General features: G+C 40.8%; 1 protein-coding gene across 3 annotated transcripts; it reads left to right on the forward strand.

The window, feature by feature from the left end:
* The first annotated feature begins 780 nt into the window (after positions 1–780).
* LOC144525988 (nck-associated protein 5-like) lies at positions 781–94,811 on the forward strand. 3 transcript variants are annotated; one of them, XM_078263105.1, is made up of 14 exons: positions 781–1,332; positions 22,692–22,821; positions 32,034–32,124; positions 35,817–35,972; positions 43,373–43,441; positions 49,396–49,434; positions 50,057–50,176; positions 69,494–69,673; positions 69,825–72,688; positions 73,059–73,173; positions 74,096–74,171; positions 81,448–81,834; positions 86,665–86,760; positions 89,280–94,811. In XM_078263105.1, coding segments are annotated over exons 2-14 (4,224 nt in total). In that variant the 5' UTR covers positions 781–1,332; positions 22,692–22,792; the 3' UTR covers positions 89,282–94,811. The 3 variants fall into 3 exon arrangements, with proteins under 3 accessions (XP_078119231.1, XP_078119229.1, XP_078119228.1); XM_078263103.1 differs by lacking the exons at positions 86,665–86,760; positions 89,280–94,811 and adding an exon at positions 30,503–30,666 and having other exon boundaries at positions 81,448–82,555; XM_078263102.1 differs by lacking the exons at positions 86,665–86,760; positions 89,280–94,811 and having other exon boundaries at positions 81,448–82,555.
* Positions 94,812–109,184: the final 14,373 nt, after the last annotated feature.

Raw genomic sequence — 109,184 nt, forward strand, 5'->3', positions numbered from 1 at the left:
TTCTCCAGCCTTCTATAAATATTCCAAAGCTCTCTGTTCTCCATCTCCCTCTCTTTCTCCTTTTCTTTCCTGCTGCTTTCTCTGTTCTCCCTCTCCCTCCCTCCCTCCCTCCCTCTCCCTTTCTCTCCCCTCTCTCTGTTTGTCCATTCCCCCCCCCCCACACACACACACACACTCTCTGCCTCCCACATCTTCTCTTTTCCCTCTGCTCCTGTCGTATAATGTAGAGGAATGTGTCTCGTCTGTCTAGAAAGAGGCCGTAGTGTCAAGCGGCAACAAAAACACTCATGCGCTGCATATCATTTCTGAGCCTGTTTGTTCGTCGTCGTCCCATGCCCCCCCCCTGTCAGTTCTGCAGGGCTATGTAGTAAGCTGACAGTGTTTTTTTTTTTTTTTATCATGTCACCTCCTCCTTTTTTCTCTTACTTTACCAGCTCACAGATTTCCACCAATCGATTACAGCATGGCGGTTAATCACAGCCCATAATTCCTTCTACTCCCACTCGGATGTTTGATTCAGGAATGGGAACATTTACAAGAATAAAAAAAGAGGCCAAGCTGATTTTATCTTAAGCAACTGTCGATTAGACGCTGATGCTATCGAAATGTGAGCGCGCAGTGCCATCCTCCCTAACCTATCAGTGTGGGAAGTAAACGTGCCACCTATGAAGTCAGCAGTCCCCAACCCCCACCCGGAACACATGTTCAACATCCTCTGGGCACAGGCTGAGCACAGCACTGAGACACAGCTGAGAATTAAAGAGAGAGAGAGAGAGAGAGAGAGAGAGAAAGTGGGAGAGCAAGCAGTGAAGTGGAAATATGTGTGAGCATCAGAGAGAGACAGAAATAGAGCGATAAAGCAGTGAATTAGGCAGAGGCAGAGAGAGGAGGAGGAGAAACAGAGGCTTTCACTGAGGTGCTGATGCTTCGTGCAGACAAGGTTATTTTCTCGTAGCGGAAAGCTCTCTTGTCGTGTGTGGATTTGAGAACCTCATGGATTGGCTCCCCGTCTGAGTCTCAGTGGAATTCTTTGCATCTGCATCTGGATCCAAAACAACTGCAGACGGAGGATGCGACCGTGGCTGGATGCTAGGATCCATGTGGGCCTGTGACGACTGCACTCCCCTCTGTGTTGATACCTTCTTCCCCATGAGGATGGCTCCTGCGCAGCCGACCCAGATCATGGAGTCCTGGCTCTTCACTGTGCATTGCTCCTCCGGTGGTCTGTGAATGTGATGCGCACAAGGAATGCTCCACACCTCGGCAGAGACCGCTCAGCCCGCTGCCTCTGCTGACATCTGTCTCCGTGGATACACACAACCACTGGCCAGGGTAAGGATGCACTGCTCTGAATTGCCTTGACGCTCGAATGTCAAGGCTGATGGATTTTGTGTGTGCACGTGCCTGTGTGTTGTATGAATACATTAGAAATCCCTTCCTCTTCCAGAGGGTTCAAAACCGTTTCATATAGGTCTGAACGATTTTGGAAAATAATCTTAATTGCGATTTTTTTTTTCACCAATATTGCCATTGCAATTTAATATGCGATTATTTTTCAAGCTCTTTGTCTTCTGTATAATTCAACAAAGACAAACAATACATCATTGTATAGTATGAACAACACAAGATTAGATATATTAAACAAACTGTTCTTTCCTGGAGGCCAGGCCTGGATGTGATGATGAAATTAGGTGATGTATGAATTTATATGAATATCATCTTTTATTTAACTACTTCAGTCCCAGTAGTATACTGAGCACTGACCAAGCCTGGTGTAAACATTCATATGAAAGTCAGAAACAAATCACACAAACTAAAGTGCAGATTGCAGAAATATAAAAACAAATATGTGGCTTTACCACACTTGGTAGTATTTAGATTATTATTTACTGTAATAAACATATGTAAACATGTAGATTGCACTTTTTAAACACTGTCTTTGAACTTTACTAGACAGTTAAATAAGTAAAAATATAGTATATATATATATATATTACTATCTCCAGTCAGTAACAAAACAAAAATGCAGAAAATAAAAGGAGAGAAATATCTGCCTGTACCTCTTTGAAAATATTTAGGTAACTCAAAGTTAAATGTAATCACTGTCCGAACATTATTTTCTAAATATTAATCGTAATAATCTCTAGTCAGTAACAGCAACACACAACGCAGACTAAAGTGCAGCGAGTATGTCATTACCAGCCATAGTGATGCTGATCACACAGGAAGAAATTTCTCACCATTAGCAACTCCAGCTCGGGTCAATGTACTTCATACTCGCATCAAATCTATCACCAAATCCGCCTTTATTCATCTTAAAAAACATCTCCAGACTCCGGCCATCACTCTCTGATTCCGTGGCAGAAACCCTCATATGGTTTCATTAAAGGCGCTATATAAATAAGTTATATTCCCTCCGGTGCTAAACAGACGCTCTGTGTTGTAGCCGTGAACCCAGGCTTGGTGACCGTACTAAGGGGCATCATGTCTTTGGCAATAAACTCCGTTACTGCTTGAGTAATTTCCTCGTTCCGTTTTAAAGTACGTTCGTACGGAGTTAACGTTACGCTTTCAAACATTTCGGTGAGTGATGCCTGTCGGGTGGTATTTTGCTTACTTGACAAACTGGTGTTCGGCATCTTATGCTACATTGACGGACATTTCAACCTCTCTGTTTTCAAAAATAACATCGTGCACAGCTGTCAGTTTTCAGAGAAGTGTTCTTTTACACGCACCCGTGTATATATGCCGTCAAGAGCATGCCAAACCTGTAGGTGGCAGTGTAACGAGAAGCTCAAGCCCACGTTAGCCAATCAGAATCCCGAAAATAGCAACGAATCACTTCCTCTCTCCTCTTCCTCACTTCCTCGGCTGCCTAAACCTCTGTTTATCTTAGTTTACATGCAAACGTGCAAACAAAGTTTTCCAAAATCTCCACTCCGGCCGAAGGTTTTAGAAAGACTCGTTTTCAGAGGCGGATTCTCCGTTTGCGTGTGAACGAAGGGCACAAACGAAGGGAAATGGCTCCGTTTTTCAAAAAAAACATGTACGTGTAAACAGGGCCTTAGCCATGCAACTGTCGTAGATGGCTTGTCTTTTTTTTTTTTTTAAGTGCTGATACAGGTTCGTAGTGTTACCCCGTGAGGTAGCAACGTTAGCAAGACAGGTTTTGCACAATACCTGAAGCTGCGCATCATTTTCTTTTTTTAAACCAAAATAGTCCCACACAAGTGACATACTGTTCCTATTTGGAACTAAAGTTTCTGTAGAGCCGGAGGCCATTGCACAACAGGTCAAGGTACGGCGTAGCGTTAGCGTGCCAAGTTGATGCTTTCTCTGTGGAGTGCAGACTGCTTTGCTCTTGCGAGTCACGTGACCAAATCGCAGCCTTTGCCATATAGTATGCCTGCACTATGCAGAATAGCTCCATTTATAATATATGACCTGAGAAATAACATGGTGAGCAACAAGTAACTGCTCTTCCCCCAAAGTACAGAGGAAAGTAGGCTAGGATGGCACAGGCAGACAGGACCTGAATAAAAAATGTATTAAAGTCCTTTTGGTTTCTGAAAGCATTTGGCTTCATTCTGCTCGGAGGGAAAAATGGACATTAAAAATGTGTTCCTTCACACTGGGAGAGAGAAAGCGATTTCATTCAGCTGGATCCCATCTGAACTAGTCTATATCCTTGGTGTTCCACTACCAGGATTGCTCCGCTGTCCAATCTGAGTTTTCTGTTGCATGACTAAAACAACTTTTGAACGTACACATGTTCCACCAAAACCAGTGCCTTCCCGAGGCTATTTTGCAGCGGCACTGCGGCTTTTCCCAATGCCTAGCACCGCCCAAGACGATTGTGATTGGTTTAAAGAAATGCCAATAAACCAGAGCATGTTTTCCTCCCATCCCGAAATGCTGTGTGGACCTCCGCAGCACTGTGGAGAAAGGTCTTGCAAAGCGAGACTACATCTGAACCAGTCTAATAATGACAAATTCAGCCCAGTCACCTCCTCTTCAGTCTGGTCAGTGCAGTTCAGGTAATCCATTTTAAATTAATCCAGCATCTTTAAAGAAGTCAATAAGACACATCACATATGAGCATGTCTACTACCACAAGAAAAAAGTAGATGCTGTCATTTGACCAGAGATCAGACACTTTGACCAGAGATCAGACAGAGGTCAATAGGTTACCAAAGAGCACAACTGTCTCATCTCATTTAGAAATTACACACGTCTTATGATGGTGAATGTAGGATGCTGACTTCAGTCCTTTTACTTGCAATTCCATATTTCACGTTTTCCCTTGGATGTTGATTTAGTAGCTTGAGAATTCCAGTGAGGTTATGTGACTAATAAAGGTTGAATATATCACAGTGGATTGTAAATCTGCTGAAGGTAGGTTGTTTTATGTGTAATGTATTGCGCATAAGTAGCGGGTTCACACTTAAGGCCGGGTTATGCTAGAAAAGAAATCAGAAGTGTTTATAGTCGTTCCAAACTGCGACATTGTAAAGGGTGAAAAGCTGTGTGTCATTGAGAGGGGAGGGACGTGACACCGTATAAATATAGGGATAACAGCACACATTTAAAGATAGACATTTATCTTATTTTCATTGATATTCGTGCACTCGGTTGTTCACGTGAGATGTGACGGAAGTAGTTGTGTTAAGACTGAAAAAAGAAAGTTAGAGCAACCCTGTCTCCTAAAGATGTATGTTTCCATACAACTAAACTGCATTCTTAATTGCATTCAAATTATGTTTTGCAGGAAAGATATTATATATCAATATATTTTTACATATCCTCGTACCAATGACAGGCACAAGTTGTGAAAGGGTCGCAGTTTTAAACGTGGTTATGAATTGAAGCAAAACTACTTAGGTTGATAAGGTTTAGGAAAAGGTTTGGTTTAGGCTGAAATAGGGACGTAAGTATGTGATGCAAGCTAAAATAAGTTGACTTTTTGGTTTTGGTTTCACACAAACGGCGGTCACCTGGGTAGTCTGGATCGGCGACGGTTCATTTACCGATTTAGCGCAATGTTACACGCTGAAAATGGCAAGTTTTAAAGGCAATTTGGATTGTGCAACAAGGCAGGCCTGCTTGGTTCTTTCGGGGAATAATTGTAAAGATTTACAAAGAATGTGTTTATGGGCATTTACTCTCTTAACTGGGACATTTTGGGAGCAATTGGTGGGGATTTGCTATGGACAAAATACATAGGCGATACACTGGTAAGAGCAAATGACGTTTAACCATGTATCCAGCTAAGTTATTTAGCTCATATTACTGTACTGTGTTAATATTGTACGTGGCGTTTTCTTTTGCGGGGTGCAATAGTTCCACCAAAACAAGTTCCTTTCCGAAACAGTTTTGCAGAGCCACCATCGCTGCGTCCGGAGCTTAGCGCTGCTCAGGACTATTGTGATTGGTTTAAAGAAATGCAAACAACACCTGACCGTTTTTTCTCCTATCCAGAAGTATATGCTCATATTGCCAGACCTTCCTCCGCAGCGCTGTGGTAATGCGAGACTATCTCCTGGGTGAAAGTCCTGTTTGTTCAACCCATCCACCCACCCCTACTTCCTGCGCGGACTTTGATCAGAAACATATTTGTAATACTTCAAAAACTTTTCCCTTCAAATGTAATTGATAATGCAGTTTAGTTGTATAGGAACATAATTTAAAAAAAACAAAAAAAAACTGGGCTGCTAGAGAGAAATATTCGAACCCAGGCTCCTTGCTCACCTCCACACAGCGGGACAATTAGTTTTTTTGTGTGGTTCTAAATATGCCTTCCCCAATCATGTCCTGTCAAACATAGCTCCACTTAGAGAATAATTTTACACAGCATCTCAAGAAGTGGTCTACAAATCATCTAACGAATCGTCCTGTAGTCACCAAAAGATCTGTAGTTAACAATTTGTGTAAGTGTAGTTCTGATGACAGTAATAGAAACAGCAGTGGTTCCAGTGGTCACCACTGTAACAGACTGGTAATCACTGGTTCTGTAGCTCAACAGAGAACTCCAGCAGAAAGAGTTAAAAGCAGAAGTGGCTCAACAGAGAGCTGTGAATTACAGTGAAAAACTAGACCCTGTCCCTCTTGGCAAATAATTACCAAAGAAGAATCTGACTTGTCACTTATCTCGTCACCATACGAAGATAATGAGGAGTCAATTGCCACTTTGAAGGGGACATCTGACAAGTATCGTAGAAACAGGTCTGACCTGACCTCGATGTAGAAAAAGGCCTTTAAACAGGAATGAATGTACAGTAGCTCAGGGCAAGGGGATAACCATTGTCTGTTGCTGCATCTATTCCATGTTTGGTGCATTGAAGCAGCTAGTCTCATGCATTCGATTGGGAGGCTGGATGATGGCATTGTGCAGCCGCATAAAAGGGGTCAGTTGTAGCCTTAAGGTTAATAAAAAGGTTTGGACAGGGAGGGCTGTTGCTGGAGTCTCCATACTGGGTTAAAGACTGTGTAATGAGCTCTTTCAGAATCCATTGTAGAGAAGTCCTTAGACCTGTATAAATCAATAATTTTGAAATGAACATAGACTCAAATTACTCTGTATGATTTCAAAGGGGGACCTTGTTGTTCTGCTTTACTTGCTTTGGTGTTAAGGTATGCAAATATACAGTATGGTCTGAGCTCTTATCAACCTCTTTTTCATAGCCATTCCAACAAAAAAGATCAGATAAACCCACTGCCAACACCAAATGGCAGACTACCTTTGCAACTAGCTGGTAAAGGAAGTTGAGCATCTTTAAAGATGAACACCAAGATATTTTTCCTAAAAGTTATAATCTCTATAAACAGGCATCTGCAAATGAATGCAGAATCTGTAGGCAATGGGACACGGTTTTAGTATTGGAAGCATTCTGGTTTTCATTTGTAGTCCCAGTAGTATTGAACAATCACATTAGAGTCTTGGTCCGGATTTACGCTGGCTACACCTGGCTGAACCTCAAAAATATTGGCTGTTGCCCCCAGAAGCTAAATCAGCCGAAGGGTTCCGAGATTGGTGGAGACCAAACCAGAGCTAGAAGAATTGCTTTTGTACTTAGATTTGTCAGGTGACTTAAAACACCATTCCACTCTTAATATTTGCTCTGTGTCTGCTTGATATGGAAATGGTCAATTGTTTGCTAGCACTTTTAGCAGGTATGTGTTAGCTGTGTGTTTACTTGATGTTTTTCTGCTCCCAAGTGGCCAAAAACTGCTGAATATACAGCTGATAACCATAACGTTTGTTTCTTAAAATCATACAATGTATATGCTTTCATGTGTTAAAACACAAAAACAGCACATTTGGTACTGTTCAAGCTGCTCACTGTCACAATGTCATGGCTAACTGGGACACGTTAATACAACAGCCATCGTTAATGGTATTAGAAACACCTGCGTTTGTTGTAAAAAACTGTTGTTTTTCAGGCCACTTGAGGAAAGAAAAGCTACACAACAAGCTGATAGATACTAGCCTGACATGTGCATTGTTATTGCTAATATGTTGGCAAAAAGTTGCTACATCCAATATTCAAAATTATTGGTCAGAAAATACTGTTTTAGTAGGCTTGCCAAAACGACACGAGAACAATTGATGAAATATTAAGTGTTGCTATTCTGTGGCATCAAAAAAAAAACAGCACGAAACATATTCTACTGATAAAGCTACTCTAAAACTATCAATATTAGTATTGACTGCCTCTATCATATGGGTTCAAGTCTAATTTGAGTGTTCAGCACGGTTGGGCTGAGAAAGAGCTGAATCATTCCCTGAATAAATAAAACAAATCTGTAATAAATAGCTCTTCATCAAAGATTAAACTTGATTGTTCATAAAGATTTGCTGCTGATCCAGATTAGAGACTGCGAACGACAGAATGGTAACAGCATTACAGTGAGTTAGAACCTTTCCAACATCAAGGACGCATAAAAAAAATAGCCTTGTGCTAAAAATATCTCATCTCAAGGACTATTTATGGAGTCCTAATGAAAGGAGAGTGCTAATGAAAGGAGAGAGGGATGCATTCATTTTACATGTTTACCAGATAAATTAAAACCTTTTTAAATACTGGACTGAATTAGATGGGTATGTTTGTGGCACAATTAGTTTGTTTATTATGTAGTTATTTGGACATTTTAGTATTTCTCCATCAGCTACAAGCTACAGGGGTGTAAGATATCTTTTAAGGAACACTGTGACTTGGACCAATCTATCACCTCACTGGTTGCTCATGATATTAGTCATTTCAGCTATAGCATTATTGTAAGTACATTTTTTGTTGTTGTTATTTTATCTGTGCATACTCTGGGTTAGCAAATCTGTCTTTTATGAATTCTGAGTATTCTTGGCTTTTAAATAGTGACAGATATGTTATTATAGATATGTGTGTTGTTTTTGTGCTGCACATACTCTGGTATTGAACCTATCCTTTCAGTCATGCTAACGGCGTGGCTCTAGGGATTGCAATGTTGTTCTGTCTGTAAGTCCACCACTTTGGTCCAGACTAACATATCTACTATTGGATGGATTGCTAATAAGTGTTATACAGACATTCATGGTCCCCAGAGGATGACGCCCACTGACTTTTGTGATCTCTTGATCTTTCTTCTTGCCACAATGAGATTGGCATTTGTAAGATAAAAATATATATAAAAGTATTGGATGGACTGTCATGAAATTTGCTATAGATATTCAAGGTCCCTAGAGGATGACAAATGATTATCTCAACATCTATGTTATGGATTGGCATCAAATGTTGGTCTTGGTTCCCTGTTAAAGGACAATTCCGGCGCAAAAAGCGAACCTAGGGGTTAATAACAGATGTGTACCCACTCGATCGTTCTCTGGGACATGTTTTCATGCTAATTGAATGTGTTTGTAGCTTGAAACAAGCTAGCGCGGACCGCTGATTAGCTAAGTGAATCCCTCTAACTTTGGTTATCCCCTGACTTTAATGCTCTGGGACTAGCCAACTCGTTTATGGTTTACCTTTACTAACGTTACCGTTTTGCCGGTGATTATAACATAAGCTGAGCTCCTCAGTCAAAGCAACAACTTATTTAGCGTTAACTTCAGCCACTGATGGTTGCATTTTCTTTATGCTAAGATAATATTAGCAAGACTATTACTGTCATAACCATGACGTGTTTAAACAATTTGATTTTGGATTTGTTTTTGGAACATGAGACTAATTTAATTAGACAACGGTGTAGACATTTAGCTAAAATGGACCTACGTTACTTATGAGAAGCCTAATTATGTCGCTTCAGAAGGCAACAAATGCCAAGCTCACTGAAAATGACAGAAGCTGAATTGAAATGACCATGTGATAGATTGTAGTGATTGGGAAGTTAATTTGTAAGCGTCATATCAAAGCCATATTCTTTTAATTGACCAAACAGCAGTTGCAATAGCTGTAACAAGCAAAAACCACCTTTTAATTGAGACGTTCTGTTTATGTCATGACCAAGTTGTGTGAGTAACTGCAAGATGGGTGGCAATAATAATAAAGTAATAACATTTACTCTAGGGTGAGTTTTTCCATATATCCTAATGCTAAAATTGACTGTAAATCCACATTCTGAAGCTAATATTTAGACCATTCTTGAGCCACATCTTTGTCACCTTTTTTCACCCCTGATGAGTTTGCATCCCTAATTTATGCTTTTAAATGCCATACACATGTACTGTACAGCGGGGGGACCACAATGGAAAGAAAACCTAGATTTTTGTTTTTAACCAAGTGCTACAATTTGCAGTTTTCTGTCATTGATAATGACATTTTTATATTTAAAGTAAGAGAATTACAAATGTACAGGCCAATTGTTTTCAAGTTTGCACAGATAAGGAGCTATATTTCATAAACACTGCACACTTCCAACTACCACTTTAGTACCACTGCATTAGACCAAAAACAGTCCATGACCATAAAAAAGGGAAAATCTAATAATTACAAAAATAAATCTAAAAAGTAATACATTCAAATTGTAGAAGCCTTCTGTATATGAGAGGTAGCAGTGCATAGAGCTAAACGGTACAGAAAGACAGAAATCCATGAAATAATATAGGTTTCATATCTACACAACATACTGATGGTTCTCTGGCTGCACTAATGGAAACCTATTTAAGTGAAGGATAAAAACTATAACAGAAGTAATGTAATGCACAGATGGATGTTTACAAGTGTACATATACACACAGTTCCCTGTTAAAGCTACATTTCCTGCACTACTCATTTCCTAGTGTGAGTGGTATTGTACAGTCATAAGACTGGCTCGCCAGTATATCAGCAGGATGTGATTTGGGGGAGAAGTATGTATTCATTAAATACCCAGGGGGGCAAAATCTCAGCTAGGCCCTGTCCTAATTCATTCCAACATCAATGCCAGAGGCTGAACTGCTGCCTTGATTACACCAATTTACCCTCTCACCCAACCCAAAAGGAAGACGTGTAATTACACTATTTACTCTGGAGTGCTTTCCTCTCTGAAAGGTCCCCAAGTACACACACTCTAGCTTTGTTCGGTGTTGGAGTCATTGTGATTGAAAAGTGCAATAAATGTCAACCTGTTGTCTCTGTTACACTGACGTAGAGAAACATGAACAGTTCTCATAGTGCATTAGGATATGTAAGGGCTCTAATGTGGACTGAATAATGTCATGTAAGGGAAGGGCTGTGGTCAGGATAACAGTTCTTTGTAACAATGATTCATGTCATGTTTAGACTGTAGACAACAATGCAAATATAAAGCTATAAGATAAATTGCTTTGCAGGAGACTTGAAGGATCAGTGTGTAGGATTTAAAGGGATCTATTGGAAGAAATGGAATATAATATTCATATGTTTTCAATAGTGTATGAAACAAAGAGTCGTTGTGTTCCATTATCTAAGAATGACCCTTAATGTTTGTTTGTTACCTGAAGGCCAACCGTAGGTTCCACTTAACGCTTGGAAAGGAAAGGGTAAGCGGAGGGGTATTCATTTGGTTGCAAACCTCCCCCGTTAGATGCCGCTAAATCCGACACAAAGCAGTTTAGAGTATTTGAATTTGTTAAGTGGATAATATTGCTGGACTGGATTGCAAAGTGCCCCTCTCTTTATCACTTATTTAGAATGTCTAAATATAGAAGAACCTGTCTTCAAAGGTTTTACACGGTGCCTCGGAGAGCTCAATGCACGGCTAATAACAGGAAGAAAACACAAAGCCAAGTTAGACAAGGTCTTCGCCGCTTTGACTACACATACGTCACATTTAACGCTGCATATGAATACAACAGCAACATTTTATAGAGGGCGGCTTATCTGTTGCTGCTGTCTTTCTATGAATGAGATGATAAGATGGATATCTAGCTCATGTCTTGTGTTAGCCTAGCTTAGCGTAAAGACTGGAGGCAGGGGGAAAGGAAATACACCAACACCTCTAAAGCTCAACTACCGGTGTTTTCTGTGCAGTGTATTTGGCAACATGCACCATAACCATGGGGTTATGGTGCATGTTGCCAGATACACTTTTTTTGGAATAGGTCTCTGTACACATACAATGGTACAACAGCACCAAACCCATAGGTCTCTGAAGAGCCAAACTGAAGCTCAAAGTGGGCAGCTCCGATAAATCCGCCTTAAGTCATGGCTTACTAGGACTCTTGAATAGAACAGAGCCATTGTTAATGTTATTAGTAACCCCCGTGCTTTTCCTGCTATGAAAAGTCAAAAAGGTCTGCTGCAAAGAAGTTTTAGAAGAGAATGTTAGTCCCATGAACACCTCTGATATTTGCTTGTAATTTCTGTATTTGCAAGATTTTCTTTCTTCATTTTATTTGTCTATTTGCTTGAGCTTTTGTCAGCAGAAAGCAGTTTCGTCATCTAAATCGAGATGTCAAAAGTAGGCTGTACTTAGTTTTGAGGTACTTTCCATTTTATGCTACTTTGGACTACAAACTACACTTCCATGAACTACATTCATGGAAATATACTTTTTACTCCACTACATTTATTTGACAGCTAACATGAATTATACTGTATATACTGTATATGCACATTATTTCATACTGTAGTATTTATAAACTGTGATTTTCTTGTCTGAATACTCCATGGATCACTGCCTAAATCCTTTACTTATATCTCTACTGTGAGGGAAAGTCTTTATTTCCCTCCCCAGTGGAGATGTGTGAATGAATGAAACGGTGTACTGTTTGTGCGTAGTGAAAACAAAACTGACCTCTGTTGGTAAAGTATTAATACCAACAGTATTATTATAAATTAGTACACTGGTGAGATCTTGTCCAGAGAACTGCTTGTCACTGTGTCTATTAAAAGAGGATGAAGTCTAAGAATAGAGAGCCTTCAGTGTGATGGGCCCATAATGCCGTGCGTTTACAGTAGCCTGTTGTAGCATTGTGTGTGCAGTGTGAATGTGTACTTGACGCTCTCATACATCCCCAGGGACACATAGAAGAGGTTGATCTATAGAAACAACATCACCATGACCCTGAGGAAGGCTGTTTGTGACACAGTGCGTGGGTTGTTAACTCTATTTTAACACGTACTAGTAATTTCATCATGAAACAGCCATCTAAATAAAGGCTTTTTGGGCCTTGAAGCGTTCTTCATTTTTAACAACATGGGTATATTTCCAAGGTCTTATTTCTTATTTTTCATTTGAGGAATGAGACAGCTACTCTTTCATGATTCACAGTACAAAATCAGCAATTGATGATTTGATTAAAAATCATTTTCTAACCTAGAAAATACATATTTTAAGAAAATCGTTTGTCGGTTAACATTTGTATATTTTTCAGCTAAGATTTGTTTGACAAATAGAAATTAGAAACACTTTGGATCCCTTTTTGTTTAACAGGTCTGAGGAGTGACGCATTTGTCCTTCCAAAATAGATTTGTGAAGACAATGTCACATGACTCATTTATGACTCAGCTGACTAAACCAACATCTCTGACTTGAGGTGTAATCTGTCTGGCAGGCAGGTGCATTTTCTCCTGATTCTTCTCTGGCTGTAAGGAAAACAGACACATAGGAACATCAGGAGGCAAAGCTACTGAGGAAAATGAATGAAGAACTCCATCTACTGGCTAACTTATGTAAAAAAAGAAAAAAAGAAGAACATTTAAAGAGAGTGTTTAAAAGTGTTGTGAGTCCAGACAGAAATACATGTGGTCACATAGGGCCATCAGATGCAAAGCTTGTATCTCTAAAGAATTCCACATTTAGAAGTGTAACCACACTATATGGGAAACATACGTTCAGCATTGTCAAGGTTGGTGCAGGTTTGGACCTGAAAGCAGGCAGCACAGCAAAGGGCAGGACACAGGAACCGAAGAGCAAACTATACACAAAACAGGTGTACAAGGGAAAGACGTGTAGGGCTACAGGTAACCATCAAGGGAACACACAGGGCAAGCACAGAAAACTCAAAATAAGAATGAATGAAACGAGGAATATGAACAGAAAACCCCAAATCCTCAAGAAATATATATGACACTGGAATAAAGACAACTACAGACATACTGTCACACTGACACAAAAAGTCTGAAGACCAATGGCCACACAGCAGGACAATAACTTTTGGCCAATTTCAATTTGAGACTATACTTTGTGTTGTGAGCAGAACGAGATGGCTCTATTTTGTCAAAATAAGGTCAAAAAGTGGCCTTTTTTCACAGCAGACATTTTTTAAATGTCATGGCAGGCATAACACAGGTATAATGCCATCCATCCATCCATCCATCCATCTTCATCCCCGGTCGGGTCGCGGGGGTAGCAGCTCCAGCAGGGGACCCCAAACTTCCCTTTCCCGGGCCACATTAACCAGCTCCGACTGGGGGATCCCGAGGCGTTCCCAGGCCAGGTTAGAGATATAATCCCTCCACCTAGTCCTGGGTCTCCCCGAGGCCTCCTCCCAGCTGGACGTGCCTGGAACACCTCCCTAGGGAGGCGCCCAGGGGCATCCTTACCAGATGCCCGAACCACCTCAACTGGCTCCTTTCGACGCAAAGGAGCAGCGGCTCTACTCCGAGCTCCTCACGGATAACTGAGCTTCTCACCCTATCTCTAAGGGAGACGCCAGCTACCCTCCTGAGGAAACCCATTTCGGCCGCTTGTACCCTGGATCTTGTTCTTTCGGTCATGACCCAGCCTTCATGACCATAGGTGAGGGTAGGAACAAAAACTGACCGGTAGATTGAGAGCTTTGCCTTCTGGCTCAGCTCTCTTTTCGTCACAACGGTGCGATAAATTGAATGTAATACCGCACCTGCTGTGCCGATTCTCCGACCAATCTCCTGCTCCATTGTCCCCTCACTCGCGAACAAGACCCAAAGGTACTTGAACTCCTTCACTTGGGGTAAGGACTCATTCCCTACCTGGAGAAGGCACTCCATCGGTTTCCTGCTGAGAACCATGGCCTCCGATTTAGAGGTGCTGATCCTCATCCCAGCCGCTTCACACTCGGCTGCGAACCGATCCAGTGAGTGCTGAAGGTCACAGGCCGATGATGCCATCAGGACCACATCATCTGCAAAAAGCAGCGATGAGATCCCCAGCCCACCGAACTGCAACCCCTCTCCACCCCGACTACGCCTCGATATTCTGTCCATAAATACTACAAACAGGATTGGTGACAAAGCGCAGCCCTGGCGGAGGCCAACTCTCACCTGAAACGAGTCCGACTTACTGCCGAGAACCCGGACACAGCTCTCGCTTTGGTCGTACAGAGATTGGATGGCCCTGAGAAGGGACCCCCTCACCCCCGTACTCCCGCAGCACCTCCCACAGTATCTCCCGGGCACCCGGTCATACGCCTTCTCCAGATCCACAAAACACATGTAGGCTGGTTGGGCATACTCCCAGGCTCCCTCCAGGATCCTTGCGAGTAAAGATCTGGTCCGTTGTTCCACGACCAGGGACGGAATCCGCATTGTTCCTCTTCAACCTGAGATTCGACTATCGACCGAACCCTCCTTTCCAGCACCTTGGAGTAGACTTTACCGGGGAGGCTGAGAAGTGTGATACCCTGTAATTGGCACACACCCCCTTTTTAAAAAGGGAAACCACCACCCCGGTCTGCCACTCCTTAGGCACCGTCCCAGACTTCCACGCAATGTTGAAGAGGCGTGTCAACCAAGACAACCCCTCCACACCCAGAGCTTTAAGCATTTCTGGACGGATCTCATCAATTCCTGGGGCTTTGCCACTGTGGAGTTGTTTAACTACCTCAGCAACCTCCACCAGGGAAATTGATGCCAATCCCCCCTCATCCTCCAGCTCTGCCTCTACCATAGAGGGCGTATTAGTCGGATTTAGGAGTTCCTCAAAGTGCTCCTTCCACCGCCCTATTACCTCCTCAGTTGAGGTCAACAGCGTCCCATCCTTACTGTACACAGCTTGGATGGTTCCCCGCTGCCCCCTCCTGAGGTGGCGAGTTTTCCAGAAGTACCTTGGTGCCGACCGAAAGTCCTTCTCCATGTCTTCTCCGAACTTCTCCCACACACGCTGCTTTGCCTCTTTCACGGCAGAGGCTGCAGCCCTTCGGGCCCTTCGGTACCTTGCAACTGCCTCCGGAGTCGTCTGGGATAACATATCCCGGAAAGACTTCTTCTTCAGTCGGACGGCTTCCCTGACCACCGGTGTCCACCACGGTGTTCGTGGGTTACCGCCCCTTGAGGCACCTAAGACCCTACCCTAAGATGGCATTATACCAACTGAAGAAGGTATAATGCCATCTGTATCATATTTTATAGTAAAATCGTGTTGAAAATGTAGCCTATGTATCAAATGTGATACTGAGCCTGTGAAACTAGGCCATTTTTATCCATTTTCATATTCATTCAGCCAAGGTAGTGCTATGCCGTAAAACTACGATGTAAAGAATCCAATAACCACGCCATGCCAACTTGCCAGGAAGGGAGCTAAGTAATGCTAAAGCTAAATATTGGTGGGGGAAAAACTGGCATGGACATTTTCAAAGGGATCCCACGAGTCTCCCCTTTACTATTCTATATCCACGACGTTTCATCAAAGATCCTTTATACTAAAGATAGCGCATTTCAAGCAGCGGCAATAGTATGAAACGGTCCACACTTCCTGTCTCCTAAAAGGGCGTGGCCTCGTTTGAACGCGTAGTGAACATCGCGTGGATGGATGAAAAGTTATATTTGAATAATTTATTAATGTTCTTTTGCCAATGTTAGATATTTACACAGCTAAAGGAATGCTGTGTGGACTAGCCAGACCCTCCTCCACAGTGCTGTGGAGGAAGGTCTGGCAATGTGAGATTAGCCCTTTACAGACATGCACTTCCTGCTAATCACATGCCGTTTGGGGCAAAAAAAAAACATGCAGGTTTTCTCATGCAGTACAAATGTCTTATTTTCTCCTATTCTAAAAATTGTGTATTTGAATATTTCAGCACACTGGCGTCCCTAAATAGTCTTGGAGTTGCATAAATTGGGTATGACGTGAAAGCTGAGACTCTTGTAGATTCAGTGAGCCCAATTGTATTCATTCATGCATACAAACTAGACACCTTGGGCATTTACAGGATGTGCTTTGATCTTATTTGTTTTTGTGGATTTTCAGATAGCAAAAAAGTACATTGTCAGATCAGATGCCCTTAAGGCGCTGCCACACCAAGCCGATAATCAGCCGTTGGACAGTCTGGCGAGGTCAGTGACTCGAGTCTGTTCGGTGCGTTCCGTGCCGTCGTCCGTCCGAGGGGCCGTCGTCCTTCATTTTGGCCGGTTTGACATGTATAATCGGTGGGGCGGCACTGCCGGCAGTCGGACTCAAATGACCCATCTGATTGGTGGAGAGCTGACCCAGAAACGGGGAGCGGAATGAGCGTGACTACAGTCTCTCAAAATCTGATGAAAATCTTTTAAACTGACCTTTGTTGATCTGAAATGAAGACAGATTCAGCAACTACACGGCCTATTTCTCTCTTAAAATGTTTTCAGAAACACGTTTCAGTGAACTATTTTAGTACAATATGAGATCGTACTCTGAACAAGCCGCCATGACAGTCTGGCTTTGAATTTCCGGAGAAACCAGACCCACGTGATGCGTTCGTCCAATCAGCTGCCGGTTTTCATTTTTGGGTGACAATACAGATTAGCGCCGCCTGCTGTTATGGAGACGTATTACGTCTCGTCACTTTGGTGTGTTCTGAGGCACTTTTTAGACCAACTTGGGGAGACTGATCAGCCCAACTGCCTTTTCTGGCGAGGGTCGGCCATCTGGTCGGTGTGTCTGCAGCTTTAGAATGAGTATGGATGGCAATTCAAGTGACATGATGCAGTTAGGGGGAGATGATGAATGAATAGACTCTTAATGCAATTCATCATTTATGTATTTGTTTCCTAAGAAAATGACATGTTTTGTGATCAATGAATTACCATAAATGCCTAACGTATCAAATATGATACAAAAAAGATATCATATGCAAAAAAAATATCAAAATGTGTTTTTTTTTTTTTATTTTGCGAAAAGGTTGAATTTTTCTGGCCAGTATTTGATAGCTCAGGCTATACAGAGCTAATGGCGTTATTGACTGCATTCCATGAAGTGCCCCAGTAAGCCATGACATTGATCCCAAATGCGCAATAACCCTGCAAGTGCAGATTATTATTATTTACCTGGGATTTTCCTGCTATGCTAAGTCAGAATTGTCTGCTGTGAAAAAGGCCTATTCATGTGCTGGAAAACTGTAGTCCAAATGTAAACAAAATTCTAAACACAAGATTTAAACCTGCTATCACTCCCAAATTGATTGACAGGTGTTTTCATACAGGGACCTACCCTAATCATTTGTTTAGCACTCGTTGGTATTTGGTTACTTTGGTCCTGCTCTTTGGAACAAACTGCCTCATGACCTGAGGTCTGTCCACATTCAGAGGCAAACTGTAATGTTTCTTTTTTAGTGTTATGATTAGTATTAGTAGTATATTAGAGGTATGCGTGTGTGTTTCAGTGTCAGTTCTGGCCCTTTTAACCCAAAGGAGACGGACCAGGGCCAGCAGTTATGTTAGAGTTGTGCGTTAAATTAAAGATGAATTAGAGATGATTGATATCACTCTCATGTCTGTACATCAAAAGTGAAGCTAGAGCTTGCAGGTATTTAGCTTAGCTTAGCATAAACAGTGGAAGCAGGTGGAAACAGCTGGCCTGACTTCACAAAATCCTCCCAGCAGCACCTCTACATTTTACAAATTAGCATGTTAAATTGTGTGTCTTTAATCCTTAATAATTTGAAACAATCCGCATGTTTTTTAGTTACCCAACAAGATCAAATCAATCAGTGCAGGAGTGGTTGTGCTACATATAACATGTAACAAGGCCTTTACAACTGTAACTGTAAATAAATGTACTCCTAAATATATCATGTCATTTTAATCCAAATGGTTGAGTGTAATTCCCTTCTTGTTGAACTGATCTGACCTCAATTTCAAGCAGTTTCTGCCATCTGCTGGTGTAAACCTACTTCTGCAAAGCCCAACATCCCCAAATCTCTGCAGTCTGAACAGCAATCAATCACTTCATTGACTACAGGTACAATGTAGAAAAAGAACTTTTCGGGGTCTGAGGTGTTTTGTCTCCGGTTTAGGGGCTCTGAAACGCCAGAGCAGGGGGAATGAGAGGGGGAAACGTAGCAAAAGATATTCGTTTTTAAACCAATACGTAGCAATGTAAATGTAGCCTAAGTAAAAGTAGAAAAATGATTGGGATTAGAATTTTTCCCATAATCGAGTAGCCCTACCCCACAGTGTAGAAATACTTTGATTCAAATAAAGGTCCTTCAAAATGTTACTTAAGTACAAAAGCATTAGCATCCCAATATACTTAAAGTACCAACAGTAAAAGTAGGCCTTCTCATTGCGCAGAATGGCCCAATTCAAAATGAAGTCTATTATATTATTGGAATTATAATTTTTGATGCATTAAATGTGCTGATCACTTCAATGTTGCAGCTGGTAAAGGTGGAGCTCATTTTAATTAGGCTACTAACTAAATCTATAATAATACATCAAGTATTATTTGATTATAAATCGAAATCTGCAAAGTAATTCAAGTTATAAAATAAATGTAGGGGAGTAGAAAGTACGATACTTGCCTCAAAAATGTAGTGTGGCATAAAATGGAAAAACTCAAGTAAAGGTACCTGAAATTGTACTTGAGCACAGTACTGTACTTGAGGAAATGTATTTAGTTACTTGTTTCCACCACTGCCTGTTGTGATTGGTATTGTGATAATGTTGTTTCGAGCATTGTAATGATGCAAAAGAGAAAAGGAGCCCCTGGTGTCAACCTGCCGGAGAGGACAGGTTGAACATGTTGAACTGTGCAGTGACTCTGGCAGTAATCTACAAACATCACTAGATGGCAGTGCTGATTCAAAGTTCACATGCTTCCCTCAAATTTCAATTTTGGTACTTTCTACGTTTTTCTTTTTTACGATTGAATGGTTTCCTTGACTTTGAGAATGAAATTACTGAATTCCTTTTTATCAGCTTAAGTGGAGACCTGTTATTATTCACTGTGTTGGCATACTGCTTCTGGGTTAAAGGACAGGCAAACAAGAGGGAAATCAGATTCTCTAAGTAATAATGTATACTTAATTAATCCCGCAAGGGGAAATTACAATGTTATTACACAGATTACACACAGGCCTCAATTACACACACATGCTTAGTATCTATACATGCAGGGGGTCTCTGGGACAGGTCTGCTTGTTGTCCCCAGAGTCAGAACCAAAAAGGGGGAAGCAGCGGTCAGTTTTTATGCTCCGCATATCTGGAACAAACAACTCTCAGCTCTTTTAAATCAAGGCTGAACACCTATCTTTTAGACGTTGCCTTTTTTTAATTCATTGTACTGCATTGTGAATTATATTCCTGTATTCTATCTGTTTTTTAATTTCGTATTCATTTCTAACTGCTTTTAATGTTTTATGTAAAGCACTTGCCTAATGGAGAGATGTCAGAGTGGAAAGGTGCCCCGAGCAGTTGGTTGTTCGGTGCCTTGCTCAAGAACACTTTGGCAGTGCCCAGGAGGTATGGTGGTGCCATACTTTGGTCCGTGTGGGGACTTGAACCAGCAACCCTCTGGTTCCCAACCCAACTCCCTACAGACTGTGCTACTGCCAACCCAGTACCCCCCTCCAAGTACATTCTCTAAAAGAAGAAAAAAGATCAATTTAAGAGTTAAAAAACGGATAAATAGTTGTTCCTTAAATGTGTCCCTGTCATGAAGGATGATCACTGGTAGTTTACTACTATTGTCTTCATTTTGTAATAATAATTTTGCAACAGCAGTCACTTTGCCATGACTGACATGTTCACCTTGAAACCAGTTCTCAGATCTGGTTCGATTTATTTAAATGCATCCAATGAATGATGTTAATTGAATGACCTGTTGTCATAACCCTGGTGTCTCGGCTTGCACACACAAAGCAAAGAGAGAAGAGATGAAGCCAAGCGTGGGTGAAAAATGACCAATACATTTCAGTATACTTCATTATCGGATAATGTTAATTAGGAACATGGGTAGGTGTGACCCTGTGGACAGAGTTCTACTACGCATCTGTTTGAACTAAAAAAACAGATAGACAAATCTGCATTTTAACTCCATTTACGGTTAATGAGGGACATTCACTGTTTTGAAAATGCCAACTGATCTCTAAAGGCCAGAGAACAGATTACATGCTGTACAGTTATGTTGCGAGTCTCTTCTGTACTATGTTTTAGTACTTTTACTTAAAAAGTATGAACTGTAGTGTTTCATCCCAGTTTTTAGTGTCAACTTTCTATTGAAATGTTTGGTCTCTATTCTTTTCATCTTGTTTGTATCTATGTAGATGTGTATGTACAAAACAGTACATTGATGTGTATGCATGTGACTATGCAGGTACTGTATATATGTGTATATGTTCACACGTGTATAGTACATCATGTTGCATTACCTTTCATTCAGCATTCTGTTCACAGTAGTAGTAGTAATACTAGTCATGGTGGCAGTCGTAGACCTTCTGCAAAGCAACCATTCTGACAGTGGTGGATTCAGGCTGTCTGAGGGGCGGGGGCGGAAAAAATATAAGGGCACCAGCTGGATGGGTGGGGCACCAGCTGGATGGGTGGGGCACCAGCTGGATGGGTGGGGCACCAGCTGGATGGGTGGGGCATCAGCTGGATGGGTGGGGCACCAGCATGCAGAAGGTTTTCTAGCATGTACTGCCGGGCAGCTTATTTGACCCTGCATCATGTTTTTTTAATTTTAAGGGCACCCTCCTAGAGGGCACCACTTCCTCCCATTTGTACAAAAGTGAAGCCAAAATATCCCGGATACGGGCGCTGCCATCTTGTAGTTTTGGAGCCAGACTCTAAAACCATATTTGGGAAAAATTTATTTGATGTGTACTTTCACTTTTTAGTTTGTCCCATGTCCCATCCGCCAAGATGGAGGGGGCGGATCTCATGACCCATATTGCAGCCAGCCAGCAGCGGGCGATCCAGATGTTTTGGCTTGACTTCAGTTTATGCATTAGCCTGGTCTGGAAAGGCACCCTAAATTGCACTTCATTATGTTTTCTCAGTTTAATCATGTTTTAGCTACCATAGGGACGTCCAGGAGGGCCCTTTAGCTGTGCTTTGAAAGTGAATTGAAATTGACGTTGCTGTAAATATGATTCAAAAATAGCAGGACTAAAACCAAAGTGTCAGAATGAATAAAATCTATTCAGGTGTAATACAGCAATTGTAGAATTTGCAATCGGTTACAGACCATCGTGTAATTCAACTGCTTTCCTGCGTGTACTGCAGCACTGCATGGTGGAGTAGAAGTGATTCACTGAGTCCCAGACCTATGGCTGGAGGCTAGTGCCACAGCAGGCTATGGAAAAACTCCTATTATTACTAACTATTTCTGAAATAGGCCGGGAACCATTATCATTTTGATTGGCACTTCCGCTGGCCTCTTCATATCCCGCCACACACTGACACGAAATGTAAATTTTCATTGAGTTGATGCAAAGCAAGGATTTAACGAGCACAGAATAATTCATGGAGACACATTGAAAACTCTTTACTACATTAATGCAGATTTATCAGGACCGATGAGTGCAGCTGACAGTTATTGACACAAATGATGTTTTCTCAGTTCACATTTACTGTGAGAACAGAACGCTGGAACATGAATTTATTTTGTGTCGCAGCTTCTTTCTTTTTTTTTCAGTAATATTCAGACAATAAACACCCAAAGGATAAGCCACAAGGTGATATGGTCATTGTAATACTAACAACACCTGAATATGTGCTACCTTAAGCAGTATGATGGCATACTTTATTTTTTAGAAATACAGGTATTTGGTTTCAAAATGACAGTTTATCCCAAGGCTCTGTTAAAATGTCATGAGTAGGGAGGTTGTCTGACTCTCACCCTGTCAGCCGTGGGGAAACCACACACATGTGGACGCTAATTCAAAACGACGAGTGTGTAAAGTGGAGAGAGGAGAGGAGAGGAGACGAGAGGAGAGGAGAGGAGAGGCTGCTGTTCCTTTTCTAGAAGAGGGAAAGGGAAGTGAGCAGATGTACTGTTTCTTTGAAATCTTCAGTGGGATTATTAAATGCAAGATTAACAGCCAGACTAACTGTGTTTACCCCTCTCCCCTGCAGCTACGCCACCAAGACCGATCCATAACAACAATCCCCGGCTGGAGAACAAACAACATCCAGGCGAAAGGGAGAGGGCCGAGTCTCAGCAGGGCGGGCGGCAGATGGTGACACTGCAGCAGCACTTCTCCAGGTAGCACCTTCACCTCCACCTCCACCTCCACCACACCAACAACAACCAGACACTGAAATACTGTCCCATACTCTACTAGAGCCGCACAAAGTTTGATACGTTTGGTTGGGGCTGAAGACTACAAAGTTAGAAAGAAGTGAGCTTACCAGACCTATGTAGCTACTAACATAACACACCCAGTGGTGTAGTCTACGTGATACGCAGGTATACCCACTAAGAAAGTTCCAGGATTACCATATACCCACTTAAAATTGCCCCAACAACATACTTTCCATATTGTGGATATATTTTGAGTTATCATCTCTTTGTTCTTCTTCTTCGCATAGGCTAAATAAAGGTATTTCCACTGTAAATTGGTGCATAAATGTGTGTCAGAATACAAGAAATGAAGTCTTTGACGCTCAAATCTTCCCTGGGGGAGGACACCCAGACCCCCCACTATGATATGCCCCCCCTTCCCCAAAGGCAGATTCTGGCCCATGTATATAAGCCTATATACATGTAGTGGGTATGCTGTACTTGCGTGCTCCCTTCAGCAACGGGTTGCAGTAGAAGACGATAATAAAAGGTGTCCAAAGGTCTCAGAGAGATCTCTGAGAGGTGTGAACTACAAGCTTGTAGTTTTTAGAGTTTTGACCACTTTGGCCACTCCTTCGTGGTCATTCGGCCATTTTGTGATCTTTTCCCTTGGGGTGACCTGTGGGAGTTTGGTGACAAGGCTGTGGGTTTTCCACCTAGGCCAAGATTTCTTTGTTTGAAAGACCACATGGTCTCTGAGTCTTTTCTCTCTGAGTAACGGTTGGCCACATGTGTTCTTTTGTACAAGATCAGTTTATGCACATTTGTTTGGATCCAACAAAAGTCAGCGACAAAGTTCCTTAGTCATCATTGAAAAAAAGGTAAAACAAAAGTGGCAAAAAAGTGTAGTCAAAAAAGTGCCAAAAAATCGTCATAAAAGTAGCAAAAACGTCGAAGAAAGCGTCAGCAAAAGTGACAAAAACTTCAGAAAAGGCGACAAAAAATAGGTGGTCCATACTGTAAAATGTCCAAATAAGATGTTTTTATAGTGCCATACTTATTGAATGAAATTTGCGAGACAGCGTTGCCCTCAATGCACGCAAGCCCTCCCCTGTGCAACACTACAGCTTGCCAGTTAGGGTGCCGGGAGGCTTTTTTCTGTGTGGTACAATGTTTCAAAAAAGTTCCCCCTGTGTCCCAGTAGCTTATATTTTAGTAGATTAAAAGCCAGCTGCCGCAACTCAATGACGAACCGTCCATGCGAGCGGCAAACAATACATAGCACACATCCATCAAAGGCCCTACACCAAATGTGATGAACTGCTGGGCTTCCGTAGTGACACCCAACATTTTCATTAACTTGAGAGCCCATTTCATGTAGAGATTGTCTTTGAAAGAAAAAGTCTGCTCACTTTCATTGGAGTGCTCGTCACTAAAACTCTCACCGTGTCCCCACTTATTGATCTGCCCTCCCAGCATGCCATAAAGGGAAATAATAGGCGAGCATTATGTCCAGCTGTTAGGCTGCTGACGGCCCCTCCATGATCAAAGTTCGATCCCATCTGCATAATTATGCTCAGCGAGGTGTGAGATTAGGCCCCATGATTTGTGACTGTAAGGGAATTCACCCCTGCCATGCGGAAGATATCTGAGCCTCTGCCCGATATTTAGTTTGTTTTTTCTCCTTGCTTGTTAGAAACAGGGTGATGTGTCAATCAGCTGTAGTGCACAACCTAAAAAACATAACTCTGCTTTCATAGATTTGTCAAATAGTGGTTTAAGTTTCCACTAACTTGTTTTGTTTAAGTCCCTGCATGTCTGATTCTGTCTTTCTAGGTCCATTTGATCTCGTCATATGCAGTGTCTTATCCGAGGTGTTTGGTGTTTTAAGCCCCCAACGTCGTCTTCCAGGCAGCGCTGCATGGAAGGCACTAGGGTTAGGCAAGGGTTAGGGTTAGGTGCCTTGAAGTTGACTGTCGCAGCGCTGCCTTGAAGTCGACGGTGGGGGGCTTAAAACCCCATCGAGCCTCATCCGAAGCAGCCTTTAGTAACAAGCCCCGTCTGTCAGTGTTCTGATGAAATTTGTCGTCTTCCAAGTTTTCAGATATTTCCCACATGAAAAGATCTGGCACAATGTAGATCAATCCCTGCTTCCTAAACTCACAACAAACACCAAATCATCTCCGAGTCATTTAGTTGGCGCACCATTTCAGATGCTACTTATCCCTTTTTGCCTTCATTTCTGCTTCTTTTTTTTCTTTTATACGTATACAAACATAGTTCTTTTATCTGGCATACGTTGTTCCTCACGCAAAGATTGCAGAATCACAATCAGAAGAGCTTTACAAAGATTTCGATTTATTTTAATTTATTTTGAACATGTAACAAATGTAAAAAAACAACAAAAACAAGAATAACGGATAAAATGAACTGTAAACATATATAACAAACTCTCAATATACAAATTCTCATAAACAAATAACCAACAGGAATAAATATTATATGTTTGAAAAAAGAAGTAGGAATAAGTTTTCACTTATATGGTCCTATTTCAACTCCATAACTCAAGCGATTAAATCATATTTACCATATATAAAAAACAAACAGCAATCCTGCAGGAATGTACAAACCAAATACAGCATCCACCCAGTGTCAATCAGATAGAACCTAAACCATTACCTCAGGTTCATCCTACCAACCCTTCATCATCCCTATTTTATTCATGTTTTCATTTAATTTTTTTTTAATTAGCTGTTACCGTAGTAACAACTATTCTTCCTGGGGTCCACACAAAAGTTAGATGCCTTTTGTGCGTTTCTAAGCTAATCATAATTGAAGTCAGGATTTTCCCTACCATTATAAGACTTAGGTGCAGCACTCAAGCCGTTTGGGGATCACCTGAGCCGAATTAATGGAAAATCAAAGCATCAAAAAGACTTTTCTCAGATCTAATGTTTGTAGTTCCCCTAGTTTGTTTGTTTTTTATGTGCTCCAGCTTTTCCAACGTTGTAGACACAGATATGGTAATAATAATGGTCTAGATGATGTGAAATTGCATATTTCTTATTGAAAAACCTCACATTTTCTTGAGGGAGGACCTCTAAACCCCCCACTAAATGTGTGCACCTAAGTCTTCCACAAACCTATGGGGAAAACCCTGATCGAAGACATATATAAATATTTGAAAATATATAAATATTTGGATCAGGATACACCTTCGTTTACATTTGGATCACTGACCAAATTTGCCTTTATGTAATAGCTTATGACAAGGCGTACACTGGATGGTCAAATTAACAATGTGTCTAATGTCATTTTTTCCGGTACAGTAATGAAGTTGCTAATTGCATGTAAAGGTATAGACACCTGTTGATTGAGGTGCTCTTGTTAAAGGGGAATTTCACTTTGAAAGACCGTCTCCACATCTCATCATGCGCGCTGACTGCATGTGGAGATCACCGTTGGATCAGCTGGCCCTGAGATCACCTGACCTACTGGGTTTAGAGTTTTCCAGACCCAATTACATAATGTTGATTGATAACAGAAAGCAATTTAAGGATGGTAATGAGTTGAAAAATGCTGATAACACTTCATCCACTGAATGAACAAGCAAATTAACTTGTAAAATGTTATTGGATTGAATAAATCATGAAAAATAGAAACGTTTTAAAGGTCCCATGACATGGTGCTCTTTGGATGCTTTTATATAGACCTTAGTGGTCCCCTAATACTGTATCTGAAGTCTCTTTTATATAGACCTTAGTGGTCCCCTAATACTGTATCTGAAGTCTCTTTTATATAGGCCTTAGTGGTCCCCTAATACTGTATCTGAAGTCTCTTTTATATAGGCCTTAGTGGTCCCCTAATACTGTATCTGAAGTCTCTTTTATATAGGCCTTAGTGGTCCCCTAATACTGTATCTGAAGTCTCTTTTATATAGGCCTTAGTGGTCCCCTAATACTGTATCTGAAGTCTCTTTTATATAGGCCTTAGTGGTCCCCTAATACTGTATCTGAAGTCTCTTTTATATAGGCCTTAGTGGTCCCCTAATACTGTATCTGAAGTCTCTTTTATATAGGCCTTAGTGTCCCCTAATACTGTATCTGAAGTCTCTTTTATATAGGCCTTAGTGGTCCCCTAATACTGTATCTGAAGTCTCTTTTATATAGATCTTAGTGGTCCCCTAATACTGTATCTGAAGTCTCTTTCCCGAAATTCAGCCTTGGTGCAGAATTACAGCCACTAGAGCCAGTCCCACAATGAGCTTTCCTTAGGGTGTGCCATTTCTGTGTCTGTAGCTTTAAATGCTATTGAGGAGGAGAGAGCGGGGTGCAAGGTGGAGGGTGGGGGTGTGGTTTTGACCAACTGCCATGCTTTGCTTGTTTCCAAGCCGTGATGTCTCTCTCTTTCTCATAGGTGGGACAAATTCTCTGGGCGGGCAAAGCAGAGAAAGGGGAGGTAACCTTCCTCCTTATGACCTCATAAGGAGCAAGATTCCAGATCGGCCCATCTGAGCTTTTCAGAGCAGGATACCCAGGGCTCCGTTTACACCTATCACCATTTCTAGCCACTGGGGGGCCATAGGCAGGCTAGGGGAACTCATATTAATGTTAAAAACCTCATAAAATCAAATTTTCATGCCATGGCACCTTAAATATTGAGTTTGACAGCAGAATACAGTGGCAGTAACGATGACATTAAACAAATCTTTTTCTGCATTGTTTGGTTATGTTTCACAGCATCGGAGCGTCGACGTCACCGAGTGCAACTGTCCCAATGCAACGTGGATCATTTCCTCACAACACTAGAGCCGGTCGTCAAAGTTTTGGCTCCTCATGAAGTCGCACAAATCCCCCCCCCCTCCGACTCCTATCAAAATTCATGTTATTCTCATTATTCATTCATTGCCTCCACCTTGTCCCCACTCCATCATCGTCATCACTCACCACATGCTGCTTTCCCACTGACTCTCACCGGTGCTGGTCAGTTGAAATGAGGCTAAGCACACTCAGCTTCCTCAGTGAAGAGTTAGTCATTGCTCTGTGTTTGTGATTGGGCACTGAGGGGAAAGTGGGTCTCCTGGTCTCTCTGTGGACCATGTGGTTACATTAATACTTCAATATTATCAATACAATGAATAAATACCATATAATAAATAATTCCACATTATCAGTGAAATACAGTTCTACTGATAACTTCACATTTCCTGCCAGAAAAAAATAGCAGCAAGCTGCCTCCCCATACAGCGTGTGTTTGGTACTGGTTAACATTTGATTGAAGTGTGGAAAGGGGTCACGTTACTGTAGGGCAAGGGGAAACTAGGCCGTTCATTCGTACATTGTTGTGCATGATGAGCTGAGGGTCCTGCTTGGAAAAGTGCAGCCTGTGGCCAAATGTCACAGAGCAGCAGAAACCCCTCTGGGGAGGAGGAAGGGGTCATTTCCATTTCAGACCAATATCTAGGCTACGTCATATACATACTGTAAACACATGCATGGGTGCACATGTTGTCTACATATGTAAAGAGTATGCAGCATGTAAACTGTCTGTTGAGTGCAATATAAGGTTTGTACCAACATAATACAACTTAATACAAGCATTTATGATTTAAAGAACAAATGAAAATCGTAACACAACTCACTTAAATGGATCTTTAGGAGTCCAGAGAGGTATAGGTCACTTTAAAAAAAAAAAAAATTCTATTCTTAGCTGCAGTTGAACAACAAGCTTACAAGCTTTAATGAATGATTTAAGGGAACTTTGTCTTCATTTTTGTCAAGAAAAACTAGCTTGTCTGCATAATCAGCACCATATATATATAATTACTTTCCAAAAGTAGCGTGAACTTTAGTTTTTTTCTAAATTAAAGCATTCTGATCATACAAGATCAACTAAAAGGTTAGTTTTCAATGTCCTTGAAGTCAATTCTGAATTTGGCAAAACTGCCTTATCATGTTATGATTATAATTGTTATGCAATAATCTACAAGATAAATTCTTCTTTTATATCAGGCATCCAAATACCACATTCAAAAATGCTCATTGAAGAGCAATGCAATTCTTTGAAGAAAAAAAAAGAGGAGAATATGAATATATATCTTTTCATGCATGTCCTGTGTTACTGTGCTATGTTTGATTGCTGTATACTGAGTTGCTTGTCTTAAAGAAAAACGCACTTCTTACATCTAAAGGTCAGTTTATTAGTCACAGGGAGTCCAACTCAGCCAGTGAGAGCAATTTCAATCCATATCTTGTGTCCATCTCAACGTTTTGCCAAATCCTAAGTAAGTAAGAGCAAAACAAAAAATTCTGCATTCATTCAGCAGCACTTTGGGAAACAGGGTTGAACACAGAGGGACAATCGGAGTGCAGACTGCAGTCATGAGAATGGGATGGCGAGGAGAGTATGCGGCCCGGTTAGGTTGGAGCCAGACAGGGTGGGATCTTGTTTTTCCTCTTTGTGAGAGCACTGAGCTGCACATTATTGCCCACATGGTCCACAGAGAGACCAGGAGACCCACTTTCCCCTCAGTGCCCAATCAAAACACAGAGCAATGACTAACTCTTCACTGAGGAAGCTGAGTGTGCTTAGCCTCATTTCAACTGACCAGCACCGGTGAGAGTCAGTGGGAAAGCAGCATGTGGTGAGTGATGATGATGATGGAGTGGGGACAAGGTGGAGGCAATGAATGAATAATGAGAATAACATGAATTTTGATAGGAGTCGGTGGGGGGGGGATTTGTGCGACTTCATGAGGAGCCAAAACTTTGACGACCGGCTCTAGTGTTGTGAGGAAATGATCCATGTTGCATTGGGACAGTTGCACTTTTGACATTTAATGTCATCGTTACTGTCAAACTCAATATTAAAAAGTTTCTATTTTTCATGATTTATTCAATCCAATAACATTTTACAGGCTAATTTGCCTGTAATTTAAAAGTGTTAACAGCATTTTTCAACTCATTACCATCCTTACTTTTTTCTGTCACTTTGGTGCGATTTCACATCATCCCTAACGTGCAAAATAATAAGTGCATTTCTCAGAACAATTTGTACGAACTGCAATATACAATAGATATGGTTCTAAAGTTAGTCAGTCACTAACAATCCTTAGTACATCTCTCAAAAGTAAATATTCATGCCAATGATCATGTCAGTGTCATCAGAATGATAAGTCATTGAGTCATTGTTCACGAACAAGGTCGTCAAAATGTTTAGGCATGTTGTCAATGTAACTGTACTTTGACAGTATTACCTGATGTAAACTTAGGCTACAGTTTGGTTGACAGTTACTGTATTTAAAATGCACAAGGCTGCACTTCTATGGCATATATCAATTTCAACAGTACTATTTACATATTACTGTATGTGGGTTATTGATTGAAAGAGAATGGACAGGATTTTGTTTTTCACAGATTTTACTAGTGCTACTTTATGAAAGAAAAAAACCAAAATAATTTACAGTTAGAAAACGACACAAAGGAAAAAAAACTAAATTAGAAAGAAACACAGGAAACACCCCTTTGCCCGCAGCACTGTTCTAGTGCTGGCTGTACACATCCAGACGTTCCTGTCTGTCGGCCCACATATTCTCACCCACATCACACCGGATATTTTCCCTTACAATGCAACGTGGAAAGAATCTTTTATCCATCCTCTGCAGGCGTCTACTGTGATGTCCTAACATACTGCATCCATTGCAGCCAGCAGGGTCATCTATGTGTGTGGCTGACGATCGTACACCTTCCACCTCCATGCTGAAAATAACTCCTCAATTGGGTTAAGGAATGGTGAATAAGGCGGGAGGAATTCTATGAGCATCCTCCGGTGGGTCACAAACCATTGCCTTATGATGTTTGATCGATGGAAACTCACATTATCACAAATTACTACATACTTTGGCAAATCCTCTCTAAACAGACCCCTCTCATCATCAGGGATGAGAGCCCTGTAGAGAGTCTCTAAAAAGTTGAGTAGATGCTGGGTGTTGTATGGCCCTATAAGGGGGATATGGGTTAGGACACCATGCTCCGAAATAGCAGCACACATGGTGATATTTCCTCCCCGTTGGCCTGGCAAATCCACAGTAGCTCTGTGACCAATGATATTCCGACCCCGCCTTCTGCATTTGGTCAGGTTGAAGCCAGCCTCATCCACGTATACAAAGTTGTGAGAGGGTTCACTTGATTCCAACTCCATTATAAGCTATATCCCAGAACACACAGTTGAATTTGTTTTGGTAAGGAAGAGTGACATAAAATGTACATATATTGCATGTTCCTTCCACAGCAATGGAAATGTGTGCAGTTTATGCTTACTGTACTATGCATCACTATAAAATGTTGCTGTAAAGTAGTTACATAGATATACGTTTTACCTGTACATACTGGTACCGTAGCTCCTTAATTCTGTCCTCATTCCTTTGGAATGGTACACGGTACAGCTGTTTCATACTCATCTGGTTTCTATGCAGCACCCTGTCGATGGTTGAGATGCTAACCGTATGGATGTTTTCAAAGACATCGTTGTCGTCTATAATGGTCCTTTGTATTTCCCTGAGTCTCATGGCATTGTTTGCTCGGACCATGGTGCAAATAGCCTCCTCCTGTCGAGGTGGGAAAAGGCGTCCTCTGCCACCGGTTTGAGGTAATCTTGTAGTCCTATGTGGGGAAAAATGCAGTGATGCATCGCACAATTTCACAATTTCCCCATAGGTTTGTGGAAGACTTAGGTGCACACATTTAGTGGGGGGTTTAGAGGTCCTCCCTCAAGAAAATGTGAGGTTTTTCAATAAGAAATATGCAATTTCACATCATTTAGACCATTATTATTACCATATCTGTGTCTACAACGTTGGAAAAGCTGGAGCACATAAAAAAACCAAAACTGGGGGACCAACTACAAACAAACATTCGCCTCAGGTGATCCCCAAAACGTCTTATAATGGTAGGGAAAATCCTGACTTCAATTATGATTAGCTTAGAAACGCACAAAAAGCATCTACCTACGTGAATATACAGTACATGGTCAAACATTGTTGGTTGAGCCTTTAAATGGTTTCCAAATGTAAACCCTAACATTTGGTTGACAGTTTTCTCAATGGAGAGTATGTTCTATGAAGTATGAAGTATTTGATTCTCTAGCACTTCTGTTGGCTACTCTGACCACTTTGCCTGTTGTCTTGTTGAACGCAGCATGGAGGAGACGGTGCGAACGCTACTAAAGAACCAGGACTCTCTGGAAGGGCCCAAGGTGGACCCACTGGACCTCATGAAAGCATACAAGGTACGATTGCCTTTGGTGTTTGTTATTGACGCAAAAGGTCTCAGATAGATAGATAGATAGATAGATAGATAGATAGATAGATAGATAGATAGATAGATAGATGGATAGATAGATCGATTTTTATTGATCCCAAAATGGGAAATTATGGTGCTAGCAGCAAAACATCAGACACACAGCACGCAAACAGAATATACATGAAATAATTAAAAGGATAGAATACACAAACAAATAATCAAAAAATGAAGATAAAAAATACAAAGTGGAGAATGTACAAACATATGTACAAGTTCAAAATGTACAACTACTTAAATAGTATTTAAAAGGTGTAAGTAAAACCTATGTTTGTGCAAGTTGCACTTAGGGCAGTATTGTTGTGATTATAGTATTGTCTTATTTAGATGAACTATTCCATTAATTTTTTGACGGTCTGGGTCGGGACGTACTTTTAATTGACATGCGCCACAGGAACCGGACGGTTGGGTTTAGGAAAAGACTGTGGGTGGGGTTATAAAATGTAGCCTACATTTCAATTAAACGCGGGACACGAACAGGACACAAACCCCGGTCTCCTGGGTGAAAGTCCTGTGTTCTTTGACTCATCGGCCGTTGGACAGTCTGGCGAGGTCAGTGACTTGAGTCTGTTCGGTGTGTTCCGTGCCGTCGTCAGTCAGAGGAGCCGTCGGCCTTCATTTGGGCCGATTTGACATGTTGAATCGGAATGCGGGCAGTCGGACTCAATAGCCAACCTGATTGGTGGAGCGCTAACCTGGAAATGACGAGCGGGATGAGCGTGACTAACGCCTCTCAAAATCTGACGAAAATCTTTTAAACTGACCTTTGTTGATCTGAAATGAAGACAGATTCAGCAACTGCACGGCCTATTTCTCACTTAAAATGTTTTCAGAAACACATTTCAGTGAACTATCTTTGTAAAATATGAGAATGTATTCCGAACGAGCCGCCATTATGCTCGGTTGTAAAATCCGGGAGCAGCCAGACCCATGTGACGTGTTCGTCCAATCAGCTGCCGGTTTTCATTTTTTGGGCGATAACAGACACAGATTAGCGCCGCCTGCTGTTATGGAGACATATTACGTCTCGCGCACGTGCAGAACGTACGCTCAAGTCGGCGTCGCTTAGGCACTTTTTTGACCAACTCGGGGAGGCAGTCAGTCCAACTGCCTTTTCTGCCGAAGATCGGCCGTCGGGTTGGTGTGTCAGAGCCTTGACAGCGCCGCGAGTCAAGCTGCTGCTCTGCCTGGTGCGTTCCATACAGACGCTAAAGGATGATTTTTTTTTGCGTTGGTATTCCGTCAGTATTTGACACGTTGGGAGTGAACGGGTTGGTTTGAGTTCATTAATATCGGTTTGGTTTTTTCAACATTGATGTGACGTTTATGTTGTTCTTGCTCCCACTATTTTGATTTAAATCAAATGAAATGTATATCTGGAAACTGAAGTACTTGTTCTGAATTGGCAAAAAGGGTATATGACCAAGTGAAACAATAGTTTAAGCAGGTTTTTTGCACTATAGAGGAATTACAGAACTGTAAAATATGTGAACAACTGATTTTTCCACTTTTCATCATTCAAATTGCTAATATAACACTTTAGAAAACCATAGAGTTGTTTGACCATTAGATATACTAGTGATCTTACCTTCCCTAGTCTTTTTCAGATGATGGCTTCATGTTTCAAGCCACGTTTATAATAAGCTCTGTCAAGATGGTAATGTAAGTGGCAGGATTATGTTTTTTTCTTGTACATGTTACAATGTGTCTAAGAAATCTAAGAAAATATGAAAGAGGGATTCTCTAGAGACTTCAAAAACGGACTTCTGGAGTGATGCATGGTTTCAAAAACTGTTCACCATGTCCCACTGAGCTTTATGCATCGAAACAATAAATGCTGGCAATGTCACGTATCTACTGATATGACATGACAATACAGAGTCTATTTATTTCTGTGTCTAGTTTTTGCATGTATTTGTTTTTGCCAATTTTATACTGACGTCCGGTACATTGGGATGAAACCTGACTTATTTTAAAACCATGTAAATGTCCTGTAGTTAGCGCTTTAAGCCTGACTCAAAATCCGAAATCTAAGTCAATACATATTTAATAAATTACTTTGAGGGACACATGAACTATTCAGAGGAAAGTCAAGGCTTCAACTGAATCACTTTCTTGCAAATGCATAATCACAAGGACATGTAAAAATCATTTTTGCCCCAGTGCTGCTGCTCTCTGTCCATAAATACATTCCACTTTAAAAGCCGTTACAAGAACTCATCTTATCAATCCCTTACAGAGGCTCCTTCTGCCCTTGAAGCCGCAATTATCATGCCCCTGCATCTGGGAGTACGCAAGAGTCCGCTGGAGTCCGCGTGACTAAAATGTTGTCATCAGAGGGTGTGCGCGTAGGCTCTGTGCAAATGGCCGCATACCGTTACAGTGTTGTGACCTCGTGGACTGGTCCGAACATGTCCACACAGCTTACCTATGAAGAGACCGCTTCAGGGCCCTGTTTTGTGTAGAGATGGTCCGATACCATTTTTTGCTTCCCGATACCTAATTCCGATACCTGAACTTGCGTATCGGCCGATACCGAGTACCGATCCAATACCAGTGTGTCATATATTTTATTATGTTTTAACAACTGTATACTACTATCCCTGTATGGATGTGATATGATTTCTATCTTTGTTGTCGGTCTGGCTCAGGTTAAACTCTTTGTGAAACATGAACAAACACAAACAATGAATGCCCCAGAACGTTCTTTTATTCTCCAGTTTGACAGTCAGTTATAACGGAAAAATAACATAAATAAAACTACTTTAACGTATTTTTTCTTTAGGGCTTTATTACGTGGTATCGGATCGGTGCATAAACTCCAGTACTTCCCGATACCGATACCAGCGTTTTAGGCAGTATCGGAGCCGATACCGATACTGGTATCGGTATCAGAACATCTCTAGTTTTGTGGCAGAACAACAACCAGCGCAAGCCATGGGTTAGACCGTGCTCGTTACTTTCCTGAGTCTGGAGCAACGTCGCTCTGCTGCCACTTATCATCTGGGGCAAACTAAATACTGGAAGCAAATGTGCAGCAGTAACAGAATAATGCTTGAAATGTAAATAAACCATTTTAATTAATCACTCTACAACCAGTAGATGTGTTTAAATTGGCATCGGAAAGCCGGTAAATCACTCTGCTTTGATCTACAGTATAAATGAATATGAGTGATTCTTCCAGTACCTGCCGTCCACTGCTGCTTTATACTTTATACTACTTTATACTTCAGTTCATTAAATCGCTGCAGCTATCTGAAGGCGAAAGGACACGTATGTTGAGAAATCTGAAGCAGAGAAGTGCCATTACACACGGCCGTCCACTGTGTTTACCTTCATCAAATCATGGGCAGATGACACCCGACTGCTACACAATAACCACACACACTTCTACACACATGAGGTTGGTTATAACTAGTCTGTTGTTATTGCGGGAGACAATTACCGGGGTTCGTGTGTCTACCGGACCTTTTATATATGCAGCAGTGGCAGCATTCAGTGTGTTGTTTATCAAGATGTATTGCTATTATACCTGGAGCCCACTATGATGACGAATTTATATTTTTCCATTTCTCTGTGACTTTAAGGCATGCATCTTTCTCCGCTCTCTCTGCATTTCAGGATAAACTCCTGGAGGAAATGTGGAAGCAGCAGGGCAGTCTGGAGGGTCCCACAGCCCCAGCAGCAGAGATGCCTGCCTGGCCCGAGGCCGGCGCAGGCTCAGAGGAAAACTCAAAGGACAGCAATCCCCTGCTGGAGCGACTCCGAGCCCTGGAGGTAAAGTGGATTGCATGGTCCAATTCTTTACCCCCCCCCCCCACCCCGCACCCCCCAAACTGTTCCCCATTTCCCCACTACTCTTTTTGTTCCACCGCCCTGAAATGTCAGATTGATGGATATATTGAGAGTACCAAATGTTTTTCTTAATTAGATGTATTTCATCAGATATCTTTAGAGACTTGGGATTAATTGGGCACACAAGGCTGTTTTTCCAAGCAACATTATTATACTGGTTACATAATGCTCTGTCTGATCACTACAAGATTTCTTTTTGGTTTGTTTTATTTCTATTTCTGAAGGATTACAGGGTGGGTAAGGCTGTTACAATAGTGCCATGGCGTTAGCCTATCGCTAACACTGCGACTCTGACTGGCTGCTGTGCTGATCGATAAACTAATTAGCACTTTTTTTTCACTTTCACTATAGCACAGGTCAGCAAACTGTGGCCTGTGGACCAAATCTGGCCCTCTATCAAAATGATTTGGCATGCTCAGTAAAAAAAAAGTTTCTTACAGACCTGCATCAAAACCTTTAGGCCAGACATCTGCAACAGGGGGTTCAGGAGTCCTCAGTTCAGTCCTCAGAGTTGCTGTTTGATAGTTTAAATATAAATGTGTGTGTGTGTGTGTGTGTGTGTGTGTGTGTGTGTATATATATATATATATATATATATATATATATATATATATATATATATATATATATATGAAAACATACATTAACATGAAACCAACATATTTGTAAAGATAAATAATTTTTTAAGGTTAACATCCACAGATACAGTTAAGCTTTAGTATTCACTGTTCCACATTTTAACATTAAAACATGATGTATATGTATATGAATATGTACAATATGTCAACAATTATTTTAATAGCTTAGTATTGTATACGCCATAAAAAGGTATATCTAAAGGCTGTAGGCCACCATACACGTTAGTGTACAGTCATGTGAACAAATCAGGACACCCATGCTAAAGTTGACTAAAAAGAGGAATAAAAAAATCATCTTTAGGAAATTGATCTTAATGTCTTAATTAAAAAAATGAGGAAAAATCCAATCTTTAAGGACACCAATTTTCTTTGTGAATGAATACTGTATCGTAAATAAATAAATGATCTTCCTTAAAATACAGGGGGCATAAGTCAGTACACCCCTATGTTATATTCCCATAGAGGCAGGGAGATGTTTATTTTTAAAGGCCAGTTATTTCATGGATCCAGGATACTATGATCCTGATAAAGTTCCTTTGGCCTTTGGAATTAAAATAGCCCCTCATCATCACATACCCTTCATCATACCTAGAGATTAATATGGTTTTATTTCAGTTAGCCTAATGGCTGGTTTGATTTGCATTGAGAGATGATCTTATGGAAAGTACCCCATGCTAATCTCTAGGTATGATGAAGGGTATGTGATGATGAGGGGCTATTTTAATTCCAAAGGCCAAAGGAACTTTATCAGGATCATAGTATCCTGGATCCATGAAATAACTGGCCTTTAAAAATAAACATCTCCCTGCCTCTATGGGAATTTGACATAGGTGTGTACTGACTTATGCCCCCTGTATTTTAAGGAAGAACATTTATTTATTTACGATACATTATTCATTCACAAAGAAAATTGGTGTCCTTAAAGATTGGATTTTTCCTCATTTTTTTAATTAAGGCATTAAGATCAATTTCCAAAAGATGATTTTTTTTATTCCTCTTTATAGTCAACTTTAGCATGGGTGTCCTAATTTTTTCACATGACTGTAGGTCCAGTTTAATATGCAACTTAATATTATACATTATATATAGTAGGGGGTCCCTGCTCCGTTTCTTTTTTTCAGCTGAGGGGTCCTTGGCCCAAAAATGTTGAAGACCCCTGATTTAGGCATCCTGCAGAAATCTGCTGCAAAGCCCTGTGCTACAGCTTTGAATTGCTATTTTTGTCGTGTCGGACTGGGTTTGTGAAAAACTTGCTAGCTGAGGGCTAGGCCACATTTAAATCATTAGTGAAATCGAATATACACAAAAAATAATTCAACAGCTGCCTAAGGTAAATACATAATGAACTCCTCAAGAACACTGGAACATGGAACCTGTCAGTTGTGAATTTAAAAGCATTAACTTGTTTGAATGGAATGATCCTTAACCACCGTCACGTGTCATTCATGGAGTCTGCATAGCTTCATTTGAAAATACCAGTGAGCCACGTAGAGGAGAAACAAGCACAATCATTGTGTCATCATGCCTTTATCCATCTTTGAAAATGAGACCCCATTAAGTTGGAGAGCAGTCCCAGGGGCATGACACAAACAGCAGGATACAAAGGAGTTATTCATATCCAGGAGGTGATAATTAAAATGCTGACAGGGTAGTTAACATTAGCTGCCAGTGTTCCAGTGAGTGTACAGTGTGCCTCTCTGTCACACCTTCCCTGCTAAAGGTAATAGGACTTACCATCTGTTGAGAGCTCTCCCAGCCATTATTACTCATACTTTTTTTATCTACTGCAAAACATAGCCTAAAGGTAACATATTTACTTAACTTTGCAGAACTTAAAGGTGTAGTAGGTAAGACTTATAAACTAACTTTCTGTCATATTTGCTGAAACTGACCCTATGTTCCAGTAGAACTACATGAAGCAGGTCATTTAAAAAAAGAACTCCAGCTCCTCTGGCTCCACCTACAGCCTGTAGTGTGATTTACAAAAATCCACCACTCCCTGTTCAGATGCACCAATCAGGGCCAGGGGGGGTGTCTAACTGCGTGTCAATCACTGCTCATGCACACGCATTCATTCTACCTTCTGGGGGGAGGGGCTTAGGAGACCGTTTGGGCTTTAGCGGAAAGACGGGAGGGACTGAGAAGATGTCGATGTTCAAACTTTTTGGCTAAGTCCTGGATCTTCACAATCCTACCTACAGCACCTTTAAAGCTTTGTTTTGTTTGATGTGATTTTGTGGTCACATTTGTTGTTTTTAAAAATGTAATCATTAATGACAATTGTGCTTTACCTTAAGGCCGGGGAACATACATGTTGACCTGCAGAATTTCATAATTAATCTTTTTACCACATACAGTAGAGCCTTTGCTGTAACCACGACGCTCCTTTACAAAATATATATATATGAAAAAAGTAATTCATGGCTGATTAGGAGTGAACTTGTTAAACCCAGAAAAAGTCTACTATTGTTGGTAGTGGTGTTGCCGTAGGTGGTGTTAGTTGAGCGGGATGGTTTTTGGATGTCATACCTCACTGCTGATCTCTGGATATATTTTTAAAGCTGCAATAGCTGAAACATGAGGTGTCTGCATGAATCACTGAGGTAAATACTGAACTCCTGCAATGACTCATGTGACATTCACTGTGCGGTGTGCTGGTATGTTCATTTTTTTTGTTGTGTATTATTCAACTCTGAATGTCCAGGACTAATATAAGGGATAATGCCCGATGTTACCATTAGCATAAATTAATGGATGACGGGGAGGCCATAACCTTCTGACGCGCAGCGGAGTCCATTAATACCTGACAATTGACATCTCGAAAGGCATTATCCCCCCATACCATGCTCACTTGCATGCATTTTATCTAATGGTTTTTTTCAAACAATAACTTTTTTTCCCCTGCTAAAACCTGAAGGCTTGACTAATACCTGGAACGATCATTATCATCCAATTGTCAGATTTGGGGGACAGAACTCAGACGCGGACACTGGAGTAGTGAAAAAAGAAAAATATTTATTTGTCAAAAAATAACTTGTGGTAGGCGATGAACAGGTCCGTAGTGGTAGGAACTGGTAGCGGAGTGTGGCGAGGAGATCACGGTTTGTAGAAGCAGGAGACTGGAGTGGAGCTGACTGGGTCTAAGATCTGGTGGTTGCTGGAGGTGAGTAAAAGGAAACAGACAAGTTAGAGCAAAGCAAAAACTCAGAACAAGAAACCACTAGCGAGAGCAGCAAAGAACTCATACTCAAGGTAAGTAACAATCCTGCATCGAGCAGCCGGTCACACTGATCTTTAAAGGAGGTTGATGACCTGATGAGTAGCAGGTGAGTTGATTAGTGAATTGGAACCAGGTGCGAGAAGAAGGCAGCAGGAGGAGGCGTGTCCACACACTGTGGAAAATGACGTTAGGGAAAGGCGGGAAAACAAAAACACACCAGCCACACTGCAAGCAACCAAATGAGGGGGGAAAAAAAACAAAAACACAGTCACACCAGCCCAGAAAGTCACTTTTTTCACTACTTCAGTAAATAGGACAGACCTTAGCTACAACCTGGAAACAGGAGATATTTCTAGTTTGCTCAGCTCAAAGAACCCTATGGCTCAGTTATGAGCCAGAAAGCTAACATCATGCTAACAAGATTCAAAGTCAATAACTAACAGTACATATGAAATAGAAATAATGCAAATAAGACATTCCTTATAACTCCAGAACTTAGAATCATCATGTTTGGAAGTTGTCTTTAGTATCAAAGTATTCCATTGATAGTTGTCTGTACATCCATGGTTACATTACAAACAGGAACTGCTAATAGCTAATTCGGCATGCTTTCAAGGTTACCAATTTGCCAACATGTAAATAAGTATTGGCTAAAAAAGCAGGGCTGAAGTTGTAGACCACAGCGTAACTAAATCCATGGCAACACCGTACGTCCAGTTTACACCACCCAAACATCATGAAAAATGAGAACTTGCTTGCTCCCCAAACAGAAGTAAGACAAAGTGTAATAATAGGAGTGACAAAATCCATCATATCTTTTTTTTACATTTCTAAAGGTCAGTATCCCATCAGCATGGTTCTTATATTCCTGGAATGGTGACACTCTCCTCTATTGATTCATATTTACTGTGTGTTGAAAACTTGACCACAAAAATTTACTTAAAAAAAATATATATTAATAATCCCAGAGATTGTCCTAAATCATGTATGGTCCAACCATTAGTTGCCCAACTTATTCTAAAAATAACAATATATGGCATATCTGGCTAAGACTTGTATCACTCTGCTAAAAGCCTTTAAATAAAGAGAGAAACCCAAGCAAAGGATTCAAATCAAACTGACCAAACAGCAAATACATTGGCAGATTTTCATTATTTTAGTAAATGATTGATTGCAAACTATACCGTATGTGCATCAACTGCAAAGGCTTTAATGTTGCATCCTGCATAACGTCACAATAATTGTGTTCAAGTTCAAGTAATTACCAGCATGGTTGCTTGCCGAATTTTTAACATCCACCACATCACCATTTAAGAGATATTTAATTTCCTGTCTTAATACTATGGTCCAATACTTAAGAAAGCCTGCATAACCACTCTGTCATTAGTAATGATCTTTTAGAATAAAGTGCCGCCTTAAATTACATCAATTTTCTTGTTTACTTGGTTGACCCTAATGGATCATTCGGAGTGTATTTTGTGGTTTTTATGCCGTTGCCTCTTCATGGTGGCTGCCTTTATTTCATCCACATTTGTAATTAAACTTTAACGCTGAACTGGAGAAACATTACGAGGTTTTCCATTTAGTTGGAAACTACATTCCAGTCATTATGGCACAGTTGGGTACCTTCTATATAATCTACCACGAAAAAGGCAAACAAAATGCTCCAAGAACCACAATTAAGACTGAAAAGATGAATAATAAAAACAAACTGTGCTTGCTGTGCTTTTTGACTGAGGAGAAGTCGCTAACTCCTCTCAGCTCCTCAACCAAAAACAAATATTCAGTGGAATTTGACAGTTAAGCCTAAAACACTGATTGATGCAATGCTTGCTGCAGATCAACAATGTCAACTGTGCAAAAACAAGGATGAGGGAGCGGTAAGCACACTGCCAAACATTTACATCTTTGCAAGTGATTTATTTTTTACATTCTGGATAATTTTTGCAGAAGTAATACATTATGCAGAGGCTAGTCTCGCATTGCCAGATCTATCTCCACAGGGCTGCGGAGGAGGGTCCACACAGCATTCTGGGATGGGAGAAAAACGTGCTCTGGTTTATTGGCATGTAAAAGACAATACACGCCCAAGACAATAGTCATGGGCGGCACTAAGCGCCGGATGGAGCAACAATGCCTCTGCAAATTACCCTCGGGAAGGTACTTGTTTTGGTGGAACATGTGTACGTTCAAAAGTAGTTTTAGTCGTGCAACAGAAAAGTCAGATTGGACAGATTGTCTAGCTAGCTGTCTGGATTTACCCTGCAGAGATCTTTAGAGAGAGTTTAGAACGCCAACACAAAGAAAGAGGAAGGGGACGGACATCCGGCCGAAATGAGGGACATCCGGTGGAACCTCCAGCAACACCGGAACAATCCTGTAAATGAAACGTCGTGGATATAGACTATGCAGACGCAAAAAAAATTTAAGCCTAAATACAATGTTGTTTGACAAATGAAAAACAAGATTTAAACTTGCAATATACTGTACAGTATAACATGTTAATCAATCATGCTTATTTGTAAATGTGATCTACTGTCATATAAATAGCAAGTGTGAGTGAGCTCACACAACACATAGACTACTATATATGGCTACTATATAACGCTTAAAGTTCACACTCATAACGTGGACTTCCATGACCTTTACACACCGGCTGCAAGCCTTCAGGCTGATCAGTGGCCTTTTAAACACTCTTAAGATTCGGTCCAAAGAAAAGACTGCTCAGTCAGAAGAATCCATACGCTGTTGTGTGGTTCATTGTGATCAGTCTCAGGACATTAGTCATTTCAGCAGCCGGTCATTGAACCAACTTAAAATACTGTGTTGATTATCTTTGGCTATCACCTTGGGTTAGTTTGAAGCCGACGTTGAGCTGTGTGAGGTGAACCCTGCTCGCTCCTGTCATTATCTGTGAACCATTTTGTTCAGAGGAGTAGCCTTCAGCACTTAAGTGAAAACAAGCCATCTCAGGTAACCGAGACTTCAAGATTTACTGGATTAATCATGTCAGTGGAAAGTCACCTCCTGAGTTCCCGGAATGGTTTCTGTTCCCTGTTGTGCAAAACCTCTGTCAGTAATTAAATTATACCTGGGGTAGCAGGCACAGTGAAGTTTGAATGCCTGCAATTTAAAGCATCATTCATTTAAAACCATCTTTCTCCAGTGAACCTGCAAATCCTGCTGTGCTGCAGGGAGGGAGCCTCTTGATCTATCTGTCTGCCTGCTCCTCTGTCTGTCTGAGAGAGAAAAACATATCAAAAGCTCACAGTTATCATATAAAAAAAAAATTGTTTCGCAGGAATGACCATAATGTTTAACAAGTGTATTTGACTTTCAGCTGAGATGTGAAACCTTACCTATACAACTTTCTCTGAATTCTATTTGGTTATTGACCTGGCAAAATCTTCAAAAGTAATTACTGTAAATCATGCAGTTTGCCTGTTTGTGTTTTGTCTGTACAGGCGGAGAACTCTGCTCTGTCCATGGAAAACGACAATCAGAGGAAGCAGTATGAACGCTGTCTGGATGAAGTGAGTGTTGCTGTTCTCACAGCACAGACATGTCCTGTGTAAAATATACTATGTGTCTTGACTGTTTTTACTTTCACTCTCCACAGTGTCCCACAGTACATTTTTATACAGAATTAAAATGTTTTTATCTTGTAGGCGATTGGAAATTATCCATATCCATACTCATTGTATCTCAGCACTGATTTGCACTGGCAAACATTGTCACTGTGCAAAATATCACTGCTCTCATATTTCCACAATGTCAACATACTGCTATCAGCAGAGGGTACTGTGTAGACCTACATCAGTTCTAGAAAGCAGTCTTGCATTATATTTGCTGTAGCCTAATCCAATAAGGGTTGAGAGAAACCACACAATTATTCAACAGGCGTGAAAATAAGAAAATCGTCAAAACAACAGTTAGACATCAGATAAGCTGCACTCATATTGATATCTGATATTTGATTGATTTGATTGATTGATTTGATTGATATATTCTAAGGAATTAGGAAAATAACGTATTCCCTACCTGTCTGTAGGGTTAAAGTGATGGTTTGGAGTAACTTGCCTGATGGATACTCCTCTCGGCTGCTACCGCGCGATAGCGCAGTAGCAGCCGAGAGGAGACCCGCGTCAGGCAAGTGTTATTTAAATATACTTCTGGTGTAGTTACAAACTTTCTAATGCCTTGTTTTATAAGTACAGAAACTATTTGTACTGCTGTAGAAGTTTGGTATCATTCCGGCCATTATTAGTGTGATAATTTACGAGATACACACATGGATCCATTAGCGCCTGCACTAAGCTAACCAGCTGATAACGCTAACTCGACCAACGTTATAACAAGGGAAAAAAGCTTATGGGGGGTTGTTTGGTTCGAGGTCAAGGTGCAAAGCAGCCTAGGGTGAAATTACTCCAAACCATCACTTTAATATGAAGCTGGAGCCTGAGAGCGGTTAGCTTAGAGGAAACAGCTAGCCTGGCTTTGTCCAAAGGTAGCAACATCCGCCTGCCAGAACCTCTAAAGCTTATTAGTTAAGAGAGTATTCAACTGCTCTGTCATTGCACTCCTGTAACATGGACAGTTTCTAAACTGATGCAGCAGAACCAGAGCTACTGTCTTTTTTATTTCATGCATTATTCTTCCTTGGCAAAACCTGGCTGCTTACCCACAATGCCAGCTCTGGGGTTTGTTATGCTAGTAGCGGCTAAAGTAGCTTCTAGTTGCTAGCCTCAAGCAGAGATGAGTAGCTACAGAGGTCTGGTAAGCTTACTTCTGATTCTTTTCACTGTCAAACTTGTAGTCTTCAGACCCAACCAACGCTGATTCATGCTACGTTTACACGTGGCCGGCTATTTTCATAAACGGACATTTCAACCTCTCTGTTTTCAAAAATAACATCGTGCACAGCTGTCAGTTTCCAGAAAAGTGTTCGTTTACACGTACCCGTGTATATATGCCGCCAATGTCGTCAAGAGCATGCCAAACCTGTAGGTGGCAGTTAGTGTTGTTTTTGGCGGCCTTTTTTTAATTTTTGTTTTAGTCTAGTCTTTGTGTCAAGCTGTCATTTTAGTTTTTATTAGTTGTAGTCACGTTCATACTCTTTTTAGTCAAGTTTCAGTCGACTAAAAGTCTGAGCATTTTAGTTTTAGTCTTATTTTAGTCAGAATTATCCATGACTATTTTAGTCTAGTTTTAGTCAATGGAAATTGTATTTTAGTCTCTTTTTAGTAATGCAATTCTATTTAATCCAGTCAATATAGTATAAGTACCTAGTAGTATAGACAAAACCAAAATGTTGGCCAACAAGGGATCTTTAGTACACATGGAGTCAGTCAGGTAGGAACTAAGAACCCACTCTCTCAAACAAATACACACACACACACACACACACACACACACACACACACACACACACACACACACACACACACACACACACACGTTTGTCTCTGTTTTCAGCTCCAGTGGCTAATGTCTAAAGCTAACGTTGAAATGAGACACATTAACCACAGCCAGTTGTTAGCTTTCTAAAATAGAAAGTAACGTTACGTTATTGTCTTGACTTACCTCAATTTCATTATGGAATGGCTTGAGATTCCTCCTTGAGATTTCCTGTGATTTTGTAGCCGCATTCCTCCCCATCTTTTTCCACAACACATTCGTTTTCTTTTCCACTTCTATGTAATGAAAGTTTTTCCAAATGCCTTTTATTCTTTTTCTCTCAAAGACGAACTCCAGCTGGCCGGCCACGGTCCCAGCTTTCTCTGTGTCAGACTTAATGTTTTTTGTTGTCATTTCGTCTCACTCTCTAACTCTCCGCTGCATCTTCTAAATTAAATAATGCCGCGACAGGGCTTGAGGAAGTAATGTCGCCTGAGTCTGAAGTGAGTGAGACACAGGGAACAGAACTACTGCAAAGTAATAATAATAATACGACGAAAAAACGTTATCATACCGTCTCGTTTTGTTCAACGAAAATGAAGAGACATTTTAGCATAGTTTTTATTTTGTAAACCACATTTAGTCTCATTTTTATTCGTCAACAATATTGCATTATACATTTAATTATAGTCATCGTCACATGACAAGCATTCACGTCTCGTCTCGTTTTCGTCACGTGACTAAGGTTCGATGACGACGATATTTGGTCATAATTTTTGTTGACGAAAACAACACTAGTGGCAGTGTAACGAGAAGCTCAAGCCCACGTTAGCCAATCAGAATCCCGAAAAATAGCAACACAACAACGAATCACTTCCTCTCTCTTCTCTTCCTCACTTCCTCAGCTGCCTAAACCTCCGTTTGTCTCAGTTTACATGCAACGTGCAAACAAAGTTTTCCCAAATCTCCACTCTGGCCGGAGTTTTTAGAAAGAATCGTTTTCAGAGGCGAATTCTCTATTTGCATGTAAACGAAGGGCACAAACGAAGGGAAATGGCTCCGTTTTTCAAAATAACCATGTACGTGTAAACCAAGGGGGTAAGCTTCGCTTCAGAGCTCGAACCTCCTATGGCGCCATTTTGATGCTACAAAGCGATCACCCAACGTTAGCATTCCATTGACTGCCATTCATTTTGACGTCACTTTGACAGCGAATAACTTTACATCTGAAGCGTTTAAAGACTTTATTTGTCCATTGTTTATTTCTAAAGAAACACGTCAATGTATAAAAGGCTCCATTACCTTGTATCTCACATTATGGCTCCGTAGTAGACGTTTTTGTAAAAAAAAACGATTGTGTCATAACCACGCGACTTACTGTCGCATAGTACAGGAGAAGCTCTCAGGCAGTTTGGACTTACATTAGCTGTTTACGTTTAATTACTAATGTTAACTAGCATTTTAGTTAGCAATAATTATCCCGTGTCCATGTTATCTCCTTACATATACCTACGCTCTCCGTCTCTGCAAGATTGGGAATGATTGAGATTTCTCTTGGCACAGCTACCAGAAGACTTACAACTTTCAGACAGGTTGCTCACGTCACTTTTACGTTGTCTCTCTCAGTTGGAGGCTGCGCAGTAACGCTCAGCCATCACCGGAAAAGTGCTTCTAATGGCCTTCACTGGTCTCCGTCCAGAGCAACGGGATCTGTTGGTCCATTCTTATATACTGTCTATGGTGTAAACGGGGTATCAGGTGACATCACTTGAGGTCATTTATAAGCCTTCACACAGCTCCCTCAGGTACCACAATAGTCTTTACACAACTTTCATATATGCAGTAACGTTAGTGCTCCCCAAACGGACTCTGATGTGTAAAATCAGTGGAGTTCCCACTAGATATGTTATCTTGTTGTATATCATTTGTTTTCTGTACAAAAACCAAAGCGTTCTTCATTTGGATCTCAAACAAGATGAAATGTGTTAAATGAATTAGCTTTAGACTTCTAAAGCTCATAAACACGTTTTAGCTTGTTTGTTTTTGGTGGTTTTAGTCAAATTTAGAGTTTTGCAAGTGCTGCTTGGTGGATGTTTTCACTTTAGACAGAGCCAGGCTAGCTGTTTCCCCCTGCCTCCAGTTGTATGCTAAGCTATGCTAATCTGACTGCAGCTCCTGACTTGAAGCACATATAATAGTGGTATAAATGTTCTCCCCTCACTCTTGAAAGGAAAGTGAATAGGCAATTTTCCCAAAATGTTGAACAGTATTTCTTGAACTTTTAATGCGGTTAAAGAGGTTAAAAAAACAAAGTTATCTGTTGGTCAGGACTCCGACAATCAGAGATGACTGTCAGCTTCCAGCTAGTAAGAGACACACATCCACACTCCGACTATTATCTGGAGTGTTAGAGGAAAGCCAAGAGAAAGGAGCATCTCTAATTGAAGTGGACAGACAACAGAGGCCTGGAGAGCTGGAAGAGTGAGCCTCACCGCTCAGGAGGACCGACTCCCAGCATGCATCTGGGTTGTCTGCCTGCACTCCTTTCTTCTTGTTTTCTCCATGACAACACTTTGATTGTCTATCCATCTCTTCCCCTCATCTCTCTCCAGCCAGCCACTTTATTTTTTTTTAGCAGGCCTCACTAATGGACTTGTTACCATGGAGATTGCTGCCCATGAGATTTTACCGCATTCTGGTTGAGGACAGAAATTTCAGAGTTTTTGCTGCGGGATGAATTTCTCTTCTCTTGCTTTTTCAGTCTTATTATGCACATTAATCGTTTTTTGAGCAAAGCATTCAGAAGGCTTCCTGTCATGGTCTGAATGAGCTGAGGCGCTTCGTTTTGATGGATAGATGAAAGAGGCGGAGGGAAATCATTTTTCAGCACACAAAAGTGAAAAGATATATGATATATTATGTTATTATTCCAGTGTCAAGGTATAATGTATGTGTCTGCGTCAGAAATAAGCAAGAAAGAAGAAAGCGTTTCAGAGTATGCTATTTTTAAAGTGCCCACATTATGCTCATTTTCAGGTTCATAATAGTATTTAGAGGTTATATCAGAATAGGTTTACATGGTTTAATTTTCAAAAAACATCATATATTTGTTGTACTGCACATTGCTGCAGCTCCTCTTTTCACCCTGTGTGTTGAGCTCTCTGTTTTAGCTACAGAGTGAGACATCTCACTTCTAGTCCAGCTTTGTTGGGAGTCAAACATGCGCAGTAGCTAGGTAAGGACTACTAGCTAGAAGCTAGCGCTGCTAGCGCTTAGCCACCTCGTTCTCAATGGTAAAACACTGCTACAACACTATAGAACTACTTACATGTCCCTCGTCTGCAGGTATTCCACACAAAGTTGGAAGTGCGCCCTCGTTTAGAAGAAGTCTCCCAGCTAATCCTGCCTTGTACTAACTGAAGTTGGAGAAACAGCTAGCTGATGTGGTATTAGCTAAATTGGTTAGCACACACCAAATGTTTCGGCCAATGACGGAGACGGCCCTGCCTATTGTAACCAGCTCACCAGGAGACTGAAGGCAGGATACATTCAGAAACCGTATCTCACTCAAAACAGCATGGAAGGGTTTTTTCCAAGTGTGTATGCATGTGGAAGCACCAGAGACACAAAAAAACACCCCAAATCCCAGAAAAAGTGGGTTTTTTTCATAATATGGGCACTTTAACTAAAAACTAAACTACAAAATGACTTCTTTCTGTAAAAAATCTGAATATAAAAGTTTGGTCAGTCTAAATCCAGTTACATCAAGACAAGCAAATCAATTGTGTAGGGATTGTTCAGATTTTTATGACTATATTTTGGTTTATTTATGTGCTGAGAATAACGTTGGACATAGTAACTGCAGGCAGCTGCATGAGTGATTTCACTAAATCTGACTTTATGATGCAACATGCTGTCAATTTGTTCTCACATCATCTTACATGCCTCTATGGAGTTTGTACTGGGTCATTTTCATTTACAGTCTCTCTGCATCTCAAAGCTCCACAGAAAGTTTGGATATCCACTCTACAATAATGACCATTTTTACATTTTCACATATGTTTACTGTCTTTTTTCACGTCTGTTCTAGGTGGCTAACCAGGTGGTCCAGGCCCTCCTCACACAGAAGGTTGGTCTTTGTCTCAGTAGCAATGTCAGTAATCCAGTCAGACATTAGAAACCGTCTACATTAGAAATCACTACAGTATGATGAGTAACCACATGTCACTAACAGGAAGAAAGATTAGCAGCACATGTCTTACCTCACAAGCTTCGACAGTAAAAGAAAATCTAAAAACCTTTGAGGTTCCTTTTGTTGGTGCAAAGATTTCAAAGTAAGTGTTGCTGCTGTGAAAAGTGCAACTTTAAGTATTTTATCATCCATAAAGCATTACCAAATCAATTCCTTTTATACAAGGTATGGTCCACCAGACATGGACTCGAGTCAGACTTATGTCATGGATCTGATGACTTTAGACTTGACAAAATAAATTCTTATCTTAAAATACTGACTTCAACATCAGTGATTTGGGACTTGACTTCTAATGTGAGGATTCACCAGTGATCTGTGTTTATAGTAGATAGTAGACATAGTAGCCCAGGTTTTAGAGCACTGTTATGTACATCTTGCATGAATACAACATTGTGTCCTGTTCCTGTTAAATTAGCATCTGGTACAGGTGTAGTTCTCTGAAATATCCCTCTCAGACGCAGTGATCTGTCCGTTTTTCTCCTCTTTGCTGGGTTTCTAGGACTTGAAAGAGGAGTGTGTGAAACTGCGCACCCGTGTGTTTGACCTGGAGCAACAAAACCGCATTCTGAGTGTGCTGTTTCAACAACGTGTCAAAATGTCCACGATTCCTGTCTCCCAGGTAGGAACACATGGCACAATGGATACAAACGGGCACTGACAGACCCACCCTGCTTAAGGCTGTTTGAATTTTAAATGAAAAGTGTTCTACTTCAAAAGGTTACTAACATTAAAAAGGACCACAAAGAGAGAGAAATCTACCCAGGGTGCAATTCAATTTGAATGGTTGGGATGTACAGATTTACTGTCTGATTAAGAATTGGAAATGGATTCATTTGGGTGTGGTTATTTTCAAAGTGGCATGCTTCAGTGCACTGTTGGTCATCAAACAAGCATAACTGTCCCTTACCACTCTTCTTTTATACCAATCATGTCAGAATTTACCCAAATAATGAGCCTCTCATCCAGCTGTGCTGCAGGCCTGCACATCCTTCTCTAATTGGAATGCTGTCAACCAGAGAGCGCCAGGGATAATTGGTTCAAACCTATTGTTAGCCTACATGTTCAGTTGTTGAGCTTCACCACTAACTGTACTGTAGAGTTCTAAAGCTGCACTAAGTAGTATTTGTTTTAAAAAAAATTATTAAATGACTAAGGACTTTGACAGATGTCACAATTAGTGACAAATCCACAGAGAAATTCTTTTTAGCATGTTTTTGCTCATTGTTTTGGTTTCCTGGCTTGCAGACTTAGCTCATATTACGCATCACAAAAAGTATCTATTTACAACAAATTAATCTCTAACAACCCACTGTACGCTACATGCTCGGCACCAAAGGGCAGACAAATAAAGTTAGCGACTAGCTGGTGAACATAGCGGAGCATTTAGCAGCTAAAGAGACTAATATTTTGGTTATGCGTTGGTGGAGACCAAAACAGAGCTATAAGGAGAGTGAATATTGGGACTTACATTCGTCAAGTAGCTAGAAACACAACTCCAAATGAATGCTAATGTTGCTCTGCTGGATGTGTGAATATTAGCAGTGAAACGGTTAATAAAAATTCACGGTTCCGTTCATACCACGGTTTTCGGTTTAGCCTTAACACAATTCCGGAACAAGAACATAAACACTTCTTTATTGAAAAAACTGTATTAAAAGAATAGAAATGCAGATTTGTTATTTTTTTATATAAAATGGCCACATTATAGACTAAAGCAATCAACATAAAGGGAAGCATAAGCTCAACCAGCACTAGACTTTTTCTTTTAAACAATAGCCTTTTACATTATACATCCTAATGCAATATCAGTTGTTCCACTTGAAATTAAAGTGCAGGTTTTTTTGTAAATACAATGAAAGGAAAATGGCTGGGTGTCTTATCAAAAGGGAACGTGTCAGTGTGTTAAAGGCTAAGGCCATCAACATAAAGTGCAACATAACCCGAACGCACTGTTTTCAAAAACAACACTGCTCTGTTCATTCTATTTTCATGTTCCTCTGCAAGAAAAATACAGTTAGGGATTAACTGTGTTGCTGAAATGTCGGCGAGAGCAGATTATACAGTGGCACAAGTAACGTTACCTGAATCATATGCTGAAACCCTGCATATCTTTCGTTATAAACCCACCCAATGCTTTAGTTCTGAATTGCCCTGTTTGAGTCTGCACGGAGAAGCTGTTTAAATGCTGCGGGGAGAAGGAGCTGCCCTTTCTACCCGACTCTCCTCCATGTGCTGTCAACAGGCACATTGACGTGATGTCTCTGTAAATGCGCCCTCAGAAACTATATAGCTAACAATTAGTCTTGTTCTGCACATCCCTACAGCAGAGATGTGTTGCAATGGAGAGAAACATGTGTCCTGAACTTACTGCATGACTCTGAAGTCAACTAGCCAGCTCTACCATGAATATTGATGATGGATAATGCTTTTGATGGACAGATGATTATTCTTGCATTCTGAGCTGAATATTGAGAGAAACCGCTGAAGTGGTTGGTCGAGCCCAGCTTGTTAGCCCTTCAGTTTTAAAGAAGTCTAAGCTGTAATTGACTGAAAGGATATGGACTGCGATGATGATCTCTCACTGTCACTGTACCAGCCAATTACAAACCCAAGACACACTGTGCTGTTGAATAGCTACAGCTCTGCATTACTGGTGCATGCCTTCATTATTTGTGCTCCAGTCTCAAAATCGTTTCTTGTTTTGTTGAGTAGGCCCTCACTCCTCTTAGCTTTGTTGATTTTATTCTGTATTTAGACAGAAGACAAGTAGCAACAGAGACAGATTAGCCCAGCACTATGGTTTACTTATATTGGTTTCTCCTTCAATTAATTTATTGAAAGCATTTGACATTGACATTGACATGTTCAAGGAGTTCAGATAGAGCCTGTATCAGGGCCATATTTAGTTCATTGTGTTATACGTCACTATTTTTGGTAGCCTATTGTACTTAAATGGCCAGTATGTACTTTATTTTCTTTAGTCATTGAAGCCTGTTTACAGGCTTGTGGTGATGCGCAATGTGCTATAGGTGCCAAAAACAAATTCATGTTTGGTACTGCCAATTTGTTTTGTTTTGTCATGGTTCATGTGTGCAATAAACATTACGCTTCGTGAGAATCGTGATATCAATTCTAAGCTAAAAAATCGTGATTCATATTTTTCCCTGAAACGTGCAGGCCTACTTTAGTATGGACTAGCCAGACCCTCCTCCACAACGCTGTGGAGGAGGGTCTGGTTATGCGAGACTAATTGATGAAGGGAGAGAGATACATGTTTTCTCCAATGATCACAGTGCACTGCAACTCCTTTACACCTCATTACCATGTAACTGACGTAGCTATATTCCAACCTTGAAATGTAATTATTCTGGTTGCATGACTGGATTCACTTTTCAGTAAGTAGGTAACAGCTGGCAGTTCACAGACCAGCTGTGTGTTTAAAGATTGCTCAGAATCAATTCAGGGTTGCCAAATCTAATGCGTTTGGTGTTGGACACCTTCTTTGAGGCATTGTGTCAAATTGCTGAGCAAACAAATGGCATGCCATATACATGAGCAACAAAGCCATTCTTGGATGGAAAACACACCTACAGTATACAAGTTATAGAAGATACGGCTGCACACAGGCCAATTCTGAACATCAGGCTTTTCTTCACATTTCAGCATCGTTCCATAAACATTACAGAGAAACACATTTTTCAGTGCTTTAGGTGGCGAAGGCGAATTCACACACTTTCACATTGTTTCATTAGTATTTGGCTGTTTCTCTTTCCTCCAACAATTCTCAAACTGTTAAACAGTTTGAAATGTCCATCAAAATGCAAGTTTTAATGGGATTGAATTGAATTGAACTGAAAGCCTTTATTGTCATTGTACTTTACAATACAGCAAAATTAGGAGCACTACTCCACTGGGTGCATACAATAAGGCAAGGCAAGGCAACTTTATTTGTACAGCACATTTCAGCAACAGGGCAATTGCAAGTGCTTTACATAAAACATTAAAGAGCAGTTAAAACGATAAAAAAATAAAAAAAAAATAATAAAAAAACAAACAAACAGGCAGGACCATATTTCTTTACCATCTCATCCACCACAGGCCCTCAGGAACATGTGACTTTGTACTCTTGTTACCCATAACAAGAGTGGAAGTACTTCTTTTTACCTACAATATAGCCATCGCTATAAGGCTTAGTTTAATCAGGCAAACTTTGCAAAATCCTAAACAGTTCTAATTGTTTTCCTTGAGATTTTATCATAAAATCTATGTCACACCCATGTTGGAGAAATTCTCAGAAATATGTCCGTTATCTGTTCAAAAATACCACTAGATAAAAGACGAGAATAAAATTGACAGTGCAGTATAAGAAATTAACAATTCCTCTTTTGCTCCAAAAAACAACCACATCAGTTTTTTCTTATTAAGAAAAACAAAAACAAAAAAACAGGCAGGACCATATTTCTTTACCATCTCATCCACCACGGGCCCCGCAGGAACATGTGACTTTGTACTCTTGTTACCATAACAAGAGTAGAAGTACTTCTCTTTACCTACAATATAGCCGTCGCTATAAGGCTTAGTTTAATCAGGCAAACTTTGCAAAATCCTAAACAGTTCCAACTGTTTTCCTTGAGATTTGATCATAAAATCTATGTCACACCCGCATTGGAAAAATTCTCAGAAATATGCCCAATATCTGTTCAAAAATACCACTAGATAAAAGACGAGAATAAAATTGACAGTGCAGTATAAGAAATTAACAATTATTTAAAGAAAGGCAACATCAAAAAGAAAAGTCTTCAGCCTTAATTTGAAAGAACTGAGAGTTGCGGCAGACCTGCAGTTTTCTGGGAGTTTGTTCCAGATATGTGGAGCGTAAAAACTGAATGCTGCTTCCCCCTGTTTAGTTCTGACTCTGGGGACAACAAGCAGACCTGTCCCAGACGACGTGAGAGGTCTGGGGTGGTTCATAGTGTAGTAGCAGATCAGAAATGTATTTTGGCCCTAAACCGTTTAGTGATTTATAAACCAGCAAAAGTATTTTGAAATCTATTCTTTGGGGCACTGGAAGCCAGTGTAAAGACTTCAGAACTGGAGTGATGTGATCCACTCTCTTGGTCTTAGTGAGGACTCGAGCAGCAGTGTTCTGAATCAGCTGCAGCTGTCTGATTGATTTTTTAGGGAGACCTGTAAAGACATCGTTAAAGTAGTCAAGTCTACTGAAGATAAAAACATGGACAAGTTTTTCCAAATCCTGCTGAGACAAGTCCTTTAACCCTTGATATATTCTTCAGGTGATAATAGGCTGACTCTGTAATTGTCTTAATGTGGCTGTTAAAATTCAGGTCTAAGTTCATGACTACACCAAGATTTCTGGCTTTGTCTGTTGTTTTTAACATTGTCGTTTGAAGCTGAGCGCTGACTTTTAATCGTTCCTCTTTTGCTCCAAAAACAACCACCTCAGTTTTTTCTTCATTTAATTTAAGAAAGTTCTGGCACATCCAGTCGTTAATTTGTTCAATGCACTTATTCAGTTGTTGTATTGGACTATAGTCCCCTGGCGATAAGGTTATGTAAATTTGTGTGTCGTCCGCATAACTATGGTAACTTATTTTGTTGTTTTCCACAATCTGAGCCAATGGAAGCATGTAGATGTTAAACAGAAGAGCCCCCAGAACGGAGCCTTGGGGAACAAATATGAACACACGTCATATTTGTATGCTCAGATGCATAATTACTTATAGACACAAAGTAGTCCCTATTCCTTAAGTAGGATTCAAACCAATTTAGTACTGAGCCAGAAATGCCAACCCAGTTTTCCAATCGGTCTAGTAATATGTCATGGTTGACCGTGTCAAATGCAGCACTGAGATCAAGTAATACTGAGACTGTAGTTTTGCCACGATCTGTGTTTAAGTGGATGTCATCAAAGACTTTAACAAGTGCCGTCTCAGTGCTGTGGTGTGGTCGAAAACCTGACTGGAAGACATCAAAACTGTTGTTTAGTGACAAGAAAAGGTTGAGTTGTTGAGAAACCGTTTTTTCAATGATTTTACTTAAAAATGGAAGGTTTGATATCAGCCTACAGTTGCTCATTAGTGACATATCTAGATTGTTCTTTTTTAAGAGTGGCTCATTGACTGCAGTTTTCAGGGCCTGTGGGAAGATACCTGAGAGAAGAGACGTGTTTACAATCTGTAGTAGATCTGTAGCCAAACAATTCGAAACATTTTTGAAAAGGCCCGTTGGTAGAATATCAAGGCAGCAAGGGGAGGTTTGTGTTTATGTTGTATAATGTCCTCCAGGTTTTTATGGTTAATCGTATGGAATTGTGTCATATTGGAATTTGTTTTGCCTGGACACTGTGACAACACATATCCTGTACTTGATATGGAGGCACTGACTGTTTGTCTAATTTTCTGAATTCTGTCTTTGAAGAAGGTGGCAAAATCATTGCAGGCCTTGGTGGATAAAAGTTCAGATGTTACTGGTACTGGAGGGTTTGTTAACCTATCTACAGTAGCAAACAAAGCACGTGAATTATTATTGTTTCTGGCAATAATGTCCGAGAAGAAGGACTGCCTTGCATTCCTAGGTTCCAAATTATAAATGTGAAGTCTCTCTTTATAGGTGTTGTAGTGGACCTGGAGATTAGTTTTTCGCCACCTGCGTTCTGCTTTTCGACACTCTTTTTTCTGTTCTTACCAGTATAACATTTCTCCATGGAGATCTTTTCTTACCAGAGACAGCTTTGACTTTAGTGGGAGCAATGGCATCAATAACATTTGTAATTTTACAATTGAAATTGTCTACAAGCTCAGTGACTGAGACCCCTGAGAGGGCGGGTGTGGAGGAGAAAAGCTGAATGAATGTTTCACTGGTGTTTTCAGTGATATACCGTTTTCCTATTAACTTTGTTTGGACACTTTTTTGCACAGAGATAGTGCCATTAAAGAAAACACAGGAATGATCAGAGAGAGCAGCATCAGTCACCGCAACCTTGGAAATGTTCAGACCCTTCGAGATAATCAAGTCCAGAGTGTGCCCCTTATTGTGTGTGTGCTCCGTCACATGTTGAGTCGTCCATAGCTCTCAAAAATACAACACAGTTCTTTTGTCCCTCTATCCTGGGGGTTGTCAACATGAATGTTGAAATCACCAGCAATAACTACACAGTCAAAGTTAATACAGATTATAGACAGCAGTTCAGTAAAGTCGTCAAAGAAGGATGCACAATAAATGCAATAAATAATCCTTACAGGACATATAAAACAAAATAAAAACAGTAAAAGAGCAATGATCAGATAAGTGCAAGTGTAGAAGTGCAGGAGGTGACAGTAAGTGACGGAGTTTGTCTAACTACATTTGTTTAGGGAAACTATTGCATTTGGGAAGAAGCTATTTTTAAATCTGGTGGTGCTGCATTGTATAGACCTATAATGCCTACTAGAGGGTAACAATTATAACAGGTGGTGGCCAGGATGAGTATTGTCCTTGATGATGTTCTTGGCTCTTGGAGAGAGTGCGGCTGAGTGCAATATCTGACAGGGAGGGGAGGGGGCAACCAATGATTTTTTCTGCAATCTTAGATAAAGGCAGATTCAGGTTATTTGAGACTTGGCTGTCTAACAAAACTTCTTAATGGTGTACATGATGTCATTTTAACACGACTTGTGGTAAACACAAGTTTCCAATGTTTCCATGTTTCCAAGGGTACATTTTGCAGTTCATTGTGAAGTGAAGTTAGATTGAAAGACATAGTAATGGCTTAAATACAAAATGATGTGTCTGGCTAATACAATGTTGGTAGTATTTCAGCCCAAACTTTTCAAAACTACTCAAATTCAATGAAATAATCCTTCCGTCATTTGTCATAATCATTATGCAGAAGGCAGGCGAGAAGTTGCTTTGTTTCTAAAGGTTGTCTTTCAGGTTGTCGGGGGTTCTCAGCATGATTCCTCTCCTCTGACAAACTCACGCTATCTGTATTCAGGGGACCAGTTTGATGTCACAGACAGAATTGGTAATCAACTCAAATCTTGGATAAAATGTATCAACACTCCAGAATTGTCTTTCTCCTTCTTCATGGAAGTTGTCATGGAAAGTCTAGGAATTCCCATACCAGGCCATTAAGTATGCTGCAAGCCTAGCAAAGCAGGAAGTGCTGTCCTTCATCTTAAACCTTTTCTCTAAAGGTCAGACTTGAAGACTCTGTTGAAAGAGAGAGGGATTCTGTCTTTAGTAGAACCGTATGTACGTATCACTGCAGAGCTGTTTCTGCTGGAAAGCTTCTGTATCTTACCTCAGAGCCTGATTAAATAAGGTCTCATCATTAGTTCACTGTTGAGCAATTTCTTGGAAAGAAATATTGCTTAATGGAGCAGTAACTCGTTGCTATTCAATTCCTCAGATAATTCTGTACATATTTATCAAGGGAAAGACCGTTTGACCTGCAGTCTGATTCTCCACTCCTCTAAACATTTCCTCTGATTAAACCAGCTCTTTCCTCTTATTAAACACTCCGTTCAATAGTCATTAGATCATTCTCAGGCTAGAAAATAGACTTTAAGGTCATCCGTTTGTTACTGTGGACAGTGAATTCCAAATCTTTCGAGATCATTTCACTGTTTCACTGGGCAAAATGGATTTCATGTGCCAAATGCTGACTTTGATTCACTAATGCAGCATTCCCAGCTATCCAAGAGGCTGCAGCAGTAGTGAGATAATTATCTTGCGCCTAAAGCTTGAATATTAACTACTGTTGTTATATTTTCGTCTCCAGCAAAGTCACAAACAAAAGTTTTGAGAACAAGCCGCGCATTTAAATCATTGATTTCAAAGTTTGGGGTATTTCAATTGTTGTGTTCTTTAGAAAAGTTCCACATGTGATGTCGTGCTTGGACCACTCGCTGTGCAGCTAAGCAACACTTGGTTTGTGGTGATGACTAAAAGATTGATTCACTAAAGGCTGGGGGAAACAGCTGAAACAGGTTGATGAAAACCAAGATAGTAAAGTTGCGAGTCATAAAACCAAAATGATGAGTAGAAAGACGCTAAAATATTCAGTAGTTTATTGATTAATGCATCTTTAGGGCAACCATATGTGAATTTCTTAAAGCTGATCTTTTATGCTTTTCCATATTTCTTTCATATCTGTAATGTTACACTGTCAGATTTTCATGTTAAAATGTGGCCAGAGCTTCAAATAATAAGGTAAACGTATTTCAGAGAAATCCCCGTGAGCAAAAACCCACTATTCTGAATGCTCATGTTCTAGTAGAGTCACAAAAATACAAGCTCAGTCAGGAACACTCTCCTCATAGATTGAACCGTTTATTGCAACAAATGGAAATACAGTTATGCTTGGTGCTGATGGCTCCGCTCTTAATAATACTTCCTGGATCAGCCAAGCAGCATGCTAAGCTGAAACAGGGAACACCATGCAGAAACCCCCTTGGGTATAAAAGGGTGAGCCAAAAGAAAGACATTGAAAACCATTTTAAACTTTGAGTCATGTTAGGACTCTGAACTAGGAAGGTGGAGGGTGGGGTGGTGGAGGCAAAGTGTTACCAGCGGCAGCAGTGAGTGAGGCAGCGTCAGTGTAGCAGGGAACAGTGAGGAGGAAGTCCCATTTGAAAGGACCGCCTTGATGTGAGAATGGCTGGGATCGGTGTGTGTCTGATAGGGGTGATGATTCAATCAGCGGGCGTATGACCTCCATGTCCTGCATGAACTAACGCTAAGCTTAATTATGAATCTGAAAACAGTATATAATAGGTCACCGCACCGCCGCACAGCAACCGCAAGAGCGGTACCTACCTGCAAGAGCGTTGCAGGTAGAGTGTTTTTTAAAGTGGTTACCGCCAGAAGTTCAGCATGGTGAAATAAGCTTAGCCAAGTTTTAGTCAAGAAGACTCTCTTTGTTTGTTTGTTTCATTCATTCCCAATCTCTCTGTCCCCTCTCTGTCTCAGCTGACTATGGGCGTTCACTCTAAGCTCTAAGTTCAACCAACCAGATGTTTGCCCCGATCTCCCAAGCCTATCATATTGCCTCTGTCAAACTTTAAACTCCGTTCTCCTCTGCTGCCCTCAGTTGTCATTTCAGTAGAACCGATGCGACCCTCCTCCACCCCATTCACCTGGGGGACAATTCACTTTATTGTGCACCATGTAATGCATTTATTATTCATTCTAATGAAGTCTCTCCTGATTGAACTCTGCGCGGCAGAGCAGAATCTGGGCGCATTCACGTGGGTGGCAACCGCATCCTACCTTTACTGCCCCGATCAAAACCGTTTCCCCTCTGCCGCCTTCGCTTCAATGAAATGACTGGAGGCAGCGAGTTACCACGCGGCTGTGTCAAAGCCCCTTTAGATGTTGTTTCAGCCCATTTATTCAGTTTCCCTGTGTCAGATCCAAAGGGGATAAGGGAAGGGGTGTAAAAGCATGCACTGCTGATACATACCGGTAGTCTTTTTGATTCCATCACCAAATGGCACCAAGACATTTTGAAAAACTAGAGTGGGTTCAATGGTCTTTTGTACAGCTTTTAATTCCCTCTCAATTCTTTTTTTAAAGTAGAAATACCATGGGGGCTGATCTACTCTAAACCTGTTGTCACAACAGCCATTTTGAATTTATGCCACACTCAGGATGGGAAACTCTACCTAAAACATTGCTATATACTACTAGTCTATATAAAACTTATTTCAGCAGATTGTAATTGTTTGTACTAGCTTTCAAACATGTTTTTGGTGTCTTACCTTAAACACTTTTTTTATGTAGAACACATTCAATGTGCCAGACACGGTATGACTGGCATTGCCCCATTTCTGTAAAGGCCCGGCTCACCTTTCTTAGTGATGGGCATGGCCTCTGAGATCAGATAAACACTGCAACAAGAGCACATGGCTTTCCAAAGTAAGAGTAAAATCCATTAGGCTCTACACTGTGTTACAGCTGCAGAGAGAACTCCACAAAAAAAATGAAATCATTTCGTTGTCCCTATCAGTAATCATGGAGGGTGTTGAGACCAGAGACATCACACAACACTCTGGTTATGTATCAGTTTGCCAGATAATGTTAATTTGTTTTTCCATGCAAGTTATGCTTGTTGGATTCCTTAAACTCTGTCTAACTCTTTATTGGATTTGGGCAAGTTTACACTTCATTTAGCCCTGCCAACGTTACTCAATATGGTGTTAGGTCTGCCAAATACATTGGTTAGTCCTCGCCCTGAGAGCCTTTTCTCTTGTAATGTTAAAAGTAAAATGTACAGTTTGCTAATCAGTCAAACAAGGTTATGTTAGAAAGATAAAGAAGTCTCACCCTATATTTTTCCTTCTCATTCTTTCATACATAATAAAAAAAGCTGTGTTCAGACAGAAAGCGAAGCGGATGTTTGAGTTATTTGTGCTTATTGTTATTCGCCCCGGGCTGATAAAATTTTCTCATCACAGTGGCCGAAACTTTCCACCGAAAATCAATGATTGCCAGCTAGAAATGAAAAGACTGCTTTTGTCTAGCGGTCTGAAATCAATAATCCATTGTACAGACGAGATCTGACAATGTGTTACTTTGTTTCTATGGTTACACTGTGACTAGATGTTTTTTAAAGTGTTAAAGTCTGGTGGCTCTGTGACAGGGTCGTCTGTCACAATGTTATTGGAATACAGCGGCAAAGCGACACTCGAGAGACGTGCGACTGCAAGGTTTTTAAACAGTGACAGGTGCCTCTTTCCTCAGATATTCTTCCTGGGAGGGCTGCAACCAAAGATAAAGGCAAATATATAATAAAGTCACATTTCTTTGCCCCCTTGGAAGTGCTGTAAACAACATTTGATTTTGTTGCTGTGTGAACTCGTATAACAAAGTCACATTTATTTACTCTTTTTGAAGTGTCTGAAGATGCATTCGCTTTTGCCTGGAGGGAAGCTTTACAACAGACAAAATGTGAAACACAAGCAACCGCTTTGCTCACTGGCCTCTTTATGTACGGTTCATGCACACTTTTTCTGCTTGCACTAAGCTCTGATTTAAAGGTCCTATGACATGCTGCTTTTTGGATGGTTTTATATAGGCCTCAGTGGTCCCCTAATACTGTATCTGAAGTCTCTTTTATATAGGCCTTAGTGGTCCACTAATACTGTATCTGAAGTCTCTTTTATATAGGCCTTAGTGGTCCCCTAATACTGTATCTGAAGTCTCTTTTATATAGGCCTTAGTGGTCCCCTAATACTGTATCTGAAGTCTCTTTTATATAGGCCTTAGTGGTCCACTAATACTGTATCTGAAGTCTCTTTTATATAGGCCTTAGTGGTCCCCTAATACTGTATCTGATGTCTCTTTTATATAGGCCTCAGTGGTCCCCTAATACTGTATCTGAAGTCTCTTTTATATAGGCCTTAGTGGTCCACTAATATTGTATCTGAAGTCTCTTTTATATAGGCCTCAGTGGTCCCCTAATACTGTATCTGAAGTCTCTTTTATATAGGCCTTAGTGGTCCACTAATATTGTATCTGAAGTCTCTTTTATATAGGCCTCAGTGGTCCCCTAATACTGTATCTGAAGTCTCTTTTATATAGGCCTTAGTGGTCCCCTAATACTGTATCTGAAGTCTCTTTTATATAGGCCTCAGTGGTCCCCTAATACTGTATCTGAAGTCTCTTTTATATAGGCCTTAGTGGTCCCCTAATACTGTATCTGAAGTCTCTTATATACACCTTAGTGGTCCCCTAATACTGTATCTGAAGTCTCTTTTATATAGACCTTAGTGGTCCCCTAATACTGTATCTGAAGTCTCTTTCCCGAAATTCAGCCTTGGTGCAGAATTACAGCCACTAGAGCCAGTCCCACAATGAGCTTTCCTTAGGATGTGCCATTTCTGTGTCTGTAGCTTTAAATGCTATTGAGGAGGAGAGAGGTGGAGGGTGGGGGTGTGGCCTTGACCAACTGCCATGCTTCGCTTGTTTGCAAGCCATGATGTCTCTCTCTCATGGGTGGGCCAAATTCTCTGGGTGGGCAAACCAGAGAAAGGGGAGGTAACCTTTCCCCTTATGACGTCATAAGGAGGAGATTCCAGATCGGCCCATCTGAGCTTTCATTTTCTCAAAGGCAGAGCAGGATTAGCCTGGCTCCGCCCTCCTACTTACTTCCGCTCAATTTTCATTTCCCTTCAGTACTCCGTCTGGGTTTGCGGTATATTCTTTGGGTTTTCTCCAGTCAATTATTTGTAGGTCCAATCAGTGAACAGAGGGAGTGGCTGAGAACGATGATGTTCACAGGACCTGCACTAGAAAGATGCGAGCGAAGCCATTCGGTCCGTTGTGGCAGCAACGCTGCCGAATATCCAGAAGTTAAAGCCCGAGCAAGAACAATCTTTTCTGAGTGTTGTTGGTGGCCATGATGTTGTGGCCCTCCTCCCCACGGGGTTCGGGAAAAGTTTGATTTTCCAGCTCGCTCCGTTAGTGGTGAAGGAGTTGGCTAAGGCTAACGCTAGCGATGCTAATGCTAATATAAGCCGTTAGTTGTCAGTCTCCCCTCTTGTTGCACATGAGCATGACATACGTCACGACCAAACGTTAGCGATTGGTTATGGCAGATCCAGAGTGGCTCTGGGCAGATCCAATAGTTTTACACTTCAACAGAGTATCCGCCTTCAAGGAAGTTAACACTTGGGGGTGAAGGTGACATGAAAAAGACAGACAGCACGGTGTAGATGAGCAAGAAGTATTAATAAGACAAGGAGTTGGATGAGGTGGCATTCGGTGCATGTGATAGTGACTGAGGTGAGATCAGTGAAGGTGGTAAATGTTTCAAAGACTAGAGTGGAGCAGACCGTGGTCTGAAGAGCGGCTCAGGCCAAATGTAACCTTGCTTTGGGCGGTGCAGGGGGACGCATGGACGAATTTTGATGAGATTGTGAAATTTAAAGTTAACTCAAAAGTCCATGGAAGCTAAAGTGCATTGTCCTTGTGTCTGAATGGTCTGTTGATCAGCAGCCTGGTTCAGTGGCAGGGAATCAGAAAATGGCTTAATAGTGAATTACCACTTTAATATCGCGGACAAGCCATGATTTTACATTTTTCCCCCCAGGGTTTTAGGTGAATACTGACCAGAAAAAAGAAGAGTGAAAACCTGCCAAGCCCACTCCCCTCTCTGTAACCTCTCCAGAGTTGGGAACATGGATGTATAATAAGAACTGGATATGGTGACGCTCCTCAGCATTGCAGACATTTCTTTTTTCCAGTGGCCGAAAAAATCCCCCTGCGGCCCAACAACATTTTTTTTTTCTCCAATAGGCCACAATTGTAAAAGAGATGTCTGTAACTGTTGACAGGACACCTCCAACTGCAAACAAAGTTCATTATCACACATTTTATTCTGAATTTTTAATCCATGGACTTAATATATTTGAAAAACCTTGGGCCGAGAAAAGCGTTTTAAAAACCTGTGATGTCACCACAATGTAAAGTCTGAGAATTTGCGGGCGGGGCCTGCGAGAGAACCACTACTGCGCACGTTAGTCAGTTTAGTCAACCAATAGCAAAATTCAACTAATAGAGAGCAGTCTCTATGTATATTCATAACACAATATGTAGAATTCAAATACTTTGCAATAAAATGTCAAGATTTGGACCTGAATCCATCAACAACACTACTAGATAGCCATATACATTGATTGAAAAAGCTGAAAAAAATGGATTGGGGTTTAGTTACTCTTTAAGTAGTCTCGCTTTGCCAGACCCTCCTCCACAGCGCTGCAAAGGAGGGTCTGGCTAATCCACACAGCATTCCGGGATGGGAGAAAAACGTGCCCTGGTTTATTGGCATTTCTTTAAACCAATCACAATCGTCTTGGGCGGCGCTAAGCACCTCCACAAAATAGTCTCGGGAAGCAACTTGTTTTAATGGAACACGTGTACGTCCAAAAGTAGTTTTAGTCGTGCAACAGAAAACTCAGATTGGACAGATAGTCTAGCTAGCTGTCTGGATTTACCCTGCAGAGATCTGAGGAGCAGTTAACCATAGTCCTCAGAAGGCCAACACAAAGAAAGAGGAAGGTGACAGACATCCGGCTGAAAAGGACATGCATCGGAATTTCCGGCGGCAACAGAGCAATCCTGGAAATGGAAGCTCATGGATATAGACTACTCTTTAAGAAGATTAAAGTATGCGGGTAAGTGGGCCCCTGGGTAGCTCACCTGGACGAGCGTGCATCCATATACAGAGGCTCGGTCCTTGTCATTCCCCCTGTCTCTCCCCTTTCCTGTCTAAGCTGTTTATCAAATAAAGGCCTATAATGCCAAAATAATTATCTTTAAAAAAAAAAAGAATGCCGGTGAGTGTGTACAATTCAGTATGCTCCAAATCCAACCTTCTCAGTATGCTATGGTACGCCTTCCTTGCAACGTGAGTAACATAAATTCCAAAAGTTAAAGTCCACTGCTGGGCACATGCATGTCTCAGTACTCCCAGTACAGCGTGATAGTGCGAGCTGCCAGTACAGTTTAGTTCCTAGAGAAATCTCCAGAACTGCCAGGGTTAGCGGTTAGAGTTCCATTACGAAATCTTTCATAAAAATGTATGAAGTCATGGTGCTGTGGGGTGCCTGGGATAAAAGCATCAGCATAATAGCATATGCTCTGTGGAGAACCCTTCATAAGCTGTAGACCCACCAGCTGACATAGTGCTGTATTATTCTGACTGAGAAGGCTGGATGGATTCAGGGATACAGTTGTATGATTTTATCTGTTGTATTTCAAATGTTATTGAAATTATTATAATAATGTAATTTGCTGAAATGCATGCTGCACACTCGGCCGCATTCATGCCACGGTGTGTCGAAGACCTTGAAATATACACAGTGATATTTAGTGGATACAATCCCTCCCATGAAGCTCTGTTGTTATTCTTTAAGGATAATTTCCACAACTCATAAGTGTTGACCTGTCCCATAATGCAAAAACAACAAAAAACGCAATAATAAATGACAATGATAGTAATAATTATATGAAGAAAAAGAAAAAAACATAACTCACATAGCACAACATACAAAAGGATGCAGTATAGAGTGCTACACTGTTTTGGATCTTCCACAGCCTAGTCTATAGTCATGACGTTCCACTTCCGGGTTTGCTCCTGTGCCGCAGGAAATTCAGCCGGATGCATGTATTTTCGCCAATGTCCGTTACCTTCCTCTTTCTTTGTGTTGGCATTTTAAACTCCGGTGGATTTCTGAGGACTATGGTTAACTGCTCCTCAGATCTCTGCAGGGTAAATCCAGACAGCTAGCTAGACTATCTGTCCAATCTGAGTTTTCTGTTGCACGACTAAAACAACTTTTACCGGTATCTCTTCCAAGCTTACAAACAGACTCCAACTCATTCAGAACTGTGCTGCTAGACTCCTCACTGGTACCAGATCATCTGAGCACATCACACATATCCTTATTAACCTACACTGGCTCCCTGTGCACTACCGTATTGAATTCAAGACCCTCCTCATCTAACTACAAAGCACTCCATAATCTCGCACCCACCTACATTACCGACCTCCTACCAGGCTATGTCCCTTCTCGTTCCCTCCGCTCTTCCTCGTCTGGCCTCCTTGTCACCCCCACATTCCGCCTCTCCACCATGGGGGCCAGGGCCTTCAGCTTTTCTGCACCAAGACTCTGGAATGCCCTCCCTTCCCACATTTGACAGACAGTCAATTAATAAAAAAAAAATGCTAAAGACCTACCTTTTTAAGAAAGCTTTTAATCTTTAAGTCTTCATAGTACTGCATCACCATAGAAACCCTCCCGACACCCTTTTTTACTGCTTTTTTGACATTTCTTAGTACTTTTCAGATGTTGTCTTTTTTGTTAAATGTATTACTTTGAAGCAAAATGTATTCTATTGTATTTTCTCCTTTTATGCCCTCTTAAATTCGTAAGATGTCCTTGAGTATTTAGAAAGGCGTCCGCCAAATAAAATGTATTATTATTATTATTATTACTTTTTAACGTACACATTAGGCTATTTTGCAGCGGCTCTGTGCGGAGCTTAGCACCGCCCATGACGATTGTGATTGGTTTAAAGAAATGCCAATGAACCAGAGCACGTTTTTCTCCCATCCCGGAATGCTGTGTGGACTAGCCAGACCCTCCTCCGCAGCGCTGTGGAGGAAGGTCTGGCAATGCGAGACTACCCACAGCCAGACAGAAAACGGTTACGCAAAACCATGTCATTTTAGCACTTTCATTTATACATGTGTCATAAATGTATTTATTCATGTACTTTTTTCCTTTAGTCACGGAATTGGTTGGACATTTAAATAGAAAAATCCTGACACTGAGCTTTCAAATCTTTTGTGAGTAATGGTTTTGTGATCTCTCTATTTGCAGAACCTTCTCAGCATTCGAATGGTAGCAGCAGAAAAACTGCAAAGACATGTCCGTTATTTTCTTTCAAAATAGATGACTAATACATGTTTGATCTGATGCTGAATACATCCAGTGTGATTCATTACTTACTGTGATTAAAGTAACTTGTGGAATGCAAATGCAGGTTTAGTTATAGGTTATTAATCCAGAGAACTGATGATTTCTTTTTTATATAGGCCATTAGCAAAGAAATGTATGTGGCAAGTATCTGGAAGTGGCTTTGGTGCTGATGTAATCAACTGACATAATCTTCTTTCACCCTATAAAATAGTCATGTCTGAATTTTATTAAACAGAAATGAAATATTTTGAAACGTTGGTTCGCAAAGTGGAAACACATTCAAATATATGATATGAAAAAAAACCATCTCCACAGCCCTTGAATTTGCCCTTGACTTTAAGCACAGCAGCACTCTGATTGAGGGTTTTGTTAAACTGGATCACTCAAATCTCAGATACCTCTCGACATGCTGACTGTAATTAGTTCCAAGATTAATCCGCACAAGCATGGTCAAATGTGGCCTCCTCCCACAGTGCTCGTGAAATAAAGGCCAGCACGGATAATCAAATAATAGGTGAATATCAATGAATAGACCAAATCACTTTAGTCCCCGGCTCCCTTAAGCAATTATTTCCTATTCACATTAATTATTGCTAACAGATGACACTAATGACTTTGAGAGGAAGCTGGCCATTGCAGCCTCGCAAAAGATCAATGCTCTTTTAAATGGGATCACTACACTTTGACACCTTCGGGTCCCTCTGATTAGATATGGCACCTATGCAAACAGCATATACTGCATGCCAGTAAATAGTGCCAGCAGTTCCAACTGGGCTTTCTACATAGGACCCAACTTCTCACAGATACTGTTAGTGGACTGATAAAACATGAAGCAAAAGACATTGAACACTGGTCTTTTAAATTTGAGAATTCTACCGTCTGCCCTTTCAGTGCATGTTGATGCCCTGCAACTTATCAAAATCTAAATTGACATAAAAATGATGACCATATGCACACCAGTTGTCTGATGAATCCTTCATCCTGTAATCAAAGATGACATTTTTGTAAAAAAAACAAAAAACAAAACAGACATATGTGTTTTCTTACACACTTCTGTTCGGGCCATATAACTAGTTTCAAAAAGTAACATGTTAGGCTTATATGATTTATATGTGATCCATATTATATTTTTATAAACCTACAAATCAGTTTTGTTAGTAAGGACTTGAAAATCATATTGTTACTGGTTTCTTTGATCAGTACTAAAACAAAGACAAACATGATTACAGATACATTGATATAGTATCATAAAATACACAACACAACTAGGCAGCCCAAAATTTAATGTGAGCCTAAATTGACATGCTGGCCGGATCAAAAATTGCGAGGGCTGGATTTGGCCCCCGGGCCTTGAGTTTGACACGTTCCTTAGATAGATGGCAGCTTGATCACTATAGAGAACTGCTGCTTCAGATTTAGAACAAGGGAGTCTACTTCAAAATAAGATGTATGCGATAAACTATGCCGTGAAAGTCCTTCCAATGCTTTCAACATATTTTTCAAAGCTACCTCTGTCATCATGTCTGTTTAAAACAAGTATTTTGCATCAGCTGAAGATGTCTTTGTTTTTGTTTTATGATATCTAGTTTCTAAAAGGTTCTATGAGTTAAACATTTGCCTGTTATTACACTTAACTATTCAATCAAGAGGCTTATAATGCTCTTTTCTTCACTTTGTCACTTTTAATAAGGAAGATATATCCAAAGACTCCAATCAGTGAGAGATGCTTTTAAGAATCTTCTGAATCAGAGGAACACTATGTGAATGTTGATTTTGATTTATTGTGTAGACTCTGACCAACTCAAAAGCATCATCATCTAACAGCCGTCAACTCATTGTGCAGTTATATTTGAAATATGAATAAACAGCAGACACACCAAGAGGCTCCTTGTTCAGTGAATCATTCCAGAACATAGGCATCACTTTAAAATGTCTCAATGACCAGCTCCCAAAAAGGTATCATGGTACACCTGCAAGACCAAAGAAACATGAAAACACATAGTATTTTACAGTAGAGGACATCTAACGTGTGGAGAGGAAAATGGCATTTCAGTCCTCATTAGCCTTTGGTTGGAAAGAGGCAGCTATGTATCCAGCATATTGATTCTTTGATATCTATGACAGACAAATGGAGAGCCATGGGGCATTCTCATAGTGCTTATCGTTCAGACTGCAAATAGAAATCTATTGAACATAATGTCAGGGATTAGGGGGATGAAAAACGTTGAGTTCACTGGTGCGAATGTGAGCCATAATTACAATATGTGTGACTACTGATAAATTGTAAATCCTATAAGTATATAAGTATGTTGCCTATTGCCAATGCTGTGTCAATGTTATCCTGTAACGATGACTTTTATTTTCATAATTATTGTATAACTGCATAAAGGTTTTTGCTTAATGTGTTTAATTTCTGTTGATTCATTACATAATTAATGATTTTCCAGGAGGTCCAAAGGAACGGAAAAGCAGGTATTCCTGCAGGAAGGTGGCCCAGCCTGCTGAGTCTAACATGCCCACGCAGTAGTGGTAGCGGCAGTGGCAGTGAACTGTCACTATCCAGTGCTTGTAGTGAGTACTCCAGTGGCTCCCACACTTGGGCAGAAGGACGTGGATTCTCCAAGCAGGTGGGTTTCATTCATCTTCCTTCGATTTGAAGTATAAGGAAGTTGTCAAAATAAAATACTTGTTATTGTCTTCATGGAATTTGGGGTTAGAACAAGTGATGCATTCTTAAATGCCATTTAAATAATTGTAAATATGTCTTGTAATTCACAGTGTGCCGCAAGCCGGGACAAAAGGATGAGTACGGGTTCAGTATCCAGCAATCACTCTGCACCCATCGAGCAGACAGACCTGGGATGGAAGGAAGGCCACATTCTGAAAGGACTTAAGCGTCTCCAAATGTGCAGCTCCAAAGAGGCATCCTCACATGCATCTGTTCCACACTGCAAAGACTGTGAAACCTCCAACGAGGGCATATACTCATTTGGTGTGAAGTGTGGCCAACTGGGAAGTACAGGCAAGCAAGTAGCCCCTACAAGTAAACCTTTCAAGGCCGGAGGAGGGACTGCTGCCCTAGACTCTGATGATGCAGATGATGATTCAACTAAATTACAAAGTAGGGAATCCAGTGACCAACCAACAAAAGAGCTTGTTTGCTTGGAGGAAGTAGTTGTTACAAGAGATGATGAGAACAATTTTCAAGAAGGCCCTGTTAAACTTGCAGATAATTCTGGTATTTTTCCCTCACCTGTCACAGACAACTTCTTATTTTTGGAGGGCCCCACAGTAAAACCTGGTTTAAGTCCAACCGATAGCCTTACGCATCCGGAGGAAAAAAATAAAGACTTACTAGAAAAACACAAGCCTTCAGGCATGAAGTTAAGTGACAGAAACAATAACCAGGAAAGGTCTACTGACCGTAAGTCCAGACTGGATCATGTCAAAAGACAACAGGGCAGACTCGCAGTCAAGCAAGTCGAAGCAGGTGATGGGAGCTCTCCTATTCAGCATTCTGCAACAAGAGCTGTGAGCTTTGAGAGTGTAGCCAGACAGCGAAGCTCCTCAATGGAGGTTTCTCACTGCAGAGACCAGGCGACTCAAGCTGGCAGCCAGGACTACACCATTTCAGAATCTCCACAGAAGAAACCAAAACCTCAGCTGTGTGACTCAGCAAGAAAGGCTTTCATTTTGCGGAGCAAGAGTGCGGATGGAGGGAAAGAACAAACAAAGCATACGCATTCTCCTCTCCACCAAAAGCTTATTAAGGGTCACAGGTCCAAAGGACAGTCAAACCCTCCTGGGCACAGTGTTCCTAGCGAAAAGACAACTCTCAGTAAAACACATTGTTCAAGCAAGGGACCATTATCTAAAGTTGAGAAAGATGAGGACATTGCGGTATCAACAAGTTCCAAGTCTCTCAAGAATGTGCGCTCTCCCCTTGCTTCCCCTGTGAAACATTCAAAGACATTTAAGAGCCCAACAAAATCACCTTTGCAAAGCACTAGACTTCAATCAAGCAATGAGTCTGTGGAAGAGGGCATCTATGACAACTTACCCTGCTCACCGCGAAAACAACGACGCCGAGACAAGCACTGTGATGTTTCCCGTTCAGAATTTAGGTCCCCTTCACCACCAGGTCAAACTACTTCTCTTGTCCTTAGGCCCAGTTGTGACAGCTTACCCAAAACATATACATCTACAGGTCAGGCTCAAAGCTTGACTACTGGGAAGACAACATCGAGCACCACCAAGCACCAATCAAATCTTGCTTCTATTTCACAGCCGCAACAATCCAATACGGCAAAGGACAATCAACACACAGCCCCACAAATGGGTGCTGATGGCAAGCCACTGAAAGATATCCCTGCTAATCTCTACCATACCAACTCATCCAAGATGCCACCTGTCCCAGTTCAAGAGTCTTTAGAGTCAGTCCAGCTATCTATGGACAGAACTGCCACATGCCATGATGAACATGGTGCTCCCTCTATATTTCCAAGTCAGAGCATCTTACAGAGATCCCAACAGAGCATTAGTGAGCCAAAACTTTCAGAAGTCCTGCCTCAGGCATATTCTAATGTTTACTACCATGGGATTGCCAATAATCCTCAGAGTTCCACCTCAAGAGCTGCAAAAATGGCTCTTCCTGCAAATGCTAAATCTCACGAGGCAATCTCTGGACAGGAAACCAGTACCTTCCTAGTTTTCGGGAGACATAACAAAGATGATACAAACTCTTCTGCAAAAAGTATCCACACCTTTCAGACTTTTACGTGTGATCCCCAGATGATACATGAATGTGGAGCTCATGACAAAGTCCGCAGAAAGATTGACACTCGCTGTAACTCACTGGATTCTGAGCCCTCAGTTCAGCCTGTTGCTTCTGACAGCGGTGTGATGTTAGATTGGGGATTTGATGAGGAAGGTTGGCTGTTTAAACGGTCTGTGTCTGTGTCAACCAGACCTCCCCTTAAGCCTGTAATGGGCATGAATGGGGCTAAGGCTCGTAGTCAGAGCTTTGGTGCACGCTACATGGACAGGCCAAGCTTCAACAGATCTGGAAAGGTCCGTACTCAGATCAAAACGCACTCAGGGAGCTCTTTGAACTCTCTTAGTGATGTCCTTCCAGGAAGTATGAGTTGCTCTAGTAGCTACCATTGTCCAATGAACCGATCCCTTTTGAACAACTTCTTGATTGAAGAGGGCCTGACAGTTCCTTCACATTTGGGGTCCTCCAGTGAAAGACTTCAGAGTCTTAAACTTCAACGAGAGCAGGCTAGGCGCCTTCAGATTGAGCAACAGTTTTCAAGCGCCTTTGGCGAGCCAGTTTCTGAAGAACCAGAGAGACAAAGTACTATAACCACAATCGAAGAGAAAGTGATGCTCGGCATAGAGGAGAACTTGCACAAGTCTCAGGAACAGGAGAGAACCAGCGAAGTGAAACAAAAATCTGGCTCAACTTTGGCAAATTGGTTTGGTTTTCGTAAGAGTAAGCTTCCTGCTCCAAGCAGCAAAAAGACTGATCCACCGAAAGTAAAAGAGGACAAGAGGGAGCAAAAGATTACATCACTTCTGGGAGGAAAGCAGACAAAGTCTGACAAAAAGAGAGACAGAAGAAAAAGCGATGGAAAAGACTGGTAAGAAATTCAGTAAATCAGTAATAAATGCCATCTTTTGACTCTGGTGCAATCGACACAATACCTGTGCTTTTGAGATGTTCACTTTCATATAAATTTCATCCCAACATTAAACCTTCACAGCTTGTTCTGGCAGATGTCTTCATACAGTAGCTTATTGTCAATAAAGTAATTTATTGCCTCAGATGACTTCAGCCATTTTTCATCAAGTGGTCTTGGTCAGTCTCTTTAGCCCAGAGACCAGTTGATACACATTTAATACAGAGGTTTCAAGAGATATAGGGTAATTTATCACCCAAATCACCCTGGGCATGTTGAGTCAATATCAGAGGATCTCAGTATGTAGTGATCTGTTGACTTACACTTACAGCTCTGTTGGGAGAAGAGAGTCTCATGATGCAGTGCGGGCATGCATCTCAATGCCCTGCCCAGGAATGTCCCTGAATGACATACAAGGACATTCAGACATCATCGGGGACCCAAAGGTAAATTAAATTAAATCCTACAAAAGGGGCAGCTATTTTATTAGTATGCGGACAGTTTTACTTCTAAACACAAGCATTTCTTCTTACATAAATGTGTTCCCCAACCCTGTTTTTATGTTAAGTATGTTTGTTACGATAATATGACATTACTGTGATTGCACCAGAAAGACATATTAACAACAAAAACAAGCAAAGACTAAAGAAAAGGTAGAAATGGAATAATTAATGTACTTTAAATGATTATTTGAAAAAAATAGTGAGATGAAATAAAAACAGAAAAACACTACATGACCGTCTTAACAAGTGAGATGTGCTTCAGGCTGATTTCCCAAACTGTCCCTCAAACCCTCTTACATACAGTTTCATCATTTCGGCCTTTATTACCAACCCTTATTATAAGACCTTTAAATGTATCACTGTGTCCATAATTTAACCATGGGATCCCCGTTATTCATCCAAAGAATGTATCAATAATGTAACAATTGGACACATCAAGTTTTCAAGCAGACACACTGTTATAGTTTGAATATGTGATAGTTTAAAGTTCAGAACCTGTGAAACTGTGTACATAAACCTCTCCATGGAGGACTGCTTAAAGAAGATCTGACATCCCTCCTCCTACATCCCAAACTCTGAGGAGCATGTAGACAGCCACGTATCAGTCAATTAGAAGACTGTTGGTAGCATGATGTAAATAGAGAGCCCATGAGATGAAAATAAGGGTAGAGGCAAAAACACAAACAGAATATGGAGAAGATTCATTATTTAGTCACATTATGGCACTGTCAAGGTTAGAGGGGTTACTACAGTGTGATATAGCGTTTGATGAGGCACTGTAGCTAAAAGCAAACAATGTCATTTTAAAAGTATGAAAGAACATGTAGGTAACTTCTTTTTTGTCCTTCTACAAAAAAACACAAAGATGCAGATGATGAACCTGAGAGCCGATGGTGAAAATGGATCCACAGCGAAGAGCCCCAACCAGGATGCTGTAATAGGTCAGACTTTCTATTCTCTGTTGTATAGGACTGTCGGAGGAATTCCTTACAGTCACTGCAGTTAGTAATGGACCCCACTTAAAACATCTTGGTACCTTAACAAAACTTAGCTAACTGCAATGCAATGTTAGCTGTATCAATTTTAGTATGCTAGCCTTAAGATTTTATCTGTGCTTACCATTTTACAGTTTGCAGAAAGAAGTGAAGACCAAATATGACAGATGTGTAAGTCATAAACATGATGAATATGCTTTAAGCAGTCAAACAAACATGCAAAATGCTGAATTTTGTCAGTGTGTGCTTTTTTTCTCCATATTAATGTTTCATTGTATTTGTTCTACCTCTGCATCTTTCAATCTGGGCAGATAAGAACCATTTCACCATGGTTGTATTTCATGCAGAGTTTGCCCGGGGAGATTGTATACAGTCTTGAGCGCTCATCTTCACACATCCATGCACTGAAAATTTGCATGCACAGGCTCATCCAATCAAGATGAACCTATTCATCCCAATGAATCCTCCAAACCACACGACCATATTGGTTGTTTATGCCTGCCCTCTAATACGGCCCATAGGAGCGTTTCATAATTAGCTTCTAGTGGTGGCAGGTACTACGACCCATAGGAGCGTTTCATAATTAGCTGTTAACGGTGGCAGGTACCCACAGGAGCGTTTTCTGTCCTCATATCTTAACGCGACAGTCGCGGTTTTAAACACGCCGTTAATGCTGTAACACAGTTGCACTTAAATTTAGAAAAAGATTGTTGTTAAATTGCTAAAATTATTTAATTTGTCACGCTTCTTCACTTCCGGTTACACACGTGACACAGAATGTTACATAGTTCCGTTTGTTCCATAAAGTTAAAAAAAACTTGCCATTTACTTTTATTTTTAATTGGGCCACAAACCACGGTCTCCTTGGTAAAAGTCCCGTATTTGTTTGACTAATCCACCACCCCAACCTGGCTCCTTTAGGCGATCTTACAGCTGGGAACACACCGGGCGCGCAAGTGTCTCGTAGCGTAGATACGTGCCTGAGTGTGCGTGCGTGTGTGTGCGTGTGTGTGTGTGTGTGTCACTCTCTCTGTCCATCCGTCAGTCTCTCTCTCTCCGTGTACCTAGGTGTTTTATTTTGAATTTGTTTTATTTTTGTAAAGGATCCGGCTGCACTCTGGTCTTCCTGTATGTGATTACCTGCCTGGCTTGACACATACGCTCGCGTCCTGCGCAAGAAATACAGGAGACGCAGAAACTATCGCTGCAGCGTGCGGGCTGGCAGAGACGCTACACGCCCGGTATGAACGGACAGATTGGATAACACGGGCGCCGAAATAAAAATAGCTGCGCTATGCTGTTTTGGCTGTTCTACTTTGTCAGCTTACTTCCTGCTTTGCTCCCTTCTTAATTACTATGGCCACTAGAGGACGGCACCACTATACGTAAATGCTAATATGGGTCGTAATTAATGCTTGAATAAACAATTTATGGTGTGATGTTTTGGGGGAGGACAGTTTCCTTCATCCATATGGAGGCCAAAGCTCTCTCCTGGCATGACCTACTATAAAAAAAAAAGTATTAGTGTGAGGGAAGATCGACTAGATTGTTCCAGCAGTGACCTCCTGTAGAGCTGTGTTGTCCTACGATGGTGACATTGAGGAGGATTGAATATGGGATTATCCTTCGTACAGTGCTGCACTTTAGTTTCTAAATTTTGGATCAATTAATTACGTTGGGCTAAGTGGTGTAAGTGGACAAACAGCCATCCATGGTCATCCATTGTGATTTCCTCGCTATCGCAGACCTGGTAACACGTTCAGATAATCTTATGAACGAGATCTTCAATGACTGACACAGCAGAGGTGTTTTTCTTCTGCTGGGGCATGCTACTTGGAAATTTTGCAAGAAAAAAACTTGATATTGTCTGAGACCATAAAGTCACAAATTCACGAGAAAATAAAAACAGTGTTTTTTTTGTCAAGGAAACACATTGGTTTACTACGGGTATTTCGTGGCCAGGCTTCCTTGGCGCACCTGCAGCAAACTTGGGCACAGGTTGGGATCAAAAAGAAGGCATTATTATATGTGGGTGTATTAGAGGCTGTGGCAATCATGGCTTATCACATTCACTACTTTCATCCCCTTTAATCACAGATGGGCTCTCGCCGTCACAACGCACTAAAAGTTCCGGAATCCTGTAGAGAGTTTGTCTCCGAGAAAAGTTTTTGTCTGTGACTCGGGATGGACATTTTTTCAACTTTAGTTTTGAACCTGGACAATCTCTATCACAATGCTCATCACAGCCACGCATAGGCTACCTGTAGGCTATTAGTATAAAAAATGTGGAGCTCCAGGCCAGCCTTAAAAAAAGATGAGGCATTCAGCTGTTACCTCAGTTACCCAGTGTTTAGGATGGGGACAGTCCTGAGGGAGCTATGGCTATTTTACAACTGTCTGATGCTGGTTGTTTTAGAGTCCTGTTAGAGGGTAGGAACAAATGGCCTGTGTGTTTGTATGGTTTGGAGGACCTTTTGGTAGGGTCCCATTGTATTGGATTGTGTTGATACGTAATTGAAATTACCAATTAATCTAATGACCCAACAGATAATGATGCAGCATAATCATCACATGACAAAAATAGTTCTTTTGAGACAGACAGTGAGTGTGAACTCTGAAGTTCAGATGACAATGACATGTATTGCTGCTGCAGGTATTGGTGTTTTCTCCCAGTTTGGGTCTGCTTGGTTTGACCACATTTTGGATCTAATTATCAGGTCTATTTAGATCGGGATCGTCTGGTCTCTCGGGTCCCTTTCTGAAAAGTTCTAATTAACCTTGGGTGTATTTAAAATGTGTCTCTTAATTCGATTTATGCGCACCAGGTCTGTTTTGGATTGGTTCCAAAACCTTGGACCAGAAAGTATCCCGAATATGTCAAAACACTCAAGGTCCATTTGGCTTGGCTCGACCTGCTGCTCTATGACACTGGTGCAGATGAGATCTCTCTCGCTCACTTCAACCACCGAACACAAGCTTTTCTCTACTTACTACCTAGTTAAAACTAGAGCTGACATCTAGTCAAACAAGAGAGAAACTAGACAGGAAGTCAACTTTATTTGGTCCTTATTTCATTGCGGTCACTTTCTTAATTAAAAATTGCAGCAGATAAAACTCCACGTCTCAGATAGAGGGCTGGTGACGGACCCTGCTGAAATTCCATTGGCCAGAGTGACACCATTGGCAAGACGCTGCAAATATCAAGCATGTTTGATACGGGCGGACGCCTGCCCTCAGGGGTTAATCACCTCATTACAATTTCAGAAGTGCACCAGCTAAGCACACTCATTCAAGCCACTGCTGACTGAATTAACTTTGCCTTCAGCAGTGAGCTGAATTATACCATTCAGACTTAGCATGAACTTGTTGGGCCTCATGTAGAGATGACAAAGTTGTTTTCAACTTGATGCTTCAAACTAAGATGAGAAAAACAAAAAAAATGTAATTAATAGTTATACACTATACTGAGCAGCTACATTTGATCATGTGTGGCTGTGTTAGTTATTTCTCAGCAAATTAGACTTCTTCTTTATCTCTCTTCTTTTAAAGGTCAACTGAAATTAAATAGCACGCTGTGTAAATGATATGTCTTGTGCACTGCTTTGAGAAAAAAACATCTATTCCCAAAAGGGAGAAAGTTATATTTTCTATGTTCTAGTTCCATGATGGCAACCATTGGAATGCCATTCTTTGCTTACGTAGTCAGAGAATCTTTTTTCATATATCTAATCAAAAGAGTCATTTAAAATAGATTTCAATGAAGCAGTACTGTCACCATTCTATTATAGGCTGATAGAGACACTGACTAACATCCAGACAGTTACTGATACCAAACCTCAGCCCCCATTAGCTTTCTAGCTCATGTCTTCTTCTCATCTACAGGCATGAACGCATTATTATGAATTCCACTGGGTTTCTTGGCAAACCCGCCCAGCGTAGCAGCCCGATTAGTTGAGGTTAGGCATTGACTTTGAGTGGTTAATGTCAAGTTGGCTCATTGATCAGGTGGATAGGACCTGAGCAAATCGGGTTCCGGTACCTCGAGTCGCATGAGCATTAAGGCCTGGCCAATCCTTGTGCTTGAATTCCACGTAGGGCCAAGACAAGTATGAATTATAATAACGCAGCATGGACACACGTCTTGTGTTGGACCATGACTGAGTGAATAAGCCAGCAAAACAAAGTGCTAATGTCAGTTTGAAGACAGCTGATTAGCTCGGCAGCAGTTTAAAAATGTCCCTGCAAATAAGAGCTGCACAATTGCAATTTTATGGAAATCGCAATATTTACTAATACTATATCCAAATCACAGAGGGGGTGCAATATTAAATATAAAAAAAATGTTTTAATATTTTTCAATGAAAATGAGAATAATGATACCAAAATGATCATTCCCTCCAATATCGTGCATCATATCGCAATCGCAATATCAGTCAAAATAATCGAAATGAGATATTTTCCTCATATCGTGCAGCCCTACTGCAAATGTTTAGATACATTTTGTATCTTTATTCCCAGCACAGCTAGCAAACGCTGCCGGTCTGTGTCTTGTAAGATACTACCAGTCTCGGTGCTCCTGCCAGCTCAGCTGTCAATCAACACAACCCACTCAGAGGTTTAGAGGCTGAAGGAGCATTTCTGATCTATCTCTTGTACAATGTTCAGTCTAACTTTTTTTTTATTACAAATAAGGGTGACATTTATGATTTCAGATGGACTTTAAGGAGGGATGTGTTTTCTCACCACAGAACGCTGCACCTGGAACAAATCCTCTCCCCTTTCTCCTGCTTGTTTGTCTTTTTTTTGTGCTTTTGTACTTGAATTGAATATATATATAATATATATTGTAGGTTTCTGTACAGTTTAGTATGTCAGCAAGTCTTTGACTTGGCCCCTTTTTACATTTTTTGGCTGAGGACAACCTAATTTCAGTTAGAAATAATATTATTTTACAATCTAGTCATTAAACAACATAGTCCTACAACAAGTACAACATATTATTATGATTACGTTATGCACACATAGTATCCTATGTTTTAAAACGAAACAGAAGACCATTACTGCAGTGTAGTCCTGTGCCATGGAGGAGTTATTGATTGAGCATGGATGGTAGAGGGGATGTGAGGAGGTCCATGTTAAAGGAAGGTTGAAACCAATCAAATCTCAGCCTCTGTGATTCTGCCTTCCTAGACAAGACTGTGTCACAGCGGTTCTTGTTAACTTGCAACTAAAGATCAAACTAATCAATAATGTCTCTGTTCTGTGTCTTTTCAATTTAATTATTTGTTCTTGTTTACAACAGGGTAAACACTAACCATTTTCATCTCAAGGGCTGCTTCCTAACATACATAGACACTTAAAGCTCACTTTTAATTCATGGAAGCTGCAATAGTCGTATAACTGTGATAGACGTGTCCGTGACTCAGCCTCTAAATAAAGCTATTAATATATATATAGCTATGTAATATCTTGTTTATTTCAAGTACTATACATAAAACTGGTCCTATAATACTGCATGTTTCAATGTTTTCGTAGCCTAACACTGAATTTCCGTGACAACAAATACAGTAGCTTCAACTTTATATGTACATTTTTATCCTTATCCTATCCACATTTTTTTGTAACGTGACAAATAAAAATTAATTAAAAAAAACTCTATTAATTTGAGAAAAAAGTGAGGAAAATCGGACTTGTAGAAACCCAGAAGAGGGGTGTGAAGTCTCATGCGTGCACACCTTAAATAATAAAGGGGGAGCAGCTGTTGCCTTAGCTCCAGCGTGAGATTGCCTGCAGGCTCCTGCCACAGGGTACATATTAAAACACGAGCCTGCATGACAACAGCTAAAGGATATCTTCTCTTATTTAGACTGTAGGCCTGCTGTGAAACATTTTGTTGTTCTTTAGATTTCTCCTGGAGGATTTGTTTGGAAAGATAGATGGTTCTTTGATCGAAAATGTAGCCGAACAGCAATGTAAATGACGCAAACTCCAAGGTTTATTAGTGTCACATCTGTGTTATAGTGTGTCATTCTGGAGGCACAATGTCAGACTTTTGACTGAACAATGCAAACTCTCGCATCCCTAACCTCACAGTTGAGAAACATCACATACATCATAAGTGTGCGTGTTTGACAGTTATGTCTGGTATGTTGCAAATACAATACACACATTTGGAGTGTATTTAAATTTCATTTCATATGCCATTCCGTGCATTTCATATTCACAGCGTGATCTATGCATGCTAGCAGTCACACACGCACACCCATTAAACAACATCTGTAATACAAAGCAGTGGTTCAAGTGGGCTTGAGTTGCGTTGGCCGAGTCCTCCTCTGTGGCAGGGCTACATGTATGGTATAATTAGCAAAATCATTACCCAGGCCTCACACTTATGTGTAGTTAGATTGTACTGAAGCAACATTTTTCAGCTTGGCTTCTGTGTGCTTTGAAATGACCAAAACACAACACTAGAATCAGCTGCATAGAACTCAGACAGTCAGGATAATGTGGCAGGAATAACAAGGAGGCCCGAGGGAAACAATCGCATGATGCCGCAGAGAAGATCCATTATTATTGATTGGTAAAGCTGTTTCACTGATTCAGATCTCCACTTATCATTTCTAGCACTTTATCCATCAGAATAGAGGAACAGTTTATTCTCCACGTGGAACACAGATGCAGAATTACAGAGCAGGACATACAAGTTTAAATTTAAGGTTATTCATTTATATAGCACTTTAAACGCAAACAAGTTTGCACCAAAGTGCTTTACAAAGACAAAAACATATACAAGCATAAAACATACATGTATGCATAGATATAGTGGAAATACAACACTATTCAAGTAAAACAAGTTAAGAAACCAATTGAAACTCGTGAAATTGCATAAAAAGATAATATATATACATATATACATACATGCGTGCGTGCGTGAGTGCGTGCATGCATGCATACATACACATATATATGCATACATACACACCCACATACATAAAATAGTGTCTGAAGCTGTGTCTTAAAAATATCAACAGACTCAGCCTGTCTAACCTGTCTAACCTATCCATGAATAGACTAGACAGTCAACTATTATATTAGTGTACCTATATTTTAAAGCTTTCTTTAGCGCCACTTCAACCATGGTTGCCCTGTTGTTCCATTCCTGTTGTTCTCCCACTCTTTCCCTCGAGCCTGAGCCACTTCAACTGTTCTCCTTGTGCCGCAGGCTCCGGCTGCAAGATGCGAACGTTGGACAGTGGAATTGGAACCATCCCCCTTCCTGAATCCTGTTCCTTCTTCTCCTCCATCCTGCACCTCCTCCCCAAATCCACAAACACCCCCGAGCAGTCCCTCAGTCCTCCCAGTGTCCCCGGTTCGTCCAGCGAGGACGTGTCTCCTTCCCCGTTACCCCGGTGGAGGATACCCTCCGGCTTTAAGGACTGCAGCCATGCACGGGTGCCAAACTCCCTCTCCGACTCCTCCATAACCCATATCCAGTCAGTGCCTTTTCCCACTGTGGCCTTCCTCCAGCCCATCCAACCCCAGTGTGAACCCATTGTAACCTCTGCCAGTGTGTGTGATACCAAGAGCAGGCTGCCCAGACCTCCGCCAGGTACAGTAAAGCCACAGTGGTTCCAGCAACAAGCATCACATGTGGACTGCAGAAGAAAGATGATGCTCCTAGGGTTTTCTCCTTTTAGTGCTGTGGACTCATCTGTAGGGCTGCAGGATACGAGGAAAATATGCCATGTGTGATAACGCTGTTGAGTATCACAATACCGATATTACTTGCGATTTCTAAACCGATATTAAAACGTACTTTTAGTTTCCTTCCAAAATACAACAAATTGTTTGGTGAATTTCAAACAGATGAAAGGAAATCATTTCCAACGTTCTTTTATTGAACAAACTGAACATTGAGTTGAACATAAAAAGGCACCACTCAAAAAAGAATGACAGTTTTCAGTGCAGTTTCTACTGATATTTTCTTTCAACTAACACCAAAAAATCTCTTGAGTGTCTTGTGTCGTAGCCTTTCGCCATGTGTTTATTGCACAAGTTGATATCGCGATGACTATAAAAAAACGATATATATTGTGCCGCCCTATCATACAATAACATTTTTCTTAAAGTGCTCATATTATGCTCATTTTCAGGTTCATAATTGTATTTAGAGGTTATATGAGAATAGGTTTACATGGTTTAATTTTCAAAAAGCACCATATTTTTGTTGTTCTGCACATTGCTGCAGCTCCTCTTTTCACCCTGTGTGTTGAGCTCTCTGTTTTAGCTACAGAGTGAGACATCTCACTTCTGTTCCATCTTTGTTGGGAGTCGCACATGCTCCAGTAGCTGAGATCAGGACTGCTAGCCAGTCAGAAGCAGAGTATGAGGGCGTTCCCTGACAGTAGCTAGGTAAGGACTACTAGCCAGTCAGAAGCAGAGTATGAGGGCGTGCCACGCTAGCAGCTAGGCGAGCATCATAACATGTGTTCCAAAGTGACCACGTTTGTCTCTGAAGTAAAGGCTGGACTACAATAGAGCTGTTTGGAGCAGTTTGTGAACAGTGTTTTCTGTTGGAGATGGTAAGTCCCTTTGGGGTGGACTTTGGGCTTTTTCACTTTGTAAACCTATAACATGCACAAAAAGATATATATAACATAAAGGTAAGGGAAAAAGCCAAAAAGCATAATATGAGCACTTTAATCTCTCTTACGTCTTTCTGTGAGTTTTACTTGTAGTATTCCAAGTCAAATTCAGCAAACTCTCTTAAGAGCACATATTTGTCGTGACCAGGTCGTTTTAACTCGATGAATGCCGCCTCTTCATGAGAAGGCATAATCAACGGCCCTAAAATAGCCCTGAGACACTGATAAATGTTACTTTTTTGTTTGTCAAAAATGGTAGTTTTGTAGTCTGATGCAGATACATAGAATACACAAGATACATTTTCTCGACAATTTAGATGTTTTTCATGTTTCTTATCTACAAGGTTGCTACAATATTGTCAGTATTTGTGTTTTGCAGGGCTGTACTGAATGGCAAAGCTTTGAATGTCTGTCGTCATATTTTACAATTATCCTCATCGCCCTATAAAAAAAGTGATTCATTGGATTGGAGTTAGTCTTCTTTTATTAAATCAGCTTTCTCTCAAGAATATTTCGACATCAGTTTCGACAGCATACAGTAAATACATTTAGGCAGCAGGCAAACCCAATAAGGGCATAAAATAATGACGAAATAATAATCACTCCCCGAGCTTATAGCAACAATATGCTACGACAGAAACAACACTCTGGAGTTATTGGAAATGTTTGGATCACACAAGTCAGAAACAATCCTACGCAACCACCAGTGGAATCTAATTCTACAAATAGTATAATACTAATAATATTAGTGTAGCGTAATCTTTATCTGCAGCTGTGCCGAAATCCCGGGTTTAAACAAACTTAATGGACATGCAGAACAAAGAAAAAAGCTGCGCAGCATTTAAATGTTAAATTTAGAATTTGAATGTCAACATTATGAAGCCTTGCATAAGGAACCTAAGGAATCACGCTGAATGTGGACAGTAGTTACTGGACAATAATTGATATTTGATTATGAGCTGAAAAATGGGAGTTTACTAACTCTATCTATAGAAAGCTCTTCCACTAAACTCCTACTCTCAAAATAGAATACTCAAAAGTTAGGCTACAATTTGTTTTTGATTTAACAAATTGTGCTGTATAAGCTTTAAAACAGGCAGAAAATATATCTGTCATCTGTCAGTCTCCTTTAAAAGGGACATGTCCAATGAAAGTTCTGCTTGGGGTCATTTATTATTCATTTATCCATTCTAAAGAGCACGTCAAGGGGATGTTGAAGCTACATTGATGAAATGCATTTCATGAAAGACCCACTCCTGTCAGTGTGCCAGTGAAATTGAAGAAGAATGTGTATATATAACAACACAATAGACTAGCAAAAGCAGCAGTGATCTCGGTGTGTCATGACAACAACCAGAGCCTTCATCACTACACTGATAGCTTTCATGCAGCAGGACGCAGTGTAGACGTGGCCTGCTCCGTATGCTAATCACACAGCATGAGCTGGAGAAAAACACTCATTTTCACTGTCAAGAGGAAAGATGTACTTTGTGTGTTGGTGGCTCTTAACAAGTCATGTTTTCAGAGTGAAGCCCCAAGGGTACTCCACCACAAACATAATATATATTTTCATCTGAACCGTTTCAGAATGGGGAGATGACTAATGTACACTAAATAAGCTGGTGCTCTCTTGATTGACTATATTATTTGAAAGTGATTGTCAATCTGCCCCCCCCCCCCCCTACAATCTTACTTTGAAGTGCATATGTGCAAAAGTGCATATCCACAGCGTACTCCATCACAGGAGTCATGTAGAGCTGCAGTAGAAAAACAACAGATTTTGAAAAAATGTTACAGCCTGGAAAGCTTGAGAACTGAAACTCCTGCCTCCCTGCTCTAGCCCCCTTAGGTACTGTAGCTATATGCCTGTCAAGCTTTTTGTTTTTCATTCTTGCGCGGCACATACGCAGTTTACAGTCGTTTTTTTTTTACAAAAAATGGGTCCCTGATTTCAGACAGAGGTAGACAAAAGCAGGGCTCTCATTTCTAACTGACAACCATCGATTTTGCAGGATAAAATTACAACTGTCCCTGACGTTAGCTAAACCCCGTCTCCAGCTGACGTTTTAATGTTTCCAGCGACTCATTTTGAAATAAACTTTAACCAAGTTGATATCGCGATGACTATAAAAAACAATATATATTGTGCAGCCCTATCATACAATAAAAATGTTCTTAAAGTGCTCATATTATGCTCATTTTCAGGTTCATAATTGTATTTAGAGGTTATATCAGAATAGGTTTAATTTTCAAAAAACACCATATTTTTGTCGTACTGCACATTGCTGCAGCTCCTCTTTTCACCCTGTGTGTTGAGCTCTCTGTTTTAGCTACAGAGTGAGGCATCACACTTCTGTTCCATCTTTGTTGGGAGTCGCACATGCGCAGTAGCTAGGTAAGGACTACTAGCCAGTCAGAAGCAGAGTATGAGGGCGTGCCCTGACAGTACCTAGGTAAGGACTACTAGCCAGTCAGAAGCAGAGTATGAGGGCGTGCCCTGACAGTACCTAGGTAAGGACTACTAGCCAGTCAGAAGCAGAGTATGAGGGCGTTCCCTGACAGTACCTAGGTAAGGACTGCTAGCCAGTCAGAAGCAGAGTATGAGGGCGTGCCCTGACAGTACCTAGGTAAGGACTACTAGCCAGTCAAGAGCAGAGTATGAGGGAGTGCCCTGACAGTACCTAGGTAAGGACTACTAGCCAGTCAGAAGCAGAGTATGAGGGTGTGCCACGCTAGCAGCTAGGCGAGCATTATAACGTGTGTTACAAAGTGACCACGTTTGTCTCTGAAGTAAAGGCTGGACTACAACAGAGCTGTTTGGAGCAGTTTGTGAACAGTGTTTTCTGTTGGAGATGGTAAGTCCCTTTGGGGTGGACTTTGGGCTTTTTCACTTTGTAAACCTATAACGTGCACAAAAAAGATATATAACACAATAAAGGAAAGGGGAAAAGCCAAAAATCATAATATGAGCACTTTAATCTCTCTTACGTTTTTCTGTGAGTTTTACTTGTAGTATTCCAAGTCAAATTCAGCAAACTCTCTTAAGAGCACATATTTGTCGTGACCAGGTTGTTTTAACTCGATGAATGCCGCCTCTTCATGAGAAGGCATAATCAACGGCCCTAAAATAGCCTTAGTAACGAGCCAGGCAGAGGCAGTAATGCTAGCCTAAACTCTGATATTGAAGCACCTAGGACCACATCCCGTGCAATGGGGAAATACCACACAGTGGATGTGCTGTAACGGAGGACTTTTTTTTGTAACCCCCTAGTATGTAGCTGATGAAATGCTCCTTGGCCTTGTAAGCTAGTTAGCCAGACATGCTTATATTAGAGCAGATAACACACACAGTTAAATCAATTCCTTATACTTTTTCTCTCATGTTTTTGATTAGGAAAGTAATAAGTAAGTCTAAAATAAACAGACACAACCCTCCAAACTCTTAGATGTAAACATAGGAAAATAGGGTCCAGGTTGAAAAAAAAAACGGTAGTTACCCTTTAACTGTCACTCCATATCTGGCAAACTAAACTCGAGCTTCATTTATTCTGTCTGGTGAGATGGTTGTCACGTTAAGCTCAGAATTACAGAGTGGCCACCTTTTCCAGCCGCTGCCCGTTTAGTGTCACTCTAGTTTAGTGTCTTTAAATTTGGAATGATAATCTTGCTCTCTTTGAAGAATTCAGCCTGCCAGTGTCACTCTGTTCTCCTAACTCCCCGTTTGACACGAGAGAGAATAAAGTCTGACTGCTGAGAAGACCTCTGAAATGAGTTTCATTCTGTGCTTTTTCCAGGTGGGATGGAACCAAAGAAGTTGACCTATAGCAAATCGAAAACACGACCCACTCCGAGCCAACAGAAAGAACAGACGAGACTTCAGCTTGCCAACTGTAAGACAATATGGAGCATTTTTATTTAAGACACATTTGGGTAAAACTTCAGGCAAAAAAAAACAACAAGTTATAATCTGTGCACACTTATCATGTTTTTTTTCATTTTTATTGTCTAACTTTATTATCCAGTGTTACACAGTTCTTGATAGGGTTATAAAAATAGACTACTAATTATTTTCCGGTTATCACCTCTGAAAGTCAAAGTGACCTGTTCCATTAAAACAGACAATCTTCTGTATAATTAACTGGGACCTCCAGCCTTGTAAAATACAAAGGAACACTGTATTGAAAATTCACATGACAACTCATAAACTTTCCAAAAGACTTTTGGGAACTAAAAACAGGGTCACAATTTTAGGGACTGCCCATTGGTCCGACGGCCCGTTATCCCGAAAACAAAAGCCCACTGTTCCAAAAATTACGGTATTGTTTAAAAACTAAAGATTACGGTACCAATACCAGTACTCTTAAAGTGACACCGATACCAATAGAGTACTTCATTTGAAACAATCCTTTCGCATTTAATGCATTTATTTTTTATCACAGGCGTGTAGTGTTGCCATACTTTGGAACATTTTGTTGGCATCTCTGCACGCAAAACTGCCAACTCTATCTGCTTTGTGAAACATGACAAATTTATGAGAAGAACTGAGTGAATTGTGAAAAGTCTGTTTGATTTGAAGTTAATTTACATTTACAAATGACAGATGACGTGGCAAATAAAGTCTTCCACTGTTATCTAACGCATTGCTAAATTTAAACATCCTTCTAAAAGATCATTTAGGATTTCCTACGACTCATAAACAGACACTAACTCAATCGGCAAACATGATTTAACATAATTCGGTATTAATTTTAGCTCCATGTAAAGTGAATAAACGCGATGTTTCCCAGATAATGCTCGTCCGCCTTAGCGACGCAGTTTACCGATTTTTCTAATTGCTGAATTATTAAATCAGACTTCTACTGAGTGAAAAATGACGCCATATTTAGCAGAAGAACTCAGTAATATAGTCAACATTATCATCATGTCTGATAACCAATAATGATTTGAGGTTCGGCCTTCCGATTAGGCTACCTCTGTCGTCTTTTTCCCTCCTTAGTGTATTTTGATGTGCTTCTTAAAATATATGTATGTTTTGTGGTGTGACAATGCTGTTGGAAGGGCCCAGAGGTTTCAATTAACAAAGTACAAATACTTCCTTACATTACCTTACTTAAGTAGAAATGTTGGGTATCTATACTTTACTGGAGTAATTATTTTACAGCAGACTTTTTACTTCTACTCCTTACATTTTCACGCAATTATCTGTACTATCTACTCCTTACATTTTAAAAATAGCCTTCTCACTCCTATTTCAGTTTGGCTTGTTTTCATTCCGGCCTTGTCATCGTTGTGTGTGTGTGTGGATCGTAAAATATGTCAGGTTTGAGGCGGCACATGAGGCACCATCACACACACAAAATGCACATTAAGATTCTGTGTTGCCTTTGAGTCTAATGATTTTATTAAAACAATTTCTTTCTCAGAAAAACACTCACACAAGTGTTTAATACTCAACATTCTATCACATTCACACCACAGTTACAATCTATATACTATGTATCAGACCGGGTGTTAAGCAGCTGACTAAGATGGGAAAGTGATGCAACCTCACATCAACGTGCAGTGCAGCAGGTTTCTTCAAATATCATCTCTGCCCACTGCAATCAGGTCACAAGTTCTCTCATTCTATTTGCATTTAAACCGCAGTTGCTCGTGCAGTATGACTGAAACTGATGTTTTATTGACTTCCAACAACACAATAATATTGAAATCACTATAAACTGTAGGTGCTCTGAAGTCAGCGGCAATAGTTTCTGACTTTTCTGTGATTAATATTGCACATTATGTATGTGCAGGTTCTAGGCACAGATATTGAGGAATTGTATTGCAATATCCAATATCTCCTCTTTGGAAGAACTTCACAGCTCCCGCTGCCTCAAAAAGGCTAAAACCATCCTATAGGACTCATCACACCACAGTCACACACTGTTTAAACTACTGCCTACAGGCAGGAGATACAGGTCCATGAAAACGAGAACAAACAGACTACAAAACAGCCTTTATCCAACAGCCATAAGTGGATGGAACAATGCTGCTAAAGTATAGTTCCCACCACTGATCTATGTCTATAGGGGTATATATGTGCAATTTTTTAAACGTGGATGCCTGTATGGGTGTGTCTCCTATGTGTTTTTAGTAATAATATGTATGCAGTAGTAGCATTCTTTATTTATGTATTTATTTAGGCATATTTTACCTCATAGGTGTTTGGCACTTGACAAGGACTGCACTTAATTTCGTTGTATCTGGTACAATGACAATAAAGATATTCTTATTCTTCAATATGTTATTTAACCCGAAAACAAATAGATATTGCATTATATCTATACCAATTTATAACAGTATTTGTTACGTTTCTTCATATGGCAGTGCTGCAGGATCTCACTTTGCTCTACATCTTCCATTTCAGAGTTTATGAAGCTGACTGAGTCAACCTCAAGCAAGGAATCAAGCAATCAGTTGGATTTGTCACTCTAACACACGGAGGATCCCTAAATCCCACAGTTTGGACACTGTGTCTCTGTATCAGGATGAAACGCTCAGAGCTGTGAGCTTGGCATTGTGGGCTTCCACCTGTGCTCAGTGTAGTGTTGAGATACAGAGTACCCTTTGAGGTGTAGTAATGAAACTTCTGGCAGCCATTTTGGAGGTCTGCAGCATATTGGCATCAGCTGTGAGCATCTGCTTGAGTTTCTAAATGTCCAACTCTGCTGTCTCACAGTAAAACATTTTCTTTTTCCTCGGAGAAGTAACAATTTTACAAAAACATGAACGTGACAGATTTTTTTGATTTGGTAATATCTGGTTAGCTACTGTAGCACTTCCATGGCTACCTGTAATCATCACTATGTCAGTTGCACACAAGCTCATGCATTGATGTTTTAAGCTAATGTGGGTGGCCAACAGCTGCATTTTGCTACGACATAACCATGCTTGTTAGCTAGCTAAGCTCAGTTGTATAAACGATATGCTTGGTGTCGTGAGTCGTGAGATCACTGCTGCAAGGCAACGGCAACATGGACGCCAAAAGGCTCTAACTAAGGCTAACAATTTAGCAAGCTAGCGAGCTGGTAACTGGCCACTGGGAATATCCATTTTTTCATCAGACCTTTTATAAAATTATTTTAAAAAAACTATACGACTAAAATGAAATATATTAACTTACCATTCACTGAAAAATTAACTTCCATGACCTTATTATTACTTGACGTGTTTGCTGAAAACATCAGCCATTTGTGCAGCAAAAGCCCCAACATTGCCCTAGTTTCATATCCAGCAGACACAGAGCAACATTAGCATCCCATTTGATTGTCTCTGGCAACTTTAGAAATCTAATATTTAAAGTACAATAGGGTGACCAGATTTCCCGGGACTAAAACCGGGACACTTTGTGCGTGACCGTAGTGCTCGTGCACGTACACGCTTTTTAACGTGAACATGTGCCAGCCCAGGTCAGACATAGACACAGACAGATTAGACACACGTACAGCACACGTTCACTACTGTTCACAACATAATGGGGTATCTTAGTTAATATTCATGAATTTTCTTGGTATGTAGCCTACATATCTAAGAAATAATATTAAAAGACATTGAGTGAGTTTCGTGTGGGACCAACTTTATTTTTCAGAATTCAAGCATTCTTTTGGAAAATGTACCCACTGAACTTGTGAAAAACTTAGTGAAAAGGTATTTTTCATTGCATGGCACTAAACAAATTATTTGGAACTGCTGCCACAGGCTTGAACTAAAGTTATGGTAACACTTTACGGTAAGGGTACGTGAATTATGAATTCATGCATGAATTAATTAATTCATGATTTGTGCATTACTTCATTCCTTTATATCTTATGAATCATCAGGAATTGACATGAGTTCATAGCCTCTCATTCATGACCTCATGCATGAACAACACATCAACTAAAGCATCAGGTAAGGTGGGTACATCATTATGCACAAGTTGTGTTGTGTTTTGCAGAAAAATAAACAATCATGATCATGCTTAATAATTCATAACAATGTGCCCACATACCTAATGCTTTAGTTGTGTTGTTCATATATATATATATATATATATGTATGAGGTCACGAATGACAGACTATGAACACGTCAATTCCTGATGATTCATGGGATATTAAGGAATGCAGTAACACATAAATCATTAATTACATAATGCATAATAATACATAGGCGTACATCAATTAATTCATGCATGAATTAATGATAATTCATGTACCCTTACCGTAAAGTGTTACCAGTGTTATTCTAACCAACAACACACACACACACACACACACACACACACACACACACACACACAAATGTAATCTCATTTGATAGAGCAGATAGCTTCCTCATTGGAAACATTCATTCCGCATACAGTATTTGTTAGAGGAGTGAATTAGCTCAAGAATCAATGTGTTGGCTGAAAGCCTACTGTGAAATTGCGCACATGTCAGCAAAATTGGCCCGTGTGACAAGTAGCGTCTTTAACGTGGGAATGGTCATACGGTTCCTCTCATCAGTCCATGTGTTGTTCATGAGCGAAACGATCCACTCAACGGGAGCATTTGTGCCCGGTAGAAACATGGCGAACTGACAAAGGCGACCTACATGTGCGAACATGACTTTCCAGCGGACCTGGAGGGACTGGTTAAAACGAGACAGATAAGAAGAGGCATCGCGACAATGTTTACAAATATACATTGTAATGCTGGCTGCACAGATTATGCAGACGCTACGATTGACTGACACACACACACACACATTGTTAAAATCATACGCTGGACGCTTTGTTAGTCTTTCTAGTTAATGATCGGGCTATAATAAGACCACCTTGGCTATGTAATCGCTGACAACCGGGACAATTTCATAGTGGTTGGTGTAAACCGGGACATTTTAGCATCCCAACAGGCTTTTGTCAGGACTCGGGACACGCAACTCAGAATCGGGACTGTCCCGGTCAAACCGGGACGTCTGGTCACCCTAAAGTACAATATTCTCGTTGTACTCTTAAGAAAAGGTTTTCCATCTTTAGCTTGCTAGCTGTTTGTTTGTTAACATGAACCAGCCACTTAGTAGCGTTGTCATTTGGCGCGGGCAGTTAGCAGTTAGCAGTTAGCAGTTAGTGTACGGCATTACAACCAAAACAATGAGCCAGAAGAAAGCGTAATTTGATTCTATTATATTTTCAAGAATATTGATCAATGCAGGTTTGAACATTTAACTAACTTGTTACAAGCACAACTTATTGACCACCAGACCTCCATTATGGCACCAGCTGTGGTCACCTTTGGAGATTAATGTTGCAAATTAAAGTCTCAAATCTAAATTCCTGCTGAACAAAGATTATTTAGCCACATTCATTTGCATTCTCCGGCCATGTATGTCCATGTTAATAAATGTTCATGTGAAGATCTAATTCTACTTCAGATCAAATACATATCTAAGAAAAACATATGTCAGTAATTTATTTTCAGATGGAACCTTATAAACTCAAGATTACTGAACTATGATTTCCGTCCTGAAGGCATTTTATGTACAGCACTAACTACTGATTGCCATTCATGAGCTCTATACCTGACTGAGTAATGTGATTCTTTAAAGTGTGCACTATCTTGTTGGAAAGTTTTTTTTTATTGTCACAATGTTAATATCATCTTGCATGCAACCACCCTCTGGCTTATTCTAACCGCAGACATATGAATCTGATATTCAACATATGAAGAGTTTCATCACAAGAGGTGAAAAATACTGATGTGTGAAACTTGATGTGCACTGCTCAGTATTTATGATATATGTCAGAAAATCTGTCATTGCTTCAGCAAAGGTCTTTTAAAATATCATCCACAGTGAGTGTGAAATGATTTTAGAAAAGTGTCACGTTTTAAAAACACACACCTTGTAATGGAACTCTTCACATGTGAACTACATTCTGTATTTTTGACATGTTTCCACAGTTATGACATCAAGACAAAGCAGTGAGTTTTGCATGTAACCGTAGTTATAAAGCACCTAGTAGGCACATTGTGGACATAGTTGTGCTAGCTCAGGGAAAATACCATTTATTGTCTCTGATAGATGCTGTGGATTTAATAATTTAACCTCAACGTCCCAACCATTTCATTGCAGCCAGTGAACACCAGATTTCACTGTAATGGTTTAAGGATATTACCTGAACTCAGTATTTTCCTCTTGTCAGTTTTTGTCTGTACATTTAACTGTATAATATCTCACCAGTTTCTCTCTCTATTTATGTATGCCGTGTCCTTTATAGTAATGTTTTGGTGTTTTGAATGCATCCCGACATATTTGACAGTTTTTGCTGCTTTGCAACATTTCCCCCCCTCACACCTTTGTCAGCTTCCTGCCTTCATGTGTAGATATTTGCCAAAATGCGTATCGCCAGAACCAGGGTCCGAAATTAACACTAGTCACGTGCCAGATGCAGGAAAGAAATGTTAGTTTGGCGAGTAAATCTCAGAGGGCTATCCGCCACATGCTGGGTAAATGTTTGTACTTTCTTCTGTTCCTCTGCTGTCTGCCTGTCGGAGCTTTGGGGGGGGGGGCAGGCCGACACATGCACACACCGGAACGCCGGCCACCACGTCACTACTTCTAGCTAGCGTTTACCTCAGACTGGTGCGTTCTGTTTGAACTGGGAAGTCTTAATTCCCAGTCGAAAATACCAACTGGAACACCCCCTGAAGTCGGATTTCCAACTCGGGAAAGTCAGAGAACCTTACACTACCCCGACCAAAACTGACCTCAAAATCCAAGATGGCTGCTCCGTGCATCAACAGTAGTGAAGCTGTAGTAATATACAATTTATTAGCACTCCTGTCTTATTGTTGTCAAATTAAACCGGTCGTACACACGGTACTGTCCACCATCTTTTATCTGTGGATATGTTGTTAGGAAGTTTGTATGCACAAACTCAACTGGTATTGCTAACAATGGCTAACCTGGCTAAAGCAAACCCCACTGTGAAATAACGGTTCTTCTGACTTGTTGTTCTGTAGCTCCGGCTTCCAACTTCCAAAGTAAATGGAACGCACTATTCATTAGCCAGTATGTGGCTATTTTTGGCAGGAGTCAGCCAGCCTTCCAAAAGAAAGCACGATGAAAACGGAGGGTTACAAAAAAAAAATTGTTAAAGGAGTGAAGAAGAAGAAGCTTGGTCAATGGATTTTCTTTAATCTAACATTACCCGCCAACTTGGTCGGTGGGTCAGAAGGTTAATTTCGGACACTGCAAACACTGCTCTGAGCTAATCACATATACAGGAAATGAATGCAACTGAATCTACATATCACACTTGTCATGGTGACTATAGCCATATTCTTTTGAAACACTAGTTTACACTTTCACGTGATGTAGAACTCTGGAGCACTGTAACGTTGCACAATATCATAAGTCATCTTACTGTATTTACCTCCTCTTTACTTACTACATCTTTACTCACTTGCTACATGTATCTGTTGAAGGTAATATTTGTAAACTTAAAGTGGTGTTCATGCCAATAGCAACACACAGGTTTAATAAATGAAATATGTAGCATGCACAGGTGAGGCAAGGTGTTAATGGATCAGGGAACAGATTTGCTGTACTGATACGGGTAGATGGAGCATGGCGTCTGTGTTTTTAAAATGGCTCACATAATGAAGAGCCTCACGCTTACAAGAGTATTGTATTTTTCTAACATTTACTCCAATGCCCTGTATTTGTACTCCGCACTAATGAGTGTAATTTACCATTTATTGCACATATTGTTACTCACTATTACAGTAATTTTCCCTCTAAATGTTTTTTTTTTTCAGAACCCAATAATAACAGTGATGTTATCGTGTGACAGTCACCTTAGCAGTACAAATTGTATATTCTTTGTTTTATGTAAAAATAAACAAAGTAAAAATAAACTATTTCAATACTTACAAAACATTAAGGATGCTGCCTTGTGGTTTGTTCTTTTTGACTGAATTCTAACGCACACTAATATTTTGACACGCAATGAACGCATGCACGTTCTGAGATTTGGACCTCGGGCTGCTCCGTAGTTTGGGAAATCAGGAAGCGATGCAGCAGTAACGCTGGGGATAGCTAGCAGAAACTAAACTCCTTGAGCAGACATGGATAAAGAAAATGGAAAGTTGAGTTTCAAAGCCCTTCCAGATGGTTCTCTCCACAAGACTAAAGTTATTTGCGTGTACTGTCGATGTGAACTGAGTTACCACCGGAGTACGCCCAGTCTCAAATACAACTTGCCTAACAATAACCCTTTCTCCACTCCTATGAGGATAAGAGAATTAAAAACTTGAAAAATATATCTGGCAAAGTACATTTAGAAAAGATAAAATGTGCAATTAAAGGTGCAGTAGGTAAGCCTTCTAAAACTAACTTTCTGTCATATTTGCTGAAACTGCCCCTATGTTCCAGTAGAACTACATGAAGCAGGTCATTTAAAAAAGCATCTGGTTCCTCTGGCACCACCTACAGGCTGTAGTGTGATTTACAAAAATCCACCGCTCCCTGTTCAGATGCACCAATCAGGGCCAGGGGGGGTGTCTAACTGCGTGTCAATCACTGCTCATGCACACGCATTCATTCTCCCTTGTGGGGGTGGGGCTTAGGAGACCGTTTGGGCTTTTAGCTGAAAGGAGGGAGGGACTGAGAAGTTGTTGATGTTCAAAAGTCCTGGATCTTCACAATCCTACCTACAGCACCTTTAATTGGTGAATAATTGTGAGTTAACTTTGACAATCAATGACAGCCCTACTGAATTCATGTGGCTATAAAAAGCTCCAGATGTGATTTTATGCTAACAGGTGAGAACTTGGCTTGAGTTTCCTCCCAGCTCGAGAGTCCACTTCAGACTCCAGCCCATTCTCTGTGCTTGCCAGTATGAAAGATGGCGCCAGAGCAGTGGGTCCAACTTACTTTTCAAACTTTGTGACAACAAGTGTTGTTTTTTTAATTAAATTCACAGTTAACAATTTGCGGAATACCAACGAACATGCATGGGCACTGGACCAGGGTTTCTAAAACTGGAAGCATACTCCTGCTGAGCTGCCAACCAGTGTTGTCAGTTGAAAACTAAAGTGAAAAAACAAACACAAATGAAAATGAGGGCTGGTTCGCTAGATAGCACCAAGGTTGCAATAATCCTGAAGAAAAAAAATGGTGGAAGAACCAGAACTAATTTGGTGGGAAAGCAGGAAAAGAGGACTTAGCTTGACTGCTTAATCTTTGATTGGTGTTATTTCTTAGCCTGGAAATCCAGACCCAAATCCAAAAGATTAAGGGTTTGGCAATGAGTAATGAAAATGGCCCAACTCGAGGGGCGGCACCAAGCATGCATTTGAAAATCTCACTGCACGCAATTGGATAACACTACAACCAATCACAACAATACATGTTGTATGTATGTTGGGTGACGTATCCAGAGCGCCGATGTGATTGGTGCAGCTCGGCTACAAGGCCATAGTTAATGAGCATCATTACTGAATGCCAGAGTGACTCGCTGAGCAAAGTCAATAATCCTTTATAAAATAAAGATTAGTGTCAGTAGGTCTTCGCTTCAGTCGCCAAGACGCTCCATCAATGAGCCAGGGCAAATCATTGCTTATCAACATTTTCATCAACTCAAATCTTCTCCCATCTGGACCATGGTGGCTGAACAGTCAGAGAACAATGTTCAGAGATGTTATTAAGTAACAAAAATCAACCGGAACAATGAAAATAGGATTTTGAAAATGTCCCTCCCATCCCCAGTGGAAATCAGGCTCTTGACCTTGATGACAACAGAGATACTTTTAACCCTTGCGTTGTCCTCGGGTCAAATTTGACCCGTTTTAAAAAAAAAAATTATATCAGAAATATGGGGGTCTTTCAACCAAATTGCCCAGAAATAACGTGGATGCATGCATGTAAGTTGTAATGGAACCCATACAACATTCTTTGCATGTAATATTAATGATTACTTCCATTGAATTTTCGGTGTTTTATTCAATTTTATAGCATTGAAAAAAAATGGTTTTAAAACAGTATCCAGTCTGTGACTCACTGAACGTCCTCTGATCTTAACTATTAATCAAAATAATTCATATTTTTTGCTTTTTTTAAACCCAAAAATTAAGTATAATGTCATTTAAATTAGCTTTATTGAACATGAATTTTTTTTAAAAGCGTCAGAAAAGCAAATAAAACGTCGGAGAAAGCACCCCAAAAAAGTTCATTTTCAATATTGACCCAGAAGAACAATAGGTTCATGGTGGACGAGGAGACAACACAAGGGTTAAATATTGTCCTAACTGCAAGTGAGGTGAGGCAAACAGCTTCTGTCCAAGTATCAAGGTTCCTGTACCCTTGTGCAGTTTGAGCTGTCAGAGTAAATGCTTTCAGACCTGGAGTCTTACTGTCTTTTACCATAATGACCTCCTCTGGATTTATAGACACGCAATAACAAAGCACGCATTATGATCCTTTTCCAAAGACAAAAAAGTCTCATATTTCACTTATAAATTGAGTTAATATTTACTTCCACTTTTAGGATGTTGGACACATTGTGTATGCGGGTAGGCCTTTCTTCTAATCTGATGGTCAGTCATGCTTGATTAGTGTTGCTGTTAAAAGGCTCTGTGCATAATGCCTCCCAGTGTGCCATCACTCATGTTATGACACTCTTACTCAGAAGCTGACATAGAGAGAAAATACAGCTGGTGCACATTTAGCTAAACTCTCCTAAATGCAGTTGCTCTCACTGCTGAGGTCTGAATAAGAGTATGTGACATTCTAATGCATGAAACAAAAAACACTCATATTATGAATTTGAACCAGTCAGTTGGAACATTTCTCTCCGTAACCTGACAGCTGCAATAGCTGCCCATTATGTCTTTTACTTTCATAGTCCTGGGCATCTCATTTCAGAGTAAAAAGTGCCCTGTTGGATGTTGTAAATCTTCTAATTGCCTCAAATTGAACATGAATTACCGTTAGCTAATTTAAAGTATGATCAAAGTAGGGATTCATAACATGAGGTGTGTCTTAATGTGTAATTATCTAAGTTCCAATTAAGCTGATGAAATCACGGTCAACTTCTCCACAGCCCCTGTAGGCGGCTGCATATATGAAGAAAAAAAACACGTAACCCTAAATTCTAACAAAAGGTTTCTCAGCTGTTTTTTTTAGTATTAAGTGTCCTTAATAACATACTAAAAGTTTACCAAAATTTGACCACTAGAAAGGGGTAATTTTCAAGATGGCGTCCGAGCCCATAGCCCAAAGAGAGGCCTGTGTGTGAACCCTCTAAAATGGTCACTCATTTCAATTTGAATAAGGTAATACATATGTAATGCATCCTCTATAGATGTTTTTGAGTATAAAGGTGGGATTATACTAAACTCAACAAAATTAAATTCACAATTTTCAGCAATTCAGAAGATGGTGGAAGAGAATACTGACATTTGATATTGCTTACCTCATTAAAATGTTGGACTGTCTGCCAATATTTGCCACCGCTGGGCACTGCAACTACCTGAAATTGACATATTTCTACCTCCAAGAAATGTGCCTCTCGAGACCAGACACCCTGATGTATATGACATGTTTTCCAGGGGTATTCCACGTGATCCGCCACAGCAACCAGTACTGGGAAGGCCTTAGCTCTGACCTTGTCATCGAGCAGACATTAATGCGATCCTTGAAAAGCAGTGGAGGCTTGACCCACGGAAGTAGAATGACTGACTGAAGAAATGCGAGCATTGAGGACCATGCCTACACCCATCACATCTGAATACAACAACGCCGTGCAGGAATTCAATAACCACCAGCGAGCAGCACAGAGAATCCTCAGAAGCAAGGATGAAAAAGAGATCACTCTGATCTAGACAAGATTAAGGAAAAGCTTAGAATTTGCACACCATTCTCTCCAGACCCATCTCTGAGAAACATTGTAACTGGTGTTGTTGCCAAAGAGGAGGTGAATGTGCATGAGTTTGAGAGTGTTGGCAATGAGATCATTGAAAAGATGATTGGAAAACCTGTTTTTGGAATATCCTTCAAACGGAAAGACCGGGCAAAAACTCTTGCAGATGACTCCACCATCAAAGTTGCGCTTTGGTAACTTCCTCTCTCACCTCATGCTTGCCCTCTCGGCTGCTTTACAGGTGCTTGAGTGGACTGTCCAGGCTGGTCAGACCAAGCAGCAGTTCACTGGTCTTTGCGGCGACATGCCCCTGGGGCCGCTTCCAATCACCAGCTTACCCTGGGGGGCCACCATGGGCCCATGGGCTCACGAGGCCCTTGAGCACATCATTGTGATGGAGCTACAGGCTGTGCACCTGGCTCTACGGCATTTCCTGCCATACCTGTGGGGAAGGCACATGCTCATCAGGTCGAACTACACCTCGACAGTCTTTCACATATACCACCAGGGGGGCACTAGACCTGGTCGCAGTCTTCCTCTCTCGTCAAAAGCCCCACTGGAGGAGTGGCGGATTCATCCAGATATGGACCCCTGTCGCCTTCAGCTGTGGGGCCTGACCCGCTGTTGACAGATTGCATAGGACCTGTCAGAGATACTATCCTGACTGCTAGATCACTGTCTGCCCGTCTGCAGTACGGGAACAGGTGGTAACTTTTTTCTGGGTGGTGTATGGCTCATACTTACAGTGGGGCAAAAAAGTATTTAGTCAGCCACCAATTGTGCAAGTTCTCCCACTTAAAAAGATGAGAGAGGCCTGTAATTTTCATCATGAAATTTCAAAATGAGAAAAAAAAATCCAGAAAATCACATTGTAGGATTTTTAATGAATTTATTTGCAAATTCCTCGGGAAAATAAGTATTTGGTCACCTACAAACAAGCAACAAGTAACTTCTTCTTTAAGAGGCTCCTCTGTCCTCCACTCGTTACCTGTATTAATGGCACCTGTTTGAACTTGTTATCAGTATAAAAGACACCTGTCCAGAACCTCAAACAGTCACACTCCAAACTCCACTATGGCCAAGACCAAAGAGCTGTCAAAGGACTCAGAAACAAAATTGTAGACCTGCACAAGGCTGGGAAGACTGAATCTGCAATAGGTAAGCAGCTTGGTGTTAAGAAATCAACTGTGGGAGCAATTATAAGAAAATGGAAGACATACAAGACCACTAATAATCTCCCTCAATCTGGGGCTCCACGCAAGATCTCACCCCGTGGGGTCAAAATGATCACAAGAACGGTGAGCAAAAATCCCAGAACCACACGGGGGGACCTAGTGAATGACCTGCAGAGAGCTGGGACCAAAGTAACAAAGGCTACCATCAGTAACACACTACGTCACCAGGGACTCAAATCCTGCAGTGCCAGACATGTCCCCCTGCTTAAGCCAGTGCATGTCCAGGCCCGTCTGGAGTTTGCTAGAGAGCATTTGGATGATCCAGAAGAGTATTGGGAGAATGTCATATGGTCAGATTTTTTCTCATTTTGTCTTTCATAGTTGAAGTGTACCTATGATGAAAATTACAGGCCTCTCTCATCTTTTTAAGTGGGAGAAATTGCACAATTGGTGGCTGACTAAATACTTTTTTGCCCCACTGTAGTTATTTACTGTAGATTAAAAGTCCAATTACTGATCTGTTTCTGTCTGCCGAACAAACTGAAAGTGAATCAATGATAGAGATTATAGATGAGCTGTAGAGGCATCATGATGGTAGGTTAGAGTTACCATCTTACTAAAGAAGCCAGGTTGGTACAAGCCCAGTTGTTCCAGTTTGCTGTAGAGAGCATTTACAACCAATTAATTACATTTAATTTCAATCTTTTGATTGAGACTGCAACATACGACAAGATGTTTTAAATATATTATTTACCTCCAAAGTTCATCTCAAGACAGTTCTCCGCTCCACCGGCATTGTCAGGCTGCCCCACATTGAAGATTGTGTTCTTGGAGCACACGAAAGAAGCCTGGTAGGTACAACCTGCGTCTTTCCAGTTTCCTGTAGAGAGAGTTTACAACTTAGATTAAAAGTCCAATTACTGATTTGTTTTTGTCCAGCTCAGTGAGCCAGTTTCGGTCTAATTTTAAACCCAAATGTGAACTGTTCCCTAACTCTTCAGATAATAAACAAGTGAAAGTGAGTCATCTGTCAGCAGAGAGCTGTTTCTGTCTGCCAAACAAACTGAAAGTGAATCAACTTTAGAGATTATAGATGAGCTTTAGAGGCATCATGATGGTGTGTTAGGGTTACACATACAGGGTCTTGGAGCACACAAAAGAAAACTGGTTGGTACAAGTCCCATCGTTCCAGTTTTCTGTAGAGAGAGTTTACAACCAATGTAACTGATTACATTTAACTTTTATATTTAAAAGTGCAACATACGACAAGATGTTTTAAATGTTTTTTTTACCCCCACCCCAGTTCATCTCAAGACAGTTCTCCCCTCCACTGCCGTTAGGCTCCCCTGCATTCCAGCTTTTGTAGTTGAATTTGGATCCATCAGTCCACATCCACGTACCCTCCTGGAGGAGAAAGATTGGTTTAAAGTCAAAGTGAAATCAAGAGTTTTTGTTGTTGTAATACTCATTCCGGCCACAAGAGGATCGTCCTTGTTTTCTACAACAACTTGAGAGACGCAACGCATTCTCATGAACAGGTTCGTATGGTATCGTATGAAAACTTACGCACAACAATTTGTATGATATCGAACAAAATTAGGCGACCGCCAGCCGGTCACATGAAAGTTAAGATTAACGGTCTTTATAGTCAAATTTAGCAGAGAAAAGGTGACTGTGAGCCGGGTACAGAGCACAGTGGGGCAGTCCTTTCAGAGGCCGTTACAGTTGAGTTTATCTGAGAAAAAGTGAGCGTCAAGTAACGATGAAAGTTAAGTTTAGACATCAAAAAAAGGGTTACGGTTAGAAAAAAGATTATGGCTTGGGTTAAAACATTATTTTTGTTATTTTTAATTAATTAATTCTTCCATTTTCTTATAATTGCTCCCACAGTTGATTTCTTCACAACCAAGCTGCTTACCTATTGCAGATTCAGTCTTCTCAGCCTAGTGCAGGTCTAGAATTTTGTTTCTGGTGTCCTTTGACAGCTCTTTGGTCTTGGCCATAGTGGAGTTTGGGGTGTGACTGTTTGAGGTAGTGGACAGGTGTCTTTTATACTGATAACAAGTTCAAACAGGTGCCATTAATACAGGTAACGAGTGGAGGACAGAGGAGCCTCTTAAAGAAGAAGTTACTTGTTGCTTGTTTGTAGGTGACCAAATACTTATTTTCCCGAGGAATTTGCAAATAAATTCATTAAAAATCCTACAATGTGATTTTCTGGATTTTTTTTTCTCATTTTGTCTCTCATAGTTGAAGTGTACCTATGATGGGTACCGGAACTTAATACCTTGGCTAGGGTCACAACGAGGTCACAGGTGACTTTGTTGATATAAATACTCAACCTGCACAAGCGCAATATGGAATATATTCAGTGTGAAACACTGCCTCTGGCGGTCATCCACGATTCATAGAACCATAGTTACATTCGTAACTTTCGTTAGCGGTACTGAGCGTGGCAGCCCTGTTTTGACTAATTTTACAGTATCACACAGTTGTATGTATTCTTTGTTGGAATCAAAAGAATGGTTATGAACCACAGAAATCACCAACACTAGGAAAAACGATATGAGAAAGGAGAAATATGCAATTACTTTGAAATTGTATTATTAAATTGTTATTGTATTCGCCCTTATTTTTCACATTAAATATGCTTGTAACCAATTGCTTTAAAATTCAGTTGTACCTGTAATCACTTCTCTATCATGCAAATATGCTAATTACAATAGTACATGGGCAAAACATGTATCAGGCCCAAGTATTCCTGGTCTAGGAGGAATACCAAGGAGTAATGGTCATTTTAAGGACCTAATGGCCGCCATTTTGAAAATGGGGCCTTTCTTGGGGTCAAACTTTGGTAAACTTTTAGTATGTTTTTAACTACATCTGATACTAATTTAAATCACTGAGAAATCTTTTGTTAGAATTTTTTGGGGGTCAAGCCATATTTGCAGCTGACTTCTGATGCAGCGCTGCAGGCTGTTCTCACCATTCGTACATGCAGCTACGAAAAGTCATGCACTGTAATTCGTATGTATTCCATGTATTTATTACTGTCAGCGCCATATTAACTCTTGCTTTATAAGACCGCTCAGGTCCGCGTAGGGAGGAGGTTGGGGTGGATGTTTGGGTACTAAAACACAAGGCTTTCAAGCCGGGGAGCAGAGTTCATTTCCCAGAAGAAATGAAGGGGAAAACACAATTTATTTCACTCAGGAAACCCCTAACCCCTAATCCTAGTGAATGAATGAATGATATTTTATTTACGTGTCATGCCACTAAGTGGCCCATCCTGCACAGAATTACATGACACCAATACAAAAGTAATTTCATCCACACTAATGTCCACACACAACATACTCTACTTTGCACAAAATAAAGAATAAAGAAAACAGGTTGCAGCAGCCACAACACAATAGTGTAACCCATAAATTGTCCAATTAGAACTAAAAAATTCATACATAAAGCAAAACTACAGCCACAGAAAAATAAAGTAGTGCTACTTAGTGGACTGGTGTTTTATTCCAAACTACAAACATTTTTCTAATCTTAACTAGTCGTTTTGGTGCCTAAACTTAACTGGCATGGCCGCATGACGGTCACCTTTTGTCAGCTAAACTCAACTGCAACAGCCTCTGAACCTCACGGTGCTCTTTTGTGGGATATGATACAAACCCGTTCATGAGAATGAGTTGTGCGCTAACATAATGTTAAATCCACTCATTTAAACAGGCTGATCACGACGACTGTCAATGAAACTGTTGGAGTTTCTACAGAGGATTGAAACAGACTCAAATCTGCTCCTCTTGGGACTGCTTAAACCTACATTGTGTAATTTTTTCAGTTGATTCTTCACAAATATGTGCTCATTCATGTGTAATTACTTCCACCAACTAATCAAAGTATTCTCGTAAGCGTAGAATCTGACATTTAGAACCATTCAGAATACATAGGAGCGACTCGCTCGAATGACGGCAGCCATGTAGCGCCTCCATCTTTAAAATATATTAGCCAAAGAGGCTAATTTCGCCCTCTTACACCTATTGGCACCGTGACGAATGCCAGGGGGAGATTACTTGCCAGAGAAGCGAAAAAGAGAATTAAAACGACAACAAAGCAACAAGAGCAAAGTTAATATTGGAGTGGCTAGAACAGCTGCGTGTAAACGATGGAGATACTAAGAGATATTTTTGGGTTCGGCCACCGTAGGAGGAAGGGCTAGAAAGTAATATTCAGTTGGTTGTCATATACAATTTTACCACTAGATGGGAGAAATTCTTACACAATGTAGCTTGTCATAGTTGAATTACGACAGTTTGGTGGGTAAAATAGGACATACATAGAACCTCAAAATCCCATTGACATCTCTTTCCTCTGCAAATCTCACAATTTGAAACTGCTGCTGAAAACGGATGATTCTCAACAAAGCTAAAAGTTGACGTCAACTCGGTGGCTCTAGTTTATCCCTTTGTCACGCCCCAAAATGTACATAGGCCACTGATCTGAGATCAGCTAGTCTTCTGAATCTAGGTTGCGCAGATTTCCAAAATGTTATACATTGTTCGTCTGCTATTTCATTACTAAATTCACTTCTGAGACTTTTTTAAAGCAAGAAATCAACTATGTAGAGCTCAAATATGGGCCGTTTTCCGAAAATTGATGGCGACGCGGTGTGCACAGAGAGGAGGGTGTGTGTGTGTGTGTGTGTGTGTGTGTGGTGGCGATGGGGGCCATGGAGACGCGGTGTGCACAGAGCGGAGGGTGTGTGTGTGTGTGTGTGTGTGTGTGTGTGTGTGTGTGTGTGTGTGTGTGTGTGAACCAACCAATCAGCGCGCAGCTCATCTAAATATTCATGAGCATACCATATAAGGTAGAAAACCTGTCATTTCATTCAGGACTATTTCACAGGGTTGCATTAGGGCCTATAGAACAGCACCTGGGCCATTTTCAGCCCAACCAACGTTACATACCCTATTAGGAGACCTTAAGGAACAGTGTGAAATACCCTATATAATCATTCTATCACCCCTTTAACAATGACAAAGCATAACTTGCCCCCTCCTTTGCTGCAGTTCATAAGTTTGCCCTCATCTGGGTTCGTTTTGACATCCTCTGACTCTTTATGCAGCAGTGTGCCCGGAGGTGTGATAAAGGCATACACAGTATAAATGAGTTTGTGGTCTGAAAAGAACAGGTTGATACTGCATGGTGTCGGGCTCAGCGCTGAGGATGACAGTCGTGAAGGTTTCAGCCCTGTATGAAATATTAGTCCACGCTGTACAGCACTGAAGAGACTAATCCATCTTTTGAATTTGTGAAAGAGTATCCAACCGTCCCCCCCCCCTCCCTCCCCCAGGGTTGAACACAGTGTTATTAGTTTTTGAAAAGTGCCTCACTTCACACAGCCTTATCGTCGAGCCTTTTGTGCTGTGCTGAACCCGAGAGCTCTCTGTTTACCTCTGACTTATGAGGCATTTCACTGCCTGCAATATTTTCCTCAGGCGCATGTTATTTTAAGTCTTGGTTTATAATGTTTTCATGAAAAGTAGCCGTTAAGAAGTCCCGCGATGAAACTGTTTATTGCCATTAAGACATCAGGACTATCAAACCTGTGTCATGTTAACAGAAAACTTTTGTCCAATCAGGAAACTATGGATGATTTGTCTGAAAGGTCCTTGCACGCACGTCATGCAGTTAAGATGTATTGCCTCATGGACAAAATTGTCTCATACTTTGTCTCTCTGTCACAGTCAAGGCTCTTCTCATTTCTTTTTTTTTTTGTCTCCTCATCTCCTCTCTCCTGCCTGAGACCCAGAAATCCATCTCAGCGTGTCATCTAGAAGGACGTCACAATTCCTAAAATGCTCTTCAAGGAGAGAGGAGCGAGGAGAGAGGCTTGCGGGAGGAGCTGCGACCGAGGATGCACAGGTGTATCTCTATCTAAGTCTTTTTGGAGCCTGTGATGTTTAAAAGAGGCGACATAAAAGACACAAAGCTGGAATATACAGACCATGGCAGCTGTGCAACAAGTCCGCCAAACCATAAGACGATATAGGTCATTTGTTCCTACCCTCCAATACGGCCCACAGGAGCGTTTCATAAATCAGAGCCCATAGCGGTGTCAGGAAACCTGACCTCATATCTACATAAACACAGAATGTAGCGGTTGTGGTTTTAAACATGTCATTAACGTTGTTAAACTGTTGCAGTTTGGTTAGGTTTAGGCCAACACGTCCTCACTCTCATCGCGTAAAATATGGACGCTTGGTCAGGTGTCTTTGGCAGTGTTATTGACGCTAAAAGTCTCCTTTAGCGTCATATTTAAACGTGCTTTATCTAAACGCGCTTGGTTGGGACTATTGGCGTCACTTTTGACGCAGTTAGGTTCAGGAAACGCGGGAAGAACAGGACGGTTGGGTTGAGGAAAAGAAGAACGGCACAGTTGGGATTAGGAAAAGAAGAACGAGACAGTTGGGTTTAGGAAAAGACAAACGGGACGGTTGGGTTGAGGAATAGAAGAACTGGACAGTTGGGTTTAGGAAACGTGACACGCAGGACACAATCCCCGGTCTCCTGGGTGAAAGTCCTGTGTTGTTTGACCCAACCACCCTCCCTATGCGGATTATTGGGCTTTCATACTACTCGCTACCGTAGTCGCTCCTAGTGCTACGTCATCTTAAAACTCTGTGTAGCTGCTGCTCTCCCTGGTGCGTTCTACAAATACACTGAAGGGTGCTTTTTGCATCACTTTTGAGACTGACAGCCACTGCCCAAACATCCGTATTTTACGAGTTCGGAGTGAGAACGGGTTGGTTTAGGTACAAAAACTACTTAGTAAGTTTAGAAAAAGATCGTGGTTTGGGTTCACCTTACTTCACTTCTGGTCACGCACGTGACGCAGAACTGTATGTCTAAAACTAACATGACTACTGTTAGCAATGCTGCGATGACGCACATTGAGCTCAGGCTCCTTCACGGGAGGGGTAGAGTAGGCGCAGTGGGGCAAGGAGGCATCTCATTGGTTCTTTCCAAGCAGACCGTGAAGCAGTGATTGGTGGGCGTATTTTTTACAGGATTCCAGCAGCAGCTGCAGATAACAGATCTTTTTTGCTCCTCAAGCCCATAAGTTATTTATTTCTGTCGGGGTGTAAAGACCATTTCAAACAATATATTAAAGGTCCCATGGCATGACAATTTCACTTTATGAGGTTTTTTAACATTAATATGAGTTCCCCTAACCTGCCTATGGTCCCCTAGTGGCTAGAAATGGTGATAGGTGTAAACCGAGCCCTGGGTATCCTGCTCTGCCTTTGAGAAAATGAAAGCTCAGATGGGCCAATCTGGAATCTTCCCTTTATGACGTCATAAGGGGAAAGGTTACCTCCCCTTTCTCTGCTTTGCCCGCCCAGAGAATTTGGCCTACCCATGAGCGAGAGACATCATGGCTTTCAAACGAGCAAAGTCAAGGCCACACCCCCACTCTCCACCTTGCCCCCCCCCCCACCCCCCTCTCTCCTCCTCAGTAGCTACAGACACAGAAATGGCACATATTAAGGAAAGCTCATTGTGGGACTGGCTCTAGTGGCTGTAATTCTGCACCAAGGAAAGAGACTATATATATAAAAGAGACTTCATATACAGTATTTGGGGACCACTGAGGCCTATATAAAAGAGACTTCATATACAGTATTTGGGGACCACTGAGGCCTATATAAAAGAGACTTCATATACAGTATTTGGGGACCACTGAGGCCTATATAAAAGAGACTTCATATACAGTATTAGGGGACCACTGAGGCCTATATAAAAGAGACTTCATATACAGTATTTGGGGATCACTAAGGCCTATATGAAAGATACTTTAGATACAGTATTAGGGGACCACTGCGGCCTATATAAAAGAGACTTCAGATACAGTATTAGGGGACCACTAAGGTGTATATAAAAGAGACTTCAGATACAGTATTAGGGGACCACTGAGGCCTATATAAAAGAGACTTCAGATACAGTATTAGGGGACACTAAGGCCTATATAAAAGAGACTTCAGATACAGTATTAGGGGACCACTGAGGCCTATATAAAAGAGACTTCAGATACAGTATTAGGGGACACTAAGGCCTATATAAAAGAGACTTCAGATACAGTATTAGGGGACCACTAAGGTCTATATAAAAGAGACTTCAGATACAGTATTAGGGGACCACTAAGGTCTATATAAAAGCATCCAAAGAGCATCATGTCATGGGACCTTTAAAAAGTGTTTAAGTTGGATACGGTTAATAAAAAGGCGAACTTTAATTGCAGGTCAGTGACAGGATGTAACCAAGAGTCTCCTGCTTTAAAATCTAACATGCCCATCCACCACCTATTCCTCCACACGCTGACTTCCCGCCCTGCTACATGAACAGCACACTACTTCCTGCTTTGGCGCTGAATCTAAATCAGTGAGGGGCAGACTCATCTAATATGGAGGGAATTCTAAAGGATACTGAGCTGGATTTAAAGGATGAGGTTGGTAATATTATATAGTTTTCTTATTGTCAACAAATCCCATAAAGAAGCCCAAACCAACAATGAATGTGTCCTGGGGATTGGTTGAAGTAAAACATAAACCCACAGCAGCCTTATCCTTTAGGGTTGTTTTGGTGTGCTGCTTGATTGGGTTTATCAGGTCAGTTATAATGTGTGTGGTGGTCCTATAGATTTATACTGTATGTCACATAAACATACACCATCATTGTTTTGATCTTCACTTCATGTCATAATATCATCATTCATTAATATTGTAATGGTTTGAAGTCTACACCCTGTGTTGTTACCTAAACTGTGGGAGCATCTCTAACAGAGTCGGAGCCAGACATAAAGATTGGGGGCTCAGCCCAAACCTAGGGGGGGGTCAGGGGGGCGTGCTCCATTCAACAACTATATGAACTATTTGCTCAAGCCATTTGAGATAATAAAATGCCTAATAATGTGTACATCATTTGGGGAAAACATGATAGTTGCCAAGGAAAATAATCATCCTGTAGAGCTGACATCCTGTTTGGTATCTAACTGTTCTCCAACTGTCTTCATCATCATGAACCCAGAACCCAACAAATTCATGTTTCTATTTTTAAGTTGCATGACGGAGATAGGGTGAGAATTACTAATCTTGAAACCTTTATTTATAGTAGAGTTCACAGAATGAATGGCGATATTTCCCCAGTAACAACTTT

The sequence above is a fragment of the Sander vitreus genome, chromosome 11, assembly GCF_031162955.1.
Source record: "Sander vitreus isolate 19-12246 chromosome 11, sanVit1, whole genome shotgun sequence".
NCBI lineage: Eukaryota > Metazoa > Chordata > Actinopteri > Perciformes > Percidae > Sander > Sander vitreus.

Excerpts from the sequence above, each read along its gene's own strand:
- LOC144525988 (XM_078263102.1), top strand. The coding sequence starts at position 22,793 with ATGGTGACACTGCAGCAGCACTTCTCCAG. Across the intron at positions 49,435-50,056 it reads AGGCCCTCCTCACACAGAAG|GACTTGAAAGAGGAGTGTGT; the intron begins GTTGGTCTTTGT and ends CTGGGTTTCTAG. Across the intron at positions 74,172-81,447 it reads CAACCAGGATGCTGTAATAG|GCTCCGGCTGCAAGATGCGA; the intron begins GTCAGACTTTCT and ends CTTGTGCCGCAG.